Source organism: Cynocephalus volans, chromosome 12 (assembly GCF_027409185.1).
Source record: "Cynocephalus volans isolate mCynVol1 chromosome 12, mCynVol1.pri, whole genome shotgun sequence".
Taxonomy (NCBI): domain Eukaryota; kingdom Metazoa; phylum Chordata; class Mammalia; order Dermoptera; family Cynocephalidae; genus Cynocephalus; species Cynocephalus volans.
In genome coordinates this window covers 63,768,044-63,895,676 of record NC_084471.1, presented here as the reverse complement: position 1 = coordinate 63,895,676, position 127,633 = coordinate 63,768,044, and the positions used below count along the sequence as shown (strand labels likewise).

Here is a 127,633-nt window from a genome sequence, read left to right as displayed (position 1 = left end):
CCAAGGGAGTCAAGAGACAGGGAGCTTTCCCTGGAGTGGGGTTGAGTTCTCCGAGATGATACCATGGAAACCTCTGTTTTTAAGAGGACTCCCATCCACACACACACACACACATACACACACACACACACACACACACACACACACACACACACACACACACACACTCCTTTAATTAGTCATGAGTTCCTAGAAGCCATATGGGAAGTGATGGCCAGGACTGTGCACAGATGGAACCTGTTAGTGACCAGGGAAGTAGGAGGGGTCTGGGTCTGGGGATGGCTCAGGGACTTGGCCAGCACATTCCAAACTTCCTCAACACAAGCTGGCCAGTCAGCTCAATTGGTTAAGAGTATGGTCTTGATAACACCAAGGCCAAGGGTCCAGATCCCTGTACAAGCCAGCTGCCCAAAACAAACAAACAAACAAACAAAAACTTCCTCAACCCACATTATGAGCTCTTCCTGGCATTCCCACCCACTGGCCTGAATCGACACATTTGAGAGGACATCAGACCCAGATCCTGAAGTTTTTCCATTCTTGTCAAATTATGAGGGAGACCAAGATCTGTTCCCCTTCTCCAATTCACAGAAAAAGCTACTATCCCACAGGACTACCCTGGAAATTGCTGGAGGTTTCTGCTGGCAGTCCTATTATCCAGCACAGTGACTGTTGCATGAAGGGATAAATTCCAGCCCTGGAACAAGGTGGAGAATAGAGGAATAGGAATTTAAGTGTTCCATTAGCATCTAGGATGATAGGGAAATGATGATAGCACGGGTTTTTTGTTCCTTTCAGGAATGGCAGCCTTCTCTTTAAAGAAAACCAAACTGATCTTTCTATCTTTATTGCTTTTCCCAAGGGATGTGGGATGTGGCTGAGCACTTTGGCCTCCTGTCCTCACTCTGTGACCCCAGGAAACAGATCTGTCCCGATGTTTGGGAACTTCCATGAGAAAATTTGTTTGGCTCGCTTTTTTTGTTAACAAAAGGGCTTGATAGGGGTTGGCAAGGGAAAGAGTCCAGCATTGACTTCCCCTTTTGAAGAGGGTAGTAACTAGAGAGGGGAAGGAGGCCTTGGAAAGACCTCACTCTGCTTCTGCCAGGCCAGCAACTGCAGAGAAGGCTGTTGGGGTGAGAAGGCTGCCCTTGATGGGGAAAGGCATGTAGGGACGGGGTTCTCCTCTGATCCCCATTTTGTCCCTAACTTACTTAGGAAGGATAGTGGGCGTTCAACAGTGTTTTTGTTGGTTTTTTTTTTTTTAACTAAATACATTAATTAGACAGTGGGGGAAGGGCTGATGCTATGTACAAGTATATCCTGCACATTGTGAGGAAGAGAGAGCTAAAGGATTTTAAAGTGCTGAAGGGATACAATTCCTGTCTGAGTCTGAGCTTGTGCAACTTTGGCATAATGAGCACTGCCCTTCATCTGTGAAATAAGTTTTTGAAATAGGAACTCGAGAAAGACAATCGCAAAAGAAGACAGTTGGTCCTAAGGAAGACTGTACTCTCAGATTTTTTTATCCAGAATCTATTCCTAAGGATATATGTGCTCACCTGCTTCCCATTTTCTTAAAAACACCTTAGTGTGTGTGTGTGTGTGTGTGTGTGTGTGTGTGTGTGTGTGTGTGTGTGTGTGTGTAAATGGAGATGATACATAACTATCTGACTACTTTCAAATAGGAAGCTGGATATTGACAGGATAGGAGCACACTGGGAGGTAAGATTTGAGAGATCTTTGGAAACCAAGAACTGGAACAGGTGGAAAAATATGCAGCTGATCACTAGTCACAAAGTGAGGCTGGCCACTGAGCCAAGTAGCCATAGTGGTCAACAAGATCAGAAAGAACTGATCAGCAAGGGTGTTAACCCTCTGCTCTGAGGACAGCAGTGGTGGCCAGTGGCAAAAGGAGAGTAAAAGAGAAGCCAGTGAAAAGGGCAGTCATGGTGGGGATCATGGGAAACCAAGCCCAGTTAGGGTCATGTATTGGGGGCAAAGTAAGAGTTGTTTTGCTGACTAGACAGAGTGTATCCTTGCAAATATAAGGAATGAGTTTTAGCAAAAATTGTTTTCATCTATCATTCATTGCTTCATATAGACATTCTGTAAATATGTATGAAATCTACCTGTGCTGCTTAAATTTTTCTACTAAAATACTCCAGGTATATCATTAAAATATATGCTCGGAGGGTGGAGGTATATGTACACAACTGAGGTAGTTACTTCTTCAAAGAATTGTTCATCTCACAATGATTATCCTTTCTCTGTCCCTTTCCACAGGATCAAATGGGAGATGTCCAGCAGCCACATTTATACTAAATAAAACTCTGCCCTCTTGTACTGGTTAACTGAACCAGAGATAGACAGCTAAGCCAAGCAGATTTACTCCTCCCAACACCCCAGGAATTTGGAGTTGGGTTTAAGAGAGAAATAAGTTAGACTCTTTATGTTACTGGATCTGAAACATGTTAAGCTCAGGCAGTGAGTTGGCCATTTTTCCCCTCTGAGGGCTGAGAAGCAAAGGAAGCCTGTCTGCTAGGAAAGAAGCCCAAAGCAGAGGGTCAGAGTCAGGACAAGAGGAGAGACAGAAATCACACACTAGGGTTGGGTTCATGGTAGCTTCTTCTCTTTTCTAATTCCAGAAGCCCAGTAGCATTCTTGCTCTTGGTTCTTTATAACACTGTGGTATGCCAAATAATGTCCCCCGCAAATGTGTTCATGTCCTAATCCCCAGAACCTGTGAATATGTTCCCTCATATGATAAAAGGGGCTTTGTAGATGTGATTAAATTAAAGACCTTGAAGATGAGGAGACTATCCTGTATTATCCCAGTGAGCCCAAAGTAATCATAAAGGTCCTTATAAAAGGGAAGCAGGAGAGCCAGAATGAGAGAGGAGATGTGATGACAGAAGCGGAGGTTGGAATGACGTGGGACCATGAGCCAAGAAATGTGGAGATCCTCTAGAAGCCGGAAAAGGCAAAGAAACAAATTCTTCCCTAGAGCCTCCAGAAGGAACACAGTCTTGCCATAACCTTGATTTTAGCCCAGTGAAGTTGGACTTCTGACCTCCAGAACTGTAACATAATAAAATTTATGGGGATTTTTTTTTTTTTTTTTTTTAAAGATGACCAGTAAGGGGATCTTAACCCTTGACTTGGTGTTGTGAGCACCACGGTCAGCCAGTGAGCGAACCGGCCATCCGTATATGGGATCCGAACCCGGGGCCTTGGTGTTCTCAGCACCACACTCTCCCGAGTGAGCCACAGGCCGGCCCGGGATTTTTTTTTTTTTTTTTTTTTGAGCCACTAAGTTTGCAGTAATTTGTTACAGCAATAATAGCAAACTAATAGAAATGCTTTTATAACTTTATAATACAATTTCTCTTTCTCTCTATCTCTCTTGCTCACTCTCTTAAATTAGCTCAAATTGGTCTCTACGGTTTGCAACCAATGATCCCTAATTCATAAAAACTCAGAGTACACTTCTTTTGAAGTTTAGTTTTAATCTTTAAAATTCATGCATACAACAAAGTCAACAGATTTTTTACACAAGTCAACAGATTTTTTAGTACATGTGCTGCCAGAGCAAGCATGAGTCAACAGTTTTGTTTGCTTTTTTGTTTGTTTGTTTGTTTTCGGGAGGTGATGGCTGGTTGGTACAGAACAGATTTTTTTTTTTTTTTTTTTTTGTCTTTTTTGTGACCGGCCACACCGCGCTCAGCCAGTGAGCGCACTGGCCATCCCTATATAGGATCCGAACCCGGGGCGGGAGTGCTGCTGTGCTCCCAGCGCTGCACTCTCCCGAGTGCGCCACGGGGTCGGCCCGGAACAGATTTTTTTTTAAGTTTTTTTTTCCTCCAAAAAAGATTCCAGTATGATTGGTGCTCCAGAAAAATGCTCTGTGCTATGGCTTTACATCCCACCCTTTACTCACATACTCTTCATGGGTATTGCAGCCCAACACACACAGGCCAGTATGGTACTAGGCATTTAGATCCTGGGGATACAGAGCATAAGATGCTCTTTACCTTTGAAGAACTTACTGTCCAAGCATGTTCATGTGTATGATTGATAATAACATCCCGTTTTTGGTTTTCCTAGTGCTCTTTCTTCCTTCATTCCCTTCTCCTTTATGTCCTAACTTGAGGTCTTTCCATGTTCTTTGATACTATTCTGGGAGAATAGCAGGGAGAGAGAAGAGAAATAGTAAAGCAATAATCTGACCACCTTTTAACCTAGCAAGTAATTCTACAATATAAATTTATCCTGAGGAGGTAATGAAAGACGTGGCAAAGCTTATGTAAGGATGTTTATACTAACATTATTTAGGACAACAAAATATCAGAAAGAACTTAAATGCCCAAAAATAAGCTTTGGTAAAAGATATTAAAATACTGTATAACCGTTTCTTTTTTTTTTTTTAAAGATGACCGGTAAGGGGATCTTAACCCTTGACTTGGTGTTGTCAGCACCACGCTCAGCCAGTGAGCAAACCAGCCATCCCTATATGGGATCCGAACCCCGGGCCTTGTTGTTATCAGCACCGCACTCTCCCGAGTGAGCCACAGGCCTGCCCTAAATCTTTTTTTTTTTTTTTTTGTGACCGGTAAGGGGATCGCAACCCTTGGTGTGGTGTCAGCCGCACCGCGCTCAGCCAGTGAGCGCACCGGCCTTTCTCCTCAACGTGACCTCTTATCCTCCACTAGGCTACACTCACTGGCTTTGTTCCATGGTAAGCTCGGGAAAGTATTCTATGAGAGCAAAGGTGGAAATTGCAAGGTCTCTGGAGGCATAGGCTGCAGAAACCACACAATGTCACTTCCATCACATTCTATTCATCAAAGCCATAGACCACAAGGCCAGTGAAGATTCAAAGGGAAAAGAAAAGGCTCACTTCTGCATGGGAGGAGTGTCAAAGTCACATTACAAAGGGGCATGCACAAAGGGATGGGAAGAATTTGCGGCCATTAAATAATTTATCAAACCATATAACATGTGCCCACTTAAAATGGTATTTTAGAAGAATGCTTGACCAGTGCTGATATTTAAAATATTTAGTGGGCAGTCATTGAGGCCAGGCCATATCAACCAGGTAAAACTGTGCTGGGCCTTGTTCCCTGAGGCTGAGGACCTTTCTCCATTGTATTAATTTTGTGATAGATAGTATCCTTCTTTGCATTCACTTGTTTGGAACCTCCTGCACTGTGAGTTTCTACTGGGCAAAGAAAATGTGAGCTGGTGCCTTCACACAGCCCTTCAAACTGCCAAGGAAGCCTTACAGAGCTAGTTTCATCCTCCCCAGGGAAGCAGATTCTTGGAACCACACAGTATTGGTGCATGGCATGGGCTTCAGGGTCTCAGTCCCCTTCCTATTCCTAAGTCTTGTGGGTTTTTTTTTTTTTTTTTTTGCCTTTTTGTGACCGGCCGCACCGCGCTCAGCCAGTGAGCGAACCGGCCATCCCTATATAGGATCCGAAACCGCAGCGGGAGCACTGCCGCGCTCCCAGCGCCGCACTCTCCCGAGTGCGCCACAGGGTCGGCCCAAGTCTTGTGGGTTTTTAAGTGAAATCAGCATCCCAGACAAAAAAGCAACATCTATAGCTCCTTAAATAAACCACCAGGGAGGCACAAACACCGCTATAATAAGCCCCTGCAAATTATAAGCAGGCTGTATGATGGCCACCCTATCTGTCTTGGGGTAAGAGGGCACAAAGGAAGAAACAGAAGAGGAAATTAAATCTGAACCTAAACAGTGCTGCTGTAAGACAAGAAGGAATTCCCACATTGCTGTTTTATGTTGTCAACTTCCAAGAAGCATCTGAAGAAAATTCCAAGAAGCACCTGAAACAACTTCCAAGAAGACCCTGTTTCCTAAAAGCTCAGGAAATATTGACATTATGTCTTTTGCAGAGGACTGAAAGATAGAAGACAGTCTGAGGTTGTAGGGCCTAGGGACTGATTTGTGATCTTTAGGGCCCTTTTAACTGAAATGGGGAGGGTTTAGCTAGACAGGGCCTAAAATTAGGCCACTGACTTCAGATAATTTGTCCTGGTATTGTTACCTCCTCTCAGGTACAAAGTATGTCTCAAGTCATAAAAGCCCACTTGGATTATTAAATCTGCAAGTTTAATCTTCAAGTGTTTCATCGTGAGTTAGACAAACCTGGCCCAACAATTTGCTGACCATACTTCAGGTGCTGCTGCTAGTATAAGGGGGACTTGCTCTCTAGTGGGATCCATAGCCTTGTTCCCACTATGGAAATTTAACTCTGTGGATGTCCCAGGTCTTCTAGACGTTTTTACTTAACACAACACTTGGTTAATAGGTTTTTTTAATTGAGGGATAACATTTACGCAATAAAATGTGTAGAGCGTACTAATCTTAAGCGTACAGCTTCATTTTTTTAATATATGTATTGATTCATGAAACCATCACTCAGATCAAGATAAAAAATATCAGGCCGGTCCATGGCTCACTCGGGAGAGTGTGGTGCTGATAACACCAAGGCCATGGGTTCAGATCCCTATATAGGGATGGCCGGGGCCGGCCCGTGGCTCACTCGGGAGAGTGCGGTGCTAATAACACCAAGGCCCCGGGTTCGGATCCCATATACGGATGGCCGGTTCGCTCACTGGGTGAGCGTGGTGCTGACCACAACAAGTCAAGGGTTAAGATCCCCTTACCGGTCATCTTTTAAAAAAAAAAAAAAAAAAAGGAATGGCCGGTTAGCTCATTTGGGAGAGTGTGGTGCTGACAACACCAAGTCAAGGGTTAAGATCCCTTTATCGGCCAGTCATCTTTTAAAAAAAAAAAAGATAAAAAATATCTTGGGTACCCCGAAAAGGTCCCTACTGTTCTTCCCAGTCTGTATTCCATCAAAGGTATTGTATTCTGACATCTATAAACATCAATCAATTTTGCTTGTTTTTGAACTTCATATAAATGGAATAATATGGCACATACTCTTTTGTGTCTGGCTTCTTTGTTTCAACATAATATCTGTGAAGATCATCCATGTTGTTACGTACACCAGTAATTTGTTCCTTTTTATTTCTATATACTATATGAATGTGCTATAATTTGCTTATCCATTCATTTTGATGGGCATTTAGGTAGTTTCCTCTTTGGGGCTACAAGCATCCTTGCACATGTCCTTTTGGGACTATGTGTATTCATTTCTCTCGAGAATATATCTAAGAAAAGAATTGCTGGATTATAGGGTAGATATATGTTTAGCTTTAGTAAAAACAAAGAGCAAATTTTTAACATCTTTAATGTGCAGCCTTGTTTTATGCATTTGGAAATATTTCTTTGAATAAAAACTTGTCAATCTTAAAAAAGTTTAACAGCCATTATGGCATGGGCACTGACCAATCAGAATAGCCTCTGGTAAATGTGTACCAGCAGCATGCCATGTATTTAACATGGGAGAAAGTCCATGAATTTTGTTAAACAGAGAAAGCAAGTTACAAAAGAGTATTTGTGGCATGATCGCCTTTTTTTTTTTTTTTTTGGCAGCTGTCCAGCACAGGGATCTGAACTCTTGACCTTGGTGTTATCAGCACCATACACTAACCAAATGAGCTAACGGGCCAACTCTGTGATTGCATTTTTTAAAAGAAAAACGGTAAACATAGATATATAAATTTAGGAATGTAAACACCAATTTTTTTGTGTGGCTGGCTGGTACAGGGATCCAAACACTTTGACCTTAGTGTTACAACACCGTGCTCTAACCAATTGAGCAAACCGGCCAGCCATCTATAAACACCAAAATATTGACAGTGGTGGTTTAACTAACGACAAATACTAATTGCTTGCTGCTTGGACTCAGAGCTAGACACTGTCCCAGAACCTAGAGATTTGTTAGTGAATTTGACAAAGTCCTTTCCCTCATGGATTTTATATTCTAATTATTCCTGGGTGTTGAGACCTTGGGTGAGCCTTATGTTTTTCTGTGTATTCTCATCAATTTAAAGTTTAGGGTTGGCCAGTTAGCTTTTTTGGTTAGAGCACAACATTGTAATACCAACGTCATGGGTTAGGATCCCTGAACCAACCAGCTGCCAAAAAAAATGTTCATTATTTTGGGCTTGCCAGTTAGCTCAGTTAGTTAGAACACAGCCTGATGACACAAAGGTCAAGGGTTTTTTATATAGGGATGGCTGGTTAGCTCACCTGGGAGAGCATGGTGCTGACAACACCAAGTCAAGGGTTAAGATCCCCTTACTGGTCATCTTTTTAAAAAACAACAACAACAACAACAGCCAAACTGGCACTGTTAGAGTTCAGGGGAAGAGGAGGAGAGACCTACGGAGTACATGAAAGTGGGAGAAGCCACAATGAGAGATCGAAAAAACTGCTCTGACCATTTCAAATCCCAGCCATGTCTAGGCTGGAGCTGCTGAGCATGCAGAGCAGGAGATGACAAAAGCTGCAGCTGTGCCCTTCAGATGAAGTTGTTCGGAGGCGGCAGGGAAGAAGAGGGCCTTGGCGGTCCCCAGGCCAGCAATACCACTAATAGGGTTCCCAAGGACCCACATAGGACTGAGGAGCCTCAACAAATGAAGAAAAGGAGCCACTCAGAGGCCAGCGAGTGATCACAAGTGACTGGAGCACATCCTGTCCCATGGGAAGTGTTTGGAGCATAGGCAGTGGGGGAGAGGAACCAACCAGGAGAACAATGGGGCACAGCAAGGACAGCTGATCTGCCTCCCAGTTGGCATAGGACCAGTCAGAGGAGACTGGTCAGGAATATAGAATTGCATGGGGTGCAGTTTGATGAAAAGACTTAGGCCCAGGCCAGTGTTTCTACACAACCCAAGTGCAGGGGGTTTCACTAAATCCAGAAGTGCCTATAAAGTCAACCATTAAGACCAGTGCTACACAAAAATCCTTCCCCAGGGCATCAGCAGCAAAGCAGCAATTTAGCTCAACTACAGAGCTCAAGTACTGGTCCTCACAGGAAGTTCCCCCACTTTAGAAGTAAGCAAAGGACAACAAATTCGTTCCAGCACAGATTTTAGAAGTGGGAACAGCAAATAATCCAACATAGAACTGAAAGAAATAACAGAGTACCCATTGGGGCCCTCCTGGGGTCCTAAGGCTTGGAGCCAGAGACTGGACCCTCCTCCCACAACCAGGCACACCACCAGTGCCACAGGGCCTGCTCAGGGTCCTGAGGCTTGGATCTGGGGACCGGATCCCCTCCCACAACCAGGCATGCTGCCAATGCCACAGGGCCCACCAGGAGCCACCAACAACTAGGTAAGGAGCATGCCAAAACACCACTTCCATGTGAGTGGCCCACCACAGCCACCATAATAACCACGGCTGCCACGAAAGCGGCTACACCACTACCACCACACAGATGGTCCACCAGCCACTGGAGTGCATTGACACAAGGAGAGTCTCCAACAGAGGCCAAAGAAAAGAAAAGGATGTCTCTTTCCACAAGCCCATTCCAGAGAGATAGAAGAAGCATCAGCTCTATGATAATATTGGGGGACCAGAACATACCTCTCAGCATTGGACAGATCGTCTAGGCAACAAATCAACAGAGTAACCATTACTCTTTCAGAAGGAGAGAAGAAATCTAGGGTTATCAGAGGTGGGAGGGGAGAGGGAGAGGGGGATGGGGAGAGATTGGACAAGGGGCATAAAGAATAAGAATGATTTGTAACAATATAAAAGAAAATAATATTGATTTGATCAACATATGTCAACATTGAACCCCAAAAATATGTATAATCAATTATGATTCCATAAAAATTAAATATACAGATACATATTTTAGTTGTCGCATGCCACACTGTGACTGTGGTCTGCCCTTAGTCTAACAATGTAAAATGGGAAACTCATCCTGGGCCAATCCCTTCTTCCAACTTTTGACTCTCCTCCTAAATATGCCTGCTTTGGTTCATTCTCCAGAAAAACCGATTTTTGTATTGTGTCCTGGGTTTACAGTTGTTATCTGTAGAAGGGTAAACCTGTTAGAAGTTTAATTCACTATTGTGGAAGAAGAAGCCCTGAGACCCATGCTATTTTTATTAGTAAAGAAATTGCCTATTGAGAATTAGCTATAAACATCAACATATAGTGGGTCATAACTGAGTTAGGCAAAGCCACCAATTAAAAAATTACAACAGGGGCCAGCCCGTGGCTCACTTGGGAGAATGTGATGCTGATAACACCAAGGCCAAGGGTTCAGATCCCTATATAGGGATGGTTGGTTCGCTCACTTGGGAGAGCGTGATACTGACAACACCAAGTCAAGGGTTAAGATCCCCTTACCAGTCATCTTTTAAGAAAGAAAAAAGAAAAAGAAAAAAGAAAAAATTACGACAGGACTGGCAGGTTAGCTCAGTTGGTTAGAGCATGGTGCTGATAACACCAAGGTCCAGGGTTTGATCCCTGTACCGACCAGCCACAAAACAAAACAAAAAAACAAAAAATAGTTCCTAGGCTAGAGCAGGACCAAAAAAAAGAAAAAGACAAAGAAAAACTAGGCCAATCCAAAGGAATTTTGCTAGCATGGAGCAATCAAAATGCAGAGTCACGGGAGCAAATACTGACTGTGCCCATCCAAGGACTGTATTAGGGAGAATGAATATTGGCAATGGACTTGAGTGTTCAGGCCATTTGACAAGGTCGTCCCTACTGTGGAAGTAAATGCATCACACAGTGACATCCATACCTTCAGTCTTTCTAGTAGTATAACTTACTCCGCTGAGTTCCAATTTCCATACTATGGTAAGCTAGAAAATGTGCCCTGCAAAAAAGATTAATCTCTTAATTCCTGGAACCTGTAAACAATGCATTATATGGCAAAAAAAAAAAAAAAAAAAGCGAGGGTAGGGGGAGAATGTCTTTGCTTATGTGATTAAGTTAAGGATTTTGAGATGATATTATCTTGGATTAACATCTGGGTGGGCCCTAACAATCACATGTATCCTTATAAGACAGAGGGAGAGGGAGATTTCTTCTTTTTTACGAAAAGATCACCGATAACGGGATCTTAACCCTTGACTTGTTGTCAGCACCATGCTCTCCCAAGTGAGCCATGGGCTGGCCCTAAGAGGGACATTTCACACACAAAGAGGAGAAGATAATGTGAAGATAAAGAAAAAGATTGGAATGACGCAGTCACAGCCAACCAATGCTGGCAACCACCAGAAGTTGGAAAGGCAAGCACTGGATTCTCTCCTAGAGCCTCTGAGGAGAGTGCAGCTTTGCCAACACCTTGATTTTGAAGCAGTGATATTGATTTTTAATTTCTGGCCTCCAGAACTTCGACAGAATCAATTTCTACTGTTTGAAGCCACCAAATTTGTGGTAATTTGTTATAGCAGTCACGGGAAACTAATATGCATGCTCGCGAAGCAACCTTCTAAACGTAATTTGGTGAAATCAAGGAGCAATGTTTGTGGGAAGTTAGAGCTCTGGTTGTGCTGGCCCAGATATTCTATTCTTTATGGTAGGTATAATCTGTAAAAATTGATAAATTGACATTCTAGTTTATATATTCTAGTTTATAACTTAGTCCTCTGAGCTTGACTAATATGAGCCTATCCCCAAGTGTTGGATCTACTCTCTGTGCTGACAAAACCAGATGTCTGTTTCTGGAGGCATATTGGCAAGATTCTGGCCATGGTAAACACATCAAGTAATAAATACCATCTTGTTGAAGTCTTCTGGGAAGTATATACCTGATCTCTTCTGATTATTCCATGACCTTACCATCTGTTCTCTATTTCAAAACTTCATTAATAATAATTAACTTTAGCATGGGACTTACAGTTTACAAAATGCCTTCATATTTATGATCTCATTTAATTCTCATAACAGTGTTGCAGACCAGGTTTTATCATCATTTTCATTTTTATAGTGGAAGAAAGTAACATTCAAAGGAACTAAGAGTTTTGCCCATGGCAAGTGGAACTGAGTTTTAAACTTAGATTATCTGACTCCAAATCCTAGAGACTAGATTCATTCAACACACAAGCATCTGCAGTTTGTTTCATTATGTGCTAGGTACCAAGAACCATGGATTCAGATATGAATAAGACCAATCTTCTACTGCTATGAAGAATTCTCAACCTAGTAGGAATAAGTAGAAATAATTCACTGCATTTGCTTTTGTGTTTGAATGTTTTAGGATTGTTATCTGAAACATTATTGCTGGATAAGATATTGTTTCTACAACCCAGTTAAAACACGCTTGCCACCCAAGGAGAAGAACTCTAGGCAGAAGGGATTTGTATTAAACTAAACCACACTTGTAATAAGTTCTATGTGTGTCTATGTAATTGCTTGATGAATATATAAGCAGTTTACACAGTTTGTTTCTGAATCCTGGGTAAAATAATTCATTTAAGATTGTTAACCTTGGAAATACCTGAACTCAGGAGGACCCAACACACCCTCTAGATGAGATTTGGTGCCTGGGACAGACTAGACAGTGTCTGAGAATGCCACTGTTAGTCACACAAACTGTTAATCAAGTGGAGATGAAATAAGCAATATCCCTGATTTGGGTAGTACCTGGTAAGGTAGTCTCACATATGCTTAGCAGGAAAGGTAAGTCAGGTGTATTAGTTCATTTCTGTTGCTTATAAATACCTGAAACTGGGTAATTTATAAAGAAAACGGAATTTATTGCTTACAGTTTTGGAGGCTGGGTAGTCCAAAGTCCAGGGAACACATCTGGTGAAGGTCTTGATGGTGGCAACAGTGACCAAGGGGTCTCACATGGCAGAAATGGTGGAGCAGAGGGAAAGAGACTCTCACCTGCTCTTTTTAAAGCCCTCGGAACCACACCCATGACCACCATTATTAATCCACTCATTAGGGCATGGTCCTCAGAATCTAATCACCTCTTCAAGGACCCACCTTTCATTTACCATAATAGGATTTTCCATCCTCTTAACAGTCATAGTGGGGACCAAGCTTCTAATACACAAAACTTGAGGGACACAATTCAATCCATATCACCAGGTTCACAAATAACTTTAATACAAGAGCCTACACAATATGTACCATGAGAGAACTATAATGAACTATAAAATTTGGAGAAGGAAAGGACCAATTTCAGTTGGAAGATTCTGAGACCAGTTCACAGATAAAGTAGCTTTTCAGCTGAGCACTAAAGAATGGACAAGAGTTTTAAAATAATCTTTACTGTGCTTTATTTAGTTTATTAAAAAATAACGTTTATTGTAATAAATTTAGGACATAAGAATTATATAAAAGAAAAGAAAAGAAAAATCATCTGTAATCCTACTACCCAGACATAACCACTGCTAACACTTTGGAGTATTTCCTTTTAGTCTTTCCATGTAATTAAATATTCTTCTACAACGTAGTTCTTTTTTTTAAATGGCTCTATGGCAGTCTATTGTACATCACAGTATATTTCACCAGTGACCTGTTTTTGGATGTTAAAATTGTATTCTTCGTTTTTATTTTGTTTTTGTAAAAATGCTCTCAATATGTCATCTCTTCTGGGAAGCCTTTCCTGGTCACCACATCCCTGCTCCCACCTTCACAGCTAACTTGAGGGTTCTTTCTCTGCTTCCTCAGCAACCTGTGTATTCCCCTAATAGAGCATTTATCACACAGTACTGTTGTTGGGTGTTTACTATTTTTTTTTCCTTGACCTTCTAGAAGGAGATGTCAAAATATATTCAATTTTGTATTCTTCTGGCCTGTAGAAGGCTCTTGAAAAGTGTTTGCTGAATTTACTAAAATTCCCTGACTTGTTGCTTTCCCAAGGAAGAGATCCTTTAATATTTCCTCTCTCCCCTCCTCTCAGCCAATTCTTTTGCTCCCAAATAGCCAGTTGTCCATCTGGGAGTTGTGGGAAAAATAGAATAGTGTAGTCAGGCCCCCTGGCCTCAGGTCTGGTTGGGAGTGGTGCAGCACATTCCTTGTAAACAAGTTGTATGTGGGTGGAGTTAGTGCCCATGCGCACTAATGTATCTTTTTAGTTTGTTGCTATTCTTCTGTGTTCTTCAGTCTGTGAATCATCAGCAGAGCTCATGTCAAAAAACAGAGCATGTTTACTTTGCTGGCAGCTGCTTAGTTTTTCTTTGGACTTTGCCAGTAGCAGTTGAGTTTCTGAGTTTCTCTTTGGACTACCTAGCTCTTAGACGTGTGTGTGCTGAATAAAGCTTACTATTCCTTCAACCAAGGCTCCAAGGACCTTTTTCCGGCTACCTGGCTCATATACCTGCGTGTGAAAGGTTTGTGACCCAGCCTGGACAACAGGCTTGAGGCCTGTCATTAAGCCCAACAAGAATATACAACCTCCATCCCTTCCACTGCAGTTTAGCATCTTGTCTAATCTCCAGGAAAGAATGAAAAGCATTTCTAATGCTTGAGAGATGGCAATACTGACCAAAAAAATGTACCCTCTTGATCCCAGATTCTCTACCCTCCTCAATTTGTTCTTCTAGGTTATATTTGGGGAGGGAGGGAGATCTAGATACCATCTCCTGAATTGCTTGAGAATGTAGAAAGGATAGATTATCCTGCAGAATAAACCTATCAATCTGCTACCTTGAAAACAAGCTGGAGTCTAGGGTCAGGATAAGCTGCAAACATTGGCTCTTCCTAGTACCACCTAGTGGACAATAAGAAACTAACACATGGACTTTGAACCTGTCAGAGTAAAGGGCCAGTGCCAAAATAACTCACTTCCAGATCCCTAGAATCTTTGCTATTTACATGTTAGGAAGGAATCATATGGAAAGAGGAGAGAAATGTCAAATAAGTAACCCCAGGAATAGAAAAGAAGGCCAGGGGCTAATTCACTTTGCCATAAACTGCAAGGATCCATGAGGAAGTAATTAAGCTAATATCCGGCAGGCCAGATACTCAGTTGATTAGACCAGTGCTCGTAACACCGAGGTTCAGGGTTCAATCCCTGTACTGCCTGGCCAAAAATAAAAAATAAACTAATATCCTTCTACCTCACCCATCCCAAATATAGGGACCGGAAGGTCAGTGTTGATACTTCAGCTCATCAGTATTAATTGTATCAGTGGCTTTCAAATTCATTATATGTACATTATTTATTATTTGTATATACAAAATTATCAGGGGCCATGTTATGTACTGAATTGTGACCCCCCTAAAATTCATTTGTTGAAGCCCTAATCCCCAATGTGATGGTGTTTGAAGATGGAGCCTTTAGGAGGTAATTAGGTGGAGATGAGGTCATGAAGGTGGGGTCCTTATGATAGTATTAGCACCCTTATAAAAAGAGATGAGAGAGTTTGCTCTCTCTCTCCATGAGCTCACACCAAAGAAAGGCTATGTGAACACACAAGAAGGCCGCTATCTGCAAGCCAGGAAGAGTGTGGTCATCAGCAATCAAATCTGCTAGTACCTTGATCTTGAACTTTCTAGCCTCCAGAACTGTGAGAAATAAATGTCTGTTGTTTAAACCACCCAGTCTATGGTAGTTTGTTTTGGTAGCCTGAGCTGACTAAAATATATTTACTCTTATTAAGCATCAGGCTCTGCTATTTTTTTCTTTTTTTTTTTAAGATGATCGGTAAGGGGATCTCAACCCTTGGCTTGGTGTTGTCAGCACCACGCTCAGCCAGTGAGCCAACCCTATAGGACCCGAACCCTTGGCCTTGGTGTTATCAGCACCACACTCTCCTGAGTGAGCCATGGGCCGGCCCAGGCTCCGCTATTTTTTATTATATTTAAGAAACAAAACTGGTTATAACTTTCTAAATTGATTTTGTAGGGGAAATAATATGTCTCCTCTACCCTTTCAGGTGCTGGCTGAGACTAAAAATTAAACTGACCTAAGACAGATTAACAAAAGCATACAAATTTTATTTAGTAATTTTTACATGTACATGGGAGCTTTCACAAGAAAAATGAAGATCCAAAGAAACAGCTTATATGAGGGTACTTCAAAATGTGGTAGAAAAATAGAATTAAAAGATAATGCTAATCTTTCCACGAACTTTTTGAAGACCCTTTATATACCAGATTGGACAAAGAGTAGTAAATTGTGAAAACACGACAAGACAAAGGGGTTTGAGCCAGGGAAGTTAGTTGTGGAAAATTGACTAGGAAGATAAGGATTATTTTAATAAAGTTTGTACAGATTTCTGTCCCCCTTGACACTCCATTTCTGGTGATGAGAATGTCTTCCTTCCTCCTCCTCCTGTTATGAAAAGAGCACCTTTTTGTTGTTGTATTTTGTTTTGTTTTGTTTTGCAGCTGACCAGTACAGGATTGAACCCTGGACCTTGGACTTCCTGGCCTCCAGAACAGTGAGAAATAAATTTCTGTTGTTTATAAGCCACCCAGTCTATGCTATTTGGTTATAGCAGGCTGAACAGAAAACAACTGTTATGGTTTGAATATGGTTTGTACACACCAAAACTCATGTTGAGGCTTGGTATCCAACGTGGTGATGTTGGAAGGTGGTGCCTTTAATAGCTGATTAAGTCATTAAGATGTACTGACATCTTTTTCTCAGGACTGAGTTAGTTCTCTCAGGAATGTATTAGTCCTGTGAGAGTGGGTTGTTATAAAGCAAGGCTGCCTTTCATGTTTTGCTCTTTTCACAAGCAGCTAGTTCCTCTTCCGTTTCTCTGACCTGTTTGACACAGAATGAGGACCTCAACAGAAGCGGCCAGATGCAGCCACCCAATCTTGAACTTCCCAGCCTGCAGAACCATGAGCTAAATAAACCTCTTTTCTTTATAAATTACCCAGTCTTGGGCATTCTGTTATAGCAACACAAAACAAACTAAGACAAGCTTTAAGCCTCCCCCCTCCCCATAATCAGAATTCTTTCTTAGCTCTCCCTCAACACTTTGCTAATACCTTTACCATAGCTATTAATTCATTCTGCCTAGTACTTAATTGGTGATTTACATGATTTTATAGCTTCTTTAAATGAAGGTTCAGGGCTGCTGGTTAGCTCACTTGGGAGAGCATAGTATTGGTAACACCAAGGTCACATGTTCAGATCCCCTTACAGGACAGCTGCCAAAAAAAAAAAAAAAAAAACATAAAGAAATAATAAATGAAGGTTCAACAATGTATTAATTATCTATCACTCCACAGACTAGCACAATGCCTGACAGGGCCCAAAAAAAAAACAAAACAAACTTTTATCAAGCCACTAAAGACTCAGGAAATGTAAAGTTTTACTGTGGTAAATCTTTTTGCAAAGCAAATAATCTCTACTTAATAACAGTCTTTAAAGCATAGATTCCTATAAATTATCTGAATTTACAAAGTATCAAACACATGTGCATAAGCCAATTAAATCTTGCTTATTAAATCTTTATCATTGTGAAGGGATCCTACAGAGGGAACTTGGGCTTTCAATCTCACACTGAGATGCCTAGTCCTCATTAACTGTTCAGCTGTGCGAGGCACAATTATCCCCCATCTTCTTTTCTACACATTGCTTGCAGCATCATTCAATAAAATATTTGAGAATTTACTATGTTAGGAACTGGGGATGCAATGATGATAAACACAGTCCCAGGATTTGAGGAGCTCATAGTTTAATAAGGAGGAGGAAGACTGAAAAGTAAACAAAAGTGTGGGGCTGGCCAGCTAACTCACTTGGTCAGAGCAGGGCAAAAACACTACGGTCAAGGGTTTGGATCCCCATACTGTCCAGCTGCCAAAAAAAAAAAAAAGTAAACAAAAGTGACAATATAATGCAATAAATGCCACTACAAAAGTAAGTGTGGAGTGACAAACTTCATATTTGAGGAAAAGGGAAGGCTTCCCAGAGAGGATAACATTTAAGAGATCCAAAGGCTAAGAAAGATTTGATGAGGGAGCAGGGGTCAGGAAGAGTGTTAAAAGTAGGCAGAGTGACCAGCCGAGGCAAAGTACTGAGGCTCAGAGAGAATATGGCTCATTTGATAAACTGAAAGTAGTTTAGTATAGTTGGATCACAGAGTTTAACCAAAGCTGGAGAATGGAAAGAAGTGATGCTGGAGTTAAGTAGGGCCATATTATGTGGAACTTTATGAGTCAGGCTAAGAACTCTGACCTCCTTGTAATGAGTTCATTACAGCTGACTCCCCCATCCCTTGGTCCCTACACTAGCAGCTATCAGAGGATATGCAAAAATTAGGTAACAGATCTTTTTGGCTGTAAATTCCTCTACCTGTATCATCAGTTTGCCCTACAATGCTCTTTGCGTGGCATCTGAGAAGGTGAAATTTCAAAAGAACTGCCCTAAGTGCAGCTGCAACATAGGTCAAGATTATCTTCAGAAACAGTAAGGAAGGTACAAAAGCCCTATTGCTATGTAGCACATAATAATGACATGTAAATTAGCATATCAAATTAAATCTGTTCCAAGTTTCATTTGATTATAACACTAATTTCTGTTTACTGAAGTCTGAGCAAACACATATAAAAATCAGTGTTGCTAATCTGGTCATACACTCATTTTTAAAAATTAAAGGGAATATTATACCCAACACACTTGTCTTCCTGTGCCAAACTTAAAGGATAAAACACATACTAGTAGCAGAAAAGAAAGAGGCAAAGTCAGCATGTTTTCTACTTGAGTTTATTCTTGTTCTTTAAAAAAAAAAAAAAAAAAAAAAGAGGTATGGGATGGAGGGCGAAATAACCCATAAACACTGTGACCAGGAACCAAGACTCCAAGACTTGGGCGCACTCCCTCCACCCTCAACCTCAGTTCTCTGAGGTTCCCACCCACCCAATTTTCTTTTAAACGAGACACCCAAATCAGCAGCAAAGGTACCTGGGGTAGTCACTGAGATTTTGAACACTGGGAATGGGATAGGGAAAGTCCAAAAAATAGGAGTTGGAAAGAAAAGGGAAGGAATGAGAGAGAGTCTAAGCTCTGGAGGACAGAGTTGGGCCGCAAGAGGTGGAAGTGAGCCAGTACGGGTGGTACCCCTCCTGATTGCTACTGCCCACATTCCCCCGGACCCCAGAGAGCCCCATGGTTTGTTCTGCAGTCCATTCCCTATTCCCCAAAGGCCTCACAGGCCTAGCTCCAAGTCCTCTAGCTCCTCCTCCAGCGCCCTTCTCCTTGCTAGCTTCTCCAGCTGCTCTTTGCTGGGCTGGCTGACTTCCCCAGCCTGGATCCGCTGCTGCAGCTCTTCCACCTGCCGAAGCTTCTTCTTTAGGTTCTTTATCTTCTTGGCTTTCTCAGTGGCGGCAGCTGAGTCAGGCTGGTCAAAAGCAGTTGTTGGGGCTGCCCGGGAGCCCTGTGGAACACTGGGGAGTTGAGCTGTCTCTCCCAGGGACACCTTATCAAGAGTCCTGCTCAAGGCCTCTGCCTCTCCTTTCTCCTGTTGCTGCCGCCTCTTCTCCTTTCGCTTCAGGTTGCGTTTGGCTGTCTTGGAGAGACCTGGTTCACCACCTTCAGACCTGGACTGCGTGACAGGAGCAGTGGCCTCGGGGCTCAGCCCAGGGGGAAGTTCTGGTTTACTCTTGAAAAACTTCACATACTTGTTTTCATACCTGTAAAAAACAGAAGATGTCAACAAAGTTTCAAAGAGTCACTAACTTTTGCATCCCTTTTCTTAGCCTTCCAAATCACTTCACCCTCATCACATCCCTACTTCCTTCCTTTCTTTATAGTCCCTCCCCAATTTTCTTCTGCTCTGCAGGAGAGGTTGTCAGAGGGTCCCTAGAAACCAAACTCTGGATCTCCGAATGATGCTATTTGGAGGTTCTGATGAACAGAGGTCAAAGGAACAGGACTACTCACCGTAACCCTCACTCATCCCTCAATCCCAGCCCCTTCCTCTCCTTCCTCAGATAGTTGCCTTTCCTTCCATTTCCTTGGGGTTCAGGAAAGCCTTCCCTGGACTTGGAGACACACATATTCCATCCTTCTATAAGGACCCCATTAAATGCCCCTCCTAGCCTGGCCAAAATAGCTCAGTTGGGAGAGTGTTAGACTGAAGATCTAAATGTCCCTCCTCAAGCCTAACCACGCACACTGGAATCTCCTCCTGGGGCACATAGCCTTCTTTCACCCTCCGCTGCTTGCGCCAGGTCCCGTCAGGTCGCTGTGTTGAGGCAATGTACTTGCCTGAAATGAGAGAAATTAAGTTGGAGAGTTACTCTTGCTTATTTCCAAACATTCCCCAAGATGAGAGAAGAATGCATAAATGTACATAGCTCCCCTCAGCACCCATCCATTCACCAAATGCAACGATTAAGGCATCTTTTCTCATATCAGCCCTCAATCCCTCTCTCATTATTTACTGAGTGCCTATATACCGTACAACACACCATTCTTGCCCTCAAGGAGATTCTTTTTAATTTCTCATTCCATTTTATAAGGAAGCTTTTATTTTTTAATTTAGTTGGCAAGACAAGACAGGCAAAGGGAAAAACATTTGAGGGGGCGGCTGGCCAGTATGGGGATCTGAACCCTTGACCCTGGTGCTACAACACTGTGTTCTAACCAACTGAGCTAACCAGCCAGCCCAATGCATTATTTATTTATTTTTATTATTATTATTATTTTTTGACCGGTAAAGGGATCACAACCCTCCGCACGGTGTGGTCTGCACCACACTCAGCCAGTGAGCGCAGCAGCCATCCCTATATAGGATCCAAACCCACAGCCCCGGCGCTTCCAGCGCTGCACTCTCCCGAGTGAGCCACTGGGCCAGCCCCCAATGCATTATTTAAATTAGCAAAAAGCTGAAAGAAACTTAAATGGCTATCAATAGATGAATGATTAAATAAATTTGGTTCATCTACTCAATGGAACACCATGCTGTTATTAAAAAGAATGTTAGATATAATGTACTGACATTTAATAGTGTTTATGATACACTAAGTAAAAAAGCAAATTTCAGGATAATGTGCAGAGTAGAGGTCCTCAAACTTTTTTTATTTCAGGACCCCCTCTTTACACTCTTATTTTGTAATATTATGCATTTCATTATCCAATATTGAAAGAAATCATATTCATTAATCTCATCAGAAAAGTCTTTAAGTACTGGGAATCTGTCAAGCTCACAATGGCAGATACAAGTTTTCCAAAATTTTGTTCTTCACTTGAGGGTTTGAATTTCATCATTGGTAACAAGTGCTGTCTGTTGTTAATTAAGCTTGAAACGACATGCTCATTTTCTTCACTTTTAGGAAAATGATCATAGTTTGTCAGTAATTCATTTTTTTTTTGTTTTTTTTTTCTTTTTTGGCAGCTGGCCAGTACTGGGAACCAAACTCTTGACCTTGGTGTTACAAGGCCGTGCTCTAACCAACTGAGCTAACCAGCCAGCCCCATTAGTAGTTCTTTCAAGCAAAAAGGTTGTTCCATGAAAAGAAAGCTTGTCTAGCTTCCAATCTGGACAATTATGCAAGTGCTTCTCCTTGAGACAGCCGTCTTACTTGGGTATGCAGCAGTGCACCATGCTTACTTCTCATTTAGTCACAGAGAACATTTAAAAAATGTGTACTCAAGGGCCGGCCTGTGGCTCACTCGGGAGAGTGTGGTGCTGACAACACCAAGCCAAGAGTTGAAATCCCCTTACCGGTCATCTTTAAAAAAAAAAAAAATGTGTACTCAAGGGCTGGGGCTTAATAAAATTAATCATTTTTACTGCATCGTCAATTATATTCTTAAGTGAAACTGGCATTGTTTACTAAAAGCGTGTGGCAGTAAAAAACACAATGACTAGTACAGTTTGGTGCCATCACCTTGCCAAAGGCATGCTTAAGGGGCCAGTAGTTTTACCTACCATGTCTTTTGCACTATTAGTGCAAAAGTCAACTCAGTGAAAAAGGTAAATAAATCTTAGTATTATTATAAAAATAGTTTTGCTTACAGACCTCCTGAAAAGGTTTTAGGGACTCACCAAGGGTCCCAGACCACACTTGGAGAATTGCTGGGGTAGAGTATGGTCCTATTTTTGTTGGGGAAAGGGGCAGCTCTTAAAAGTCTATGTAGTCTGTGTAGGGACAGAGAGAAAAGTGTGGAAGAACACATATACCAAGTCTTTAATGCTGGTTACCTTAAGAGGGATAACCTGGAAGAAGTATATATACACATAGATAGAAGCTAAACATGTATTTATACACACACACATACACACACACACACACACACACACAGTATATATAGAAGGTAATGGTTTCTACCACCTCTTTTTCCAGGTTATCCCTCTTAAGGGATATATACATATATGGTTTGTATTACTCTTTATGTTTTGCTTTTTTTTTTAAAGTACTACTTATATAAAAATAAAGGAAAAAAATATTTTTATTTTATTTATTTATTTATTTTTTTTAAAAGATGACCGGTAAGGGGATCTCAACCCTTGGCTTGGTGTTGTCAGCACCACGCTCAGCCAGTGAGCGAACCGGCCATCCCTATATGGGATCCGAACCCGTGGCCTTGGTGTTATCAGCACCACACTCTATCGAGTGAGCCACGGGCCGGCCTGAAAAAAATATTTTTAAAAGAAAAGTCAAGGGCCGGCCCGTGGCTCACTCGGGGGAGTGTGGTGCTGATAACACCAAGGCCCCGGGTTCAGATCCCATATACGGATGGCCGGTTCGCTCACTGGCTGAGTGTGGTGCTGACAACACCAAGTCAAGGGTTAAGATCCCCTTACCGGTCATCTTTTCTAAAAAAAAAAAAAAAAAGAAAAGTCAAGACTAGGGCCTCCCATATGAATTATATATTGTTAGATAAATTTTTTTGTTCAAAATGTAAATATCATTAATAAATTAAAACAAAAAAGTGTTAAAGAAAATGAAAAGATTTGACAGGTGGAGGGGATGGAAGAAAGAAAAAACATGAGCAAAGGGGCTCAAATATGAGCAAAGAAAGGCATGGATATAGGAATGGGCATGGTATTTAGGGAACAAAAAGTAGAGGGATCCAGGTGAATCAGACAGTTCATGTATGGAATAGTATGAAGCCAGGTTGGAAATGAAAAATGGGGCCAGATTTTAGAAAGCCTTAAAAACAAGGTCGAGGAATTTGGACTTTATCTGGTGAGTAAAAGAGAAATCACTGAGGCTACACTGAGGATATTTTTACATAGCTATGATAGTGTGATGACAAGAGTAAAACCAAAGAATGAAAAAACTGAGAGGCTTCGTGGAAGAACTGAGCTTCGAAGAAAGGGTTAAACTAAGCTGGGCTTTGAAGAAAGGGTCAAATTGAAGTAAATGAAAAGGGAGATAGAATGGATTCAAAACAAGTTCATTCCAAAACAAAAATTCAGACAAGTGAATGTAGATGGCATTTTCAGGAGACAGCAAATAGAGTACTCTGTCTGAGCCAGAGAGAGGCTTAGTGTAATGAGGGGAGAATGTTTGGACCTTGAATGACAGTTAAGGAGTTTAGTATCTGGCACTTGACATGCATTCAGTAAATATTTGTTCGAGTGAATGAATCTTTTATCCAAAGCACTGTTTTAGAGCAATTAATGTGGCATGATGAGAAGGTGAACTGGAAAGAAAAAACACTGGAGACCGGAGAAACCAGTTAGGAAAAAAAGAATGCAGTAATCCTGGCATGAAGGGGCAAAATTGTCTGAAACAGTGAGAATGCAAAGGCAGAAAATGATGCCAGATACATTATCAAAGAATCTACAACACTTGATAATTCACCAACTAAGGGAAGGGTAAAAGGGTTAGAAATGAAAGACAATTCAACGCAGTTTGTTTTAGTAATCACAATCTTGAGAATTTAAACGAAAAAGTTCCAAAAGGAAAATTTTTTTTTAAAAAGAAAGGAAGAGATAATTGTGTAAAAACTATGGCATTGTCTATAAATAGCTCAAAATCACCAATTAAACAGGAATAGCTAAATATATATAAAACATCTGTTAAAATAATAAATTTCAAAAAATCATGTAACATGATGTCATGTAAAACATAAAAAAATTATATATATATCCTGATTTCAACTAGTAAATATGTTATGCATATTTGTAAGTTTAGAAAAGAATGTGCAAGGGCCAGCCTGTGGCTCACTCGGGAGAGTGCAGTGCTGATAACACCAAGGCCATGGGTTCGGATCCTTTTTAAAAAAAAAAAAAAAGGAAGAAAGAAAAGAATGTGCAATAATGAAAATGTTATGTTGGGGTGATAATTTTTCTTTTTAAAAACATCTATTAATGCACAGCCTTGTAACACCAAGGTCAACAATTCGGTCCCCCTTACTGGGAAGCAGCCAAAAAAAAAAAAAAGTCCATTAATGTTGTTGTTATATTGTGGGTTTCTTAAATACGTGATTTTAGGTTTCAAGCCTAAATGGCTCAGTGAATTATAGGTACACAAAGGAGAGTGAAATTACTTTTGACCAAGTGATTCATATTTTATGAAGGACACAGCATCTGTTGTGATCCTCGGAAGATGAGCAGGATTTAGACAAGTGGAGGTAGGGGTGTGGTTGAGGACAGAGGAAAAAGGGAAGTATTTCAGGCATAAGGAGGAGCAAAGGGACAAATAAGACTAGTCAGGCCTTATTTAAAATTCTTCCTGAATTCCCATTGCCCTTAGGGTATTTACATAGAGGATGGAACCACACAGCACGAAAGGTCTTCCTGACCCAGGTCTTGCTAGTATCCAGTCTCTTAATACTCAGTCACTCACACACTCTGCTCTAGCCACTGAAATATTCACAAATCTTACCTGACTCAGGTCTCAATTCTCTATGCCTTTTTTGCTTTTGCTTCCCTTGGCCTGAAGAGACCTCCTTTGCTTGTTACCTTAGTTAACTCCTATTGGTTTTTAAAGGCAAAGTTCAAGTATAAACTCTTTAATGCAGCCTTTCCTGACCTCCCCACCCCAAGCCAAGTTTATTTTTATTTATTTATTTTTTTAAAGATGACCGGTAAGGGGATCTTAACCCTTGACTTGGTGTTATCAGCACCACACTCTCCCAAGTGAGCCATGGGCAGGCCCTCCAAGCCAAGTTTAAAATCGCCCTTTGTGCAGGCATAGCACCTGTTTTAGCCTTTATCATGCTCTAATGTTTAACTGTTTGCTTGCTTGAGAGCAGGGACTTTGTCTTTGAACTCTGTAGCAAAGAGCCTGGCCCACAGAAGACAGTAAATATTGGTTGACTTAATGAAGAAATTTAAGTATCATCTTAGGGAACAGCAAGAATCCAGTATGTTTTGGGCAAAAGGCATATGTAATTAGAAAAGTGACTAGAGATTAGCTAGTAAGAATATTAAAGGTCTCCAATCTCCACTGAATTTAGACTTAAGGCTTAGACTGTGGGAGAATACTGAAGGGAGTACAGGTGATCTGCTCATCTCAATGCTTTAAGATTAACCTAAAAATGTGTACCATAAACTAAAGGTAGAGAAAATGAAAGCAACAGCTTCAATGTGGGAAGACTTGACTTAGATGGTCTCTGTGAGTATGAAAAGGAAAATGAAAGAGAAATCATTGCAAAGGATAAAAATCAACAGGATCTGAAGACTGCCAAGATTTGAATTATAGAGTAAATAATCAAAACATTGATACAGGGGATTTAATCTGGTGCTTTTCACATGTATTCTATTGTTTTTCACAACATACTTGTGGTAAGTAGGACATATGGTAATAATACTTACTCACACATGGATTTTAAATGTTTATTGAGCACTTACTGTTTTGCCAGGCACTATAACAGGAGCTAGGGATATAACAATGAATAAAGCAAGCAAGGTTCTTGCCTTCTTGTAGCATCCATTCTAGTGAGGATGAGAACACAAACTAATTACAATATCACTCTTGAATGTAGAAAATTGTGAAAATAAAAACCACTGACATAAATCCAGAGGAGAAGACAACTTTGGGAAAACTAATTCATTTGTAGACAAGCTCTGTTTTACATGGAATCAGAGAGAAAGGGACAATACTAGAAACATATATTTAACTTAACTGCATAAGGATTATAGCTGAAGGTTTAAGAGGACTAAAGATAAAAATTGTGAAGAAAGGGAGAAGCTTCTTGAATAGCCATCTGTATGGGAGCTTCAGAGATACAAATAGCCCACATCACAAAAGAGCACCTATTTTATGTTATCTTGGTTCCATCCTCTGGCCTTGATGGTATCCAAGGGTGAAGTCAAAAAGAAGGGAGAAGTTTGGCGATTCCCACCCCTAGAAATAAAAACCAAGGGCAGAATATCAGGACTTTCAGATAATATCTTTGAGAGAGTCAGAAACTACAGATTAGGGACTGCTAGTATAAGAACTTTTTAAGGTTTGTCATTTTTCCCACATCTGCTATTTTGTAATCTTCAATCTGTTTCCTTAAATCTATTAGCAATAAAAACCCTTAAACTGAAAAGGGCCTTGTTTTCGGGGGCTGCAGGAAGACAGTGAAGAGACAACACAGCAAGGCTCAGGAGAACTCCAAGGGGTTAGGGGAAGTGACTGTTAAAGGTGTGTTGAGGGCCAAGCCCGTGGCGCACTTGGTAGAGTGCTGCGCTGGGAGCGGGGCGACTCTCCCGCCGCGGGTTCGGATCCCATATAGGAATGACCAGTGCGCTCACTGGCTGAGTGCTGGTCACGAAAAAGATAAAAAAAAAAAAAAAAAAAAAAAGGTGTGTTGAGTCCCTGGGACCTGCTTCAAGAAAGAAATATCTGGGTCACAGATCTGACCCTGAGGATGATCTCAGAGCCAACAGTAAGATGTGGATTCCAATGTAGAGAAAATATAAAAAGAGAAGATCACAGTTGGAGGAACGAACCTGGAAAAATTATCATGATCATTCTCTCAGAGAAGAAAAGGTGCCAGTGACAACAGTTTCGAAATGATTCATAGGAAGGGCAAACCAGGACAGTGCTATGCCTTGGAGATGAAAAGAATTTTAAGTAAGGGTATATGATTAACAGTATTAAATACTGTTTTAAGGGAGAAGGTGATCAGCATTATTAAATACTGCAGAGAGATCAAGGAGAAGGAGAACTGAGAAAAAGTTTACTGGTACTGGCAATTTGGAAATCTTCAGTTAACTCCAAGAATACAACCTCAGAAAAGTATAGTGGTGAAAAGCACTTAATTTATACAAATTAAGTAAACACAATAAACATTTATTGAAACCCTCCTATGAGAAAAGTACTACACTAAGTGCCACAGAGATACCAAGATGAACAAGATGGTCTCTACTTTCAAGAAATTTACAGTCTAAGTAAGGAGGACGTAGGCAACTTAGGCAAGCAAAGAATAAGACAAGTATAAAAGTTGTTAAGTATCCTAAAAGATATAGAAACATACTGAGAGATTTCAATGGAATAAATAATTACACCCCATTTAATGGGGGAAGGTAACAGGAAATAAGGAAAACCTCAAAGACTTGACCTTAAAGACTAGGTAGTAGTAAAAATAGTAACAACAAATCAGTGGCCAATATTTCTGCAGGCAGAGAAAGGGAAAGGGGATTCTAAGAGGAACAACAAGCAAAATCATAGCAGTGGACAACTCACATATGTTAAGAATGATTAGGGAAGAGCAGTTATTAATAAGTAGCTGCATTACACCAGGAACTTCACATACATTATCTTGTTGAATCTAGACAATGGATAGATATTATCATTTACAGCTGAGAAAACAGTCTTCAAGAGGTTAAAGACGTATCCAAGATCACAAAGACAGCATGTAGCTATAATTTGAACTCAGGTCTGATGCCAAAGCTTACACATCATCACACTGCTGTTCCACAGGGTACAGGGGAAAATGTAGTATGTGTTAATACTATATTGAAAAGTAGTTTGTGCTCATATTAGGGAGTAGTGTGCTGAATGTAAGAATGAACAGTCCACATGTAAACTTGATAGTCCATTCCCAAAAGATAACAGCAGCTACCCTTTATTGAGTGCTTGCTTGCCAAGTACAGTGTTCAAGGTTTATAAACATTATTTTATTTCATTTTTACAACTCCATAAAGTCTTATTCCAGTTTTACAGTGATGAGAAATTTAATAATTTGCCAAAAGTTACAAAGATAGTAAATTGCATCAGAATTCAAACTAAGGCTGTGGGTTCCAAAGTCTGTGTTCTTTACCCTACTATTTATTTATAAATGAAGAAAATAAAAAAAAGTTTAACCTCACTAATAAAGGAAACAGAAATTAAAACAATGAGTATCATTTTCATCTATCAAAGCAGAAGAATTTTGTGGGGGTTTTTTTGGGTGGCTGGCCAGTATAGGGATCCAAACCTTCGACCTTGGTGTTACAAGGAAAGCAGTAGAATTTTTAAAGATGAGAATACCAGTGCATTCAAAGGAGTGGTAAAACCAGCAAATTTACATACTGCCAGTGGTAAAACTCTTGTAGAAAGCAATTTGGCTAACATGGCAAGAGAATACAAGGTTAGCAGCATTCCCCAAACTTTCTGTTATATAAAATACTACTTCCATAAAATATTAACAGGGTTTACCAAAAAAATTATTAAATAAGTTTGGAAAATTCAGGGTTAATCAGAAATAAACAATTTTGTATTTATTTTCAATCACAAGACTTAAATGAGTTAATACGTTCTTATTTATGTAGCAAGACTTAAATGAGTTAATATGTCCCTATTTATGTAAATATGCAAGATGGGAATATGGTTTACAGTTGTTTCCCAAAATTACTTTATCACAAAAACCTTATTTTTATTTTAGTTATTTATTTCATTGCACATCTCAGAGGATTACTAAATGTTCTGAGAATCACATTTTGGGAAATACAACAACTCAGTATGAGTCTAATTATGTTATTTTACATATGCTATATATGTACACAGAAAAAATAAAGGAAATGTTAACCGTAGTTATCTCTGTGTTCTGGGATTACCAGTAATGTATGTGACATATTTTATTCTAATTATGAAAATATTTTCCAAATTTTCTATAATCAACATGAATTAATTTTATAATTAAAAATAAATAAATGTTTGTACACTCCATGCCAGTAATTCTACTTTTAGGAAATCTATCCTGAGAAAATAACCCTAAATTCAGGCAAAGATTTGTGCACAAAAACATTCATAGAGTTCTTGTAACAAAAATTCTAGAAACAATCTAAAGTCCAATAACAGAAGACAGAGGTAAGATAGGGTGCATGCCCAAACAATAAAATACTCTGCCAATATTTTAAAAGATATTTACAAAGAGTTTTTAATAGCAAGGAAAAACATTTGTCACAAGGTAAAATAAAAAGGCAAGACATAAAAAAATGCATATACCATCTGATTCAGCCATGTTTAAAAAATAAAGATTAGAAGGATATATGTCCAAGTTGAACAGCAGACTAGGGGTTGATGAATTACACTGAACAAAAATTACGTAAATAAGTTTGTATTTAAGAAGCAGTAATCTGGTAGCAATGGTCCGATGAAATGGAACAGAGAGAGACTGGAAATAGGATGACTATTTAGGAGGTCACAGCAATATCTGTAGGATAACAGAAACTAGAATTTTAGGGACCGGCCCATGGCTCACTCGGGAGAGTGTGGTGCTGATAACACCAAGGCCCCGGGTTCGGATCCCATATATGGATGGCCGGTTCGCTCACTGGCTGAGCGTGGTGCTGACAACACCAAGTCAAGGGTTAAGATCCCCTTACCGGTCATCTTTAAAAAAAAAAAAAAAGAAAGAAACTAGAATTTTAGCAGGCACTTAGAATGGCCCAAGTACTATGCTCAGTGTTTGGCATATATAATTCTTCTACTCCATATAATAACCGTTACATAATAGTAATAATTACAGAACAATGTGTTAGATATTTTCTGTGTGCAAACATGTATATCGTTTCATTTAAATTTTCTTCCTATAAATGTTTTTTGTTTTTGTTGTTGAGTTTTTGTTTTTGTTTTGTTTTTTTGGTGACTGGCCAATACAGAGATTGAACCCTGGACCTTGATATTATCAGCACCACACTCTAATCAACTGAGCTAACTGGCCAGCCCCTCGTTTAAATTTTCATTCTCACAACAATCCTACGTTGTAGGAGTTATTCCAATTTCAACAATAAGAAAACTAAGGCTTAGATTCCTAAAGGAAATTTAGGCTTAAAATTCCGAAGGCCATATAGCTAATAAGTATTAAAAATGGGATAAGGTTGCTGATAACACCAAGGTCAAGGATTTGGATCTCCTTACTGGCCAGCCACTGAAAAAAAAGAAGAGAAGAAAAAAAAATGGGATAATAGTAACAGCAGTAGGAATAAAATGATAAATTGACAACTGATGTATGTGAGGATTGGGGGCAAGACAGGAGTGAAGGATGAGGCAAAAATAACACCCCATTAACAAAAAAAAACACCTACTGTCACATCTTGGATTCTAATACCACTCTTCAATAAAAGGAACAAGAGCTCCTTGGAGAAATGGCTGATTCTAGGATAGAGCAAGACATATGCAAGATGAGCTTGGGCCATCTTCAGAAAGTAAGGAAGATGGGCCGGCCCGTGGCTCACTCGGGAGAGTGTGGTGCTGAGAACACCAAGGCCACGGGTTCGGATCCCATATACGGATGGCCGGTTCGCTCACTGGCTGAGCGTGGTGCTGACAACACCAAGTCAAGGGTTAGGATCCCCTTACCGGTCATCTTTAAAAAAAAAAAAAAAAGAAAGTAAGGAAGAGCTAAGAAGAAAAAAAAAAAACCTACAATGATGGGGTATGTCAAAGGGACACAGGGCCAACTAAAAAACTAAAAGAGCACCCAATGTACAAAGCTGGAACATTTGAGCAATAAATTAAATAGTATGGGATTATAACTCAAAGTATAAAATATCTATAAATCCATAGTAATATAAATGATTAATAAATAGGGGAGAAGAGGCAAATCTCCTGTGCAGAAGAATTCCAAATAACCTCTGTACTTAAGGAGGAGAGCATAACTCCCTCCCTACGCCTGGGCTACAAATAGTGACTTCCCTCCAAAGAGTACAGTAAGGAAAGAAGGGGGAAAAAAAGAGTAAATTTACAGTGGAGAAGCCTTACAAACACTACTTCAGCAAGGTAATCACAGTCAACATCAACAGTAAAAAATCATGGTGATACTATGTACTCCGAAATGATGTAATGAAAATGTTACTTTTCCTCCATGGTCTTCCTCCCCAAAACACATAACTACAGTCTAATCATGAGAAAAACATTAGACAAATTCCAATAGAGGGGCATCCTATAAAATACCTGACCAGTACTTCTCAAAACTGTCAAGGTCATCAAAAACAAGCTGAGAAACTGTCACAGCCAAGAGGAGCTTAAGCAGACATGAGAACTAAATGTAATGTGGTATCCTGGATGAGATCCTGGAACAGAAAAAAAATTAGGTAAAAACTAAGGAAATCTGAATAATGTATAGACTTTAGTAAATAATAATTTATCATTATTGGTTCATTAATTGCAAGAAATGTACCATATTAATGTAAGATGTTAGTAATAGTGGAAACTGGGTAGTGCATATATAGGAATTCTCCATATTATCTTCTCAATTTTTCTATAAATCTAAAACTATTCTAAAAAATAAAGTCTATTTAAAATCTCAAAAAAACAGAAAAATGATGTAAAAAGTTGACCTTGGGCTGGTTAGAACAATGATGCCTTTAACAAAAATAATGATGAAAAAGCTGATACTGATTTTAGTTAAATTGGATTTGAGGTGTGACCGTATGTATATCCAAGAGTCAAAGACATTCACCAAACAGTTAGAAAAAAGCCAGTTAGCTCAACTGGTTAGAGCATGGGTGTTATAACACCAAGGTCAAGGGTTCAGATACCCCGTACTGGCCAGCTGCGGGAGGGGGGGGGACCATTAGAGGAGGGAGGGTGGTGCTAGAAATAATAACTGGAAAGAGTTAAAAAACAAGAAAGCAGTGAGGAAATGGAACTGGTAAGCCTGATATTCAAGAAATCTGGCTGTAAACAGGAAAGAAACAGAAACGATAGGCCTTAATTTTTCAGTGAAAAAGAAAGTGAGGTCATCTGCCACAAGACAGAGAATTAAAAGGGAGGATTACAGAGCTGGAAAAGTTTAGGAAAATAGCCATGAAAGAATGTAAGAAAACCAGGAAAAAAGAAGCCGTGATCTTGGCAGAAATTAACACCAAGTTATATTACACTGAACCTGCTAGTTTTTCTGTGCTTTTTCTCTAGCAATGTTCTGTGGCCTAGAAGCAGAAGACAAGAAAACTAGTTGAAAGGTATGATTCAAGATAACAGAAGTGCGCTGACTGGTTAACTTATTTGGGTTAGTTCATTTTGGTTAGGCAGTTGTGTTGTAACACCAAGGTCAAGGGTTCAGATCCTTGTACTGGCCAGCTGCCAAAAAACAAAGAAAAAAAAGATAACAGAAGTGCTTACTTAGTATAGATGATCAAAATGAATGAAGAAGCAATGAGGATAGTATCAAAGTGGCTGGTCATAGAGGTCTAGCTAGCCATAAGGGACTGGTAGATTCAAAGAAATGGGAAGGGTTAAGAACCAGAGAACTAGGAGGGGCCGGCCCGTCGTTCACTTGGGAGAGTGTGATGCTGACAACACCAAGTCAAGGGTTAAGATCCCCTTACCGGTCATCTTTATTTTTTAATTTTTAATTTTTTTTTTTTTTAAAAAGATGACCGGTAAGGGGATCTTAACCCTTGACTTGGTGTTGTCAGCACCACGCTCACCCAGTGAGCAACCGGCCATCCCTATATGGGATCCGAACCCGTGGCCTTGGTGTTATCAGCACCACACTCTCCCGAGTGAGCCACAGGCCGGCCCTACCAGTCATCTTTAAAAAAAAAAAAAAAAAAAAGAACTAGAGAACTAGGGCTAGCCTGTGGGCTCAGTTAGTAGAGTGTGGTGCTGATAACAACAAGGTCAAGGGTTTGGATCCCTACACTGGCCAGCTGACAAAAAAAAAAAAAAAAAAAAAAAGAACTAGAAAACCTAAGGAGGTCAAAAAGCTGATTCTGTGGGTTTGAAGTAGTGAAAAAGGTGACTGGTAAGGAGACTAATGTGATGGGGAGCACCTGAAAAGAAAGCAGTGTCATAGGTAAGGTCCAGATGGTAGTGATTCTAATGTGCAGCTGGTTTGAAAATACGAAAGATAGTTAAAGGTCTCATGCTGAGAACTATGAAATCAGAGTATTATTCCAAAGGTGCTGGAGACACTGAAAACAATAGCAAAAACAAAGTGGAGAAAAAATTTGACGTGAGAGGTCTGGGTCCTTGTGGGCAGTAAGTTTTAGAGAAACTGCTATAATTGCATGGCAGTACCTTCTACAAAGATTAGAGTTGCAGTGGTAGGATCGATGACCTGGAAGAAGTAAAGGAAAGTAAAAAGCAGTCTATTCCTTCTTCTCTCCCATAGTCATAGGGGACAGAAAATACCTCCTGGTAGCAAGGCAGGGTGAGATGTGATATCTGGATTTTCATTAAGTTAGGATAAAGAAAACAGTTAAGAGTAAAGAGAAGCATTCTAGAAGACATTTTCAAAACACACTTTAAAAGTTGCTAGTTAAAGAAGAACCTGCTGGGTAGAGAGCAGCAGGAAAGATATTGTACCACCCTGAAATGTGAGGGTGGGGAGAAGTAGCAGAGACCCGGGTTGTCATTAGGTACCATAAGATAGGTAGGCTGAGGTAGAAAGAACACGGAAAGCAGCAAAACAATAAGCATAAACAGCACATTTTAAAGCAGATTGCGTGTACCACATCACACACAGTGTCACTTCTACAGAAGAGGACACATGCAATGAGGGCTACAAAAACAAACACCTTGCACAGTATTTTACAAACTGCTTTCACATATAATTTGATCATCATTGGGTGGATATTATTGCTGTGTACATTTTTCTAAAAATGACACAATTAGAATGCGACAAAACCATGATGAAAGCCTTGATTCTAGGGCCGGCCCGTGGCTCACTCGGGAAAGTGCGGTGCTGATGACACCAAGTCAACGGGTTCGGATCCTATGTAGGGATGGCCGGTTGGCTCACTGGCTGAGCGTGGTGCTGATAACACCAAGCCAGGGGTTACCCGTCATCTTTTTTCTTTAAAAAAAGAAAGCTTTGGGGCCGAGCCCGTGGCGCACTTGGTAGAGTGCTGCGCTGGCAGCGCGGCGACGCTCCCGCCGCGGGTTCGGATCCTATATAGGACTGACCGGTGCACTCACTGGCTGAGTGCCGGTCACGAAAAAACGACAAAAAAAAAAAAAAAAAAGAAAGCTTTGATTCTGTTTCCAACACATACACCTCACATACACAGCAGACACTTCAGCATCTCTAGCCAGAAGCAATAGTGGGTTCTATCAACTTGTTAAAGGGTTTGGGAGAAAGGCCGCTAGACACCTTCCTGTTTGTCTTCTCCCACCGTATAACCCTCAATCCCTAACACCATGACCGGAGAAGGTAGAGAAGGGTGGAGCCATCAAGGAGAAAACTCAAGCTGAAAGTTGAATTAGGTTCCTCTTCCTTTCACATCTCTGGACCTCAGTGACCCAACAAATGAAGATGAGGAAGAGTGGAATAAACACTATGTAGCAATGAGAAGATCTTCAGCAGATACAGCTTAGAGAAAGAGTGAAAACAGGGCCGGGGTAGGGAAGAGAGCAAGTATACCTAAGAGATGGGGGATGGGAAGAGGAGGAAGGCAGGAATTAGAGGGAGCTGAGAGTGTACGAGCTCCTATGGCTGGAGAACCCAAAAGAAATATGGGAGTTCAAACTGCTGGAGAAAAGCTAAGGGCTCATGAGGGTCTTGGAGCAGGGACCAGCATTGAAGGACCCCAGGGTTTGGGTGACCGGAAGCAGAGACCCCCAAACACGAGACCAGAAGGGGGCGCAGGTGATACCCCGCAGGAGAGAATGAATGGGGAAGGCGGTCCGGGGGGCGGGGCAAAGGAGGGGCCCCGGGATGGGCGGGGCACAGGCCCCTTTCTACATCCGAACCCCTGCCCCGTGAGCCCGGGAAGAAGCGGCTCCGCGCGTCCCGCACTCACCGCCGGTCTCGTCAGTTACATAGGGAGTCGCCATCTTGAAAACGCAAACCACTTCCGGCGCGAGGGGGCTGGGGTCCCGCCCCCTCCCCACCGGAAGTGGAGTCCTGAACGTAGCAAGCCACCATTTTAGTCTTAAAGGGAGAGTGCACTATTTCGTGGGCGGAGGCGGAGGAGGAAGCGGAGAGGAGAAGCTGAAATAGTATAATAAAGCCGTGGGCTCTTTTACTGCCTCCGATACCATTATTGAGCGCCTACTACGTGTAAAACAGTTCTCTGGGTGCCGAGAGAAGTTTTGAGGCACAGTCCCTCTCATCCCAGGCACTCCGTACGTCCGGGCCCTGTGAGGGCAAAGGACGTACCCGGAAAGGGGGCTGATAAATGAGGAAAGGAAGAATATTCAGGCCATGGCCTGAACCCAGGTCCCAGGGCGTCTTGGTGACATGGGGCAGGCAAACTCCAGGAACGCACTGGGGCGCACGAATGTTACTGGGGGCAAGTGAAAGATCCCAACTAACCCTCTCTAAGGAGGTGGCTAGGTCGAATTCGCGTGCCGATGGGCCTCGGCCGCCCAGCTCAACTCTCCGGATAGAGAGACCCGCGAGAGAGGCGTGCAAGGCGGAGGGCTCTGCGGGTCGGTCACCTGTCCCCGCAGCCTCAGGGTTGCCGGCGGTTTCCATGACCGAGGTGGTGGCGGGCCGGATCGGGCGGGCGGCCCAGCGGGTTCGGCAGCGAAGTGACGAGGGCGCAAGTCACTTTTTGCTCCAGCCTCCTACCCCAGGAGCCTCCTCTGGCTGGGCCTCAGGATCGGAGAACAGGGTGAAGACTTCCGGGCGGACCCAGTTAGTATTCTCATTGACCTCGTCCAAGCCTCTGGGCGCTGGGAATGGAAAACTGGGCAACTCGCCAATAATCCGGGCCGTGTGGTCACTCCCTTTCTAATCCTGCCCTGCCCTGTCCCTTGCTATTCTTCAAAGAAACCCAAATGTACACCCTCCCCTGCTCCTTTCAGCAACTTTTGTTCCTTCAGGGCTAAATCCTGTTAAACTTGTTCCCCTACAGCCTGGGTAGGGCCGGCTGCAGGTTCCTCTCCTCAGGTGTCGGCTCTTCCCTGCTCCACCTCCATATTGGCTTTTCCTTATCAACCTTTTACCTTCCTTTATATCCCCCACTTCGGCTTAGGTTAATGTCCATCAGTACCCCTGGAACCACGGAGGAGAGAGGTGGTAAATGTTAGTGACTAGCTCCAACGCTAGGCAGAATGCCCCCCACTTAAAAAAAAAAAAAAAGCAATGGCTGACTAGGACCTTTATAAGACAAATTAAGGCTCAGTTTTCTTGGGACCATTTTGCCTTCTCCATCTCCTTGACTTCCACCAGAGGCCCAGCTCAGAACGTCTCAAAAAGACTCATTTAAGAACTATTTGCATACAATATACAGTTATTGCAAGTGTTCTGACAGTGCTATGGTTAACACCTGCTCTTTTACCAATTGTACTTCAGTCCTGCCCCATCTAGCATCCTGTCTTTAGCCTTTTTACTAGGGATAAGAAGTGAGACTGTGGGATGAAGCCTCTAAGAACTAGTGAGATACATTGGTCTTGACTGAACTACCTGAGGAGTTGTCTTTGCAGCTTCCAAATAGGCGGCTCAATGGACCTTTCTGCAAGGTGGAGTCCTAAAGTGGTCCCTGTTCACTAGGCCTCCCACCATACCCTCAGACATCCTGCCCAGCTCCGATTTGACAGGAAGTGAAACTCAATTGTCTGTTTAGTAGACCAGCCTGGTACCCAGCCCTGGGCCCCGGATGAGGCCCCTCCACCCTGAGGAGGAAGAGGGGGGTAAAAAGAGGCTGGGGAGAATAGCTGTTGTTTTTTCCTTTTCCTTTGTTCATTGTGGTTTCTTTCTTTCTGATTTTTATGATGTGGTTGATTAAAGAAATAAGCACCTGGAACTGTAGGCATTCGACGCCTCCTCCTTAGATGTTTCTTGGCCTTTCTTCTCCCACCTCCACCAGTAACTGACTTGGGGTATAATGAAGCACAGATCCTAAAGAAGACACAAAGAAACCTAGTGTAAGAATGAGTCCACTTTATTCTTTATTAGAGAAATAGCCTCATACCCCGGTTTGAAGTCCGAAAATATGTCTTCAAAGGAGTGTCTTTAACTTTATGTAGGGACATATATGAAGATGATGGGGTGAGAAACAGTTTATACATAGAGTGGTATCACTTCAAGTGTTATTTGTAAAGAAAGCTGAGTGCCTTGAGGATTAGTTTCATTCCAGGATTTCTAGATGAGGGGTTCAGGGGCAGAAAACTGACTAGAATAAGGCTTAAGGGACCTACTCTTACTTATATTGCGTGTTTGTGTAGGGTGGCTCAGAGCAGGGAGGCTTTACACACACATCAAGCCACTCTTCGGTGCAGTCTCTAAACTGGGCTGTCTTTGCCTGTCCTGCAGAACTAAGTACAGGACCTGGTATATAGTAGGCCTTCAAAAGTGTTGATTATGACTGAGGAGTTCATATAGGAGGGAAAGAGGAAGCTTTGCTAACGGTGAAGAAAATAGTGTAAGAATGAAGGATGGGGAGTGGCAGGGCCCTTATTTTTTTAAGACTGGTGATCAGAGGGTGAGACCTGGAGGGGACACAGGAGTAGAGAAACAGACCCTCTCCAACACCTGCTCCAGCTCTCTAATTAAGATGCAACAACAATACTCCTAAACCTTATTACTCTGCAGGAATATTTTTGGTAAAAGTGGAGGAGTGTCTTCCAACAAACTTGTCTTGAAACAATAAAGAACCGCTTAGATCCCTCTGTTTCCACTAGAGGGCCTCGTGTATTCATTCCCTTTCCTCTCCAACCCCCACCAAAAATATGTATATATTATGTGTATATGTGTAGAGTATGTGTGTACATATACACACAACACATACACATTCATATACCCTTCCAGTCAGAGGTCTCCCCTCCCCGTCTTTTCCACTCCCAGGTGTATGAGGGACAATTCCAGGAACCCAAGGCTTTGTTCCTCTGCCCTACTTCAATGAAGGGTAGGAGGGAGTTAGGCAGGGGTTGGGGCAGGGCCAGGTAGCAGGATGCCTGGGTTCCCAGTTCCTACCACTAGGCCTCTGTCTGTCTCCCTTGCTCTACCAGCCTCACCACCATCCATGCTGCCCCAGAGCCTTGACAACTTCAGAACAGTTTAAAGGCCGAAGCAGAAAGGATCTCCTTTCACCCCCTACTTTTGACCAGGGCTTTCTGCACCACCTGCCAAGGTCAGCTGGTAAAGTGGGAGGAGGATTAGGGAATGGAGAAAGGGCGGACGCAGACCAGAGTGCTCTTTGCACCCAAACCTCCACCCTAGAATTAAAGAGAGGATATGAGCCTTGAAAGAAGGAAGTTCCCTTAGACTGGAGAAAATAGGTCTCAAAGGGAGGTGCTGAACCTGGAGGAGAAGGTGGGCAGTTTATCTCAACGTGTCAAGCAGTGTGGAGCCCATGCGGGAAGGGAGGTGTTTGGGTCTCCTCATGTGGAGTCTGGAACTTGCCCCTGTGGAGTCTCCTGAATATGAAGTCAATGGTGGATGGAAAGGAACTAGGCAGGGAAGTCCGGGATGGCAGCAATTAGGAGAGGGCGAGACATTAGTTAGGTGGTCAGCTGCCAAGCTCCTCTATCAGCCTGTCCCTATCTTGGCCTGCCACTATCTTGGCCTGCCAGGTTTGCGATGAGGGGAGAGGCTGTGTGTGAATGATTAGAAAGAAGGGAAAATAGAAGCAGAGATGCCCGGGAAGAAAATGAGAATCAGGCTCGGGAAGAAAATGAGAAGCGTAGGAAGTGGAGAAAGTGGCACAGACCAGAGCCCTCGAGATATTCGGGGGAGGGGGAAGCAGGTTATGGCGAACTGAACACCTGGAAACAGATCCTCTCCATCCTCCAAGTTTCCGGAGTTGGGGGCGCCGGGAGCGGGCGCGGGCGGGCAAGCTGGGGTGGGGGGCGGGCAGCTGTGTCGTCAGGAGAGGGGCGGCCCCGCGACTGCCGCGTCTGCCTGGCTCGTCCCCTCCAGCCCAGCCCGGGTTCCAGGTCCAGTGCCGGCGCTTCAGCTCCGACCGCGCGCCCTACCCCGGCAAGGTAGAGACCCCGCGAGGCTCCGCCGCCTCCCACCCTCCCCCATGGGAGCAGTCGGGGGCCGCGGGAGGGGACGCCCCACGGGCTGGGTTAGGGCTGCTGGGTCGGGAAGGAGGAAGCGTGACAGCTGGAGCGGGTAGCTAGAAGGGTTTGCGCCGGGACGCAGGGGGCGGCGGGAGGGCTGGGCCAGAACCAGGCAGCATTTCCCCAGACCTTCCCCTCCATACCTCCCGCTCACTCGGAGGGATGGACAAGCTCGGTTCCTAATGACCCGACTCGGAGGAAAGTCCCTTTTGGAATCTCCGCAGTGCCGCATGGGTGGAGAAGTGTTCTTTAGCCCCCTGGTCCCCAACTTCCCACCCTATCCTTTCCACACCTGTCACTGGGAAGTTTCTGAAAATGTCTAGGTCTGAATCCCACTTTTCAACTTTAAATAGGAGAAATGAGCTTTAATGAGGAAACGCAAATGTTATTGGGCATCTCTCAGCCTCAGAACATACAAGCCCACATCCCCCAACCATGCCAACATTGTAACTTCCTCCTGTACTACGCAATGACACCCTCCACACACACACAGGCACACACACATACCACCCCCTTTACCAGGCAACACTACAATCTGCTATGTTTCTGGAGGTTTAATGAATTTTGAGGCTTCAAGCCAAATGATTCCCTCTCAGGGGCGAGGAAGAATAGACCCTCCCTCAGTCCTGGGAAAGAAGATACACTCCTGGTGTGGTTAAGGGAGTCAGAAGTCCAGGTAATCAGGCCTGGGCCTACTCCTTGGGGTTTCTTGCTGGACAGCTTGAATGTTCGGGGGGCATAGCTAATTCTTGAGTAATGGTCAACTTACATGACTTGGAATGTCAGCAATGAATGCTGAAGTGAAAAAGGAAACTTTAAATGTTAGCACTGGCTTTGGAAATAATATTTATCTTTTGGTTACCAGCAATTTTAGTTTTTGATGTTTAAAATTAAATCTAGAGAACTAGAGGCGCTGAGATTTAGTGGAATGGACTAAGGACAGGGTGTCTCAAGTCAAGTCTGGATGTGACCCTGAGAGAGTCACTCTCTCTCTGGGCCTCAGTTTCCTCCTCTGTAAAATATGAGAGTTGGTGACTCCCAGCTCTGAGGATGTTCTAGGATTCTCTGCCTCCAAGTCAACCTCTTCCTTTCTCACCCCAAGTTGGTAGGGGCTGGCAGGGAAACCAGAGGAGGGAAAGGAAGAATGAGTCACAAATAGCTGGCAGGCGGGCAGGGAGCAGACCTCACCTTCCCAGCCCTGGCATTCGCCTGGACTAGTCCAGGTTATAGCCTCAGGGTTCGGATGGAGTTGGAGGACAAAATTGGACTTGTTCCAGGTCTTTAAGTCCCCAGGATCCTGCAGTTTGCTGCCCTTCAGCTCCAGGGGCAGCCACACTTTCAATGAGAGAAGTCAGGAGTCCAACTGAACTATCCCAGCAGCCCTTATGTCCAAGGTCCCAGACAAGAGATGTCCTTGTACCCTGACAGTCTAGTTTCTAGCCACCTCATCATCCTCCCAGAGTCAAAGAGCAGGAGCCTGATACTACATGTCTGCACCTGACATATATAACAGGAAGGGAAGGTGTCCAACTGGGCTTCACTGTTGCTGGGAGTCCCTAGAATTTATGCCTTCCTGGCTCAAAGATACCATTTTTCCTAATCTCCAGATATGTTTTTCTAGGTACCACCCTTGTATAATAATGATAATAGCTGTATTAGCCCATTTCTGTTGCTTATAACAGAATACCTGAAACTGAGTAATGTATAAAGAAATGAAATTAATTTCTTACAGTTTGGGAAGCTAGGAAGTCTATAGTCTGGGGGCACATCTGGTGAGGGCCTTGTTCTTGGTGGTGACTCTCCAGAGTAACACAGGGTTTCACTGTGGGGAGAGAAATGGGCTGAGCAAGAGAGAATTAAGTCTCAATCGCTGTCTTTATAAAGCCATCAGAACCACACCCATGACCACCCATTAAACCATCAACCCATTACTCCATGAATGGAACAATCCATTCACTAGGGCAAGGTCCTTGAAATCTATTGACATCTTAAAGGCCTCACCTTTCAAATACCATAATTGCATTTCCCACCCTCTTAACACCGTTACAGTGGAGATCAAGTTTCCAGTACATGAACTTTTGGGTGACACATTTAACCAATAGCTAATGTTCATTGAGTTCTTACTCTGTGCCATGCAGTTTGCTAAGTATATTGCACATATTATCTTATTTAATCCCCACATTGTGACTGATTTCTATAGGTACCAATGTTAACAATGAAAAAACTGAGGTTCAGGGAAGTGAAATGACCATCCAAGGGCTAGGATTCTAATCCATGACTGTTTAATAAGAAAGTCCATTCTCTTAACCTCTGTATACTATATACTCTACTACTTCTCCAAGTTTAAGACCTGGGGAGCTAGGAAGGGGCAAAAAGGAGTAGGGTTATTGTGAAAAGAAAGACAGGGGAGGTGTCCTGCCCTCTGTCTTTTTCGTCATTCTTTGTTTGCTCTTTCCCTGTCACTTTCTCCCTCAGATTACATTTCCTAGAACTTTGGTGTTATCTAAGAATCCCGAGAGGGTAATTAAGCCATTCAGGCCCCATTAGCCATAAGACTGTTATATATTCATTAGATCTGTTGGCAGCAGAAGTTGGAGTGGGATTATAGTCATTGAAAAGGGCCAGATGGGCAGAGTCCTTTCTCCAGGATGTCAGTGTCTCAGAACTTCCTTCTAAATGTTCCCAGAGAGCCCCTAGAAGAGGAATGGTGTGCTGCATAGAGGTAGACAGCACAGATATCCCAAGGACAGGCTGCAAAGAAGGTTCTTGCATCATCAGAAAGGAAAGGAGCTGGGTTATTCTTGTTGGCTCTGTCTCCCTGAGCCTGACCCAACAAGCCCTAATGAGTTGATGGAGGTCAGAATGTTTGATGGAGCACCTCAATAAATCCTTTTTAGCATCATTCATTATGTAACAAATATTTATTTAGCACCTACCATATGTGCTCCAAATTATCTCATAGTCCACCATGACACTCTGGCATCCCATTTAACCATACTTGGATTAATAGTCCCAAAATATGACTCCCCAGCTTTACACAACATTTGTACAACCAATATGAGCACCCATTACATCCTGGGCACTGTTTTAGATACTGGCGATCCAATGGTGAACAAAATTGAGAAGTTCCTTCCCTTATGGGACTTACATTTTGGTGGAGGACAAACGATAAAAAAAAGAAACAAATAAATAAGGAAGATAATTTCTACTTTTGATAAGTTCTGTGAAGCAAAAAAGGAGAGTACTGTGCAATGGAGGGGGGCTACTTTCAGATGGAGTGATTAAGGAAGGTCTCTTGGAGGAGCTGACATTTCAGTTGAGGCAAGGAGTTGGCTGGAGCCTCGGCTTTTCCACTTATCAGCTGCCTAAGAAGTCACAGCCTCTCTGAGCTCCAGTTTCTTTCTTCTCCTCTCCCTTTTTTGGGTCCAGTTTCTTCATCTGTAGAATGGCTATACCAATAATTTCCTGTCTTGCAGGATTTGATTTTAATTGTTAATACAATAATAACTACCATTTCTTTAGGCCTCCTATACGCCAGGCATTATATATGCTAGGCACTTTTCATCTATTACTTTACTTAAGCCTTATAACTGTGAAAGATAGGTATCATTCTCTCCATTTTACATATGTAACTTGTAAAGTAACAGTGGTAACAGAGTGGAGCCCAGATATGACTGGTCCTAGTTCTGTTTGACTCCCAAACTGTGCTGTACTGTACTAAAGTAAGTATATTATAGTTATTATTGTTATTGAATCATCCAGGCAAGTTACCCTCGGTGACTTGGTCTCTAGGCCGGTGGTCGGCAGTATCCACGTGATGTGATAGCTCCTCTTTGGTCCCTGGGTCCGATAGCCGAAAGTTGGGGCTCCCTAAACACTTCTAACCTAGTAGGGTGGAAGGAAGACCCCGGCATCCCAGACTCCGGCACTCTGCTCCACCGTCCGGCACTGGGAAACCAGGCGGGTGCCCAGAGCCTTCCTCCCCCACCTCCTCCCCACCCCGCGCGCCTGGGTCCCCCGCCCTTCCCCAATGGAGCTCCGCAAACAAGGCGGGGCCGGGGATAGGGACCCGGCCAGAGCTGGTTGTGTGTCGCGCGTCAGAAGCGCTAGAGGTCGTTGCGGGGCGTGGGTGGCTCGGGGAGTGGGTGGCTAAGCGGCGCTGCGGGCTGGGGCTGGAGGCGGAGCAAGATGGGGTCGTGGCCCGGGAGGCGCGCTAAAGCTGTAAGCAGCACCGGAGGGCTGAGACTGCGGGGACCCGAGATGGGAGAGACTGCAGAGATTGGGGGTAGCAGGAGAAGACGCAGAAACAGGCGAGGGACACTCACAGAAACATATACAGACTGGGAAAGCCGGGGTAGAGGAGGAGGTGAGGGTGGTCAGATGAATCAAGACAGAATGGGTGAGAAGTCAGAGGGCAGAAAAGGATCCAGAAATGGAGGAGAGAAAGTCAGAGATGAGTCAGAGAAAACAGAGACAGAAGGCAGACGCTGTCAGGGAGAGCAGAGACATAGGGGAGAGGGACACAGGGAAAGGAAGAGATTTAGGGAGGGACTCAGAGACAAGGAAAGAACAGAAATAATAGTGGGTTCACTTATCTTTGTCTTTGACAAAAGAAAAAGAAATTTAAAAAGAGAGAAAGAATAGTGGGAGTAGAGACTGAATGGAGCAGAGAGAAGCAAAGAGATGCAGACAGCTGGCTCTTCCCACGGCAAGCTCTTGTCATCTTCCTCCAGGTCTACCCTCTGCAGAGATCCAAGCACCAGAAGTATTACTACGACGTTCTCTTTGTGGCCATCCTTAAGAAAAACAGAAAGATGGCCAAGGAGAGGGGCCTAATAAGCCCCAGTGATTTTGCCCAGTTGCAAAAATACATGGAATGTGAGTCTTCCTCCCAGCCCTCCAGTTCTGGAGACCTTACCCCGGGGACTCCCTCCTCCTTCTCATCACACACACACACACACACACACACACACACACACACACACACACACACACACACACACACACACACACACACACACACACACACACACACACACACACTTCCCCCAGTTCCTCCCACACACACACACACTTCCCCCAGTTCCCCCCACACACACACACATTTCCCCCAGATCCCCAGTGGCCTTGAGCCAGTCTGCTCCTATGACTGGAAAAGGGAGAAGAGGGACATGGGGATATGCCTGAGGTCTGAGCTCTCTACCTACCTTCTCTGTACCTTGACAGATGGCTCCAGTTCTCAAAGAAAAGGAGTAAATAGTGGTACCACACTGGAGGACCTGAAATGTTTTCCACTCTGTATTTCTGTGTTTCTTCTTGGAATTTCTTCTTTCTTCATCTCATTTAAATATTTTTTTCCTGCTGGATGTCTGGGTGGGACTCTGGCAGAAGGCACAGAGAGCCAAGCTTGGACTAATGTTCTGCTTTCACTCTCTTCACACCCTAGACTCTACCAAAAAAGTCAGTGATGTCTTAAAGCTCTTCGAGGATGGCGAGATGGCTAAATATCTCCAAGGAGATGTGAGTGGCAGCTGGGAAATTCTCTTCTTGACCAACTCCTTCCATCTTGTTTTTGCTACTCCATTGGGATCCCCCAGCTTCCATGGATTATTCTGGGCCCAACCCTCACTATCAGTATCAGTATGGATAAATCAGTATCCATTGTCACTGCAGCCATTGCTTTAGGACAAACAAGAGATTCTATTAACTCAGGACTTGGTGCAAGAAACTATACTCCTGCCTCAGATGCTTCTCAGCTTTGTACTTACAGTCTCTGTCCCCGCTATTCTCAATTCTTCAGTCCCCAGCTCCCACCCTGCAGACTCCCCAGGGTAATGGTCACTCTCATCATAGGCTGTCGGGTATGAAGGATTCCAGCAATTCCTGAAAATCTATCTGGAAGTGGATAATGTTCCCAGTCACCTAAGCCGGGCATTGTTTCAATCCTTCCAGACTGGTCATTCAGATGAGACTGTGAGAAAAGGTATGGTCTAGCAGTTAGGAGTGGGCTGGGCCTCCAAATGAAAAGTCAGATTAGTGTGGGTTTGGGCATGAGAGTTGAATTGAGTCACATATTGTGGGCATTTTGGGGGAGAGATTGTGGAGGGTGGTCAGGCTGGTCTAGGAGCTAGAGTAGGGAAAGTTAAAGGGGAGAGTTGGAACAAACAAAGGAGAAGAGAAGAGCCAGAGTGGAGGGTGTCCTGACATCAGATCTGCTGTACTATTTTTAACCAGATGTGGTGTGTCTTAGTGATGTCTCCTGCTACTTTTCCCTTCTGGAGGGTGGCCGACCAGAAGACAAGCTAGAATGTGAGTTGCCATTCTGTATTGGGGGAGGGGGAGGTGAAGTGAGAAGGAGGTGTTCCCCAGCCTCCCTTACCTCGTTCTTTCAGGATTTTTAAGGGCTGACAGAGCTAGATAAAGTTGGGGCCAGAGAATGGGCCTATTTCTTCTGTCCCCCCAGACTGCTTATATCTAATGCCATCTACCATAGTCACCCCAGTTCCTCTGTCTTGTACATTCTCATGTAGGTGGCCTGGGACGTTCTTGGGATGTGAGAATATGTGCTGTCTTCCCTATCAGATTCACCGAGGGTGGAATCCATGCCTGTTTCCCTCCCTTTTTGTTTCCTGTCTTGGTCCCATCCCAAGCTCTAGGCTCTTCACCCAAAAGCTCTTTCCCTGTCTTTGTTCCTCCTGTATTCTGGTATGAATTCTTTGGGTATCACTCACAAACTGACCCTGGCCCCCCTAAAACACCCCACAGTCACCTTCAAGCTGTACGACACGGACAGAAATGGGATCCTGGACAGCTCAGTGAGTTGGGGGACCTGTGTGCTGGGCAAGGGAGTATGAGTCTGTTTGTCTGTGACCTTCTACCCCAACTCTTCCAGGGTCTTAAGAAGCAGAGGAGGCTAGAGGGAGAGGTTGAGTCCTTTAGGGCTAAATTTGGGAGTAGGTGCCAAACTCTTGACCTCTAAAAGAGAAGGTTGGAGACATGAATTGGGGGCTGCCTTGCAAAGATGCAAACACATTCATTTACTTGGCAGAGGCACCTGAGAGTTAGAGGTGGGTCTGGGGGTGAGATCTGGGAACCTTGATTTCTGGAGAAGAGTTTGGATGGTGGTAGTGAGGGAATATGGCTCTGGCTCTTATCCTCTTTGCCCCAGGAAGTGGACAAAATCGTCCTACAAATGATGCGAGTGGCTGAATACATGGATTGGGATGTATCTGAGCTGAAGCCGGTAGGTAGTCCTTCCTTCATTTTTTCCCTTCTTGCACATTCTTCCCTGGTGACTCCTGCATCTGCCTTACCATGTCTCTGACAGGCAGCCTGGTCCCCTCAGCTAGGATGGCTGGGCTGGGTATCCTAAGAGATGTGGAGAGGTTTTGAGACCACTCATACCAAAAGTCCCTCCCCACTCTCTGATCAGATTCTTCAGGAGATGATGAAAGAGATTGACTATGATGGCAGCGGCTCTGTCTCCCTAGCTGAGTGGGTCCGGGCTGGGGCCACCACCGTACCACTGCTGGTGCTGTTGGGCCTGGAAATGGTAAGTAAGAGAGACTTGTGAGTTTGAGTAAGATAGCTGCCTTGGGTTGTGGTCACCAGAGGTTGGTCTTCTAAGGGCTTAGACCCTTCCTAGTATCTGCTGTGCCCTCCAGACTCTGAAGGATGATGGGCAGCACATGTGGAGACCCAAGAGGTTCCCCAGACCAGTCTACTGCAACCTGTGCGAGTCAAGCATTGGTCTTGGCAAACAGGGGCTAAGCTGTAACCGTGAGTGAGGGGACCTGGGAGTGTGGGAGAAGAGGGACAGCCCAGCTATCTGTGGGAGCCTGGCGTTCTGAACTTAGGGAGACCTGGGTTTGAATCCTGGGCTCTGTGTAACAGGGGGAAAGCCACATAACTTCCTATGCCTTAGTTTCCTCAACTGAATGAGGTAATTATGGGCATTAAATAAGTTGGTGCAAGAAAACTGCTTCACATGGTGTGTGCCCATACTTAAAAATGCACTAAAAATTAGTTATTATTATTTTTGTTATATCTGGTTGTCCCATGCATCATCCAGCTCAGTTCCTGCCTGGCACGTGGATGATGTGGGGACAGACATGGGGCAGCAGTTGCCCTTTTAGGAGGAAGAGTGAGGAAAAGACACAGTTCTTGGAGTTGAGCCCGTACCCCAAACTTTAATCCTCTGCCACACACTGTCACAGCAATGGTTTATATGTCTTGCTCCAGTGAGTGATCCTGCCTCGCCCCCAGGTAAGGAGGAAATATGGGGAGGAGCTGCAGCTAAGGCTCTGCCCTTCCCTCTCCCCTCAGTCTGTAAATACACTGTTCACGACCAGTGTGCCATGAAGGCCATGCCTTGTGAAGTCAGCACCTATGCCAAGTCTCGGAAGGACATTGGTGTGAGTGACCTCACGCTCCCCCACCCCATCACCACCCGCGCCCTGGCCCTGACCCTTGGCCCGTTGCTGCCTTCAGCCCCTCCCTCCCCCAGTCACTGCCGAGACCCTCCCAGACATGGGACTGCCTTTCTCCCTAAGGTTCAATCACACGTGTGGGTTCGAGGAGGCTGTGAGTCCGGACGCTGCGATCGCTGTCAGAAAAAAATCCGGACCTACCACAGCCTAACCGGGTTGCATTGTGTATGGTGCCACCTAGAGGTCAGTTCAGGAGTTTTCCCTCCAGGCTATGCGTGAGGGCCCCTTCTCCCTGGCCAGGTCTCCCTTACAGCCACAATTGCCCCTGTTCCCAACAGCTCTCTTTCCAGTCCAGACCTCCACGTTGAGGCAGGGTCACCTCCATGATCTCTCTGTGTTCACCTTGTCTTTCAGATCCACGATGACTGCTTGAAAGCCATGGGCCATGAGTGCGACTGTGGGCTGCTCCGTGATCACATCCTGCCTCCGTCTTCAATCTATCCCAGCGTCCTGGTGAGACCCTCAGGCAGCAGCTGGGAGGGGACAGGAGTGCCTTTCTGATTTCCCCCACACACACCGACAGACACACAGAGTGACTTTTAGAACAGGGAGCCTATACTTTTAGGATTCAGGTTAGACTCGTGTTTGGGGATTTGCACACAATCCAGTTTTCCTTCCCTCTGTTTTGTTCTCCTTCCAGGCCTCTGGACAGGATCGTAAAACTACCAAAGCAAATCAGAAGACCATGGATGATTTAAATTTGAGCACCTCTGAGGCTCTGCGGGTACAGGGCTGAGGGGCTTGGGCTTCACGATGGTAGCTGATTCTTCACTGGAGCCCTCAAGGGAGGAAATGAAGTGGGAAGGCCTGGGGGTGGTGCCTGATCTTTAGAAGCTCCATCCTGGTAGGGGAGGGCAGTGAAAAGTGGAGGGAGGGGGAAAGCATCTTGATGGAATGCTGGCCCTCTGCCTCTGGCTCCAGGGCCCATCTTAACTCTGACAAAAATCTGCTTTCCTTATTCTTATTTTCTTCCCAAAATGCAGATTGACCCTGTTCCTAACACCCACCCACTTCTAGTCTTTGTCAATCCAAAGAGTGGCGGGAAGCAGGGGCAGAGGTGAGGAGAGAGATACTGGGTCTTCTAAGGTGGAGACGGAGGGCCTACAGATCTTGGAGGGAGGAAGGGAATGTGTGTGTACAGAGGAGGCATGCCACAAGGAGGAAGAACTTCAAGAGGGTGGGATACAGAATATCACCCTCCCCTCGCCCCCACCATGAGCTTTCCTTTTTCCTTCACACAGGGTGCTTTGGAAATTCCAGTATATACTAAACCCTCGACAAGTGTTTAACCTCCAAAAGGATGCTCCTGAGCCAGGGTGAGTTTAGGTTAGGGGCAGTATCACAGTGTTTTTCTGTGTCTGTGTATCTATGCATGTTGGGAGAGGAAGGCTATATGACCCCAAGAGGCCAGAATTCAGAGGGCTTCTCTCCCTAAGGTCACTGGTTATGCCATCCTCTGAGCTCTCTGACCCATCTTTGTCCTGCTCTCAAAGGATGAAGATACCAATTTTTCCTTAACCATTGAAGAGTGGCTATAACTTTCTCCTCTGTCCTCTTCTCTGCCCTTTTGACCCAAGTCTTTTTTTTTTTTTTTTAAAGATGACCGGTAAGGGGATCTCAACCCTTGACTTGGTGTTGTCAGCACCACGCTCTCCCAGTGAGCCAACCGGCCATCCCTATATAGGATCCGAACCCGTGGCCTTGGTGTTACCAGCACCACACTCTCCCGAGTGAGCCACGGGCCGGCCCTGACCCAAGTCTTTTGACAAAGGTGAAGAGAGTCATAGGAATGAGAGACAAGAAGTAATCTACCTGTCTAGGAGTTACGTAGCCTCGGTCCTGTCATCTTTCTTCATCTTCTCTCTCTTCTTTTGTCGCAGGCTCAAATTCTTCAAAGATGTTCCTGATAGTCGGATTTTGGTGTGTGGTGGAGATGGCACAGTAGGCTGGATTCTAGAGACAATTGGTCAGTGCAGGGAGAAGCCCTGGGCAGGAGACTGGGGCAGTGGTCTTCCAGACCTGCCTCCCTCCATCCTTCTCTTCACCTGCCTCCCCAGACAAAGCCAACTTGCCTTTTGTGCCTCCTGTTGCTGTGTTGCCCCTGGGCACTGGAAATGATCTGGCTCGTTGCCTAAGATGGGGAGGAGGTAAGTGGTTAGAAATTGGTGGGCTGGCTGGTTGGCTCAGTTGGTTAGAACTCAGCCTTGTAACACCAAGGTCAAGGGTTTGGTTCCCCTTACTGGCCAGCTGCCAAAAAAATTTCTTTAAAAAAATGAAATTGTTTTGCTGGGGGCTGGAGGGAGTTGAGTAGGAGAGGGAAAGCACATAGAAAAGAATGTAGGCATCTGGTGTAGAAAGAGGGTTGGGGAAGAAGAGAGGCACAGATGGGTGGGTCCCAAAATGGAGTGTCCAAAGAGAAGAGAGCTTTGGAAGAAGCAGTGGTCACAACCTGAACCTAGAAGGGCCAAGGGTGACAGTCCTCTTCCCTATAAACCTAAAACTATTCTTCTGTTTCTCCCAACCAACTCTTAGGCCTCAGAGAATCAAGGAATATGGGGAGTGGAGTAGGAAACAATGTGGGAATAAGGAAGGTTGTATAAGAGCTAAACCAGATACTGAGTGATATAACTAGCAGGGAGGTTGGCCATGATTCATTCATTCATTTAAACAATTAACCAGCTAGTTATTCATTAATTCACTATCATTTCTTTCTGGGTCTATTGCAACAGTCTCCTAACTTCTCTCCCATTTCCGGTCTCTTACTACTCCTTTCAAAGTGGAGGAATTTGAGTGAAGATATGGGTAGATAAAGAGGTCATTGTAGGGCAGATTTTGTTTGAGGTGTCTTGGAGCTGGGGCTGTTAGGTTCAGAGTCCAGTCAAGATCTTGCTGGAGACTAGGGAATAGAGGTCTGTTAAGGAGAGTAGAAGGCATTCTAGGTAGAGAAAGTAGCGTAAGGCCAGAGGAGCCACAAAACAACACGGTGATGCAGTCGGGAAACTGCAAGTCCTTCATTGTGATACAGGTGTTGCAGGGTGGGGAATGAGGAGAGGGAGGACTCAGTTACGTGGAGTCCAGATTATGTAGGGTTATGAATGCTGTGCTGAGGAGGTTGGTCCTGCCAGAGGTCACAAGCTGACAGCCCACAGAAATGACTTTGTGATATTTTGTATTGTCTGTCTTGCAGTGGTTTCAGTTTCTTTGACTTTAAATTATTTCTAAGTATGGCATGTATTCTTCAGTTCACCACAATCCCCTTGACTCCCGGCTAGTCACTCATTTACTGTACCTTTCAAGCCACTGAGGCATTTGAGTTTGCAATCCCTGAACCATGGGGGAACTCTTAATATAGCTAAAAGTTGTAACTAAAGGAAAAATGGAAAGATATATCTCTGAGTGCATGTTATAATTTAAGTCTCATATGTAGACATACTATGAATTTTTTGACCAGTTTTCAAATCCTCAACATCTGACTTTTTCATTTATAGCATTAGACACTTTGCAATTATGTATATATTTATTTTTTTAATAAAAGATGACCAGTAAGGGGATCTTAACCCTTGGCTTTGTATTGTTAGCACCACGCTCGGCCAGTGAGCTAACCAGCCATCCCTATATGGGATCCGAACCCAAGGCCTTGATGTCATCAGCACCGCACTCTTCTGAGTGAGCCATGGGCCAGCCCTGCAATTATGTATTTTGAGTCTTCGCTGTGTGTTTGAGTGAGTGAGAAAAAACACGCACAGAAGTGTGTTTTCTTATACTCTTACTCAGCAACAATCGACAGACACAGAAGACCAACTTCTGTGACCAAATGTGTAGGGATTTCTCCCCACTGGCAATCAAGTCAGCAGTTCTCCAACAGACACCAACTGGGTGCCCTCCGATTCAATTACAATACTATCTACCTGGAGATAGCATCAGATTGCATAGGGTGGGGACTGAGTCCCCAGGACTCCTCCCCCCCTCACCCCACTTCAGATGCCAGTCTCAAGCCCAGGCCTTTGGAACTTCTGACCAATCAGCTATAAATCAGAGTTCCCACAACCCCTTCCTTGGGTTCAGTTAGTTTGCTTGAATGGCTCACAGAACTCAAGGGAAAACATATTTATGTTTACTGGTTTATTATAAAAGAGATTACAAAGAATACAGGTGAAGAGATGCACAGGGTGAGGTATGGGAGAAAGGGCACAGAGCTTCCATGCCCTCCCCACATGTACCACCCTCCGGGAATCTCCACATGTTTAGCCATCCGGAAACTCTCCAAACCTTGTACTCTTGGATTTTTATGGAAGCTTCATTACACAGGCATGACTGAAGCATGGACAACCATGTAGAAATGTGACTGGACAAAAAGGTTATGAACTAACACTAACAGGCTGGTGGGGGAACCCAGCAAGACCTGTTTGTTCAGGTTCTTTTTGACCTCTGTGCAGCATTCCTTCCTCCCAGGCATGAGGCAGGGCTCCTCCTGAAATAGGGGTCTTATGACCTACCATCAGCTAAGGTAAGTCAGAGAATTTCTTGCCTTGGGGAGAAAAAGGAGCAGGTAAGAGGAGGGCAGGAGAAGGTCAGAGAGTAGCATGAGCCAGGAACCATGGACAAAAACCAATATATAAGTATCATAGTATCACACTGTGTTTTCTGCAAATGAGACTCTCATAGCAGCTTTCTGCAAGCTCAACCTAAATCATGACAATAAGGATATAAGGAATCTACTGGCCAGCCACCAAAAAAAAAAAAAAAAGATAAATAGAGCACTAAAGAAAATTTATATTGACATTGAAAAAAATCAGAAAGTTTAAAGAGGGGAAAGTGAAAGGAATATCATTAGGGGAGCTCTGCAAAGGATGGATTGGAGGAAAGGAGACAGGATAGGAAATTACCTGTATCCCAATGGTCTGGACAAGAGATGATGAAGACAAAAGCCAAGACAGCTGCAGTGGAATTAATGAGGTGCTGATGGATTGTGGAGGAGGAGATAGAGACAAGTCTAGGACATTTTCCAGGTTTGTGGACTGAGCAGATGGGGGTGCCATCTTTTAAGATGGGGAATACAAGAGGAAGGCCTGTTTAAGGAAGATATATTCAGTTTTGGACATGCTGAGTTGAGGTGTCAGAGGAGCAACTAGATGGAAATGTGGTGGGTAGTTAGACATAGATGTTAGGAATTTGAGAGAGAAATCAGTGCTGGAGATACATGTTTGAGAATCATCTGCTCCTAGGTGGTAATTGACATCCTGAAAGTAGGTGAGATTATCCAGGAAGAGATAAGAGAAGACAGACAAGGACAGTAAGATCCTGGTAAACACCATATTTAACAGTTGAACAGCATAAGAGGAGTTATTAAAGGAGTTTGTCTTAGATTTCCTTTGCTGCTGTAACAAATTACTAAAAACACTGGCTTCAAGCAACATAAATTTATTATCTTACAGTTCTGGAGGTCAGAAGTCCAAAATGGGTCTCACTGGGTTAAAATCAAGGTGTCAGCAGAGCTATGTTTTCTTTCTAGAGGCTGAAGGGGAGAATCCCTTGCCTTGCTTTTTCCAGTTTCTAGAGGCTGCCTGTATTCCTTGGCTCGTGGCCCCTCTTGCAACTAGCAATGTTCTCACTCCAACCTCTGCTTCCATTGTTGCATCTCTTTTTATGAATCCTCTCCTGTTTTCCTTTTTCTCTTATAAGGACCTCTGTGATTACACTGGGACCACCCAGGTAATCCTGAATAATATCCCATCTCAAGATCCTTAATTTAATCACATCTGCAAAGTCTCTTTTGCCAAGGTAACATAGTCACAGGTTCTTGAGATTAGGATGTGGACATCTTCAAAGGGTATTATTCTGCCTACCACAGAGACTAAGAAGAAACAGTCAGAGAGGGTCCTGTGTAACTGAGAGAGTGATATTTCAGAGGTTAAGTGAGTAGTTTCAAGAGTTAAAGTGAGAACTAAAGATATACTATTGGTTTTGGCAGGAGTCGTTGGCAATCTTTGCCAAAAGAGTTTTAGCAGGGTGGGATGGGTGAAAGGCAAATTACAATGGGTTGAACCATCATTGAATGGAATGCAAGGAAGTAGAGACTTTTTTTTAATCTTCTTTTTTCTGGTTGCAAAAATAATTCATGCTTGTGATGAAAAACAATTCAAACATTTCAGATATACCCACCAAGAAAGTGAAATTTCCCTGTAATCTAGTCTCTAAAGTTTTGGGGTCTATGCCTCCATATTTTTCTTTCTAGACACATACAGTACTAATATGTATTTAAAGAATTAGATTATTTTATAAATGTATTTCTTGGTCTTTTTTTAATGAACAGTTATTGATTATCATTATATTTCAATACAGTCAGGTTTGCCTCATTCTTTTTAAGATTGAATAGCATTCTATTTTGTAAATGTGTAATAATTTATTTAGCCAGATCCCTCTGGATAGCATTCAGTTTTTTACTATTAGAAACCATGCTGAGCAGTGAACACCTTTGCACATCTATCTCTGCACACAGATATGAACATTTCTCGAGGAGAGATTTCTAGAAGTGGAATGGCTGACTCAAAGAGTATGAATATTTACCAGTTATTTTCTTCTTTAAAAAGCATGCAAATAATCCATCAGTACATTGTCACTGTAAAAGATTCAGACTCTTCACATACATAACTCTTCCTATACAGGGTTCCTCTTCCCTGCCCCCCACCAAATCCATGTACCTCCTCAGAGATAACCACTGTTTCCTATTTACGCTAATTTTTCTGTTTTTTACCTGCACACATGTGTGCACATGCACATACATATGGCATTTTAACAAAAATAAATGGGGTTATGCTACACAGATTGCTCTGGAACTTCTTTTTTAATTGAATAATGTCTTGGAGACCTTTTGATGTTAGTACATATAGGTAGATTTCGCTCTGTATCCAATAGCTGCACAATATTTCATGGCATGGATTTGCCATAATGTGTATAACCTTCCATTATTCATGGACATTTAGATTGTTTCCAATTTTTTGCTATTTCAGAGAGTACCTCAACAAACCTCCTTGTGCGTTCATCTCTGTGCATATGTGTCATTAGTTTCTAGAGGAGAAATTCCTAAAAGCAGAATTGCTGTGTCAAAGGATATGTTTTGATAAGATTTGATAAGTTTGATAAATATTGCCAAATTGTCTTCCAAAAATGAGTTATCAATTTATGCTCCAACCAACAGCAGATGAGAGTGCCATTTTATTCATAAGCTCATTAACGCTTGGTTTTCTCAATCTCCTTATGCTTTGTCAGTCTGATAGGCAACTAAAAGTTAACTAATTGTCTTAACTTATAATTCTTTTCATTATTAGTAATATTGAGCATTTTCATACACGTATTGGTTATTTGTATTTTTTCTTCTGTGATAGGCTTGTTTGTATTATTTGTTGTTTTTCTATTGACTTTATTTATTTGGTGGCTGGCTGGTCCAAACACATGCTCTTGGTGTTATAAGGCTAGGCTCTAACCAATTGAGCTAAGCCACCAGCCCAATTTTGACTTTTTAAATAGTGATTTGCAAGCATTTTTTAATGTTGGCAAAATTAATCTATTATATGTGCATTTTTTCCCAGTTTGTCTTTTGTCTTTTTTTTTTTTTTTTAAGGTCTATATGTATTTAATCATGCAGACGTTTTATTTATTTATTTTTGAGGGGAGAGGAGCACAAATGGCCAGCATGGAGATCTGAACCTAAACCTGTGACCTTGGTGTTATAAGGCTACACTCCAACCAACTGAGTTAACCAGCCAGCTTATGCAGAAATTTTAAATTTTAATATAATTGCATTTACTCATCTTTTCCTTTTTGGCTCCTAGTTTTGTATTATGCTTTAGAAAGGCCTTTTCCAGGGCCAGCCCATGGCTCACTTAGGAGAGTGTGGTGCTGACAACACCACCTCAAGGGTTAAGATCCCCTTACCAGTCATCTTTTAACAAAAAAAAAAAAGAAAGAAAGAGAGAAAGAAAGAAAGGTCTTTTCCACTCAAAGATCATAGAAACACCTTACCAGCCAGCCACACACACACACACACACACACACAAATTATAAAAACATTCATTAATGTTTTCTTCAAGTACAAATTCTGCTTCATTTTTTTTTTTACATTGAAATTCTTTGATCCATCTTAAATTCATTTTGGTAAGAAGTGACTTCTACATCTAGCACCATTTATTGAATAATGTACAATCTTTTCCCCATTTGTTTGAAATGTCATCATATACTAAGTTCTCATATATACTTGAGTCTATTTGGGGGCACTCTACTCTTTACTGTTGAGCTTTTTATTCTATTCACTGTGCCAGTGTCATACTGTTTAGACACTATTGCTTTATAATGTGTTTTGTCAGATGGAATGAGGAGAGAAAGAATAAGAGAGGGGGGCAGGCGTAGGCAAGAAAGAGATTATCCCCACTCATCACTCATATTTTTCAGCATTTTCCTGGCTATTCTCTCTAATCTTCCAGATGAACTCTAGAGTCATTTTTAGATGTGCACCCACATTGGAGACATTCATCCCTCACAACAGTATGGAGAAAAGGGTCAGCAAGAGGCTGACCTTAAGATTGGTCTGAGGGAGCCATGACTAAGCACTCTGCCCTTTCACTGGCAAGGGCTGGGAGGTTCGGCAGAACCAGGGCAGATGATCCCTGGGGATTTGTGGAGCTGGGAACTGAGATGGGTTTGTGGAGCTGGGAGGTCTCTCTTGGACCCAGAGCTCAGTGCAATCTGTTTTCTCCACCCCTAGGATATGAGGGACAGAATTTGGGGAAGATCCTCAAGGATATAGAGATGAGTAAGGTGGTACATATGGATCGATGGTCTGTGGAAGTGATACCCCAACAAACCGAAGAAAAGAGTGACCCAGTCCCCTTTCAAATAATCAATAACTACTTCTCCATTGGTGTGGTCAGTGGAGTGGGATTTGGGGGGAGGGAAGTGGGGACTAAGCAGGCGAGGTTGGAAGAGGGCAGAAAGGGAAGGTGGAGGTGAAGGGAGCTGTGATGCAGGGAAATCGGGAGTGTGGTATAGTGGAGTTTGTTGCAAGAAAAGAACCTGGGACATGCTGCACTTAGACTGGGGAGAGAGAGGGAGAGCTCTGTACTGTGAGGGAAGACAGACCTCTGATCTTACATGCCCTGAACTCTCCAGGATGCCTCTATTGCTCACCAATTCCACATCATGCGAGAGAAATATCCTGAGAAGTTCAACAGCAGGTGAGGGAAGGGAAAGGGCAGTGTGGGCATACACAGTGTCAGGGACCAGATTGTGACCAAGCTTGAACCAGAATGCTTAGATGGCAGTGACACCTCTAAGAAACCCCCCAACCAAAGCTACCCTTGTTCCCCATGGGACTGGAGTTGGGAGGTTGATGCCCTTCCCTTTCACCACCCCTGCCAGCACTGTGTAACCTGTCTCCTCCCTACTGGGCCTTATGTTGGGGCTGACACAGAATGAAGAACAAGCTATGGTACCTCGAATTCGCCACATCTGAATCCATCTTCTCCACATGCAAAAAGCTGGAGGAGTCTTTAACAGTTGAGGTTGGTGTGCTAAGAACTAAGCCTACATCCTTTTCAGCTTCTTATATCCAAATCTCTCCCACTACAGGCACCCTTGGGAACTTCCCATTCTTGAACCTACACTTCTTTGACCTCTCAGCTCTCCAACCCTGATTTCTCAAGTGCTATTTCCTATTTTCTAGTCCCTATTTCCCTTCATCCCTTGCAAACCTCCAAATCCAGGCCTTCCCAGTTTGTCATCTGGTGGAGGGAGTGGTCACATCCATGATTATGCCATGAGGTGAGGATCTGTGGCCTCCCCAACTAGGGCTGTGCACCCTTCTCCTCAGATATGTGGGAAACCGCTGGATCTGAGCCACCTGTCCCTAGAAGGCATCGCAGTACTGAACATCCCCAGCATGCATGGTGGCTCCAACCTCTGGGGTGATACCAAGAGACCCCATGGAGATATCTATGGGATCAACCAGGCCTTAGGCACCACAGCTAAAGTCATCACGGACCCTGATATCCTGAAGACCTGTGTACCAGGTGAGAGGAGCAGCTTTGGGAGCTGAGTGGGGGGTAATAAGGGGAGGGTATGACTCCCTTTGGGGGTATCCTGCTTCTGTAAAACCTGTCTCCCTATTTCTCATCCCCAGACCTAAGTGACAAGCGACTGGAAGTAGTAGGGCTGGAGGGTGCAATTGAGATAGGCCAAATCTATACCAAGCTCAAGAATGCTGGACATCGGCTGGCCAAGTGCTCTGAGATCACATTCCAGTAAGGAAGATTCTAGCCAGGGCCCTGCGGGAAGGAGTGGGGCCAGAAGAGCAGAAGGGTCACGGGAGTGGTGGGTAGGGGCTTTTCAAGGAGATCTTCCTCAGTGACAAAGGGTCTCAAACCCAACCTGAGAAGCAGAGTCTTGGTATTCAGTTGGTAAAGAAATCTCCACCAATCTTCCTTGATCTCCCACAGTACCACAAAAACCCTCCCCATGCAAATTGATGGGGAACCCTGGATGCAGACGCCCTGTACAGTGAGTATTGCCTATGCCTGCCAAAAACTGAATTCTCAGGCTCCATGGATCCTAAATCTCCATTCAACAGCTTCTTTACTTCCTCCAAATGCCCAAAGTTTCCTGCACACCATTCCTCCTAAACTATGATTTCTCAGCCCCTGACTTCCTTATCATGGCCTCTCCAGGACCCCAGCGACCCACCCTAAACCCTATACATTTTTCCCCAAATCTCTGATGCTCCAGTCCCAAGGCACCAGTTCCTGCCTCTGAACATGCTCCCTTCTCTTCCAGATCAAGATCACACACAAGAATCAGATGCCCATGCTCATGGGCCCAACCCCCCGCTGCACCAATTTCTTTGGCTTCTTGGGCTGAAGGGGACACCCTCATCTTCCAAGCCAGCCTTGAACCCACCTTCTCATCCCTGGATTCCACTCCCTGGCTCTGTACATTGCTGCCACATCCTCCTCAGGGGAGTGTTCCTTCACCCTCACAGTATTTATTATTCTGTACCACCTCACTATTCCCCATGCACATGTGCTCACACACACACACATTGAAAGTGCCTCATCTGAATAAAATGGCTTTTTTTCCCCAGAGGGATATCTGTTAAGTGGTACAACTTCTTTTATACCTTCCCTTCTTAAATGACACAGATTCTCTCAAGAAGCAGGTGAAAACAGCACCAGGTTCTGAATATTTATTTTAGGTAATGGTGGTCTCCAAGGGAAGACTGGAGGAAATATAGGTGTTGCTGTCGACCCTGGGAAAATTATGGCATCAAATGAGAGTACTCAGACCTGCTGCCCACTGAGGAGTGGGCTGTTCTCACCACTGGGGCAAGTGCGAAAGATCCAGGGCAGACGCAGCCAGTGGGTGCTACCATGTGGCAGCTGAGGAGTGGGGAGAGCCGAGCCCTGCTTCATAAGTCTGTGCCTGATATCAGGAGAAGGGGAAAACTGGTTAGCAATGGACAAAGGCAGCCTGACTTTGCTTCTGCAAAGAAGGGGACACACCATATCCCAGGTCTTGGCCTTGATCCTAGCTCCCTTTCCTTCTCCACACCTTCAGGGTTTCATCCTCTCATTTCTGTGGTAGCCACTGTCCATTCCCCTCTCACTTTATAAGCCTCCCTGCTTTGAGCGCCTTAGTACCCCAAGCCTGGGAATCTGCCCTTCTTGCAGGTAGAAAACTCAGTTCACCCAAACTGTCCCACTCAATATTATTAACAACAGTCATCAATATTATCAATTGCACTCTTATTTCAGAGCCAGGTGCTTTACCCACATTGTTTCTAATCCTTACAACAGCCCCCCCAGAGCAGGCATTAGTTTTCCTACTTTTCAGAGGCTCAGAAGGGTTAAGCTACTTCCCCAAGGTCCCACAGAAAGACTACAGCCCAGGCCTGTCTAACTTCCAAGTGTGGGCTCTTTTCGGGATGCCATGCTTCTTCACAGGGAGTGATGGTTCCTTCTCCCCTTGAGGAAGAGTGAGTGATGGTAATGAGGGGTAAGAGGGTATAAGCTGGATGGTGGGGCCCTCACCTGTATATCAGAGATGCAAGCACCACAGCCATCAACACCAGCACAATGCCCACAAACAGGGGAGCCTGCCCAAGACCTGCTTCTTGACCTGTGAGCAGAATCCCAGGCACTGCCTCAGTCAGTGTCTGCTCCCTGCCAGCTGGCCTCTGCCCACTCCCCTTCTTCATCCTAGCTCTTGTCCAAGTACCTACCAGGCATGATGAGCTGGGTGCTGACCAAGGCCAGGCTGTTGGCATCAGCCAATGACACATTGAGGCAGTAGGTTCCCATGCCACCCTTCAATACCTGGTGCAGAACCAGCTGGCAAGCTGGGCTGGGTGGTACAGGCTGACACAGCCGCTGGGCAGGAGGTTGGCACCCTGGTGATGAGATGTCCACACATGCTTCCTTTGGCAACCTGGAAGATATGTCAGCTTACATCAGCAGATCTGGGAAGGGACACTGGACACCAGAGAGGAGGGCAACAGTCAACTCAAAAGTTATCAGGGCAAGCAATGGGATACTCACCCGCCTTGGCAGGACACAGTCAGCTCAAATGCATCCCCCTCACTGGACGGCACAGCCTGCAGGATCTCAGCATTCTCAATACCCTCTGCAGAGTTGCAAGATTATATTAATTGGGATTCCTCTATGACCCAAAAGCCCACAGACAAGAAAGGCCTAGGGCTGCTTCTCCAATCTCATCCCCACGCCTTCAAATAAGGACCCTGACATTTGGGTATTCTTTCAGTCCAGGTACCTCCCAAGTTATGCTTCCACTGGCCAGCCCCTAGGCAGCACATGCTTCCCTCCATCAGCACCCAAAGTAGGCAAGACTCACGGACAATGTCCAGGGTGAGGGAAAAGGAACCATATCGATACAGAATACAATCCAGGGGAACTTGTCTCTTCACCAGCATTAAGGTGGCCGTACCATCCATCAGGTTCAGAGAGCCTGGCAGGAGAGAATTGAGGAGGCAAGGTTAAAGGACAAATGACTCACCTGGACGCAGAAGCCAAGCAGGCAGTTTTCCAGGTAGAGCCAGAGTTACTAAATCCTAGAGTCACTTGCTTGGAATCAGAAAACACCTGGGAAATCTCATTTTATAGATAAGGAAACTGAGGGCCAGAAGAGGAAAATAACTGCTCCAGAGTCACACAATTAGGGGTAGAGTTGCAGTTTTTAAAAATCCCCAAATGTTTATCATGCCCACACTGTGCCAGGTCTTGGGCTAGATGCTCAACATATGTTAACTCATTTAAGCCTCTCTCTTCACTTCCTTCTTTCTTCGGGATGGGAATCCAATGATGGGAAATGGGAGAATCAGGGTCCTGGAATCTGGGAAAGATTTTTGTGCATCTACACTTCAACAGAAAATGAGATATAAATATTATGTTAATGGGCCGAGCCCGTGGCGCACTTGGGAGAGTGCGGCGCTGGGAGCGCGGCGACGCTCCCGCCGCGGGTTCGGATCCTATATAGGAATGGCCGGTGCACTCACTGGCTGAGTGCCGGTCACGAAAAAGACAAAAAAATAAAAAATAAAAATAAATAAATAAATAAATATTATGTTAATGATTACAGTTTGTTCCCTGGCCTTCCCAACAGTTCTCAGGAGTAGAGAAGCAACAAGCTCTCTCCTCATGGCCTAGGTGAAAACCCTGGTTTCCTGAACTCCAGACCTATTCCATGTCATTAAGAGAGACATGAGGGCTTTAGAGCCAGTGAGAGCTCTGAGGGGACCACAGACCCTCAGAGCAAAGGATTGGGTAACATCTAAGAGACCACAGGCAAGCAAAGGATTGGGTAACATCTGGGTCTTGAGTAAGATTTTCAGAGTAGAATGGTGACCAACACCCTACCTCAAAGAAACTCATTAGCACTGGTCCTTTTACCTGTAATACTTTCTGTAGGCATGAATGGACTGGCATCTGGACCCTCAGGTTCAGGGGTGGGTAACTCTCCAACTGTGGTCTCCACCAACTCTGTAGTTGTTACCTGTGCAACTGTGGTTCCAGAGGGCTCTGCAGTTGACACCTCTGCAGGTGTCATACCTGTAGCCTCTGCAGTTGACATCTCTACAACTGTGGTACTTATGACCTCTGAGGTTGGCACCTGCTCAGATGTAGTACCTGTGCCCTTTGCAGTTGGCACCTGCACAGGTGCAGTACTTATGACCTCTGTGGTCGGCATCTGCACAGCTGTGGTTCCAGAGGGCTCTGTAGTTGGCACCTGACCAGGTGTAGTGCTTACAACTTCTGCAGTAGGCACTTGACCAGCTGTGGTGCCAGGGGCCTCTGCAGTTGGCATGTGCCCATCTGTGGTGCCTGGAACTGGGGAGGAGGCACAGGAGGTGAGAGGAATGGCAGCCTGCAGCACCACCTGGGCAGTGACCGGGCCGGACTCCAGGTAAGTATGAGTGACCATAAGTGCCCGAGAGATCAGGGTCCCAGTACTGTCTCCAAAGTCCCAGGTGTAGGAGAGGTCAGCCCCAGCCAAATAGCCACTGGGGTCGTGGAGCTGGAGGGCAAAGGTCAAAGGTTGATTTCTCAGGAAGTGCTTGTTCCCTCCATCCAAGGCTTGTAGCTGAGACACTCTCACGGAGAAGGGTACCTGGTCTGGGATAAGAGCCAGAAAAGGTGAGAACTGGGCCTGGGCTGCACTGTCTCCTTTCAAAACCCTTTCTTCCTCTCTAACCCCAAGCTGACTGACTGGCCCTTCACCGGCTCTAAGCCCCACATTCCTCTGCCCAGGTCTTCCTGGCCCTGGCCCTACCCCTTTAAGGTTGCACACCATCTCCCCTTTCCCCTTTCCAATCCAGCCAAGCCTATCTACCTTTTCCTGCCTTGCAACTGGCCTTGCCCTTACTAAATCCATACCAGTAATGGTGAAGGCTGAACTGGAATGAGCGAGAGGCACGTAGCTCTGGGGCCCCCGGCGGTGGTAGACAGTCACTTCCATGGTGTGTGTGCCCAGCATTGCTCTGCCTGTCCCAATGCTCAGCCCAGACACTGGGCCTCCTAGAACTTGCCAGTATTGGCCTGAGGTTTTTGGAAAGAAAAGCAGGGAGGGGAGATTACTGGTCAAAGGGGACTGAGGGACAGGATTAGAAACAGGGCACCAGAGAAGGGAGGTCAGGAGGTGTACTGAGGATGACTACTTCAGAAGGTGTTTGGAAGGCTGTGATATGGGGGCTAGGGGTGCGGAGCTGGGAAGGGGTTCTAATGGAAGGTTCCATGGGGTGGGAATACAAGTGGGGCAGGGGTACCAGAAAGAATTATAACAGAGTTTGGATCCCCATACCAGACAGCAACCAAAACAAAACAGAAAAAAAAGAATTATGTTAGAGTTGAAGAGGGTGACGTGCTATGGGAAGAGGAAGGAGTCAAGGGGGAAATGAAGATGAGGGAAAATAACAGAAGGTAAAGAGTGGGGCCAAAAAGAAAGAAATAAATACAAGTGTGGATAATAGGCCAGAGAAGGGCATCCCTCACCCCAGGTCTTCCAGACATAAACGAAGTTTCTCCTCTGAGTCCAAGGGCCAGATGGGCAAGGTCCACCATCAGGGAAGATGCAGGCATCATCAGGTTCCTGGGGATACACTGGCTGTCCTCCCCACACCTGGCTCCCTGAAAGGTAAATAGAGTCACCTTCAAACCCTGGCATTCTTTTCTATACACCAAAGCCCCTAAGATGGCTCCTAGGGAGTCAGAGAGGGGCTCTGGGAATACTCCCTAGCTAGAAAATACATTCTCCATGGTATAACCCATTTGTTTTTTTTTTTGTATAACCCATTTGGAGTGGTGGCTGGGGGTGGGGCGTGTGAGAACTACAATTTAAGATTCATATGTATATACTTACGAAGGAAAGAGATTGAAATGCCATATATCAAAATGTTTAGAGTGGTTTGCTCTAGCTAGCGCTACATAAAAATAAAAATAACTGCACCAGCAAAGATTTATTGAGTCTTTACTGTAGGCTAGAGCAGACATTATGCTAAGTACTTTACATATTAATACATTTTAATCCTTACAACTACCTTTCAAGGTAGGTACCATCCCCATTTTACAGGTAATGATATGGGAGCACAAAACAATCAAGTAACTTGTCCAGGGCCACATACTATTGACAAGTTTAAATCTGGGCCTGTCCAACTTCTTTTTTTTTTTTCTAAAAGATGACCGGTAAGGGGATCTTAACCCTTGACTTGGTGTCGTCAGCACCACACTCAGCCAGTGAGCGAACCGGCCATCCCTATATGGGATCCAAACCCGGGGCCTTGGTGTTATCAGCACCACACTCTCCCGAGTGAGCCACGGGATGGCCCCTGGGCCTGTCCAACTTCTAGGTCCACAGAATTCTGCTGCCCCCATTTTAGGTATGGTAATTTTCTTTTCTTTTTGCTTTATCTGTGTTTTTCAATTTTACTGCAATGAGTATGTATTACATATGAATTTTGTTAAAAAAAAAAAAAATAGAGGGGGAAGGGGACATTCCCTGAGCTCAGTGGAGACACCAGAGTCTGAGTCCTAGGAATAAGGGCCTGGAATAGAGAGGTACTCACCATTGATGATGGTGGTGTTGGCCCAGATAACCTGTCCATCTGGCAGTACCTTTTGGCTTTTAGGGAAGTGCAGGGCAATAGAGAAGGAGGCAGTTGCACCAATCAACGTAGGCCCGTCATTACTGACCTGAAGGGACACTTGGCCACCTGGGAAGGGAAGCTGCATTAGTTCTTCCCTATATACCTTTCTCCTTCCTATCTTCCCAAGGTACATTCAACTCAGTTCTTCTTGATCTTCTCCCCATCCCATTCCTACTATGCCCTCCCCTAGGACTTCCAAGTTCTTACCTCTCCAGCAGTCAGGACCCCGGGATTCTGTCCACTCTGGATACAACTGCCTGTTCCAGGCTTTAGTTCTGAGCTGCCTTGAAACACCAAGCCAGTCCTGGTCTCTGGGTCCTAAAGGGAATGTGCCATGAGGGCCCTAGGATCCTTACTCAGTACCTTCTCAGGAGATAACACTCTATCCCAAGTCACCCATTCATTCTCACATTCAAAGTGCATTTTACAGAACGCAGCCTTATAACCCCAGGTCACCGGTTTGGATCCCCATACTGGACAGCCATGAAAAAAAAAAGTGCATTTTAATTTACTGAATACCCGCCATGTACCAAGCACTGTTCTAAGCACAAAACACTTAAGAAATGAATAATATCAGCCAGCTGCCAAAAAGAAGAGAATAAAATATGGCTCTGAAGGGATTCAAGGTGAAGTATAGGAAATAGACATGTGTATAAATTACTATAATTCAAGGCACCATATTTAATATATGCCATAACAGACATACATGTAGTGCAACAAAATGACAGACTAAATAGATTATTTCCTCTATGGGACTGGGAAAGACTTCAGTGAGGAGTTGCCCTAGGACCAGCATGAGCAAATGCACGGGGCATGGAAGCACACAGCATGCTAGGGGACTACTAGCAATGGGGTTGATGCATACGCTGAGAAATGAGCCTGAGAAAATGGGTTGGGGGCTTTAAGTGCCAGGCTAAGGAGTCTGGCCTTTATCCTGTAGGCAAGACTGCCTCTGAAGGTGTTTTCTTTCAAATTGAGACATAGGGCCGGCTTGTGGCTCACTTGGGAGAGCGTGGTGCTGACAACACCAAGTCAAGGGTTAAGATCCCCTTACCGGTCATCTTTTTAAAAAAAAATAAAAATAAAAATAAAATTGAGATATAATTCACATACCATAAAACTCACACTTCAGAAGATTTTTGAACATGGTCAAATTTGTGTTTTAGAAAGATCAGTACGGCAAACAGTGAGGAGGATGGATTAGAGGCAGGCAGAGATTGAGGGAGGAGACAGAGAAAACAAAATTATTGTAACTGACCAAGAGAGAGGTCTGAGGGAAAAAAGGATATGATGGACCTCTACATGCCCATACCCAGATCAAAGAGCTATCAACATTTCACCTCCTGGGCCGGCCCGTGGCTCACTCGGTAGAGTGCGGTGCTGAGAGCGCCAAGGCCCCGGGTTCGGATCCCATATACGGATGGCCGGTTCGCTCACTGGCTGAGCGTGGTGCTGACAACACCAAGTCAAGGGTTAAGATCCCCTTACCGGTCATCTTTTAAAAAAAAAACAAACAAAAAAAAAACATTTCACCTCCTTTGCTTTATCTATCCTTATTGGTAGTTGTTTTTGGTGTGATTTAGTTTTTGTTTTTGGCTGAAGTATTTAAAAGCAAATTCCAGGCACCTTGTTATTTTAATCCTAGAAATTCAGTCCGTATCTGGAAAAAAATATAAATATTTTCTTGTATACACATAATATCATTTCACACTAGACAAAGTTATCAAATCCAGTCCATAAAATTTCATGAATATCTAGAAAAATGTCTTCTTAAGATTTTAAAACTAAGGATCAAAAATGTAAACACAGTCTTTTAGGAGCCTCAAGTGAGTGGGCGTGAACAGACTGTTTCCAGAATACATTAAGGAACATAGTAAAAGAAAAAGACTTGAAACTGCAGCACAAACAAGGGAAGTCAGATCAAGGAGAACTTCCTAGAAGTCTGTGAGACCAGGGATCTAGAGAGAGAAAGGGGGGCTGGGATGTGATGTATATATTTCAGCACAGCAGAAACTATCCTCACCTCATTTCTTTTTGTTTTCTTCTTCCCCTCCCCCAAGCCTCACCTCATTTGTAATGTGTACTGAAAACCTAGTTGATTCTGCTGGGGGAGAATCTGTAATCACCTCATTGAGCATCCCACCGCTAGAGCAAGAGAAGACACAAGATATCCCATTCTTTCTTCACTTCCAATCCTCCCTCTTCAGAACAGCACGGGACATTTCAGACCCTCTCACCACCCCCACCCCCGCCCCTTGCTCCTGTCACGAGGCCCCAATCCCCCAGAGCCCTTTCATGTGACGCTCAGCTGAGACCCCTCTGCCTGTCTCTCCCAGCCCCAGAACAAAAGATCTGGGCTGGGTTCACCCATCCCCATCCCGAGGCGTGGGGAAAGTGGTCCCTCCTTAGCCTTCTTATCCAGTTCCATATTCTCTTACTCCCCACTTTAAATCCCCTATCGCAAATGCCTGAGATTCCCTAAAAGAGCCTTCTACTCATTTCACCCCTTTGAAGTCCCTGCTCCAGCTTACTGACCAGGAGGCCTTAGAATTAGTGCTACAGAGACTCAGTATCCTGCCCCTCCAAGCTTAAGAGATTATTTTCAGGCTCAATTCGAAATCTCCATGTGGGGAGGAAAACTCAGATGCCCACATCCTCACTAAATCAGATGGGTGGGAGAAGCCTAAAATATTGCTTGTATCTCCCATCAGGAGGAGAAAAACCAAAGAAAGTGTTTAACCCCAAATTCACATCTGCTCATGTCCACGCACCCACACTCACCTTCTGTGGCCCCCACAGCCAGCAGAGCACCCACCACAACTAAATGGAGAAGACACCTTCTCAGCGCCAGATCCATCCTGCTCTTCCCTCTAGCAGCCAAAGGCGCTGGGGGTGGCTGGGATAAGCCCCTATATAAGAAAGGGGTGCTCATTTGCATAGCCCTTCCTCCTCTCCCTCTAGGGGAGGCCTGGGAGGGGCAGAAGGACAGGAGAGAAGCAGAACTGATAGGGATCCTGGTCCTTGGACGTTCCTTTCCTATCCTGCTACTCATTGAGTCTCTGGTTTCACTGGGTCATTCTCATCTTGACACCCTCAGTTCCCGGGAGAGAGCTGACTGAAAGGCACACCTAACACGCACCAGACACACACAATTCATCAAGGGAGAGTGAATCAATCAGTTAAGTCAAACCAGGAACTTCTCAAAAAGACAAAAAACAGAATCCTGCATCCAAAACCGGAGAGAGACAGTATCAGGGTAGGCTGTGAGGCGGCGGCAACAACTCTGAGGCTCAGGAATCCTTTACAATGAGATTCCCGGCTTCCTACTTTTCAAAGGAGAATCCCTGGGCCAGGTGGAATTTAATCTTACATCGATACACATTTTCCCGAGGAGCAGTGAAAATAGTGAGTTAGAGATCAGGGAATCCTTACAGACTAGAGACACAGGCAGAAAACTCGAGCTCTAACTAGGTACTTGGGAAAACGTGTACACCGCCCCACCAAGGAGAAACTTGTCTTGCCCCTCGGAACCAAACTTGCACGGGGCGGGGTCACTTGCGGCGAGAAGAGCTGGTTTGCCCCACCCACTTCTGACGTTGACCAATAGGAAGGATTGGGGGCGGAGCCGGTGAAACGCGGGAAGGAGGGGCGGGGCCTCTGGTGGCGGTCGGGAACTGGGGGGAGGCGGCAACATTGTTTCAAGTTGGACAAATTGACAAGAGCGAGAGATACCCTGCGTTCCATCCCGACCTGGGGCCACAGTGCTGGGCCGTGTTTCCCCCTCCTCGGCCCCTGAGAGCCGGGGCTCGCTTTCTGCAGGGTTCCCAGGCCCCCACTCCAGGGCCGGGCTGACCCGACTCGCTTGCGCTTCATGGAGAACTTCCAAAAGGTGGAAAAGATCGGAGAGGGCACGTACGGAGTTGTGTACAAAGCCAGAAACAAGTTGACGGGAGAAGTGGTGGCGCTCAAGAAAATCCGCCTGGATACGTGAGTGACTTCTGTACCGGGACTCCTAACTGAGGAGCTCCCTGACTGTCCACCCCCACCCCCAACAGGCGGGTAGCCGTCCAGAGACCGGAAGGTAGCAGGGAGGGACTTCTTCTGAAGTGGAGAGGTGGGTTGAGGGACAGTAGAAGGTTTCCCTGGGGAGAGTATGGGGTGGTATAGAATCCATGGAGAACTTCTTTCCCAAACTGAGCCGGATGATGCCCTCAAATGTGCAACCAGAGAGACTCAGGAAGAGAAAGGAGGCCTCTGGAATGAGGTCCAGCACTCCCCCACGGAAGTGGGTTATGTGGGAATCGGTGAAGAGCACCTTTCTGCATGATGAACCTTCCTCACTGCCCCAACCCCACCCTCATCTTAGAATTCTCTCCCCCTTTCAAAAGAATGGCAGTTGAACCTCACTGGCCCTTCTAGGGAAGTTGAATGCTACTCCCACATTTTTTTCTCTATTACCTTCTCTCTGCTTCACCTTCACCGGGAGGCTTAACTTACTTTCCCCTGGGAAAAGTGGAAATAATGACCTTAACATGTCCAAAAGCCACACTCTCACTACCCAAGAATTAACTCCTTACAGCACCCTTTCTCTTCTCTTACTTTCCTAGGGGAGCGGGGTGGTGTCTCCTTGGGGGAAAGGAATGACTGAGCTGGTGAAAAAAGGAATATTTGTAACCATATTTCCCATCTCTGCTTTCCCAACCTCTCCAAGTGAGACTGAGGGAGTACCCAGTACTGCCATTCGAGAGATCTCTCTGCTTAAGGAGCTGAACCATCCTAATATTGTCAAGTAAGTATGGATCTGGGAGGTGATCCGATAGGAAAGGAGGATGAGTTCTGTCTGTATAGCCTGGACATTTCTCTTCTTCACCTCCATTTCCCGGACCTTCCCTTCCTTAGGCTGCTGGATGTCATCCACACAGAAAATAAACTCTACCTGGTTTTTGAATTTCTGCACCAAGATCTCAAGAAATTCATGGATGCCTCTGCTCTCACTGGCATTCCTCTTCCCCTCATCAAGGTAATCCTTGTCATCAACTCCTCCTCATCACAGGCACGTCTTGGGGGGACTGGAGGCAGGCAATTGAGACTAAGTGATAATTTTTTATCTTGGCCTCCTTCCTAGTCCTCATCCTTGTGTACATACACATACTCCCCTTTCTTTTGTGTCTCTTTCTTGGCACATTATACTCATTAACCCTAGGGTTGGGCTGAAGAATCCAAGTTGAAACCCTAGTGAGTCAACCTAGCAGCTCAGGTGAGAGGTCAGATGAAACTCAGATAGATGGGATTTGAGGACACTTGGTAGATTCCTCAAAAAAGCCCTTCTGTCTATTTGATGTAAGAAATAGCCAGTAAGTCTCTGTTGTCTGTTTTAGGGCTGGGTTTTTTACTTCCAGGTACTTTCACTCTACCAATGCAAATTTATTGAACATCTTCAATGTGCTAGGCACAGGGTATGGAAAAGGGATGCAAAACTGAGTAAGACTTCATCCTTATCCTCACTGGGCTGACAGTCCAATGGCAGAAATAGCTTGTAAACATATAATTATAATCCAACATAGTAAAGGCTTTACTAGAGCTTTGGGGGCACAGAGCAAACCCTAGTCTGCTCATTATTATGGAGAAACACAGTCCTCTCTCTCCTTTGTCAGAGCTATCTGTTCCAGCTGCTCCAGGGCCTAGCTTTCTGCCATTCTCATCGGGTCCTACACCGAGATCTTAAACCTCAGAATCTGCTTATCAACACAGAGGGGGCTATCAAGCTAGCAGACTTTGGACTAGCCAGAGCCTTTGGAGTCCCTGTTCGTACTTACACCCATGAGGTGAGTCTTTCTACACTTTTCTTCTCCGAACTTCCTAGGAAGTGTTAACAAGGGCATTCACAAAGTTACTAAAAATATCTGACCAACAGTTTCTCTCTTAGTAGATGGAAAGAATCTCTGACACCCTAAGGGGTCTTAGGGTATGCACAGAATTCGTACTGTGGGGCTAACTGGGCTTACAAACCAAGCCAGAACACTGGATGGCACATTATTAAAATTACGACCATTTGTCTCAAGTTTTCCGGAAAGGTCCCAAATTGGCGGTTCAGAAAATATGTCTCCAGAACCTGGACTAGGCTAACTCTGGGCTAAGAAGTTGTGTGTAGTCATTTCTCTTATGGGAAATCAGAGTGAGGGAAGGAGACAGCTTAAGAGGCTGAGAGTTAGAGTAGTGTTGAGGAGCTGAGATGTGTTAATCTCCATGAGCTATAAACCTCCGGTTCCCTTCCTCCTCTTGTCCTCTAGGTGGTGACCCTGTGGTACCGAGCACCTGAAATCCTCCTGGGGTGCAAATACTATTCCACAGCCGTGGACATCTGGAGCCTTGGCTGCATTTTTGCTGAGATGGTATGGAGGCTTGCCTAAGTTCCACCCAGCCCACTCCTCCCCACATCTAAGAACAACAGAACTGTTTCTTGGCCCAGACCTATGACTCTTCTATCACAGAGTTCTCTCTCTAGAGTAGCACCAAGAGGGGTTGTGGGGAAAGGATAGGACTGTTGTCCTGATATCAATCACAATGTTAGGATCTCCTCAAACAGGCTTAGTATCTAGTATACACCTCTTATCCCTGAAATGAACTAAATCATTTCTGCAACTGTTTTAGCTTTAGTTTGCATATATTTGGGAGAATGATTTCCATTTAGAGCCCCCTTCATTTGGTCTGTAGAGCTTGTTGTAGGGGGGCAGGAATGTAGTGAAGCCAAATGCATTCACTTTATCCATACCCTTCATTTAAACTGCACACTTAGATCGTGTCCCCCCTCAACCTCTGGCATTTCAGATTGAAGGGTCCTTGAGGCCCAGCTTTATGTGGGAGCTCCCATCCCCTTGAACACAAGAGTGGAGTAGGCCGAGTCTTCATATCAAATCAGCAATATGTTTTATGGTCCTGTATCTGGGTTGTAACTGGGGACTTGGAGACCATCAGCCTATATATACATACATATACAGTGTACATATCCCCCAGTGCATAACCTTACAATTGCCCATATTCCTCTCTCAATTCATCAAAAATATTTGTTAAGCACCTAGTGTGTACCCAGCACCATGCTAGGTGCTGTGGGGAACATAGAAGAAATGGAAGACACAGTCTCTGCCCGCTGTGCTCCTATCTAGAAGTGGCTGCACCACAAGGAGTGGGGATGACCGCAGTGTCTACCCCACACCCCGTGAGTGTCTTGGGATCCCTTTGCTACATGTCAGTGGCACCCCAGACATTCTCCCCTCCCAGCCCCACCCAGCCTTGGGGATCTGCAAAGCCATGGTTGGGGGAAGGAAGGAGGGGGCAAGGAGACAGATGAAGGGACTTCATTGTCTCAGGCTCTGTGTGACTGACCACATGAAAGGTCCTGGGGAGGGAGTCATGGGGCCCTGTTGACCTTCCACTGCTTGTGGGAACCTCCTTTATACAGGGGCCAGTTTGACTGATGTCAACATGGGTCTTGGCCTTTCCTCTTTCCCCATTTTCAGGTGACCCGCCGGGCCCTATTCCCTGGAGATTCTGAGATTGATCAACTCTTTCGGATCTTTCGAACTCTGGGGACCCCAGATGAAGTGGTTTGGCCAGGAGTTACTTCTATGCCTGACTATAAGCCAAGCTTCCCCAAGTGGGCCCGGCAAGATTTTAGCAAAGTCGTGCCTCCCCTGGATGAAGATGGACGGAGCTTGTTATCGGTGAGAGTGGGGAGTGGGCACCTGTTTCCCCTCATTTATTCCTCCAGGGCTGGGCTTTCCCAGGATGAAGAAAAGATGAGACCCTGAACTCTGGGTCCCAGCATTTCCCTAGTCCCTGCTTCTCTCCCTGTTGGCACATTAATTCAGATATGGGAGGAGGGAAATGAAAACTCTGCCCTGGGTAAAAGAAGTTCTGGTTTCCTGATTTCTGGGAACTCATGCTGCCCGTTTAGTCCACTGTCACATCACTGAAGTCAGCATACATCTTTCCCTCCAGCAAATGCTGCACTATGACCCCAACAAGCGGATTTCGGCAAAGGCAGCTCTGGCTCACCCTTTCTTCCAGGATGTGACCAAGCCAGTACCCCACCTTCGACTCTGATGTCCTTTCTCAAGCTCCAACAACCCCCAATCTTACCCTCTCCTCCTGGGTGGGCTTGACCTGGCTTGGCCCTGCGCTATTTGAACTCTGGTGGGCTCTCTGATCTAGTCTGGCTGCCTTAATAGTCAAGTCACCTTTTCCTATTTGCCAGCCACCTCTGAGGATACAGGGGTGGAGAGAAGGAGTAGGTAAAAATGAAAGGAAGTTTCAGTATTAGATGCACTTAAGTAAGCCTCCATCACTTTCTCCCCCTCCTCATAGTTATTGCTGAGGAGGGCTGGTATTTAAAAAAAAAAACAAAAAAAAACCTGACTACTCTCTCACATCAGACTTGCCATCCCAATCTCTGAATGCCCCATAATTATTATTTCCTGTGTTTGGGATGACAGGGACCCCAAGCCTCCTGCTGACACTGTTTTTGTAAAGGCCAACTAATAGCAGAGGCTAAGTTGGAACTTTTGAGAACCAAGTAAAATGAAACAACAAGGAGGTTTTAAAGAATTGGGTTAAAAATAAATCCTATCAGTTTATATCCTAGTTTTATTGTTTCACCTCACCTAAGAGTCTGGGAGACTCATGACTTAGCCCTGGTGGGGCTGCAGAAGAAATGATTGCCCCCAGTCCCCTTGTCTATCCCTGTTATGGCAAGAGGAGTCTGGGAAACTCTGGGGCAGGGATTGTGCTGCACTCCAATCTATTGCTTCACTGCAGCCTTATGAGGCAAGTGAAAGATGTTTGAATTTTTCTCTTCCTTTTAGGATTCTTAGTTCTTCAGTTGCTGGGAATCCCTGCTCCCATCTTCCTCTGAAGGCCACCCCCCACCCCATAGAAGTGGAAGTTAGGGTTTAGAAATCATTTTGAGAATGCTGACACTTTTTCAGGGCTGTGACTGAGTGGGGGTATTGGGAAAAAAGATTTCTTTAAAAGAAGGATGAACAATTATATTTATATTTCAGGTTATAGTAGATTTTTTGTCAGTGGGTGGACTTGTTGCCATGTGCACCTTGGGATTTTGTAATGCAAATGTTAAAAAAAATACTTTTTTCTTTTTATGATTTTTGTCTCTCTTCTCCCACCCTTTGTCCTTGAGTGTTCTTGCTATTAACATTATTTGTAATTTAGTTTGTAATTCATTAAAAAAAAAAAATGTTCCTAGTTTTGTGGTTCATCTCATTCCTCCTTGACTTTATTTGCTGAAAGAATAGCGTGAGAATGAATATGAATGTGTCTATATTATTGGTTTCAGACCCCTTTTCCTAACATCTTTCTGTGCAGGGCTACCCACCCCACCTCATTTTGGCCTCTCATGCAGTTGCGGTTAGAATAGTGCTGAGGGTGAGCAAAGTGGGTATTCTGGTCCCCATTTCACACCTGGGGAAACTGAAGCCTACGTTCTTTCCTGCTTCACTTTCCCCACACACCAGTAAGCCCCCTTCCCCTTTTTGTTAAATATCATAAACAGGAAAGTTTTCTAAAGATTCTTTTATTCACATTTACGTACGATTCAGAAGATATCAACTGTCTGTATGAAAAATTATTATGAAGCGGCTAAAGCGTCTCCAAGCTGCCACTTCTTGTCGTTGCCATTGTCTCTCTCCACCAAAAAACAGCTTAGACCGCCCGCGGGCAACCCCAAGAACTCCTGTCTTCTGAAGCCTCTCTAAAAGGAGGAAGCGCTGACGTAAAGGTTGCCGAAATTGCCAGGCTCCAGGTCTCTAGAAGAGGTATTTCCCTTCACGCCCGCGAATTTGCCATAGAGGGCGGGGCACCAGAGTCAGCCCCCGCCAAATCCAAGGGGAGGGGCGAAAATCAGTTGCTGCCTTCCGAAGACTTCTTTCAGTCCTAGCCCGCCAGTCAAGTCCCGAATTTTCGCAGTACTGGTTGAAGTTTCACTTTGACCCGCCTCCATCACTCACCTGATTAGATGTTTATGAGTCAAAAGGCGGGGTCATGGGGTGTCGAGATTTTATTGGTTGACACATACGCCTGTCTAGAGTGTACCGCCCCCTGTCTCCGGCAGCCTGCTCTTTAATGGCTCCTCACCTAGTCCATCTTCAAGGTTTCTCTCCCTCTATTGGTGTGATACACCTCCCGTCCAGTCCCTTTCTCGTGCTCGTTGGTGACAGTGCCCAAAGAGACCAGCCTTTCTCCAGGGGATTGGCGGATGAGTGCACGTATAGCCCGCCCTCGATTGTGGGCGGGTAATCGTGCTATTGGCTGGAGCCCCCCGCCCCAGGGCGAGGGGGGGCAGGAGGGTTTGGTTGAGCCGCAGCTGTTTGTCTGTTCGACACAGGCTTGGGCCCGACGGGGGAGACGGATCCCCAGGTACCGAGCTGATGGAGCCCACAAGGGCAGGGACGGAGGCGCCCGAGAGATGAGAGCGGCCTGGCCTGAGAGCGGAGGCGGGTCTGGGCCTAAGCGAGGGGTTACAGTGGCCCACTGGAGAGGGAGAAGGGGGCCGGGCCCCGGCAGGCCTAATGGGGGCGCTGAGGAGGGGACCGGGCGGGCTGGGAGGCCGAAGTTGGTGAGTCGCGGAGGCAGCGGCCGGGCTGGGGGCTGGGCGCCCGGAGCTTGTGTGAGGGCAGGGGCAGGCCTCATTAAGCAGCGCAGAAGAAGGAGGAGCTGGGGAAAGGGACGGGGCAGCGGCTGAGGTAAGCCCATTTGCCGGGAGGTGAGGAGGGGTCAAGCCTGACGCTCGGGCCTGAGAGTAACCAGGGCTGGGTCTCTCGAGAGATGTCCGGTTGGAAGGGCCTGGGAAGAGTTCTTAGGTGGTAAGAAGCATTATTTTCAGGGGAAGTGGCTATTGTAAAAAGAACAATGTGCTGTAATGTTGAGCCGACAGGGATTTGGGTTCAGTGACGGAGAACTGAGGCAAACTAAGCTTTACTAATCTAGAAAACTAAAGTAGCTGAGGAAGTGGAAGCAGGGCCTGGTGTCAGTTATGGGAGCTTCTGGGAATGCTGACGGGTGGGCTGGAGGCTTTGGGTCTTGGGAGTACCCACTCTTTTGTTCCCTTTAGTGTTAGGTATGGTAATTTGAAGTTTTTTTGTACTCCCAGGGTAGGAATGAAGTAGAAAGTAAATTTTTTTTCCCATGACTCTTGGCTGCTCCAAACTACACTTTCTCTTGGCCTCATAGCTGGTCTAGACTGGGGTCTGTTTCTTCTTACCTACTGTTTCATGTCCCATGAAAGAGCTTAGAAGTTGGATTTGGGGGATGTTTTGTCCACTTCTTTCCTACTTAATAATGTGTTCTATAGTGGATACCATATTTCTGACCTAGAAATGGGGAATGATTTTATTATCTGCTTGGTAAAGGGGCTTAGAAGATCAAGAGATCTGAGCATAGTTGGTGGAACTTTTGTGGGACTTGGGTATTTCCCAGGCAGGTAATGTAGTTAACCAACCCTGGAACTAAGAGGTGATATCAATGAGGAAGGGATTTGAGGAAGAGTGAGAAATTCCATTCCAGAAGGTTGGCATCACTCGTTGTTCTTTGTCTACTTCTTCAGGAGCCCAAGTTTCTGTGCTATTGGAAAGTTGGGTCAGGGCCGGCCCGTGGCTCACTTGGGAGAGTGTGGTGCTGATAACACCAAGGCCAAGGGCTCGGATCCCTATATAGGGATGGCCGGTTGGCTCACTTGGGAGAGTGTGGTGCTGACAACACCAAGTCGAGGGTTAAGATCCCCTTACCGGTCATCTTTTAAAAAAAAAAAGAAAAGAAAAAAGGAAGGAAGGAAGGAAGGAAAGAAAGAAATTTGGTCAAACTGTGGAAAGGGGTGAGTAGAGAAAAAGAAGATGGATTACTAAGGCAGAGGAGTGGAGTCCCCTCCTCATTTATTTTTAATGGTCTGCTGAGCTCCTTAGTCCCCCATAGATTGGAGACAATTGGATTTTCCTTTATCGTACTTCTTCCTTTTTCTCTTCTATACCAATGTATTTTATAGCTACATTTCTTAATTACAAAAATAGTATGGGGCCGGCTGGTTAGCTCAGTTGGTTAGAGTATGGTGCTGATAACACAAAGGTCCAGGGTTCAATCCCTGTACTGGCCATATACAAACAAAGAAAAAGTTATATGTACATATTTTAAAATATTTAAGCTGTACAGAAGTGTAAAAAGTGTAAACTGTCCACATATACCTCACTCATATTTCATTTAGAAAGGTCAGAGATGAGAGACAGCAGATCAGACAAATCTTGCTTTGCTTTGGGGGATGTACCACCAAACTCTACAATTCTGTTTTCATGTTTCCACCAAACTCTGGTCTCCCATTCTTTCCATAGTTTTCCCTTCTTGGATGATATTGTTATTTATTGTGCTCCTTTCACAGTTCATTTTTTCTAACAAATTCAGACAAGCAAAGGGTTGTACTGTGGGTTATTATTTACACACACCCCAGTTGTGCACTGGGTACGCTAGGAAATACCCAAATATATGGACAAAACTTTTTTTCTCTTTTATGGGCAGGAAAGAAATATTAAAGTGAATCATTTTGTTTGGGACAATTATTGGCATCTCTACTAAAGTGAGGAATTTGTCTTTTTTTTTTTTTTTAAAGATGACCGGTAAGGGGATCTTAACCCTTGACTTGGTGTTGTCAGCACCACGCTCACCCAGTGAGCAACCGGCCATCCCTATATGGGATCCGAACCCGTGGCCTTGGTGTTATCAGCACCACACTCTCCCGAGTGAGCCACGGGCAGGCCCTAAAGTGAGAAATTTGAAACCTCTATCTTCTGGCTCATGATCTCTACATGTTTACACTATTTGACTGTCCCTTTCTTTTTTTTTGACCGGTAAGGAGATTGCAACCCTCGGCATGGTGTGCTCCACACCACGCTCAGCCAGAGAGCGCACCGGCCATCCCTATATAGGATCCGAACCTGCGGCCTCGGTGCTTCCAGCACCCCGCTCTCCCGAGTGAGCCACAGGGCCGGCCCTAACTGTCCCTTTCTTATCCCAGATGATGATGGTTCTCCTAAGAAGCCTCTGTGTCTGTTCTATAGTGATGTGAGAAGCTCCCAAGTTTCTCTGTATTTAAAATTGGTTTTCCTCTCCATCTCAGAGTCAGAGTACAGCTGAGGCATTTCATACTACCACCTTATCAAATGAATTTGTCTTTACTGGCTTTAGAAGTCCTCTAGTATGCCCAGCCTTCGTACAGTGCCCATTAGAAACCTCGATTGTTGTCTCTCCAAGGAGCTATTCTCACCTGCAGAGCAAGTCCTAGAAAAATTGTGTAGGGTTGTGTGTGTATGTTTGTGTTTTAATCTTCTCTAGTCTTTGCAATTTTCTAAACCCTGGTTGTATCCTGTGCCTTTATTCTGTACACCTCTTTATGTTTTTTTTTACCTTCCTCTTAATCAAAGCTTACCTTCAGGAAAGGATCTAGAATTGCTCCATATTAAGGTGTAAATAACACATAGTCACTTAAAGTATTAATTCTTCCAAGGATTATTGCATCTTAAGGAGTGGAATTATCAGTACAGAATTTCAAACATAGACCTGGAGTTGCAAAAATATACAAGGGTACTTCAAAAAGTTCATGGGAAAAAATAGAATTAAAAGGCAATAGGACTCTTTCCATGAACTTTTTTTGAAGTACCCTTGTATTTTGAAAAGAGGGCTTTCCCATTGCCCTTGAAATCATACCTCATATCTTCTAACTCTTACTTTGCCTAGAAGCAAGGATTGTTCTTTTGTACTTTGCTTGTTTGTATGCACCGCTATGAATTTGACTTCTGAGAAGGAGACACAGGCTAGGAGAAGCAAGTGTATAGCCTGATCCCTTATCCTAAAGCATTTCAGATTGGAAAGTAACCAAAGTGTGAGACAATGAATTTAAAATAAGGAAATATAGCAACCCCCTGGGAGGAAGGATACCATAAAACCCCTACACATTACTCTCCTACTTCCCAAGAGTGTTTTAGGAAAGATTTAGTCATCGACTGAATAGTAACTGAGCTGAATAAGGAGCCACCCAGGTGAGCAAAATGTGTGCAGATTCCTGGGCAAGGTTGTAGCTTCTGTTTAGGGGCAGTGGGTCCCTTTTCAGAGTGTCTCCTGGCTCTGTGGTTGTATGAAGTTTTTTAACTTGTTTTTCTTAAGTTCAGGAATTAATAGAAAGATAATGACCCATAGCTTTTTGACCACTTAACATCAACTGAAAATTCAGGGAACTTTGTTTTTAGCCACAGTTGCCTCAGTGTTAGGGTGGGAGGGCCACATAGTGGGTGTGATTAGGCCATCTGAGGCATAGTAACGAGTGACAGGAAAAGCAGTTAGCCCATGTGAGTTGCAACAGTACCTTGTGGGCTGGGTCCCAAGGGGGCCCTACATCCAAGGGAGATCACAAGGGGACCCAGGAGAAAATTGGTTCTCTGAGGCCTATTTAAAAAATAGGATTTTTTTTGGCCAGCCCGTGGCTCACTCAGAAGAGTGCAGTGCTGATAACACCAAGGCCATGGGTTTGGATCCTATATAGGGATGGCCGGTTAGCACACTGGCTGAGCATGGTGCTGACAACAGCAAGCCAAGGGTTAGGATCCCCTTACCAGTCATCCTTTAAAAAAATTAAATTAAAATAAATAAATAAATAAGAGGAATTTTAAAATATATTTAGGAACATTCCCAGATGGAACTAAGATTTATCTATATGTCACAGAAGGGAAGGAATTAATTCAGGGAGGAAAGCAGGATTACTTTAGCCTTAATTTGGGGAGCATTTGATGAGCACCTACTAGGGACTAGGCATTGTGCTCTGCTCTGAAGATTTATGATGACAAAAAAATAGTCCCACTTTTTGAGAAGTTCATAGTTTAGCAGAGCAGACAAGCACAATTAACTCATATAATGTGATAAATTCTATGATAGAAATACAGTCTTAATACTGACCTTATGGGACACTAGGGGTAGCAGCAATGCATTCTGCTGGGGTGAGAGGGTAATTATGCAGTTTTACAGAGGTGACATTTGAGGCTGGCCTTATGAGATACATTAGAATTTTGATAAGCAGACAAAGGGGAAAGGCATTCCAATCTGTCCTAGGTCAATAAATAAGGAATATGTACTACCATGCTGATAAGAGATAAGAATGCCTTCTGTCTTTTGGAGAAATATGAGAGAGGGTGGTGGAAGTGGAAGGACTCTCATATAAGCCAGTGACTTATTAGATAGATTACATTGGATCAACACAATAAAAGAGCTGAGCCAAGTAGTGGAACTCTCAGTTTGAGATTTTAGTGATTTGGGTCTAAACAAAGTTGGAGAGGAGATGAAGGTATTTACTGGCTTCTACCCTATCTTCCCTACTTAGTAAATCTTTCACATTAATCTCAAGGCCCATGAATCCTGTAAAATTACTACTTCTTTCTCTATTGCTTCCCATTGAATTGCTTCTATTCCACCTCTCCTGGCAGGGGTTGGTCAAGGCCTTCTAGAGAGGAGTAGTAGATGAATTAATCCTTCTGTCAGAAGGATGTGGGACTGGATCCCAGTTCCCAGGGAAGGTTGGTCTTCCTAACTTGTTTTTTAGTCCCAAAGCAAGTATTTACCTAAACTGAAGAGGTAGAAACTCTATTCAGTCTAAACTCATGTTCCTGTCCTGGTGCCCTTTTACAGAGTTCAGCATTTCCTGCTTCCTTAAGAGATATAGTGGTATAAAAGAGGCAGGAATACCTGACTAGAAGTCCTACATTTGCTATTTAGCAGCTGTGTGATAGCTGGCTGTAATGGTAACACCTGACAAGTTGACTGATTTTATTTATTTATTTATTTATTTTAAAAGATGACCGGTAAGGGGATCTTAACCCTTGACTTGGTGTTGTCAGTACCACGCTCTCCCAAGTGAGATAACAGGCCATCCCTATATGGGATCCGAACCCGTGGCCTTGGTGTTATCAGCACTGCACTCTCCCGAGTGAGCCACGGGCTAGCCCAAGTTGACTGATTTTATATGCCTCAGTTTTCTCACTTGTAAAATACAGAGACTGGGCTAGATGACTTTAGACTGACTTGTATCTGCCTAACTGACCTTATAGGCCTGACATTAGGGACTGGGCTAGACTCCTGTGGCTGTATACTGAGAACTCAGTCTCTGTTGATAGGTGATAAATTTTTGGAGGCTTTATATGTAGTCGGTATAAATACTCAAAGCTAGCAAGTGGAAGGGGGCCTGAGGAATGGAGTCTTGCTGTAGCTGGAACTAGCAGGCTAAGAAATGTTTTCTGTTTTGCCTACTTTCCTGCACTGCTTGGAGAGCTGTCCATGCTAAAGAACACTCTGTATACCCATCCCTATACCCTTGTCACCTCTGGGCTGACCCATGATCAGGCCTCAATCCTCCCTAGTTAGTGGGTCCTTTGATAATCCATTCTTGTGGAGCTGTACTTCTAAGGGAAGTTATGATATCTTCTTTTCTGGGTTTTTTTTACCTAAGGTTTGAAGGTGATAATCACACCACTTGACTGGTTTGCCTTGGTTTGTTTGCCTTTGAATGGATCATTTGCCTATTGTCAACTCTTAGCAAAAAAATCATCACCAGAATAGGGAAGAAATCAATAGAATCTTATATGTATTATTTCATTTCTGTACCCCTGATCTTTTGAGAGTCTAGCTATTGCATAAAAAACGATAACTTTATAAACATGGTAAGATTAAAGATCAAGGCTCAGAGATAGGTAGCTCATCAATTACCAGGAACAGGGAAGGTAGGACCTATTCTTGAGGTTACATATTTAGGTGATAGGTAGTCTTTTCTAACCAGTAGTTAATAATCTGTAACAATCCAAAGTTGCTTAGTAACAAGAAAGTTTGCTGACCGTGTATGGGCTCTGGCTTGACTTCCTGTCTGTGGGGGTTTAGTGACAAGGACTTTGCAACCCAAGTATGTCCATGACTGTTTCCTATCTTCACACTCCCCAACCCTTACTGTTTTCCCAGGCCAAGAGGGATGTGTCTGGCCATGAGAATTCAGTCTTTTCTATCTCCCATGTTTTCTTATTGTAGAGTAGTAATATTGAGGCTTAAAGTTCTGTCCCTCAGAGCACATGCTTTGAAGTAGATAAAAATGTGAGGGAATAAGTTGAAGAAACTAGTAACTTTTCCTGTTGTTTTCTTTTTCTTTTTAAAGATGACTGATAAGGGGATCTTAAGCCTTGACTTGGTGTTGTCAGCACCACACTCTCCCAAGTGAGCCACAGGCTGACCCTTCCTGTTGTTTCTTGAGAGGATAGTATATGTATGTCACCTGAAGGAAACTTGATCAGCTTATCATGTCTTTTTTTTTTTCTCATTGTGTCATCTGTTTTGTGTTTTAAAGTTTAGAGTTATGATGGCCTATCCTCTTTCCCTATGAGATATTGTATATGAAGTACCACATAAATATGTTTTAGAAATAATTCATCCTCACAGATGCCTTAATAGAAGCAAGTTTCTTAAATGTACACAGAACTTCAGAAGTGAATTCAAATTCTGTTCTTTGCTACTTTTCACCAATCCCCTCCTCCCATAAAGATCCTTATAGATAAGGAAGCTGAGGCTCAGAAAGGCAAAGGGAGTGAATAGCCTAAGATCACAGAGAACAGAACTCAGGCTTGCCTGATTCCAAAGCCCTTACCACTATGCAGGACTGCCTCTGTCTAGGTTGGCTCTTCCCACTTTCATGATTGCTCTATAACTTTAGTAGCAGGAGGATCTGGCCAGTTAGCTCAGCTGGTGAGAGCGAGGAGCTGATAACACCAAGGTCCAGGGTTCTAAGATGCCTGTACCAGTCACCCGCAAAAAAAAAATCTACTTTGGGAACTTTAGCAGTGTTGGGGAATCCTCTGACCTCTGGAGAGCTATATTTTTAGCCTTCGTCTGAATTTCATGTAGAAGTGCTTTAGTAGTAACCAGTTGTAGACTGTCCAGAGACTAAACTTCCTTCCATCTCTGCTAACTCATCTTTCAGTGTCAGGCCTCTCCAAAGCAGTGTTTTTTAAATGTTTTTGGACCCACAGTTTAAAAAAAAAAAAAATTTACATCATAACCCAGTGTGTATAAAATACATATACATACTGTGAAACATTTTCACAAAATGATTATGTTTACTGTTTGCAATGCACTTGATATTTCTTATTCTATATCTTTTTTTTTTTTTTTTTTTTTTTTTTTAAGATCACCAGTAAGGGGATCTTAACCCTTGACTTGGTGTTGTCAGCACCACGCTCACCCAGTGAGCTAACCGGCTATCCCTATATAGGAATCTGAACCCGTGGACTTGGTGTTATCAGCACCACCCTCTCCCGAGTGAGCCACAGGCCGGCCCCCATATCTGTGGATTCTTAGGACTCACTGGCCTAGGGAACTACAGAATATACCTAGTAGGATCACAGTACTTTGTCACATTCCTCTGTATTAATCTAGTCTACTTTGGGACTTTGAGTTCTCACATCCACCTTTTCCTTTGCTAACTTCCTCTTTACCCTTTTATTTTTTCCCTTTTTCTTTCTCTGTACCTCTTTTTAGGAATATATTGATAACAACTAATATTGAGATATATATATTTTTTGAGATATACTTTAATAACTTAATTTTTTTGTCACTAAAAGGAGAGCCATTAAATAACAATACCAAGCTATTATTTATTAGCACTATGCTAAATACATCTTTCACTTAATCCTCATAGCTACTCTAAGAGGATGGTATTTTTTCCATTTTTCAAACATAGAAGGTATGGCTCAAAAGAGGTAGAGAAATTTTGTTGATGTCATGTTAATAATGATTAGTAGCTTAATATTTATTGAGCACTTAGTTTATGTCAAATACCTATTTAAGTTTTTTGTGTGTATTATCTCATTTAACCCTTATAACAACCTTATGAAGTAAGTAGTCATAAGGTTATTATCCCATTTTACAGATTAGGAAATGAATGCACACATATATTTAGTAATTTATCCCAATGTTCACAACTAATAAGTAGAACTGGAAAACAAACCCAGAGAATTGGACTCCAGAGCCTTTGTTCCTCTGCGTTGCCTCCTATATGATTTTCTCTCTTTACTATCTAGTAATTGGGATTGCTTAGAATTTTTACCCTAATTTGACTCCAAAGCCACTCATTATAGTGACAAAAGTAATTTTTCCCACATATGCCATAGACTTTGATGTCTGTAGAGTTACTAGGATCATCCTTGGAGAAGAGAAAGATTAATTTGAACAAATACAACTCAAGCAATGCTTAGGTTTTGGAGAGAGGTTTTTGCATGTTCTGTACATGCTAACTCTTTGAATTTCATGGCTCCTAACTTTCACCTCAGAATCAGGATGATGAAATATATTCAGGTTTGGATGATTAGAATCTCAAAGTTCCAACTTTTCTTTCTCTCTGTCCCTTCCCCCACCACCAGCTTTCTTAGCCCTCTTGGAAGGTAGAGGAGTTGATTGAGTGTATTCTTTCATCAAATATTGATTCCTTGAAGACTTATTCCCTATACCATCCTCTGAAGGCTTCTGCATGTGTTTAGAAGGTATACCTTTCTCTGCCTCAATTTGGAGCGCTACAGCTGTTAGGCCCCTTTGGTGTGGAGGGTAATCTAATCCCTAGGCACCACAAGACAGGTGCAAGTTGAGAGTAGGTCAAGCTTATTGACTTTTAGACTTGACAGACTTTCAGACATATAGGTGGCAGAAACAAAATGAAAGAGTTGATCCCGAATGTGATCTGTTGGTTGTGTTCCTTTCCTCACCTTTGACCAGAAATGAGAAAGGATAAATTTTTTAGCAATAGGACCCTGGTTAGATCTGAAATGTCTTGTCAAGAAGACTAGTCACATATGAGGGATACAGAACTAAAAGCTACCCCTCTACCCTTAGGAGGGGTAACTCTTATCCCACACCCCTGAAGTGACTCATATTTTGAGAGCTAAAAAAAGAAAGGGAGGGAAAAAGGACAGCACCAGTATACCAAGGAGATACTGAGGAACTAGGGTACCTGTGGGTGAATCTGAGTATTCTTCAGGCCAACTAAAAGTTGATCAATTTCCTGTGACTGAAAAAAAGCTTTGATGACCTGGTAGGGAATTAATGGGAGATTAAAAATTCTCAGTTTACAGTCTCTCCATTTCAGCTCCCTTGGCAATTGGAGATTATGCTGTAGGGCAAACTATTTCAAAAGCAGCTCTTATTTTACTCTTCCCTAATTTTACCACTGAGTGTCAGCTACCTGGGACATTCTCAGAGGTGTAACCTTTCAACGGTAGATGATAACAAGAGCTAAGTCCTCATCGGAGCAAGGAAATGAAGAGATTCTGTCCTTCCTCTAAAAATCGATTGCAGCTGCAATGGACCTGTGTCTAATTTTACCTACTTTTTTTTATTGCAGGACTGCTGAAGCCTGGAAGTCCCCTCCCCTTCCCCCTCCCCCCTTTGCCGCTTTGTGGCATCCCCCTCCCTCCACCCTTTCCCACTCTGATAATCTGGCCATGACTAGCAGAAGCACAGCTAGGCCCAATGGGCAGCCCCAGGCCAGCAAAATATGCCAGTTCAAATTGGTCCTGCTGGGGGAATCTGCAGTGGGGAAGTCTAGCCTGGTATTACGTTTTGTCAAAGGGCAGTTCCATGAGTACCAGGAGAGCACCATTGGAGGTGAGTACCTCAGGAAATGAAGAGATCCAATGCTTAATAAGGCTTTTGAATTGAGATCTAGGATCTGATTGTAGAGCTGGCCCTCTTAGCCCCATTCTTTCCCCCCAGGAATGGAAACTTTATAAAAACAAAGAAAAATAATTACCATAATGCCAAAAAGCAGGTATATATTTATCCTCTTGCTTTCTAGAAGAGAGGTTGACCATTGCACACCAAGAAAATCAGTCTGTCTTCTTCACCCCACTCAATCATTTTAATTCTGGTGAAGCTTAGTTGAGTGTTATCTTGAGCAGGTAAAAGTTGGTTTGGAGCAGTGATTCATAATCAAAGATGTACATCAGAATTAACTGGGGAGTGCTAGTAACACGAAGGTCAAGGGTTTGTATACCCATACAAACCAGCCAAAAAAAATTACCTGGGGAGTATTTTCAACCTATGCATGCTTCGGCTCTATCCTAGATCTACTGATTAGCATTGGATGTAGGCTGAGGTTGGTGGCAGCAGCTCAGGCATGTGTGTTCAGAAAAGCTACTTAAGAAATTTTGATGCACATATCTGGTAAAACAGAGGCTAGAACTAATAGAAAATATATAAAGGGCATCTGCCTTTCCCACCTTTGCTACCTTCTCCCTGCCACTACCCCAAAATAGGGTGCTAATTCAATAAAAGATCTTTTATGGGAATTCCCATATTACTCTTTCCCTCTTTTACTAGTCACCTTGAAAATGTAGTGTTCTGGACCTGCAGCAGAAGATTATATGGAAAAGTAACAGCCAAATAATATTGATAATGGTGGGACCTGCCATCAAGCTTTAAAATCTTCTAATTCTCTTAGGATGCAGCCTTATAACAACAAGGTTATAAGGGTTCAGATCCCTGTACTGGCCAGCTGCCAAAAAAAAAATCTAATTTTTTTTCTTTTTTCTCCTTTTCTAATTAATTCTTCATGTGACTTTCATCTGAAGCTCATTTTCTCTGTCATTACTTTTTATTTCCCTGTCTTGGTTAGAAGAGAGATGACTCTGGTATTAAGGACCAATTCTCTCTATCCCTTACAGTTTATGATGTGCCCCAATTCCTTAGTTAGAGAAACTTCTGACAGAAAGGACTTAGCCAAGGGCAGACTTAATCCTGGTTTCAGGACTTTTGTGTAAAGAGAATGCTAAACCTTCTTCTGTAGCTGAGTGGCCTGGGTGGTGACTGGTCTTAGACTGAGAGTAGAGATATTTTGAAGGAGGGGGTCCCATTCATCCTCCCACTTACAATTTCTTCCCCTCCATTCTCTCATCTATAGCGGCCTTCCTCACCCAGTCCGTTTGTCTAGATGATACAACAGTCAAGTTTGAGATCTGGGATACAGCTGGGCAGGAGCGATATCACAGCTTAGCCCCCATGTACTACAGGGGTGCCCAAGCTGCAATCGTGGTTTATGACATTACTAATCAGGTAAGCTGGCTGAGAAGACTGTCCTTGCTTTTATTTAGAGGAATTAAATTAGGTGGGGGAGAGAAAATAGATACAAATTCGCTTTCCAAGTGCTTAGAAGACAGAGGTAATGAGTAATCATTATCAGAGACCCATGGTTTTAGCGAGGGAAAGCTGCCTAGAAGTGAGTTTTGAGACTGGGTTTTGAAGGTGATAGATGTGGATTGGCAGTCATTCCAGCCCACCCATTCTCTTCCTCATGTTTTCCTAGGAAACCTTTGCCCGAGCGAAGACATGGGTCAAGGAACTACAGCGACAGGCCAGTCCTAGCATCGTTATTGCCCTAGCGGGGAACAAAGCTGACCTGGCCAACAAGCGCATGGTGGAGTATGAAGTAAGATGGCCCATAGAGTCCCTCTCTAACACATTCCCTCTGTATCTGGGACCTCTTCTTTCCAAACCAGCCTTTCTGAAAACCTCATCTGAGGACATTGTCTCATTCCCTAGCTCTACACCAAATTGAATACAGCAACACTGTGACCCTAATGACAGCCAGGAGATTTTAGAGGAGTCAGGAGAAAACTCCAGAGCAGAGGGGTAGGGAAGTAGCCGAGGGGTACCAGTGTGGAAACAGGAAGGAGGAAGCAATTAAATTTGAGGTAAGGAATTATTCAAGTATCAGAATTCAAAAGTCCCCAATGAACTTACCCTCTCCCTCATAATTAAGATTCCTAACATCTATTTGTTGGACTGAGTGGACATGGGTTTTTCTTGAGGGAGTCGCCATCCAATTGGTCCAAGGCCAGCTGCCTCAAAGGAGCATTAATTAAGGAGAGGGAACCTATGATATTGTCTAGTTCTGGTGTGACATGGGAGTGGAAAGATAATACTTGTTCCCACCCTACATTCTGAACACCGATATACCCTACCCCTTGCAGGAGGCCCAGGCATACGCAGATGACAACAGCTTATTGTTTATGGAGACTTCAGCCAAGACGGCTATGAACGTGAATGATCTCTTCCTGGCAATAGGTAAGGTCAGAGCAGCCTGAGGTCTTCCTGTCTTTTTCCCTTGCCTATTGGCAAAATCATCACCAACCCAAATCAAGGATAGTTTATAAGGAGTGTCTCCTCTTTTTTTTTTTTTTTAAAGATGACCGGTAAGGGGATCTTAACCCTTGACTTGGTGTTGTCAGTATCACGCTCTCCCAAGTGAGCAAACCCGCCATTCCTATATAGGGATCCGAACCCTTGGCCTTGGTGTTATCAGCACCACACTCTCCCAAGTGAGCCGTGGGCCAGCCCTCTCTTATAAAAACTTTAAGTATGGAAATACCTTAACTTTCTATTATGACCTCCATCCTTTGGATGCAGTTTTAGCTGCTTTGTCTTAAATTTAGTTTGTAAACAGTGAACCCTCCCCTCTTCAGAACATTCTTTTAATATCTCACATTTCCTCCTTCCCCCTACTTTTCCCGAACCCAACAGCCTTGGGGAGGGGGGTGTTTGTGTGAGTAAAATTTACCATACTTTGTTCCCTTCTCTTTTTATCTCTAGCTAAGAAGTTGCCAAAGAGTGAACCCCAGAATCTGGGGGGTGCAGCAGGCCGAAGCCGGGGTGTGGATCTCCATGAGCAGTCCCAGCAGAACAAGAGCCAGTGTTGTAGCAACTGAGGGGGTGGCTAGCAGCAAACAAGTATGGAGCTAGCACGAGAGCTAAGAAATATCCTCCATCCCCACCCCTGAGCACACAGCCCCTACGGTAACAGCACACAGAGCCCTGGCTCTCAAGGGCTGCCTCCTGACAGCTCCGTCATGGCACTTTTTAACGCTTCAGCAACCAACACCAGGCAGCTGTTGCCACTGGCCTCCTACCCCCTACTCTGGGGCTTGGGGTGCAGATTCCCCCAGGACTTACCTTCCAAAACAAACTTTCTTCACTTTGTATTATAGGTGCAAGACAGTGACCTTATCTTCCCTCCTCCTCCCCTGTGTTCCTCCTCATTTTTTCAAAAAACACTTGTCTCCTGCCCCTACCCCCCTTTGTGCTTTTGGTCAATCCTTGTTCTTGATCCTCTTTTCTTCCTCTTCCCAGGATGGAGAAAGTGGTGAACCAAGGAATTGAGGAAAGAGGTTTCCAGTTCAATCACATTAAGGGCCCTGGGGAGGGGTAGGCTCAGAGCGGGAGGGAGTAAGGAAACAGTTCCTTTTTGTTTTTATTTGGTTGGAGTTTCTCATATTTGAAAACATGCAGTATCCATGAGTTGGCTTTGTTCCTACATAGAGGTAAGAATGGAGAGGCAAGCTCACAGGCACCAGGTGGGAGTCACGTTGTTAGCTAACTAGGTGGAGGTGGAGGTCCATTTTCATCTGCCACTCTGGAACTCTTCCAAGGCCCAATTTCCCTTCACCCGGCCTCTTAGGTAGCTTCACCCCTATAGTGGGGATCAGACCCCAGAGTCCTCCAAAGAATCTTCACTGGTTGCCTGTATCTTTGGCTCTGCTGTGATCTAATTGGAGGACGGACCAGTTTCTGATACCCATCCTCTGGTTTATACATATGCATTTTTCCCCCTTTGGCCTTTAGATGGCCTCAGCCCAGCCACCATATCTCCCAGCAGTTTGCACTTTAATTGATGGTAGTTCAGTTGGGATACTTATTTTATGGGGATTTTGATTGATTTACTTTCCCTTCCACTTTCTTTTTAATTAAACGGAATCTGAGGTATATATGAGGTTTTGAGAGGGGCTATAGAGAACAGCACCAGTGGCAGCTACTCAAGCCCAATTTCCACTGCTAGTTTCCTCCAACTGATTCTTAACCTACATTCTTGCCAACCTGGCTCTTGAGTATAGATTCGCCTTTTCTGGAGAATTAACTGAGCCTCTGGGGAGTGGTCTCAGGATAGCATAAGCCAAGGTAGGGGAGGAAAGAAGAGTCAAGCAAAAGGGAGGAGTTTCCTTTCCCAGGGTTCACATTCAATTCGATATCCATTACCATGTCTTTTCTACTTCCCTGTAAATAAGTATGATCTTTATTCCCACTTTATAGTCTGTTCTGTCCCCTGCCTCTCATCAGGCCCTATTTTTTTCCTTTGTTAATATCTTGAGTTTAGTCCCTTGATCCTTATCCCCATAGCCCCCACCCATACCATGCAACCAGTGGTTTAGTCCTGTACCACTAGGGGCTAGTACCACAGAGGCCCACTTGTGGCCTCCTCATATCTTACCACCTGTTCCTGTGGACAGGGAATAACTAGCACTGAAGGTCATCACATCTGTTTCACATCATCAGAGGACCTTGGTCCTTTCTAAATGTATAGCCTCTCTTCGTATGCCTCATCGGGTGTTTTAGGATGTCTGTGGGAAGCCATCAAGGCAAGAGAGAACTCTTAAGTTCATTCTTGTTCCACCCCAGAGTTCTGGGAAAATTTGGGGAAGCAAGAGAGGAAAGGCCACAGTGACGTGGGATTGGAACCTTTCTCCTTTTGGCTCACAGACTGCCTTCTGCCCCAGAGCAGCTGAGAAATCCATGAAGCTGAGATTCTGAAGGACCCAGCTTAGGTTCTTCCACTTAAGCGTTAATTCCCTTACTTTTCCAGGGGCAGCCTTAGTTCCCATGGCCCTGAAGCACACATAGATTTTCCCCTTCCTTTCTCAAAATCCACTAGTTGCCCAAAGCACCAGTGCATCCTTTTTACAAGTGGAAGAACTAGGATGGCTCTCTAAGTCTCTTAGAAATGAAGGTCTTTTTTTATGCAGCTTTACCCATGGAGCAAGAGTGAAGATGTTTATTGCCTTGGAGGTAGGGAACCATTTCCCCAGGCTTCTTCTCCCTTCCCCCACCCCCTTAGGATCGGCCTTAGCTTCTGGGCCCATCTGCTGCCTTCCTTCTACTTCCTATCAGCCCTTCAGCCTTCCTTTGAACTCTTGGGCTTGAAAATCTTAGTTTTTTATTTCCCACCTTTTCAATTTTTTCTTTTGATCAGTTTTTTTTTTTTTTTTAGGGGGTGGGGGTGTCTTTTTTTTTTTTCTTTGCTTCTAAGAAAGCATTTGCCTTTTCTTTCCCTTTCCTCCTCTTCCAACATAACAATCGTGGTAACAGAATGCAACTGCTGATTTACTGATGTATTTAATGTAAGTAAAAAAGGGGAAAAAAAAAGTGGATTCGAGTGTTGCTTCATTTTTTTGTCTGATACTAGGAATTTGGAAGAAGGGGCCCCCAGTAGTGTTTTATTGAATCAGAAACATACCCTCCCCTGCATCTTGGTACCTCCTTATTCACTTTAATCTTTTTCTGAATACTGAAATAATGCAATTTGGAAAATAGGCCATTTATTGCATTTAATCACCCCTATTCACAGGCCACTTAGATAGCTCATCAAATCTGATCCCATTTTAACTTTCTAGGCCCTCTTAACAAAATGTATATATGTGTGGGGGATGTGGTCTGTGGACTCTGGGCCCATTCATGAAACTGGAGGGAGGAGTGGTATTTGTGAATCCTTTGAAGTAATATTCATTGACCTAAAGGTTAAAAAAAAATCACTGAGTTAGCTTTTTTAATTGATCATGTGGTTTCCACCCCAACAGGAAAATTTCCCCTGAATCTGCTCTTGACTCCTATACTTCAAGCCCTTCAGTCCATCATAATCTACAGGGCAATGCGGGGAATGTAACAGAAAAGATTAGATATGTTTACAAGAGGAGTTTTAAATTCCAAAGAATCTGAAGGAGGACAGGAAAGAAGACTGATGCCAGATAGACCTGGCATTCTAGTCTCATCTCTGCCAACTTACCAGCTGTAGCCCTGATCAAGTTACTCAGTGCTCTTTGCCTCAGTTTCTTCATCTGTAAAAATGAAGACAAGTTGAGGTATAAAGGTCAATTATGTAAAGCATGAACGTAGCACACAAGCAGGTAACACCATTATTAGGAAGGACTCTTATACCATGGCATTTAGACCCTGAATACTCTGTATCCTCTTTGGGCTGAGCCTTTTGGGGGGGGGGGCGGTGGCAGCTGGCCAGTAAGGCAATCCAAACCCTTGACCTTTATGTTCTCAGCTCTACACTCTCCCAAGTGAGATAACTGGCCAGCCCCCCACACTTTTTTCTTTTTTTTTTTAACTACTGGTAGGATAGGTCGAGCATCAGGCCTCTTTAATGATTTAATTGTACACAGGTTGATAACTTTTCCAAAAACTTAAGACAAAATCAACTTTTCACTGTCAGTTCCCTTCTCCTATCTCTTAGTACTCTCCCCACGACCACCACCACCACTCACAACAACTCCTTGATTTCTGGTAAAAGCTTTCGTTGAAGAGCAGAAAGGGAAGGGAAATGATCTTCCAAAAGATCATCAGTGGAGGTGAAGCCTTTCACTTGGACTGATTAAGGTTGTAGCTCAGCCCTCTGATCTCTAGAGGGCAGTGTATGGGTACGTTTGCACCAGATCCAGGGACTAGGTCTGACAAATTTTCAGTCCCGCGCGAAATGGTGAAAGGGTAATAGCAAATTTATTTTATTAGTATCCTTTATTCCTTTTTTTTTTTTTTTTTTTTAATGACTGGTAAGGGGATCTTAACCCTCGACTTGGTGTTGTCAGCACCATGCTCTCCCAAGTGAGCCACGGGCCGGCCCTTACGTTTATTATAGCGTAAAAGATTATAACCTTCGTACTTTGGGATGTTAAACTGCTATTGCTCTTTTAAAGGGCGATGATTTTTTTTTTAATTGACTACACAAAATAAAGATGGGTATTCAATGTTGTTGGTTCCATAATTTGGGGAGAAGTTCGACCAATCCAAGGAATCTCAAAGTCTCGGAACCACTATTTTAGGCTTCAGTTCTCTCATTTCTGGATAGAAACGAATTGAGCGACTGACCTTGTTTTTCCTAAAAGACAAATAGGACTGATAGAGACAGAGCTCACCGCCGGGAGAAACTGGGCTGGATCCCGAAGCCTCCTCCAGGGAACTGCGTCTCCGACCCCCGACCCCCGGATGTAGGAGTGGGGCAGGAGCGTCTCAGCCCAACCGTAGGAGTCCTCATCACCTTCCATTGCTCGGGTTCCGGACATCAGTGAGGGCCGCATTCCTCGCCCACCAGGGCTATAATCGATTCAAATCAATGGCTGTCCAGGGAGACTGGAAACAAAAGTCAGCCAGCCTCAGCTCCGAGCCCTCGCTGCGCCGAGTTTGCCTCCGCCTCCAAGAGGCGGGCGTAGCAGTTAGCTAGCGGCTCGCGGCCCGCCAATGGCCGGGGGACGAGCTGAGGGGCGTGAGTGGTCCTTTACTCTTCCCTAACGTCACGGCGCTGGCCCCACCCCTCCGCAGCGCTCGCCTGGTGCTGGGAGGGTAAAACTCGCGGTGAGGACGCCAAACCAGGTAAGGGGGCTGGGGTCGCGGAGTGTTGCTACAAGACCCTCTTGTGCCAGCCACTCGTGCCTGAATAATGGACATTGCTTGTAAAGTGCCCTTGGGCGTGAGGGGCTACCACCCTCACCAAGGGGTGGCATTTTTGGTTTTTAGCAAATGGCCGCCCCTCCCAAACCTGGGACTCTGGGCTGAACGAGTCAGCCCTACCTGCACCACTCCAGTCTGGTTCAAGCTGGCTGCTGGGATTGAGCGTAGGTGGCAGGGAGAGTGAGGGTCCCATGGCCCAGGGGTAAAGCGAAGACTCTGCTCCTATTCCCATCTCCCTGACGGTTTCCCTGCCTCCCCACCCACCTCCACATATTGGTCTCCAGCATCTCATCAGCAATTGGACATTTCTCACCCCTCTTCACTTTGGCTTTCCTGGGTTAGCGCTCTGCCCAGTGCTGTGAGGAAGAAACTGCTGTAGGACAGACAGCTGAAAAGTTATCTTGCCTCTCCAGCCCATCTCCTGACACCCAGGCCATTACCTCTTCGGTTTGCTGAGCTCACTAGAATGGCATAGACAAGGTTGGGTGGGGACCACAAGTTGGGGTCCAGTTTCCAGCTGGGTTCAAAAAAAATTTTTTTTTCAGGGTGGTTGGGGGGAGAGTAGGGACTGAAAGACCTTCAAAGACAATGTTATTACTTGTTTACTCTTCATATCAGCTCTGCTAGATGAATCTCATCTCACAGATGAGGATGCAATTTAAGAGAGGCTTGGTGTCTTGCCCAGGGAACAGGGCTGGTTGATGGCAAGGCCCAGTTTCTCAAACCCAAGGCAGTTTGCCTCCAGAATTTGGGCTACTTCACCTCATTAGTCTGCTACTACCTTTTTCACCTTTTTGTCCCTGTTTAATTCAGTCTGACCCTCAGTTGTCTTCTACTGACTTGAGAAATAATAAATGGGCAAACTGGACAGTCGACACAGTAGACATTTGGCTTCTGCCTTTTAGGCCCTTGGCCCCATTGTTCTCTATAGTGGACAAAGCAGAGTGGAGGATGGAAGATATGTGATTCTAGAAGCACCTGTCTCCCACCCCTTCCCATTCTCTTCCATCCTGTCAGCAGAGTCTTTGTCTTTGAAGTGCTCCAAGTTTTCACCAAGAGCCCATTTGGACCCCCACTCTCACGTCTCCCATTTGCTCAGAAAGCTGCTCGCTGACCTTCTCTATGTCTTCTCACCCATTCCCTCAGGGCTCCTAATATCCTCTCTTAGGGGTCTCCCTGTTTGATCCTGGAATCTTCCTCCTACAGGTCTCCACAATGTTGCTGCTGCACAGAGCTGTGGTCCCAGGGCTCCGTCAGACCTATAGGTAGGCATCCCATCCCAGGACTTGCCTCCTAGCTCCCCACCTCAGTAGCTTTATGATGCTTTATCCTTTTTTTTTTTTTTTTTTTTGGCAGCTGGCCAGTATATATGATATCTTATCTGCCAGATAAGATAGTGGAGAGGGTGGCCAAGGAGTAAAGGGAAAGCTGGATCCTATTTGTCCCACCCATCCCTGGAGAAACTAAGTTCCAACTGAAGGAATGGCCAACCAGGGAGAGGTAGACCCCAGGCCTTCACTGGCCCTTTCATATGACCATATGTGCTACTAAGAAGACCTCTCTCTCTTCCAGACTCAGGTCAACCTCCTCAAGGCTCTGCATTCAGGCCTCCTCTACAAATGATTCATTTCAGCCCCAGCACCCCAGCCTCACCATTTCTTGTGATAATTCCACCACTGGGAGATGGAGAGTCATGGGGGCCCTGCTAGGCCTCGGTGCAGTGTTGGCCTATCATGACCATCGGTATACAGTAAGTGGGGAAGGGGTTTTACTGTCAGAACAGAGGGGTCCTAGTGAGCTCTCCAGGCAACCCAGGCTGTGACCCATGTTCTTGCTGTTACCAGAGAGCCTGCAGTGACAATGTCATTATGCACACTGGAGATGGAATCTGCCACCTTCAGTTCCCATTGTCAAGATTGTGAGTTGGGTTAGGGTAAACTAGGGTGATTTCTTCTTAATATTCTGTTCCCTTTTTGCCTCATCCCTCTCCTGCCTGCAGGCGGCTCAGGAGTCACCACCCATGTACACTAAGGAGGAAGTAAGCTCCCACAGAAGCCCTGAGACTGGGATCTGGGTGACTCTGGGCAGTGAGGTCTTTGATGTCACAGAATTTGTGGATCTACACCCAGGGGGGCCATCAAAGCTGATGCTGGCAGCTGGGGGTCCCCTAGAGCCCTTCTGGGCCCTCTATGCTGTTCACAACCAGTCCCACGTACGTGAGTTACTGGCTCAGTACAAGATTGGGGAGCTGAACCCTGAAGACCAGGTGCCCCCCACCTTGGAGAACTCTGACCCTTACGCTGATGATCCTGTGCGTCACCCAGCCCTGAAGGTCAATTCCCAGCGCCCCTTTAATGCAGAGCCCCCCCCTGAGCTGCTGACAGAAAACTACATCACACCCAACCCTATCTTCTTCACCCGGAACCATCTGCCTGTACCTAACCTGGACCCAGACACCTATCGCTTGCATGTAGTAGGGGCACCTGGGAGTCAGTCACTGTCCCTGTCCCTGAATGACTTGTACAAGTTTCCCAAGCATGAGATCACAGTCACTCTGCAGTGTGCCGGCAACCGGCGCTCTGAGATGAGTCGGGTCAAAGAAGTAAAAGGTCTGGAGTGGAGGACTGGGGCCATCAGCACTGCACGCTGGGCTGGGGCACGGCTCTGTGATGTGTTAGCACAGGCTGGTCACCAACTCTGTGAAACTGAGTCTCACGTTTGCTTTGAGGGACTGGACTCAGACCCCACTGGGACTGCCTATGGAGCATCCATCCCTCTGGCTCGGGCCTTGGACCCCGAAGCTGAGGTCCTGCTGGCGTATGAGATGAATGGGCAGCCTCTGCCTCGTGACCATGGCTTTCCTGTGCGGGTGGTGGTTCCCGGTGTGGTGGGTGCCCGCCATGTCAAATGGCTGGGTAGAGTGAGTGTGGAGCCAGAGGAAAGTCACAGCCACTGGCAGCGGCGGGATTACAAAGGCTTCTCTCCATCTGTGGACTGGGACACTGTAGATTTTGACTCAGCTCCATCCATTCAGGAACTTCCTGTCCAGTCAGCCATCACAGAGCCCCAGGATGGGGAGACTGTAGAGTCAGGGGAGGTGACTGTTAAGGGATATGCATGGAGTGGTGGTGGCAGGGCTGTGATCCGGGTGGATGTGTCTCTGGATGGGGGCCTAACCTGGCAGGCAGCTGAGCTGTATGGAGAGGAACAGCGCCCCAGGAAAGCCTGGGCCTGGTGTCTATGGAAACTGCAAGCCCCTGTGCCAGCTGGGCAAAAGAAATTGAACATTGTTTGTAAGGCTGTGGATGACAGCTACAATGTGCAGCCAGACACCGTGGCCCCAATCTGGAACCTGCGAGGTGTGCTCAGCAATTCCTGGCACCGTGTTCATGTCCATGTCACCCCATGAGAGCATGGAATGGAGCCATCTACACCCCAAAACCACCTCAACCTCTTACCCCACCCTTCCTTTGGCCTCATTGCCACAGAAAAACCTTTCCCTCCTCTCCACTTCTTGGATTACAACCCTGCACTAGGCCTTCCATACCACACATATTGCACATTTCCCAGGCACCCTCCCTCCTTTGACACTATGTAACATATCCCTCCTGGCCTCTGACTTTGTGCGGGGAGGTGAGAGCTGTTGAAGAAAGGGGCCAGAAGTCAAAAAGTAATTCTGGAGACAAGCACTGTCTATTTTTTCTCTATCCCACCTCCACTTCTAATGCCTATTGCCTTATTTTGCTTTTCTTCTTGGATTCTTCAATGTGTGTGGTATGTGTAAGAAAAGTATAAATGCCACTTACTACTGCCTTTTTTGGGTGCCAGGGGTTTGTGAAGAGAGCAAGGGGTGCAACCCTCTTTCTTTATAATTCCACTTTTCTAAATACATCAATAAAGTGTCTGTTTAAGATTATGACTCTGGGCTGGCCCGTGGCTCACTCGGGAGAGTGCGGTGCTGATAACACCAAGGCCCCGGGTTCGGATCTCATATGTGGATGGCCGGTTCGCTCACTGGCTGAGCGTGGTGCTCACAACACCAAGTCAAGGGTTAAGATCCCCTTACCGGTCATCTTTCAAATAAAAAAAAATAATAATAATAAGATTATGACTCTTAGGCGTCTTGGGCCTGGGGAGTGTAGTGACACTAGCCCAGGATAAACGATGGGGGGAGGAGAGGAAGGAAGCAGGAGCAGGGAATTTAAGGAACGGGACTTCCTTCTCTGAGGTCTGTCACCATCTGCAGCGCCGCCTAGGTGATTGGCCTCAGGATACCTCAGAAGAGAGAAGAGATTAAAAAAAAAAAAAAAAATTATATATATATATATATATATATATATATATTTGGTACCCTCAAACCCCTCTCCCCCTACTTACTATTCCTACGCACCTGGCAGGAAAGGAAAAGAATGCTAAGTTTAAAATCAATATTGTCTTAGGAATGGCAGGGTCAAAACTTGGCACTAGGAACAGACGTGCTAGGGCACGTGGGGCTTCCAATGTGCGCCCAGTTCGTAAGTTGGATGTTACCCTCAATACACGACAGCGCCTCTCAGACTTGAATCTTTCGGCGCTCGGCTACTCTACCCTAGCTGCTCTCCCTTTTTTCCCCTGCATTCTCCCGGTTTGAGGGCGCTCGGTGTTCAGCCACGCCGCCTGTCGCCTGGTAGTGGGACCGGAAGTTGTTCGGGGGAGGGGGAGACGACCGAGATGGGGGGGGGGTTTAGGGGGGGCCGGTCCCTCCTCAGGTGAAGCAGCTGATAGAGATGGAGCCGCCGCCGCCGCTGAGCGCCCGGATCCTGGCTCCGGCCCGACTATCGCCACCTCAGTGACCCCATTCCCCCCCGCACTGGGCCACCCGGGCCAGAGTGGGGGACCCCCGCCACCCCGTCCCCCTCCCCAACTCCGTCCCCTCTCCCCCGCCACCCCCAAAGCCTGCGCGCGCGCGGAGACGCTTCAGGTAAGTAAGGGGCGGGGCTTAGCGAAGCGGGGGGCGGGGCCTCGTCGGCCGGGGGCGGGGCCTGAGGGGCTAGGGCGTGAAGCGAGGGGAGACGTGGACTGGGGGTGGTGAGGGGCAGGCCGGGAGAAGGGCACTGGGTGGGCTAGGGCCAGAGAGGCGGAAGCTGACCCGAGGGAGTTTGGTCGGAGGCCCCAGTATTGAGGGCGAGGTAGCATGGATCTGAGGGTCCTAAAAAGGCGGGAGACGGGTCAAGGCAGAGGGCTGAGGACTAGCAGTAGCTGGCGTGTGCGAGGCTTCTCCATGGGGATGGCTGGGATACAAAAGACGGACAGATCGGAGAAAGGAAAAGCAGGGAGGTTACCTGAGCAAAACGAAGAACCCGAGGGTTTGGTCGAGAAGGCTGGAGAGAAAGACTTAGGCCTAGGTGGGAAGATCTGGGAGGCAATGAGCAGAGTGGGAGAAACGTGGTAGAGAAGAAACTTAGGGTAGAGTGAGAAGTGTTGTCTGGAGTACTGTGTAGGGTAAGAAGTGTAGGGAACTCAGGAAGCAAAGCTAGGAAGGAAGAGATTCACTCCATAAGAGCCCTAAGAGAGAAATGCAGCAGAAGCAGCCTTTGGGCAGACATCCAGATGGGAGCTACAAACTTGGAAAACAGGCTGCCTGCTTCCTGAATACTGAAACAGCCTTCCATTTACCCTCCTCACACAAACCCACCCCCAAGTTATTTTCTTACCCCTTGTCTGCTACAGTTGTAGATTCTCTTTTAAATTTTCATTTGATTTCTATGCTTTTTTAAAAAATGGTGACAGGTGACTGGTACTATCTGGGGACAGTGGAATTTTTAATGGAACACAGACCTTTATTTTTATTTTTTTAAAGATGACCGGTAAGGGGATCTTAACCCTTGAGTTGGTGTTGTCAGTACCACGTTCTCCCAAGTGAGCTAACTGGCCATCCCTATAGAGGGATCCAAACCCGTGGCTTTGGTGTTATCAGCACCACACTCTCCCAAGTGAGCCACTGGCCAGCCCTGGAACACAGATCTTTAGATATAAGATGTTTAGGAAATAAGGTACCCTTTTCCCCTTTCTAAGGTCAATGATTTACTAACTCGGCTTCCAGGAAGATTTGATATATTATCAACAACTTATGTCAAGCTTTACATACCTTCTTTTGCTTCTTTCTGTTCTCTCATAAGCAAAACTGTCTACCGTTGTGACTTATCAACCCCCACTTGTATGTCTGGTAGTTCTTGCCCAGCCTGAACCCTCAAAGTATCAATGGCGGGCTTGTAAGTTCCTGACATGCTCACATATCAACTCTAGGCCTTCCATCAACATGGCCAACCAGATGACCATTGCAGCCTGGCTGTCTCCCCTTACTGATACTTTCTCACTTTGCCTGGATGAAGGTATATGTGAATATCCTTAAGAAGCATGGAAAACAGGTGTCTGACTACCTAGACGATTTCCACTTACAATAACTCATTCTAAGGACAAAGCCAAATAAAAAGCCAGATCAAACAATCTTTGAAAGCACAGTCATATTGGCCAACTGCCAAAAAAATAGTTTTAGGGGCTAGTTGGTTAGCTCAGTTGGTTAGAGCATGGTGCTGATAACACTGAGGTCCAGGGTTTGATTCCTGTACTGGCCAGCCATTAAAAAAAAAAGAGTACTGAAGCATAGTGTCTTGTTTCACAGGAGTGTATGAAATGCCCAGCTGGTAATCCCTCACCTCCTCATGGGCCTGCCAGTAGGTCAGTGAATCCTGCTTTGTGGTGTGGGGGTGGGCGGGGGAGTGAACCTCAGCCTTCCCTACTAATAGCCTAAAGCCAGAGAATCCAGACAGCCTCTTGGGTCATGAGAACAGTCAGATGAGTGGCTCCTGAGATAAAAATATAGTCTTAAAAGAAGAAAATAGCCTTACAACTGGGAAGCACGGAAGGTTTCACTGGAGCTTCTGGGGTGGGCCTCAGGGTAGTGGGAGCTGCCCTCATTTTGGCAGCTTCAGAATTATATCTTGCCGTATTCAATAGATGTTGATGTCTCAAACACAAAATATAATATCTTCGTTGCCCACTGAGTGCAGTTAGTTAGTTCAGTTGTAGCTTCTGAGCAATCCCCTTCCTTTCAGTAGGTTAAAGGTAAGGTATATTTCAGGACTTGGTTCAGAAATAAATCCTAGCTTTTTTTCAATGAAAATGCACTTGAAAATTTCTTATTTCCTTAGTTTGAAATATGAAGCTTGTACCTCCTCCCAGCATGGGAGAAACTTACCCCACCTTTTACCCTACTCCCCCTCAACATCCGCAAAGGAATTATTTTCTCCCAAACTGGCCATTTCTCTCACACACACATACACACACAGTAGCCAAGGAAAAAGAAAGATACGTTATTGTCGGGCAGGTATTTCTAGCCTCATTTTACTCTGTAGGAACAAATAAGAGTTGAGATCCTCTGGGTGTGGACAATAACACAGGCAGAGGGATTCCCTTCTTTACTAGTCTCTTGACCCTGCTGGAGAAGGCTTTGAATTCCAGGCTGTTTGATTTGCCTCCTCTTTTTAGAACAGTTATAGACTCTGTTCTGGAAACAGAGAAAGTTCAAGGTTTATTAGCCAAAAGTAGCTAAGAAAGGGTAGTGCTGATATGAATGACCTGGTCCCCTGGGAGATAGGATCTACCACATATTCTGTGGTAGTTTTTAGCCAGGGAGCCCTGTTTTTATACTAAGGAGACTTAGTGATTCTACCTTGAACAGATTTAGCATCTAGATTGGCATTTTCCTCAGGCCCATAATCTCTGAAAAGAGACTAGGGAGGAAGAGGATTATTTTTTCTGCCATCCATAAGCCTGTGTTTCCAGTTCAAGGATTTAAATCACCAAGACACAGACTGAAAAATTGTTCATCTCATAACCCAAGAAATAAGGCAAGCAGGATGGCCCAAACCTTCCAACTGGGGCAAGATTTAACTTTGCACCAGTAAAAAGAACCCTCTGCTGGTAACCTGGGTTCTACTTGTCCTGCTTCTGTTGTTAATCAGATAGGTGACTCTGGGCTTAGTTTCTTCTTCTGTTAAAAACCAAGAGATTAGAGATCATCCTTCAACTCCATTCCAGCTCCAAGATTCTCCACGTCCTGGAGCACCCCTGCCCTCAGCCCTCCACATGAAGAAGAGAGGCTTACCAAATTGGATTATCACAGCAAGATTGTCTGTTAGCAAAGGAGCCTGAAAACATCTTTCTGGCCCAAACAATAGTGAGCTCTTTTGATCAGCATGTATTAGGGACTTCTGTCCAGGACTACCACCAATCAGAATAGTTAATTGAGACTTCCATGTCATTTCAAATTTCACTTGAGAGAGCTAATCCTGTTTGGGGCATCTTTGGTTTTAAAACGTTATTATAAAACTCAAATTGAACTCCCCTGCTTTACTTTCTCTACCTCTGCCCAAACATACAACTTAACAGCAATGACCTTGTGAGGCCTTTCTACAAACACAGAGCTTGTACACACCTCAAAAAAACAAAGTATCATCTCATGCCTCACACCTAGTGAATTAAAGTGCTTGGTTTGGCCCATTTCCTTAGCTCCTTAGTCCTAAAATGAGACATGGGTGGGGTAGGATTGTTTCTTCTCCCATCCATAAACCTTAGCCTTCTCTCTTCTGCAGTCTGCCTGGGGAGGACAGGGAAGCACAAAGAACAAGAGGAAAGATGCATCCATCTGAGATCTAAAAGGAGACAATGAGGTGATATTTTCCCACTGCCCAGGTGTTGTGCTTCCAGTTCTTTGCCCTTATTTTCAAGGTTGGCCATTCCTAGGATGACCTGGGAATTCATCCCCTCTGCACTATTCCTCAAGTACTTGGGTAATGAAGCTGAGCTGTCTTCATCAGTATTATATTGCAGACAGAAGGTCACCATCTATAGCCTTGTGAAAAAATGTGTCAGACCTTTCTGCTATAAAGACAGACACATGAGCTGAGCAAACGTTGATGGGTTCCATTCAGAGGGCACTAGGTTGATCCTAAAGATCATTTCAGAGCTGCACATTGCCCGATGTCTAGGTTTGTTTCCTGGAAGGAGGCGTGCAGTCAGTTGGCAGACATTGCCTAATTTCTTGTGTCTTTCTCTAACCCTTTACCCCAGCTATATGATTCCAGCATGTTTTTGCTCAGATTTCATTTAGTTCAGGAAGGCAAAGACAGGAGAGGATGATGCTGTGGGTTTGGTCTACTCTAGTTCCTGAACTGTTCATACCTTAGGCACATGGGAAATCTGTCTTGTTAATTACCACTGGGCTCCACCTCAGAATCCAAGTCCTAAGGGAAACTGGAAAAAATGTTTCCACTTCTCCCTGTTGCGGTTTGGGAATAATAACCAAAAGGATGCAGTGAATCTTGACCACTCTCTCCACTTCTATCTTTCTACCCAATAGACCATAATAAGTATTTTAAATTCCAATTTTGGAGTGTGACTAGATCAAACAGGTTATTATGAAGGATTTGAAGAGTTGTAATTACTCGTGATGTCCATCTTATTTCAGTCTTTCTGAGCCACTACATAGGGAAAACTTGACTTTCTCACACTTTTGTCACCAAGACTAGAGCTGTGGGAACTTTGGGGGATGGGGAGTGGGAAGTAGGGGAGGTAGTAGAATTGCCTGACCTGCCCTTGGAAGTCAGACCCTGGAATGATCCTCACTGCTGCTTGTCAGGGAGTCTGGTGGGAAATATCCTGTCTAGAAAGGATGCCCATTCCTGTTCAAATATGATATCATGTTGATGAGAGAAAGCTAAGATCATGGAGGACTCTTGTTATGATGCCAAGTGGATTCAAAGGAACGGGGAGGAAAACCTTTATCTCCAGAAGTTACAATGACCAATCTTTCATCCCTCCTCACAGAAATACTTCTTTTTGAATTGGGAGACTGGCTGTTTCTTTCTTTCTTTTTTTTTTTAAGATGACCGGTAAGGGGATCTTAACCCTTGACTTGGTGGTGTCAGCACCACGCTCACCCAGTAAGCTAACCGGCCATCCCTATATGGGATCCGAACCTGCGGCCTTGGTGTTATCAGCACCGCACTCTCCCGAGTGAGCCATGGGCCGGCCCTGAGACTGGCTGTTTCTAGTTGCTTTGTATTCATTTCACTGAGTTGAATTTCCAGTACATGTATGCCTATCTCCATCACCGAATGATCTTTAAAGCCACTTTTCTTCCAAGATGTTTCAGACAAACCTGTCTTGTGTAATTAACTTCTCTCTTTATACCTTCTCCTCCTGCAATGTATCTCCAATTAGCAGTGCCTAATTTGACCCGTTATTCTAAGAAAACACTAAGACTAGGTGCTTTGAGGGGTAGGGAGTAGGAAGGTTGAGAGGGATGTGCCACCAGAAGACTTGGGCAAAGTGAAGTACATCTACTGATTTGCTCCTTGCTCTCAGAAAACCAGGACTAGGAACAGCAGACTTTCGATCCCCTCTCATTTCCAGGGTTACCAGTTTGGCATTTAGACCAGTTGAAGGCAGCTAAGTACAGATTTTGCCCAAGATGTGTCACAGAGCACCTGTTAAGAGCAATTAAGAAGCAGGAGAACTCAGTTCACTGCTAGTAAGGAAGTACAACTCAGAAAACAACTCCTTCAGACCCTTCTGGAAATTGTTTTGGGGCCATTTGGGCAGGAGTCCAAGAATGAGATACACTTTCTGAGCCAACGCTAGCTGCATGCTAATGCTTCAGCTGCTCTGCTCACCTAGTGTTTGTCTGGCCCCTGGTTCACACAGGTGTGCATACGCACACACAATTGTGTTACTGTATTTCTCCCTGTAGAGCCAGCTCAACTTGTTCTTCCTTTTTAAGTAACAGACTCCACTCCGACAGGGATCACACCAAAGGAAAAGATGCCTTAATTGATGTTTGAACCAGGGAAAAAGGAAAGATCCATGAAGGCCTTGAGTAGCCTGGCTTTTGAAAAGAAGCAGTATGATTTAATGGAAAGAATACACCTCAGAAAGGCAGGAGACTTGTGTTTTAGTTCTTGTCCCAGTTTCACCATGAGCCCTGGGACAAGTAATTTAACTGCTCTGAGCTTTTTCAGTTTCTCCAAGCAGGAAATGGGGAAAATCCTGCTTTTGCCTCTTTTACATGTGGGTGTGTGTGTGAGGGAAGTCATGCGAGGCACTTTGAGCTTTGCAGTCGTTTAAAAAATCCCAAAGGGCAATTATGGAGCTAATTTGGAAATGAAAGGGGCCCCTGAGTACCTCTCATCCTTGGATCTCTGACCACCTCAAGTTTTGTGGCTAGGTCCAGAGGGTATGAGTTTTCTAACCCCTATGGATTTGGGCTCTTCTAATCATTGCCCCTAAGGGAACTTTCAAGGAACCACTTATTACTGTGGCTTGTTCTAGTGGTCTGATCCCAAATCTCAGTCCATTCCAGGGAGGATGTCAAGAAAAGAGGAGTTGAAAATAAATTAAGGGCGGGCCCTTGGCTCACTCAGGAGAGTGTGGTGCTGATAACACCAAGGCCGCGGGTTCGGATCCCTGTATAGGGATGGCCGGTTAGCTCACTGGGTGAGCGTGGTGCTGACAACACCGAGTCAAGGGTTAGGATCCCCTTACCGGTCATCTTTTTAAAAAAAAGAAAGAAAGAAAAGAAATTTAGAGAAGTTTTCCGCACACCCAGACTTCCTAGGAAAATAGGGTTGAGACTAGGAATCTCTCTGATAAAATATAAGGGATAGTTGCTTCTCAGAGCAAAGGTAAGCCCATGTTTCAGTCTTTCTCATAAGCCTTTTTGAAGGAGCCTCTCAACTCCGGACAAGAATGAAGAGGAGGAGGGTCTGCAGGGAAACAGAGTTTTCCCATGTGCTTTCCTGCACCCCCTCACCCCCACTTCCCACCTCTCTCAATATAGTATTATAAGCAAACCAAATTTTCATCCATCTGCCTAGTGAGATACTTTAAAGAGACCAAGAATCCTGGTGGCATCCCAGGCTGTTCCCTTTCCCCAATCTTGCTCCCCCAAATCTGCCTCTGGGGCACTTATTTTTCATTAGATGGTGGTGAAAGCAATTTTGGATGTATGTAAATTTCCACCAGGTAGATTTTTTTTTTCCCTCCTCCCACAGTCTTCTAAGGAGATAATTCATTGCAACAAATTATCACTTTTAATTGTTCTCAGTTCCTGATTGTTTAATACTCTACTGCCAATTACTGCTTGCTTTCCCTCAAATAGACTAACTTGCATTTTAAATTCAGACTGCCCCCTGCCTTTTTTAAAAATAAATATAGCAAAGTGATTGACAAGAGGGTGGGGAAAGCTACTTAAAGGTTTAATTTGTTTATTACACCTTCAGTAGAGGACTTATCCATGAGCCCTGAGGTGGGCTGCTCTCCATCTTCTTTCCTGAAACCCTTCCTCCTGCCACACACCCCAAAAAGAATCCCTGGAATGACTGAATCCAGCTTCTTCCTCTTCGTAATACCCCACCCTTAACTGAGGTATAGAGTCTCCATGGGGCTGTTTCTTTGCCTCCTGGGGGCTGAGGTATAACCTGTCTCTTAAAGTCAGCTCCACCTACAGGGAGAGGGTCTACTCTCAAAATCCAGGACCACTCTGTATTAAGATGTTTCCACCCCAAAAGCTAGGGAGACCTGCAGAAGTTGAAGGTTGAAGGAAATGTTGAGGTTTGTAAGTCAGGGTACATTGTCTTTTTCACAAGGGCAAAGTATGGGGTTTTTCCTCTTTAGGATAGTATCAGACCACCCTTAAGTGATCCTTTAGGTTTCTTGCTAACTCCAAAGTGTTAAAGATCTTCTCAGAATTTTATTTTCAAAATGTTAAAGACCTTCTCAGATCTAGCTTCTAATAGCAGCTATTTTCTCTTTCAACAGAATCTCTTTAAGATGGACATAGAAGACTGCAATGGCCGCTCCTATATGTCTGGTATGACTTCTTGTGTGTTCTGTTCATAAGGGGCTGGGAGCAGACAGTCTTCTGTGGAGCAGGGCAGAGAGCCTTTAGCCTAGGCACAGAACTAGTCACAGAACTGACACTCATGTTTGGTAGTACTTGGTAGTGTGCAATTATTTTGGTGATTTTACATTCCCTAAATAGTGATTCTCTACCCAACTTCTTGGGGAACAGTGGGAGGGGAAAGGAATAGGAAGGGAATATGAGTGGAAATTATTAGAGGAATGATAGATGGAAAGAAAATGTGATTCCTTCTCCTGTGCTCTGAGGTCACAGCCACACATGAAATTCTGTCCCATCCAGGTAGAGAGTGGAGCATGGTTTCAGACCTCAAAGGCCTGCAAGGGCCAGGTGGGTATGTAAATGAGTGAAGTAATTAGGATAATAAGCAGAAGAGAACAGTAGGGACCGTCATGAAGTGGAGAACATATATTCTTCCTCAAGGGACAGCAGCTATTTAGTGTCCATCAGTCATTACCGTGCAGGAATGTATATTTAACGTGGCCAAAACTTCCAACTTTTCAAGAGAAATCAGAAATCCAAATTTTTTTATTTTTTTATTTTTTATTTTTTATTTTTTTTTGTCTTTTTCGTGACCGGCACTCAGCCAGTGAGTGCACCGGCCATTCCTATATAGGATCCGAACCCGCAGCGGGAGTGTCGCAGCGCTCCCAGCACCGCACTCTCCCCAGTGCGCCACGGGCTCGGCCCCAAATTTTTTTATGAAATGTCACCATTTTTATATAATGACTCAGTATTTGAAAAAATGTCTGGAGCAAATTTGTCCATGGAGCAAATCAAAGTCATCTATGGGCTGAATTCAGCCAGTGGGCCCCAGTTTACAGTTTTTGAAGGAAGACATACAGAGCCCAATTTTCATTCTTCCCAACCCTTTTCCACTATCTTAACATGTTATAGCTTTTCACACTTGCCAAGTATTCTTACTGAGGCAGAAGAGATCACAGCTTATAGTATGAATGGCTTTTAGAGATATGAAAGTAATCAGACTTAACAAGTTTAACAAGATGAAAAGATATTAGGAACTTTAACAAGTTCCTCCCGAAGTTTAACAAGTTAAAAAGAAATTAGGAACTTTATCCAGTTCCCTCTCTGAGAGTGTAGGAAAGGGCCTAAGACAGAAGGGATGGAAGGGATCTTTTCTGGGTAGGAATTATTAGAGGTAAGGGAAGCTAGAATTGGGTTTTGATGTGATGAGTATTCACATCAGAAATCCAAGCACCATTGTGGAAATGATCCAGAGCTAATTCTTTTACTCTAAAGTGGACCAATGAAAGAATTACTGGCATGCTCTAAGGGAGATAGCAAGATGGGTCAGACACACATAAGAGAACCACTGGCAACACCTGGGTAATGGGAGGTAAGACGTTGACTCTGACCCCTTTCTCATTTAAGGAGGGAATGGATAAAGGCATTTGTTACCTACCACAAGCTGGACAGATGACAGGGATCAGGTGGACTGATTAAATTGAAAGAGACTTTATTGGAACTAAAGTCATGGCTCTTCTGAGGAACCAACCAATCCTCCTTTCTCCTGCTCATTTAAGCCTCTTCAGAAAGCCACTAATGAACAGGTACACTCAAAACCCTGCTTTAGTGCTGGGGAACACTCAAATGGATAAAAACCAGTTCCTGACATAAGAAAGGCAAATAAGAAACTACAAAGGTGGCTGGGGAATGTTGGATATTAGTGGAAAACTTCTGAGGATATTTGCTTCACTGTGCTATAAAACCAAACTTTCCCTGCTTTCAGCAGGTTGACATTTCCCAGATAAGAAGCAGCCTCTGCACAGGATGGTTTTTAAATGAAAGTAAAGGCCAGAAACCCCTCATTTTTGCTTTGAGAATTCTAGATGTCAGCAGCTGCCGTAGAGAGGGAAAGTCAAGGTAGGGCTAACATTAGCTCTGAAAAGTGCCCCCTGCAGGCCTGGGCATGGCTAAGACAGTCCACTTGAGGAGGATCTGAGAGTCCATCAATCACCTATCTCTCCTGGGATGATATGGAAGCAGAGAAAGGCTGCAGTGTACAGCCCTCCTAAAGCATACCACAGCCATTCACAAGTCAACACAGTTCTTCTGCTGTATCTCTCCCATTCTTCAAAAAGGTTTTACCACCTCACAGAACCTGATTCAGAAAATCCATCTTTTCTCCCCTTTTCTCTTTCTAAAGGTACACATCATTCCCTCCGGGGGTGGAAGAGAGGACAGAAAAGAAGGAGTTCATTAATTTACTTCACAGATCTGCATACCCGCCCCCCTTTACTCCTGTCTTTCAAGGGAAACTGAGTTGCTCAAACCTGCCTCATGCAATCAATTGACCAAGCAGTGCTTGCCCCAAGTTTTCTGGAACTGTGAAATGTTGAAGGGAACCATAGTAAAAAGGGATCCAGGGGTAGGCAGCCCAAAGTTTCATGGCACTTCCCACCCCCAAATTCTTGGAATCAGAAATGTAGTCTTCCAAAGTAGGTCAGCTCGCCAGTGAGCAGCTTGTCTGGAAGGGAAGGGAGCAGAGGCCTTGTCCTGATAGAGGGCAGATTCATCCAGAGCTGTAGGCTGCTGGGGCCCTGGGGGTGGGGATGGGGAGGTGGAGGGCCAGGGGAAGACTGTACCATCCTTTTTGCCTGGGATCTGAAAGGGCTCGGGGCCATAGAACAACACTAGCCTGAGACCAGACTGTGCTGGGCCCTCCTTGCTGCTGGGAAGGAGAGGGCTGTCAGTCCCCAGATCTTGAGAACAACCTCCCTCCTAGAGGAGGAGAGGAAAAAGGAGGGAAAGAGTGCCTGAGTTTGGTGGGGGAAGGGCTTTCTGCCGATCTGAGAGCCTTGAAGCTGCCCGGTGTCCTGGGCCCCATGACCTCTGGGGCCTTAGCTTCCCCAGCTGGCAGAGGATTGGGCCTTCCCTGGGGGCCCCCCCTTTCTCCCTCCCACCAGCAGGCCCATCCCTTGCACACACTCTTGCCTCTCTCAGGCATTTGTTGTGCAGTTCCTCTTTGTCTGCTGGGCACGAGGGCAACGGCATCTGCCTCCCCCTCCCTGTGCACCCCTTACCCCCCACCCCCTTCACTGTCTTGGAAAAGGGATGCTGTAGCCTAGCATCCCCCCACAATACACACATATACATTCTCTCCAGCCCCCTCCCCAAGCACATCCAAGCGTGCTAGTGCTCTCTCTCTCTCTCTCACACACACACACACTCACACACTCAACACACATACACCCTGGGCTGAGCTGTTCTTGCTGGCTGCAGCCGTGGGCCTCTGCTCACCGTGCCGCTGCCGCTGCCTGCGAAATGACGGCGGTTCCCCTCACTTCCAGGAATCCACGCTTCCTGGAAGGTGAGTGGCTGGGCTCACCCCTGCCTGCCACCGAGACGCAGACATGCACACACCACCCGCACTCCCTCGCCGTTTCCAAGGCGGCGGCTGCGTTCGCACCCCAGGGTCTCACCGGCAAGGGAAGGATAATGTAAGTTCAGGCAGAAGGCGGCTAGTGGAGGGGGGGAAGGGGGTGCTGGGGCTAGGGAACCAATTCAGTAACAACTCCCAAGCCTGAGGAGAGGGAGAGGATGGGGCTGTGTGTGTGTAGCGGGGGAGGGGGCGTTCCTCCTTACACTTGCGGAGGATGGGAAAGGGTGTTTGGTGTTGCTAAGCAAAGACGGCGACTTGGACAGTGAGAGCTGTGGTGACATCTTGATTAGGCCTTGGGGACAGGGGTAGAGCTGTCTGGGGTGAGATGCCGAGACAGGCCTGGGTGGGAATGGATAGTAAAGAGAATCAGGTAAGGAAGAGGAGCCTTGGCCGTAGATGCCTCAGCCTGACAGAGATCTGAGGGGCCTCACCTCCTCCCCACAATAGAGCTGGGGATGGGCGGCTTTCTTTGCTCTAGTATTCCCTGCCAGCAGGCTAGCATCCTGCCACCCTGGAGCCCATGGTCAAGAAAGGGAAAGCAGTTATGATGAGGTCCCTTGCAGAGAAGTGTGGAGGAGCTTCAAGCTCATGGCTATTCCCTAGAGGTAGCCGCTCTTTGAAGGGATCAAGGAAGGGCAGCAAGAGCAAGAGCGGAGGGTTAGTCTCCTTCAACATGTGAAACACATTTAGCTTGTGGGCTGTTTCCCAGTTCCTTTCTCTCTCTCCTGCTTTTCTTGCCCTTTACCCACCTTCCAGTTCCTCTGATGTGAACCTCATAATTTGGCTTTTGCCTTCTGGGGGTTCAGCCAATCTATGATGACTTTAACCAAGAAAATTTCTCTGAGACCTGAGAGCAGCCTTAATTCTTGGTTTTGACAGTCTGAGATTTCTTGGGAGTCCCAGGCATTTGAAATTCCCTCGCTGGGGTTTCTGGGACTTGAGAGAGGAACTGCTGAACTTCCTAAATCGACTCTAGCTCCCTTTGCCCTCTGGCTAGATTTCAAAATCCCTGGGTACCCAGAAGGGCTTTCTGACCCCTGAAACAGATTCATGCTTACGTATTAGCCCCATAAAAGTAGACTTCAGCATGTTTTCCCTCTTACCTTTGTCCTAGGGAGGGCAAAAGCATTAAAGAGCCTCTTGAGTTATTGGAGTTACTGGAGGCTCCTTCTCTTCCTCCTGTTTCCAGGCCTCAATTGGTAGAGCCACAAAGGATGCTTTCCCCTTAATGTCTCTTAAGTATCCCTTTAAGGATATTTTTCCCCATATAGCGAGCCCCTGACCCCAAGAGGCAGCCTCAGTCTAGTAAGCTGGGACCAGCAATGGATTTCCAGCAAGCTCATTCTTTTTTTTTTTTTTTATAAAGATGACCGGTAAGGGGATCTTAACCCTTGACTTGGTGTTGTCAGCACCACGCTCAGCCAGTGAGCAAACCGGCCATCCCTATATGGGATCCGAACCCGTGGCCTTGGTGTTATCAGCACCGCACTCTCCCGAGTGAGCCACAGGCCGGCCCCCTCCAGCAAGCTCATTCATCCTTTTAGGGTCAAGGCCTCAGCACCAGGGTCAAAGCCCTGTTCTTCCCCCATTACTAACATCAAGTGACTTTGGGCAAGTCAGCACTAATGTTTGAAAAGGAATAAGAAGATACCCTTTTCAGCCCTTTTAACCTTAGGAAATCCTACACTTAGCTGAAAGGACATATTTTAAAACTGGCTCAACAACCCACAATCCTGAGATGCTCACTTCGTGATATGTGTGTGGTTCTGATTTGGGGTAACTTTTTAGGTAACCATGGCTCACCTAAACAGCCCAGCTGGGAAAATTCAGATTCAAGCCTTAAGACTTTTTCTATAGATAGTGAAGAAATTTCCTCAGGCTTTGATGGGATAAAATGGGGAAAATGGGACTTTTAGGAGAGGATATGAATGAGAAATGGTCCCAAAGTCCTGAGTGGTTGTTTTCTTCCCACTGACCAAAGCTGGAGAGGGATCCCTCAGGAGGGTGTGTTCCGGATTTCTTGCCTCAGGCCCAAGACTCCAACCATTTTATAATGGAATCTTTATTTTGTGAAAGTAAGTATGTGTATAGCTGGGCAATTGGGTAAAGTACTAATAGGTAGACTTTAGGGATGACTTTTAGGGTCTCTCTCTCTCTCTCTCCCCCCCTTCCATATTTAGGCCTGTGTGCACACATCTATGCATGTTCATGTTAGCAGATAATGTAGAAAGCTATTGATATGTTTATTCCAGTAGGTATGTTCTCTTTATTTGTATCTACATATGTGATATGTGTCTATGTGTGTGTTTTATCTACATTTGTTTTTATTTCACCTATATATTTGTGCAGAAGGTTGTGGGGAGGAGGGATTTTTTTTAAAAAAGACATATCTTCAGGTATGTTATCTAATTTTGAAAAACATTATGAAATTCTCAAAAAGCATTTTTACAAATCAATTTGTCAACAAATTAAAATGAATATATTGAGAATAAACTGATTATTAAGCTGTCCAGGAAACATCAAGTAGTAAATGTGTGATTGGAATCAGGTCAGATAGAAAGCTTTCTAGAGTAGTCAAATTTTTGCTGAATTTAGAAAGTCTTAATGGGCCCAACTTTCCCCTCATGAGACAGTGACTCCCAGTTGGCTGTGTAGGTGGTGATTAAGGACATGGGCACTTATTGCTTATGATCAGATCCCGGTTTCACCACTACCAGGTATGTGATCTTAGACAAGTAACATAACCTCTTTTGTGCCTCAGTTTCCTCATCTGAAAATTAAGATAATATCAGCAATACTTCATAGGGTTGTTGTGAAGATTAAATGAGATAATTCAAGTGCGTGGAATAACACCTGGCACATAGTAAGCACTCAATTAATATTAGTTGCTATTATTATTATTATTACTAATATTATAATTAGATTCAGGACAATTCCAGCTGCCCTTCCTGAAGATCCTGAATCTGGTGTTCGGGATTCTGGAAAGGAACAGTAGGGAAGAACATCTGTCCTGAACTGCCTCCCTCCTGAGGCCCCCATTTTCCTCTCCGCCCTGGCCCGCCCAGCCCCAGCCCTGCTTCCTGTGGACGTCAGGCAATGATGCTCTTCCTCTCAGGCCTAGATAAAGGTAGAGCAGGCAAGGCCCAGCCACGGAGCTCTCGGAAGTCAGCACCAGGCACCCAAGCTGGCGGGGCATAAGGTATGGTGCCCAACATACAACACTGCCTTGTACATGGCTATGAAATAAATGTTTGTGAAATTTAACTGAGTTTTTTAAAAGATTAGGCAATAGACAGTAGATGTCTCCAGCTCCAGCTTTACCTGCTGTCTTGTTCTCTCCTCCAAGGTAGCGGGGACTCATCTCTGGAGAAGGAATTCCTTGGGGCCCCGGTGGGGCCCTCAGTGAGCACCCCTAATAGCCAGCACTCTTCTCCCAGTCGCTCACTCAGTGGTAAGTGCAACCTTCTACCCCTCCTGGCACTAGGCACCCCCATTTGCATTTGGCCCTCAATTCACTTCCACTGGCAACCATTTCCCCATTGTCGACTCCTTCTGGTTTTCTGCTCAGAGTCTCTAAAAGCACTAAGGAGCCAAGTGTTGAGGGTTTTCCTGGCTTCTGAAAGGAGATCACTGCCAGACTAGGGTGGAATTAAAAGAGGCATGGGTGGGATTAAGGTAAAGGCTCCAAAGAGAAATTCTGGAATTGAAGAAGCAGGTAGATAGAAATGGTCATTAGGTAGAGTTAGATAGGAAATAGAGAGTTGAAGGACCTCCCCATCTCCCCATACCCCATTCTCCTGCCCAGACAGGGTCCCCATGACAGCCCCTTCCCAGCTGGCCCTAGATCTGTAACATACTCTAAATTGTTGGAATAACCGGGAATGTAGGTCACAGCCAGAGCCAAAGCCTTCTCAATGGCTCCTCCCTCCTTTATTACCCCCACTACCCCAGCCTCAGGATTTTATGGAGGGGGGTAGAGGGGTTCAGTCTTTTGGGGTGGGAGGGTAATGTAAACCACATCTGTCTTCCAGTTTTTCTCTCTCCTTAGCCTGCTGTCCCCCTTCAGTCTACCTAGGACTGTTTTCCCGCCACTGTTACTTGCTGGCTTCCTGCCCAGGGCCAAGCCAGGCATCTTTCTTAATGACAAGAGAGTGGAGAAAGAGGCTCCCCTTAGCTAACTCCTCTCTCCAGTGACAGAAGACATCCTCTGTACCCCAACTTTTTTCTCTCGAAGCCTATTTGTGTGATGGGTGGGAGAGAAAGAAAAGGTTGTTTCAGGTTCCAGCAGGACTCTGATATCACCACCCAGGATACGAGGATGTTGTCCCCTTTTTAGGCCTGAATGTCTCAGGGCCTGGAGATTCAGGAGTGGCATTCTGGCCTGGGAGCAGGTTCCCCTTTGCCTGTCTCTGTTCTAAACACCATCCCACCCTTCAGCCAACTCCATCAAGGTGGAGATGTACAGCGATGAGGAGTCAAGCAGACTGCTGGGGCCAGATGAGCGGCTCTTGGAAAAGGATGACAGCGTAATTGTGGAAGATTCATTGTCGGAGCCCCTGGGCTACTGTGATGGGAGTGGGCCAGAGCCTCACTCTCCTGGTGGCATCCGACTACCCAATGGCAAGCTCAAGTGTGATGTCTGTGGTATGGTCTGTATCGGACCCAACGTGCTCATGGTGCACAAGCGCAGCCACACCGGTGAGGAAACCAAAGGGCTTCATGGAGGAGCTCCCAGGATGGGATTGAGAGGCAGAGGAAGTGCTGGGACAACCATAGTACGAGGGCTGGAGGAGGCCAGGCTGGGAGTGGGGTGGCCTTAGAAAGGAAAGGGTCTCTCCCAGCACATTTTCTAACTGATTAAAAAAGGAGAGATGGAATTTGGACTCCCTTTAACACCTGTACTTCCCTGGCACTTTCCTCAGCTGTTGTTATAAAGAAAAGCTGATGTTTTTCTCAAGATGTGAGGGAGGGAAAGGTGGTATAGCCTCAAGAAGGATCTATAGTCCACCAAGGGTAGGACTCCTGGGTATTGTTTGGGCCCTCCCATCTCATAATTTTTAAAAAAAAAGAAAAAAAGGAAAAGGAAAACAAGCCTCCTCGGCTTCCTCAGGTTTTGGACTCCTGGGGCAGAGTGGGCCCTATGGGACTCAGTTTTTGGTAACACTCTTTTGGCCTGGTAATCCAGGCCTGGTGCCCCTCTCCTTGCCACACACCTCTAATCCATGCCTTCCCAGGGAAAGAAGGGAAGGATCTTTATAGAGCAGAATTTGTGTGTGTGGCACAGTCCTGCCCCTCATAAATGTGTTCAGAGCATATTCCCTTGGACAGGGTGGAGCAGAAGGTAGGGGGCTAGGATCAACACTGAAAGTTCCTCATGCCCAGTCCTCTGGGATCTGTTTTTGATTTGCAGGTGAACGGCCCTTCCACTGCAACCAGTGTGGAGCTTCCTTTACCCAGAAGGGGAACCTGCTGCGTCACATCAAGCTGCACTCTGGAGAGAAGCCCTTCAAATGTCCCTTCTGCAACTACGCCTGCCGCCGGCGTGATGCACTCACCGGCCACCTCCGCACACACTCAGGTCAGTGACTGTCCAGTGGGTGAAGACGGGGTGGGGCCTTGGCACACCCACTAAATACAGCTCAGCGACTCTTCTTGTGTTTGGGGAATTACAGTGTCTATCACAAAGGAGAGGAGAGCACTTATAGAGCAGATAGGACCCTGCCTCTTTAACCCCTCCTTTGGGCAGCAAGGCCCCATGGGGAACTTGGGGGACTCTTTGATGGGTATTTTATGCCTGTCACACTCTGTGACATGGAGCAAAAGGAGCATGGGCAATGTTCTTGGCTCTTAACAGTCACCCTCCCTGACTTGTTTTTTTAATGATCTTGATGATGTCAGAGCCATCTGTGCCCCATCACCCCCCACTTCTGAGCTCCAGGGAACCCCCCCTCCCATTCTCATCTGCACTAGGCTGCACAATTGTCACCATCTTCACACTCCCCATACAACACCAGAGGTCTTGGGAAACCACTGTCTATCCTCTCCTTTACTTTCTGCTGGTTCCTATAAATATCCATGGGTCTCCCAAACTGTACAAAAGAGAGCCTAAAGACCTCCAAGTAGGAGAAGAGTATCCCATTTTTGTTCCCTATCCCAAGAGGTTGTCATCCAAGAGGTTCCCAGAGGCATGAGCAAGTCCACAGGGTGCCTACAGGTCACTGCTTGGAATAGTACCAGGGAACTGGATTAATAAAGTTTCTAGCCCAGTTAAGATTGTTTTAATCAATATCTGTCCAAATCAGCTGGACAGATAGCACTTTTTGGTCATTTTACTACATTTTAGGCTTTTGGCTTGGACTTGGGAAGAGGCCAGTAGCTGAGCTGGTAGGAAGGAGGGAACTTAACATTGGGAAAAGTCAGGATGAAGGGAAGAGGGGAGAGAATTAGCAGGGTCTGTCCTTGGAAACTTTTCTAGCTATTTTTCTCTTTTCTTAAACTCTCCTGGGCCAGGATTTAAAGGAACTGAGCAGTCATTTCACTACCCTCTACTTTCTCCATCTACTTAACTTGTTCCAGGTTCTCCCACATCGTAACTGGGATCTCTTTATATATGTGGAGAAACAGGGTAAAATATCATCATTGATTCATGCTTTATAATCTATAGAGCATTTCACTTGTGTCTCCTCATGTGATCCTCCTAACAGTTCTAAGGTAGATGTGATTATTCCCATTTTGTTGACAATGAAACTGAAGCTGTGGGGGAAAAAATATGAGTTATAGGTCACATAGCTATTCTGCAGCCTAGCTGGAACCCCAACAAGGTCCAGTGCCAGACACACAATGTTCCTTTTCCTCTGAAAAGGGGAGGCTCCCCCTGCTGGTTTGGGACAAGGATGGTTTGGCCCCTAGAATTCTTATCAACAGCAGCGAGGTCAGCGGAGTGGATTTTGGATGCTGTTCTGTCGGTTATTAACAACAGAAGCAGATACAGATATATTGTTGGGTCCCATCTGTGTGAGATGCTTTCTGTTACAACCACACTATAAGAAAAAAGGCATTGAAGAAGCATTCCTCTCCCAGATTTAAACTACTTTTCCAAGGGTCTTGGGTAGATAAGAACCATGTTGTTTATCTCATCCCTAAAATACTAGGGTTTACAGAGGAAGAACAAAATGGCAGTAGATTAATTTAGTCAAGGTCCAACTTAGGAAGTGGAGAAGGTGAGTAGTGATGACCAGCCTCCTAGAGATACCTTCTCCTGTCTCCCTGCTCAATAGTAGCAATATACATAAAATATAAAATACCTTTTTCTCTTCAGTTTTTTCTCTCCTCTCACAAATATCAGCTCTGAAGAGTTGTCTTTAAATGAAGTATCAATCTGTTCTCCCAACTTTTTTCTTCAGTAGAACAAGATCTTTATAACCTGTTCTTTATTTTAAAAAGAACAACAACAACAACAAAAAACCCCAAACTTGATATTCTCTTGCTTTTACTGTCCTCCTTTATTTTCTCCTCTGTTCTTTTATTCTTTTTCTCTTATCAGAATTTCTCTATCTGTGACAGTTTCTCTGGGTCTCTCTTGGTATCTCAGTGTAGAGAGACAGAAAGAAAATAATCAGTCAAACCAGGCTAGGAATGGAGGTAAAAATACAAGTAAAGGTCAATTAAAACTGCCCTTCCCTACACTGGCAGATCTAAGGGCTCTCATTTCTGTCACCCCAGCCCACCAATTTCCCCCAAACCAAAGCAGATAGTTCGTAAGCAAAAAATCCCCTTGTCTGATAAACAGCACTTACACCCGCCTGCCACATGGAAAGGTTAAACCACAGTCTGGGCCCCAGACCCTGGGGTGGGGCCTGCTTGCCTGACAGGGACGATCTCCTACAAAGTCCCTGGGTCCTTAGTTCCTTCAAGCAGCAACTTGGCCATCTTGAAGACCACCACCAGTCTGAAGCAATATGCTTAGGGATCCCCTCACTCCTATAGCTGCACATTGTCCCTCTTCCCCAAATTTGGCTTATCTGTCCATAGTTGCAGCTGAAGTTGGGGAAGGGAAGACAAGCAGAAAAATTCAATTTAGCAACATCTCTTCCTCCCCATGCCAGTGTACATTTGCTTCTGGATGATTCTGCAGAGCCAGGGCGTAGGGAAAAGTAATTCTGATACTGTCTCTCCTCTCTCCTCCACAGTCTCCTCTCCCACAGTGGGCAAGCCCTACAAGTGTAACTACTGCGGCCGGAGCTACAAACAGCAGAGTACCCTGGAGGAGCACAAAGAGCGGTGCCACAACTACCTACAGAGTCTTAGCACTGAAGCCCAAGCTTTGGCTGGCCAACCAGGTGGGGCTGTGGGCAGTACTATGGGGGAGGTGAGGGCAGGGCCAGAGAGAGTGCAGGACAAGGGTGATTTCAGTACCTCGTCCCACAGAGGGATGAAGTCTATGGAATAGAGCAGTTACCCCAGTAAATCTGCCAAGCACTGCATCCTGAATACCCCAGTTGGTGCAGAGGTCTGTGGTAGGTGCTGTCTGGAGATCCAGAGGTAGGGGAAGCTTGGGTCTATGTTCTCAGTCTGATGGGATAGAATACAAGGAGTATAAAATCAAGGGTCAGATGTATGTAATTGTCCCCAAATGATCTGAAATATTGCTGGAATGAGCTTTAGGTAGGGTAAGGTAAACAGAGGCCAGTTTCCAGGCATAAGGTATGACTTTTCTTAGCTACTGACCTACTGGTTTTCTCCAGGCAAAGGATGCTGTGCTAATGTGATCCCTACTCAGCTGCTACTACCTGTCCCCACCTCCCTCCCACTAGGCGATGAGATACGTGACCTGGAGATGGTGCCAGACTCCATGCTGCACTCATCTTCTGAGCGGCCAACATTCATTGATCGTCTCGCCAACAGCCTCACCAAACGCAAGCGTTCCACCCCCCAGAAGTTTGTAGGTAAGAGTCCAGTTGTAAAGGAGACATCAACTTTAAGCCACAGCTCAAATAAATCTGAGCTGTGGTTGCCTTTAGACCAGAGATGTTGGTCTGAAGATTTGAATTAGGGGAAGAAAGCAGTCTGGTAGTCTCAGGTTCTCAGAATCTATCCCCAGAACAGGAGGGGAGTGAAGACGAAAGATGTACCTCAAGAGAGTGGAGAGTGGACAGGGTTCGATATTGAGGACTCTTGTGATTGTAAGGGGAAGGGATCGGGGGCTCAAACTCTCCCAGTTTTTTAGAATAGCAAGGACTTCAGTCTGTGTGAGCCCTCAGAGTCAGAGAGAGGAAGTGGGTATGCAGTTCCCCCACCTAGCACTGATCATTAGATTGCTAAGGACCTGGATCTTTATGGAGAGTAATGAAATATTAAAGATGGGCGAGCTGGGACTGAGTTCTTCTCTAAGATTACAGCCTAGAGTCATGGAGCAGCCCCACAGAGGACCTGATGTCAAGGGGAAGTAGACAAGGAGTAGTAAACAATGTTATATCCAGCCCCATGAGTAAGAAAACAAAGAAGTGGACTGTCTGGTTAACTCAGTTGGTTAGAGCACAGTGTTATAACACCAAAGTCAAGGGTTCAGATCTCTATACCAGCCAGCCACCAAAATAAATAAATAAATAAATAAGAAATAATAAAAAAATAGGAAGAAAAGAAAAAGAAATCCTGGGGGAAACTCAGGAATCCTCCAAACCCAGCCCTGCTGATACCCTCCTCCCCATAGGTGAAAAGCAGATGCGCTTCAGCCTCTCAGACCTCCCCTATGATGTGAACTCGGGTGGCTATGAAAAGGATGTGGAGTTGGTGGCACACCACGGCTTGGAGCCTGGCTTTGGAGGTTCTCTGGCCTTTGTAGGCACAGAGCATCTGCGACCCCTTCGCCTTCCACCCACCAATTGCATCTCAGAACTCACACCCGTCATTAGCTCTGTCTACACCCAGATGCAGCCCCTCCCTGGTCGACTGGAGCTTCCAGGGTCCCGAGAAGCAGGTGAGGGACCCGAGGACCTGGCTGATGGAGGTCCCCTCCTCTACCGGGCCCGAGGACCCCTGACTGATCCTGGGGCATCCCCCAGCAATGGCTGCCAGGACTCCACAGACACAGAAAGCAACCATGAAGATCGGGTTGCAGGGGTGGTATCCCTCCCTCAGGGTCCCCCACCCCAGCCACCTCCCACCATTGTGGTGGGCCGGCACAGTCCTGCCTACGCCAAAGAGGACCCCAAGCCACAGGAGGGGTTACTGCGGGGCACCCCAGGCCCATCCAAGGAAGTGCTTCGGGTGGTGGGCGAGAGTGGTGAGCCCGTGAAGGCCTTCAAGTGTGAGCACTGCCGTATCCTCTTCCTGGACCACGTCATGTTCACTATCCACATGGGCTGCCATGGTTTCAGAGACCCTTTCGAGTGCAACATCTGTGGTTACCACAGCCAGGACCGGTACGAATTTTCTTCCCACATTGTCCGGGGGGAGCATAAGGTGGGCTAGCAGCTTCTCCCCCGACCCCCAGTCCACCACTCCACTGCCCTGCCTACAAGTGTCTAGCCCTGTTTCCACCACATCCCGAGGAGTTTTGCTTTGTAGCCCCCACCACTGGCTATCTGACTTCACACCTGACCCTGACCCCTCCTCACCTATTCTCCTCTACTCTGACCGATTTAAGCATTGTGAGGAAACAGGTCTTTTGCTTATATTTCTCCTTTTTCTCTTCTCTCATCCCAACATACTCACTATTTATTAATTAGTTTATTTTTCTTTTGCCTTTTTTTTTTTTTTTAAACTTATATTAGTCACATGCTACTCCCCACCCTCCTGCCCACAGTTCCCTTCCACTTTAGGCCTAATTTGTCTCTTTGACCTAGAATCCTCCAACAGCCCCAGGGGTAGGAAGCTCCTCTTCATACTTAGAGACCTTGAGCTTCTTGCTTTAAGTCCTCACCCTTACATTACCAGATTCTTTAATTTTGATGCTGATACCTCTCTCTGGCCCCACCTTAGCCCTGTGGCATTATATCTCCTCTCTGGGACCCTTCAACCTGGTACTTCATACCTCTTGTGCCCTCTCACATTAGGCAGCTTGCACTATTCTTGAATGAATGAAGAATTTCCTCATTTGGAAGTAGGAGGGGCGGAAGAAATTCTCCCCAGGCATTGTGGGACTGAGGGTCCTCTTGATGTTCTGCTAGTAACATGAGTTCCTCAAAGGCTACATTCAGGATCTCCCTCTAAGATGTGACATATCTCTTCCTTGAAAAATCCCTCAACACTGCTCTAATATCTTTAATCTGCCGGTCTATTCAGTGGTGGCTTTTCTCTCCTTGGAGTGCCCCATTTTTGTATTCTCAGGGGCCAAGGCTAGGTCTGCAACCTTCTGTCTCTGACACATTGGGAGCCACAGGTGCCTAATTGGGAACCAGGGCATGGGAAGGGGGTGGGTCTAAATTCTTCTCTTTCTCCTCCACCTCTCAAACTTCTTCACTCTAGTGACCTTCCTAGGCTCTCAGGGGCTCCTCTAGTCCCCATCCTATGAGAAACTAGTAGGTTGCTGCCTAATGACAAGGGGGTATCTCAACCCCTCAGTCATGCTGCTTTCTTCCTCCCCCTCCCAGCAGGATTCACCCTCTCATTCCTGGGCTCCTGGGCCCTGTTCTTAGGATCAGTGCCAGGGAGAAAAGGGTGTCTCTTTTCTCACTTCTAATTCTCAGTATAACCAAAAATTAACCCAGGATGAGCAAGGGCATGTGCCCCTTACTCCATTCCACCCTCGTTCCAGCAAGAATGGGATGGGCACAACTGAACTGGGGTCATCCTATATTGCCCCCTTCTACACTCAGCTCGCAGACATAGGGTAGGAGGGGGCAGTCTTCTGGCTACAGCAGAGACCCCTGGCTATATGGGTAATCTAGGATCAGTGAGAAGGGGCAGGAGGAGATACAACTCCACTGCAAGTGGAAGTCTCTTTCAAATAGAGTTTCCTGTCCGAGGCCACAGCCATCCCACTCTCTGCTTCCCTGAGATTCAAACCAAAGGCTGTTTTTCTATGTTTAAAGAAAAAAAAAAAAAAAAAAAAAGTAAAAACCAAACACAACACCTCGTAAGTTTTAACTCTTGGTCCTTCTCTCTCCTTTTCTCTTCCCTTCCTTTCCCTTCCACCTTTCTTTCCACATGTCCTTTCCTTATTAGCTCTTTTGCCTCCTACTTTTCTCACTCCCTATCAGGGATATTTTGGGGGATGGTAAAGGGTGGGCTAAGGAACAGACCCTGGGATTGGGGCTCTTAAGGGCTCTGGGAAAAGTCTACCTTACCTTCTTATGGGAAGAGAGACCCTAAAAATTTTCTCCTCTTTATCCTCCCTTTTCTTCTCCATTATGTGGTTTCCCCAAGAAAACCAGATTGGCAGGGAGAGGCACCATGAGGTGATTGTTTCTCCTTGACAATGTAGCAATAAACAGATGCTGCCAAGGGCAGAGGATGAGGAGTTACCTCAGAGGAGAGTGGTTTCTAGAGAAAGGAAGAATCTTCTCAACAGCACCCCAGGGTACTAGCTCCTTGTTTCAGGATGGCAGCAGAGCTGAGATTAATATCTGGGCTTCTCCTGAATTATTCTGGTTATTGAGCCCCTTCTCGTTAGCCCCAGGCCCCCCCGCCCACCTCTTCTGTGTTTGCTGTGTATTTAGTGACACCTCCTAAGGACTAGTCCCTTCTGAGGTATCAGAGTCTTAGGGTATCCCCATCCCCTCCCCCAGTTGCTTTGGCACCTGTAACCTCCCAGAACATGAAGGACTATGCTCTGAGGCTATATATTTGCTCTGTGCCCATGAGAGCAGAGACTGGAAGGGCAAGACCAGGTGCTAAGGAGGGGAGAGAAGGGCATCCTGTCTCTCTCCAAACCATCACTGCACTTTAACCAGGGTCTTAGGTACAAAATCCTACTTTTCAGAGCCTTCCAGCTCTGGAACCTCAAACATCCTCATGCTCTCTCCTAGCTCCTTTTGCATAAAAAAAAAAAAAAAGAAAGAAAGAAAGAAAGAAAGAAAAAAACCCCAACCATTGAAACCCACATGGAGAAAAGAGGTGTTTCCTTTTATATTGCTATTCAAAATCAACACCACATACAAAAAAATTTCTAAATAGACACTTTTCCAGACCTTCGTTTTTTCGTGTCAGTGTCCAAGCTGTGGATGGGATTTTGTAATACTTCTAGCAGCTTCTTTCCTTGTGTACATAATATATATATATATATATTTTTAATCAGAAGTTATGAAGAACAAGAAAATAAAATAAAACACAGAAGCAAGTGCAATACCACCTCTCTTCCTCTCTCCCAGGGTTTTGTTTGTAGCCTATGTTTGGTGTCTCCTTTGACCCATAACCCCTCACCTCTTCCTCTGGTCCTCTCTCCCCTCCTTTTTAAAAGAGTTTTTCTCCTTTCTCAAGAGGAGTTAAACTAGCTTTTGAGACTTATTGCAAAGCATTTTGTATATGTAATATATTGTAAGTAAATATTTGTGTAACGGAGATATACTACTGTAAGTTTTGTACTGTATTGGCTGAAGGTCTGTTATAAATAAACACGAGTAATTTAACACCCCTGGTTGTTTTTACAGACTTCCTTTGCCTTGCTTTTCTGCTGGGAGGGAGTGGGGCCTCCTTGCAGCGTATTGTACCTACTGCTAAACAGTTTAGGATGTGAACAAATCAAAGATCAAGAGGAAATGAGACAAGAGTGCTCAAATTGTTGCTGCAGAAGAACAGAAGAATTTTCAGCCTCAAATGCAAAGTGGTGGAGATTTTCCTACTGGGAGTGCCAAAACAGAGATTCATCAAACATTTATTTAGTACCTACTATGTGTGTAACACATTATATGCCCAGGGCGATTTAAGTTACAATAACGTGAATAATGATAACGATAGGGTCTACCACTTGAAAATCTGAAATTGTAGGCACTGTACCAAGTTTCATTTAATTGTAGAAACACCTACAAAGGAACGATCACAATTATTGCTGAAGAAATAAAAACCCAATAGAGAATAAGTAACTTGCCCAAGGCTCATCAGCCAGTAAGAGACAGAACCAGAATTTGTACCCAGGGGTGTGTGACTCCAAAGACTGTGCCCATTCCTTTATGCCAGGGAATACAGCCAGTGAAACTTCAGTCTATAAAAATCCAAAGAAAAACCAAAGTAGGAACATCAATTTAGTTCTTTCTTAAATATTAACTATTTCCTGTCCCCTTGACTCTGAACTTTGTTCTGTTCTCTCCCATCTACCTCATTGTTATTCTATAAAGCAATGTCTGCCTTCTGTTTTCTTTCTTTCTTTCTTTTTTTTAAGATGACCAGTAAGGGGATCTTAACCCTTGACTTGGTGTTGTCAGCACCACGTTCTCCCAGGTGAGCCACAGGCCAGCCCTTGCCTTCTGTTTTCCATGAGACGACAATGAAGTGAAAATTGGACACACTCCCATCTAGAGTCTATTATTTTCCATTCCCCATTGAAATTAACAAAGTCAAAGTCAAAAGAGACAACAAATATATTGCTTTGGTTTCAAAACAAAAGTAAGAAAATAGATTTTAGCCCCAATAAAGAGCGTTAAATGTTAAAAGAAACCATGATGGGTTGTTAGAGGGAAGGTGAATCTAGTCTGTTCACACTCTAGAATAACTCCTGAATGAACGGTTGATTTCCATTTGTACCATCTTGGGTCTGAACGCTGGGAGGGGCCCCCTTGCCACCCTGGAGTCTTCGACTTTGTAGACAACTGGGTGGTTGACTGCTCAAGGCTCAAGCCCTTTTGATGGCTCTTCGGAGGTAAATGGAGTTTATACATAAGAAAGCGTGTTTCCGTCAGGCGCCAGACTCATCAATGAGTGATGAAATCACTTCAGTGGGTCTTAATCAGCATTTATCAAAATACAGTAGAGGGCTGGCCAATTAGTTCAGTTGGTTAGAGCGTGGTGCCATTCCTATATAGGATCCGAACCCGCGGCGGGAGCGTCGCCGCGCTCCCAGCGCCGCACTCTCCCCAGTGCGCCACGGGCTCGGCCCAGGTAAGTATTTCTTCATGAAGTTTGTGTTTCACTTTTTATGTTTGTGTACGTACTGGGTACCAATGTAAAGGTCACTTCTGCTACGAGTCTGGGTCAAAAACGTTTAAATCGCTGGTCCAGGCTATACCTCCATCCATTTGTTTGTTAAGTGAGAGACAGCATAGCATAGTGGAGCCAAAAGACCTCTTATTAGTTTTGTGTAACCTTGGGTAATTATTTAACCACTGTGCACACTGGAAGGTCGAATTCACAAAATGTTTTGTTTTCTACGAAGTCTTGCACTTCGAAATCCTACACCTAGTAGCAAGACTGAGAAACGAGCCGAGGGCGTCCCCCGGTGGCGTAGCGCCGCCTCGGGTCTAAGGACTTGGGGCCGGAGGGGCCTCTCGGCTTTCACACTACAACTCCCACAACGCATCTCTCCTCTTCTCCCTTCCAATAGTGTGTCTGGTGGTCGCCGCGGGGCAACTTCCGCGCCGAACATCACATAAATCGGAACCTGTAACGCCCAGAATTACGTCCGGGGTAGGGCGTCGCGGTGCTTGCTGGGAGATGTTTTACTCTAATCTTCTTCCGCCAGCAGGCTAAATAGTCCCACAAGTACTTTGTTTTACGGATAAATAAATTCTGAGAACGCCTTTCCACTCTAGATTTCAGTGGAAACGCTGAATAATACGGAAAGGCTGAGTAAAGTAGGTTGCTGTTCTGACTCCAGTCTCCTAAGGGTTCTTCTGGTGTGAGCGCAGGGATACTCTCGCGCTATATAAGAGGTCCGGCCGGGTGCCAGATCCTCTCTCGAGTCCTTCTCTCCAAAATGGTGAGTGGGGTCGGGTGGTGAGTGTTGGGGGCCGGGTGGAAGCTGAGATGCTTAGATTCTGGGGTTGTGGGGATTTGAGAGCCTGGACCATGGTAGAGGAATGGACAGAATGTATGTATGTGTCTGGGCTTGGAGGGATCTTTGGAGGGACAGGAGATGAGTGGCGCCTTTCTGGTGGCCGACGGCTTGGGACGTATCCGGAAGGGGGCTAAGGCTGGGTAAGTCTCACCCTCTTCCTAAAAGCATCCTCATCGTCATGTAGACAAAGAAAAGACGGAACAACGGTCGTGCCAAAAAAGGCCGCGGCCATGTGCAGCCTATTCGCTGCACGAACTGCGCTCGATGCGTGCCCAAGGACAAGGCCATTAAGAAGTTCGTCATTCGAAACATAGTAGAGGCCGCAGCCGTCAGGGACATTTCCGAAGCGAGTGTCTTCGATGGTAAGTGAGCCACCGGCGGGTTAGGAACTTAGTACCTAAAGCCGTCCCCCAACCTCGCCTTTCTGCTGGCTCTGTTCCTTGGCACGTTTCTGGAACGTCTTGGGCAATTTTCACGTACCTTTAAGGTTATTGCTGGTGGTAGAGAACGAACGGTATGTTTGCTCCTTTATTTGCCGTTTTGAGCCTTGTCTGAGCAGAGTTTTTGTAGTAGCGTGCCCAGCTTTATACTCTGAGGTTTAAGTCATACATTGTGACTGCTTGTTTGGGGATAAGATTCCAGAAACACCTCTAGAGGTAAAAGCTTGGTAAGCGTAACTACTGAAAAGCATTTTAGTAGTTGTGAAAATGTAATGACAAGGAAGGGTCTTTCGAAGAATGGCGTCATCTAATTTGGTGGACAAGGGTGATCTTTGGAGCATTATGATAATGTCGTTTTATTTTCTTTTTCTTAAGACAAATTACTTTTTTAGGCATCAAGAAGGGACTCAGGGGCCGGCCCGTGGCTCACTCGGGAGAGTGCGGTGCTGATAACACCAAGGCCCCGGGTTCGGATCCCATATAGGGATGGCCGGTTCGCTCACTGGCTGAGCGTGGTGCTGACAACACCAAGTCAAGGGTTAAGACCCCCTTACCGGTCATCTTTTAAAAAAAAAAAAAAAAAAAAAAAAGAAGGGACTCAGGAGTGGCATTAGGGCTGGTGCAGTTGTTGAAACTAGATTCTTGGTTTATTATATCTGAAATGAGGATTTGGTCCCCCTGATGTCAAGATGGGCTTGTAGGGGGTATTATCAGTTTGTAAAACTTAGTTTTATATATGTGCCCAGATATCAGAAGCTGAACAGTTGCTTTGGGAATGAAAGTTTTGTAAATGTGCCCAACAGATATTTAAGTACATTTAGTTTTGACTGATAGAGTGAACAAGAAAGAATAATGTGAAGTGGTTGGGTATATATAATATCTTTTTTTTTTTTTTTTTTTTTTCTGTTCCTCAGCCTATGTGCTTCCCAAGCTGTATGTGAAGCTACATTACTGTGTGAGTTGTGCCATTCACAGCAAGGTTGTCAGGAATAGATCTCGTGAAGCCCGGAAGGACCGAACACCCCCACCACGATTTAGACCTGCCGTGAGTATTTTTAAAGGAGGATGTGAAAGCCAGATGGGTGATGGGAAGGTATGTGAGGACAAGAAGAATTATCAAATCAAGGTGTTTGCCTAAGGTTAAGCTCTAAGTCTGGTTAGGCAGGTGAGAGACACTCCTGAAGAGTTGTTAGAACCTGTGTTCCGATAAAGTAGTATAGTTTCTTTCCTTCCGCATCTACCAGTGTCCCTTGTGTTTATAGCCTGAACACATTTAGTGATGAAAGGGTGATGGTCAAGTTCTTTTGGGGGACGGGAGTCTTGGATTCATGGTTTTTTAAAATTTACTTTTCCATTCCTGTGTCTTTCAGGGTGCTGCCCCACGACCTCCACCAAAGCCCATGTAAGGAGATGAATTCATAAGGACTAAAGAAAAACTATTCTCTGGAAAAAAATAAAATGGAAATTATACTCAGTATAGCATGTTGAGTGTATCTGTGCCAAATAGGGTCGGGTTTTATGTGCATCTTATACAAAGAATTCAGGTGTGGAGTGCCACATAGTGTTTCCCTGAGAAAGAAAGCTTATCCATGTAAGTTAAACCTTAACTCTTCTGCCTTATATTTGGATCTGTGGCCTCCCCAATTTGCATAGCTGTGTGAAAAAAGGATGTGTTAGGCACCTGAGTGTTGGATTAATTCAACCTGGCCAAGTTTAAGTTGACATCCTAAAAATGAGTGAAGAGGGGCTGGCAGGTGGCTTACTTGGGAGAGGCTTAACACCAAGGTCAAATGTTCCGATCCCCTTACCCACCCAGCCACAAAAAAACCTTAATACTAAAAATGGGTGAAGAACTGGAAGAATAAGTAAAGAACATGAGGTGAGGAGTTCATACCCCAGGTGTGGGGCTTTAATAGGAAAGGGACAACTTGAATAGCTTCAAACC

The 127,633-nt window shown here is 45.0% G+C and overlaps 8 protein-coding genes and 1 long non-coding RNA gene across 19 annotated transcripts; 6 read left to right on the top strand and 3 right to left on the bottom strand.

Annotated features, from left to right (window-relative positions):
* Nucleotides 1-18,630: 18,630 nt before the first annotated feature.
* PYM1 (PYM homolog 1, exon junction complex associated factor) lies at nt 18,631-34,987 on the bottom strand. The gene is made up of 3 exons (XM_063076029.1): nt 34,939-34,987; nt 19,991-20,084; nt 18,631-19,507 (listed from the first exon to the last, which is right to left on the bottom strand). Exons 1-3 carry the CDS (start codon nt 34,970-34,972, stop codon nt 19,024-19,026), a joined length of 612 nt encoding a protein of 203 aa, XP_062932099.1. The 5' UTR covers nt 34,973-34,987; the 3' UTR covers nt 18,631-19,023.
* Nucleotides 34,988-39,007: 4,020 nt separating this feature from the next.
* Nucleotides 39,008-58,714, top strand: DGKA (diacylglycerol kinase alpha). 3 transcript variants are annotated; one of them, XM_063115816.1, is made up of 24 exons: nt 39,008-39,067; nt 43,882-44,026; nt 44,595-44,668; nt 45,002-45,131; nt 45,383-45,457; nt 45,914-45,963; nt 46,317-46,391; nt 46,581-46,700; nt 46,813-46,927; nt 47,474-47,562; nt 47,701-47,820; nt 47,992-48,090; nt 48,278-48,361; nt 48,621-48,694; nt 48,879-48,953; nt 49,518-49,603; nt 49,695-49,784; nt 56,399-56,559; nt 56,803-56,867; nt 57,104-57,194; nt 57,503-57,701; nt 57,812-57,932; nt 58,128-58,188; nt 58,462-58,714. In XM_063115816.1, the coding sequence occupies exons 2-24, from the start codon at nt 43,963-43,965 to the stop codon at nt 58,543-58,545; spliced, it is 2,202 nt and encodes a 733-aa protein (XP_062971886.1). In that variant the 5' UTR covers nt 39,008-39,067; nt 43,882-43,962; the 3' UTR covers nt 58,546-58,714. The 3 variants fall into 3 exon arrangements, with proteins under 3 accessions (XP_062971886.1, XP_062971887.1, XP_062971885.1); XM_063115815.1 differs by lacking the exon at nt 39,008-39,067 and adding an exon at nt 43,326-43,369; XM_063115817.1 differs by lacking the exon at nt 43,882-44,026 and having other exon boundaries at nt 39,023-39,067.
* A 250-nt stretch (nt 58,715-58,964) lies between these two features.
* PMEL (premelanosome protein) lies at nt 58,965-67,196 on the bottom strand. Of its 5 annotated transcripts, none has more exons than XM_063075940.1 (12): nt 67,121-67,196; nt 64,547-64,657; nt 64,259-64,405; nt 63,189-63,323; nt 62,574-62,735; nt 61,827-62,312; nt 61,590-61,700; nt 60,535-60,648; nt 60,222-60,306; nt 59,906-60,111; nt 59,715-59,823; nt 58,965-59,106 (listed from the first exon to the last, which is right to left on the bottom strand). In XM_063075940.1, the coding sequence occupies exons 1-12, from the start codon at nt 67,194-67,196 to the stop codon at nt 58,965-58,967; spliced, it is 1,884 nt and encodes a 627-aa protein (XP_062932010.1). The 5 variants fall into 5 exon arrangements, with proteins under 5 accessions (XP_062932010.1, XP_062932011.1, XP_062932008.1 ...); XM_063075941.1 differs by having other exon boundaries at nt 59,715-59,802; XM_063075938.1 differs by having other exon boundaries at nt 61,590-62,312.
* An 832-nt stretch (nt 67,197-68,028) lies between these two features.
* On the top strand, nt 68,029-73,528 carry CDK2 (cyclin dependent kinase 2). Of its 2 annotated transcripts, XM_063075239.1 has the most exons (8): nt 68,029-68,326; nt 69,051-69,128; nt 69,239-69,359; nt 69,994-70,164; nt 70,630-70,731; nt 71,412-71,555; nt 71,857-72,060; nt 72,338-73,528. In XM_063075239.1, exons 1-8 carry the CDS (start codon nt 68,211-68,213, stop codon nt 72,440-72,442), a joined length of 1,041 nt encoding a protein of 346 aa, XP_062931309.1. In that variant the 5' UTR covers nt 68,029-68,210; the 3' UTR covers nt 72,443-73,528. The 2 variants fall into 2 exon arrangements, with proteins under 2 accessions (XP_062931309.1, XP_062931310.1); XM_063075240.1 differs by lacking the exon at nt 71,412-71,555.
* Nucleotides 73,529-74,684: 1,156 nt separating this feature from the next.
* Nucleotides 74,685-90,660, top strand: RAB5B (RAB5B, member RAS oncogene family). 3 transcript variants are annotated; one of them, XM_063075643.1, is made up of 6 exons: nt 74,685-74,767; nt 84,807-85,069; nt 86,364-86,515; nt 86,766-86,888; nt 87,433-87,526; nt 88,052-90,660. In XM_063075643.1, the coding sequence occupies exons 2-6, from the start codon at nt 84,907-84,909 to the stop codon at nt 88,165-88,167; spliced, it is 648 nt and encodes a 215-aa protein (XP_062931713.1). In that variant the 5' UTR covers nt 74,685-74,767; nt 84,807-84,906; the 3' UTR covers nt 88,168-90,660. The 3 variants fall into 3 exon arrangements, with proteins under 3 accessions (XP_062931713.1, XP_062931712.1, XP_062931714.1); XM_063075642.1 differs by lacking the exon at nt 74,685-74,767 and adding an exon at nt 74,770-74,848; XM_063075644.1 differs by lacking the exon at nt 74,685-74,767 and adding an exon at nt 83,853-83,952.
* Nucleotides 90,661-90,850: 190 nt separating this feature from the next.
* On the bottom strand, nt 90,851-92,678 carry LOC134391579 (uncharacterized). The gene is made up of 3 exons (XR_010025011.1): nt 92,428-92,678; nt 91,293-91,344; nt 90,851-91,020 (listed from the first exon to the last, which is right to left on the bottom strand). It is a non-coding gene; the product is annotated as an uncharacterized LOC134391579 (long non-coding RNA).
* Nucleotides 92,679-92,822: 144 nt separating this feature from the next.
* SUOX (sulfite oxidase) lies at nt 92,823-96,875 on the top strand. Its single transcript, XM_063075762.1, has 4 exons — nt 92,823-92,881; nt 94,166-94,224; nt 94,532-94,709; nt 94,959-96,875. Exons 2-4 carry the CDS (start codon nt 94,175-94,177, stop codon nt 96,366-96,368), a joined length of 1,638 nt encoding a protein of 545 aa, XP_062931832.1. The 5' UTR covers nt 92,823-92,881; nt 94,166-94,174; the 3' UTR covers nt 96,369-96,875.
* An 837-nt stretch (nt 96,876-97,712) lies between these two features.
* Nucleotides 97,713-122,837, top strand: IKZF4 (IKAROS family zinc finger 4). 2 transcript variants are annotated; one of them, XM_063115569.1, is made up of 10 exons: nt 97,713-97,919; nt 99,621-99,676; nt 101,593-101,670; nt 105,818-105,869; nt 112,667-112,771; nt 113,758-114,018; nt 114,731-114,898; nt 117,510-117,659; nt 118,134-118,265; nt 119,030-122,837. In XM_063115569.1, exons 4-10 carry the CDS (start codon nt 105,830-105,832, stop codon nt 119,788-119,790), a joined length of 1,617 nt encoding a protein of 538 aa, XP_062971639.1. In that variant the 5' UTR covers nt 97,713-97,919; nt 99,621-99,676; nt 101,593-101,670; nt 105,818-105,829; the 3' UTR covers nt 119,791-122,837. The 2 variants fall into 2 exon arrangements, with proteins under 2 accessions (XP_062971639.1, XP_062971641.1); XM_063115571.1 differs by lacking the exons at nt 99,621-99,676; nt 101,593-101,670.
* A 2,229-nt stretch (nt 122,838-125,066) lies between these two features.
* Nucleotides 125,067-127,165, top strand: RPS26 (ribosomal protein S26). The gene is made up of 4 exons (XM_063075559.1): nt 125,067-125,170; nt 125,433-125,610; nt 126,603-126,733; nt 127,059-127,165. Exons 1-4 carry the CDS (start codon nt 125,168-125,170, stop codon nt 127,092-127,094), a joined length of 348 nt encoding a protein of 115 aa, XP_062931629.1. The 5' UTR covers nt 125,067-125,167; the 3' UTR covers nt 127,095-127,165.
* Nucleotides 127,166-127,633: the final 468 nt, after the last annotated feature.

Excerpts from the sequence above, each read along its gene's own strand:
- RAB5B (XM_063075642.1), top strand. The coding sequence starts at position 74,817 with ATGAGAGCGGCCTGGCCTGAGAGCGGAGGCGG. Across the intron at positions 74,849-84,806 it reads TGGCCTGAGAGCGGAGGCGG|GACTGCTGAAGCCTGGAAGT; the intron begins GTCTGGGCCTAA and ends TTTTTATTGCAG. Across the intron at positions 86,889-87,432 it reads AGCGCATGGTGGAGTATGAA|GAGGCCCAGGCATACGCAGA; the intron begins GTAAGATGGCCC and ends TACCCCTTGCAG.
- PMEL (XM_063075938.1), bottom strand. The coding sequence starts at position 67,196 with ATGGATCTGGCGCTGAGAAGGTGTCTTCTCCATTTAGTTGTGGTGGGT. Across the intron at positions 60,649-61,589 it reads GCCTACAGAAAGTATTACAG|GCTCTCTGAACCTGATGGAT; the intron begins GTAAAAGGACCA and ends CTCTCCTGCCAG. Across the intron at positions 59,824-59,905 it reads CACCCAGCTCATCATGCCTG|TGCCTGGGATTCTGCTCACA; the intron begins GTAGGTACTTGG and ends TGACTGAGGCAG.
- PYM1 (XM_063076029.1), bottom strand. The coding sequence starts at position 34,972 with ATGGCGACTCCCTATGTAACTGACGAGACCGGCG. Across the intron at positions 20,085-34,938 it reads TGTAACTGACGAGACCGGCG|GCAAGTACATTGCCTCAACA; the intron begins GTGAGTGCGGGA and ends CTCTCATTTCAG. Across the intron at positions 19,508-19,990 it reads CCCCAGGAGGAGATTCCAGT|GTATGAAAACAAGTATGTGA; the intron begins GTGCGTGGTTAG and ends TGTTTTTTACAG.
- RPS26 (XM_063075559.1), top strand. Across the intron at positions 125,611-126,602 it reads CGAAGCGAGTGTCTTCGATG|CCTATGTGCTTCCCAAGCTG; the intron begins GTAAGTGAGCCA and ends TCTGTTCCTCAG. Across the intron at positions 126,734-127,058 it reads CACCACGATTTAGACCTGCC|GGTGCTGCCCCACGACCTCC; the intron begins GTGAGTATTTTT and ends TGTGTCTTTCAG.
- DGKA (XM_063115815.1), top strand. The coding sequence starts at position 43,337 with ATGGGGTCGTGGCCCGGGAGGCGCGCTAAAGCT. Across the intron at positions 49,604-49,694 it reads CTGGATTCTAGAGACAATTG|ACAAAGCCAACTTGCCTTTT; the intron begins GTCAGTGCAGGG and ends CTGCCTCCCCAG. Across the intron at positions 56,560-56,802 it reads ACTACTTCTCCATTGGTGTG|GATGCCTCTATTGCTCACCA; the intron begins GTCAGTGGAGTG and ends TGAACTCTCCAG.
- IKZF4 (XM_063115571.1), top strand. The coding sequence starts at position 105,830 with ATGGACATAGAAGACTGCAATGGCCGCTCCTATATGTCTG. Across the intron at positions 105,870-112,666 it reads TGGCCGCTCCTATATGTCTG|GTAGCGGGGACTCATCTCTG; the intron begins GTATGACTTCTT and ends CTCTCCTCCAAG. Across the intron at positions 117,660-118,133 it reads AGCTTTGGCTGGCCAACCAG|GCGATGAGATACGTGACCTG; the intron begins GTGGGGCTGTGG and ends CCCTCCCACTAG.
- SUOX (XM_063075762.1), top strand. The coding sequence starts at position 94,175 with ATGTTGCTGCTGCACAGAGCTGTGGTCCCAGGGCTCCGTCAGACCTAT. Across the intron at positions 94,225-94,531 it reads GGGCTCCGTCAGACCTATAG|ACTCAGGTCAACCTCCTCAA; the intron begins GTAGGCATCCCA and ends TCTCTCTTCCAG. Across the intron at positions 94,710-94,958 it reads ATCATGACCATCGGTATACA|GCGGCTCAGGAGTCACCACC; the intron begins GTAAGTGGGGAA and ends TCCTGCCTGCAG.
- CDK2 (XM_063075239.1), top strand. The coding sequence starts at position 68,211 with ATGGAGAACTTCCAAAAGGTGGAAAAGATCGGAGAGGGCACGTACGGA. Across the intron at positions 68,327-69,050 it reads AAGAAAATCCGCCTGGATAC|TGAGACTGAGGGAGTACCCA; the intron begins GTGAGTGACTTC and ends AACCTCTCCAAG. Across the intron at positions 71,556-71,856 it reads CAGTGTCTACCCCACACCCC|GTGACCCGCCGGGCCCTATT; the intron begins GTGAGTGTCTTG and ends CCCCATTTTCAG.